This window comes from Hypomesus transpacificus, unplaced genomic scaffold (genome assembly GCF_021917145.1).
Source record: "Hypomesus transpacificus isolate Combined female unplaced genomic scaffold, fHypTra1 scaffold_42, whole genome shotgun sequence".
Lineage (NCBI taxonomy): Eukaryota > Metazoa > Chordata > Actinopteri > Osmeriformes > Osmeridae > Hypomesus > Hypomesus transpacificus.
In genome coordinates, this window is record NW_025813938.1 from 672899 (window position 1) to 788203 (window position 115305).

Below are 115305 nucleotides of genomic sequence, written 5' to 3' on the forward strand. Positions count from 1 at the left end.
TCAAACAACATTGATGGCATCCTTGAAAAGGACCAGTAAAAGTTGGAGAGTCTACACTGGCATTGTCTTACAGGTTTGTTATCTCGACGAGGGACCGTTTAATGAATGTGGAGAGGCTTGTTGTAACCGAACCTTGGCACATCCGTTGCCTCCAACAGTGAATATAAAACAATCTTCAAGACATGCCACATCCTCTTCCATGATTATCTTCTGTGGCTGAAATCTATAAAAATATGCTAATCTGTGTTGCCCTGGTACCTCAGTGGCTGAATGTGCGTACCATGGAGGCCTTAACACAGTGACCTGGGTTTGAATCCGGCCTGGGCCCTTTGCTGATGTCTCTACCCCTCTCTCTCCCTGCCTCTCCTGTCACACTTCACCTATAACCTAATAAAGCATGTAAAATGCTTCATTTTTATTTTTATTTTTTTAATCAAATTGACTGTGGATGTTTATCTAGAAAGACTCGACTTACCCTAAGAATGAGAATTAAATGCAAATATTCTGAGTATGAAAGAGGTACCTGGTTCTCATCTCTCACCAGACCATCTGGTCTCCTCTGATTGGGAGGGCTCTGCCTCAACAGAGGCTCTGCCTCAGCGAAGGCAGAGGCAGAGAAAGACACTGTCATCAACTTATCAGGTTAACTCCCTCCATACCCCCTCTTTCCAAAGCCCCATCCTGCCTCCCTGCATCACCAAGGGAAGACAGACATCATCCATTAGCTGAATCCTGGACTTGTTTGTTTTCTCTGTAAATGTTTAGGAATGGGGCCTACACCAGTTAGGAAAGAGCAACATGTCTGTTTGTTTGAGCTCTTTTGATTGAACCAGAGAAAGTCGTCTGAGTCAACTGTTTTTGTGTGAGTGTGTCTTGCTGACACAGTTTCATGACGGCAGACGCGCCGGGCCTGGATGTTTTTTACGTCGTCTCAGGTGTGTTTCTGAAGACTGCAAGTTTGCTCCTCTGTCGGTGTGGGAGTGTCCGAGGAAGGTCTGTAAGGAGGGTTTAAAGCACACATTATATTTGATCTACTGAATACAAATCTTACTTTCTTTTATGGCTCATATACGGCAGTAAGGAAGCTCACATTCTCAATGTTTTGAGGGTCTAATGAAAATCTCCAGTGTCCGTCTGTAAAACTGTGATCTGTGAAACTTCCTCGCCACAGGAGATACTCACTGCTGCTCACTGTCTGAAAATCAATGACTGCTTGGTGATTCAATTCTTAATCGTCTGTGGTTATGATTTTATATAGCTGATAAGCCGATGGTCGATCTTTTTCTCACTCATGAAGGGAGAGAGGACCGTTGGACATTAGGGGAAATTGCTGCCTTTAACATTTCTGCCACAACTTGAAAACATTGCTTGTCCCACTTTAAACAAAGCTGAGGGTAAAATAATTGTGCTCAAGAACAAATTACGCCAAAAATTTACACATTTTACATTCTAACGTCAACTAATATTTGTTGTTGCCAAATTCTAATTATTTTATTTTCAAGTAGCTGTGTAAACCTGGGGGGAGTGTTAGTCAAGCATACAGTGTAAATCGTACCCAGTTTGTGGTTAATCAGGTTTGGCAGAAATTTCACATGCATTTCAAGTAGAGCTTTGTAAAAGGGAGAGGTAAGGGAATTAAGGAAAATGTTTTCCTGGATTCATGTGCAGGTGCTGAAGTACCACAGAGAGGCACAGAATAATCTATGTTAGTAACCACTTTTAAGGTCAATGAGACGTTCAAATGATGGGATTCGTTTATATTACAATTTATACATTCTTAAAGTAATGTCATCCTTTGTGTCTAGTTTGGGAAGGAGTATTTCAATACTTTATGACTTCTCACAGTCTTTTAATCTCAGGATGTTGGACGTGTCCTAACTCAAACAACACTTCTGTCCAAGTGAAGTTTTTGTTTGAACACATTTCTCCTTCGCGATCCTAGCAACTCCACAACTCGAGCCTTGAAAAAACAGACAATACTCGTGAGGAAGCCTAGTATGACAGACCTCATACTAGGCCCCTCAATATCAGTAAGAATAATTTGATCCTGGGACACACAGATTAGAAATTACAGGGGGGGTGCATTTCAGGGCAGTGCTGTGTTATTTGATCTTAAGATATCGTCGTAAAATAGCATAAAGAATGGGTCTTTAGCAGAGTCCTGAATCACAGCCCCCCCCGCCTGCCCCCCGCCTGCCCCCCACTTGCCCCCCGCCTGCCCCCCCGCCTGCCCCCCACCTGCCCCCTGCCTGCCCCCCCGCCTGCATCCCGTCTGCACCCATGCCGGCATGTCCTGGAGTGACATGAAAAACACATGGCATCAAAAGACCAGGATGAAGCTATTTAAGTCTGTTTGAAAAGAGCTACAAAAGCAACAAATGGCTCTTGACATTTAAAAAAGATTTGATAAGTGAAGGTCCGCAAAGTGGATTTCTAATGTGTCTAAATTACCTGCTTGAGATCGGTAATGACTGCTGTAAGAAAATAGCTTTCACATCGACGCCTACCAACTTCTGGTAATACGAAGGGCTTTGTGTATTTTCTAGCCTCTTGTTCAGTTCCTTTAAAAGTCCTTTTATTCTAACAACACAAAGAGAACCGAACAAAATGAAACGAAAGAGCAGTGTGCTCGGGCGCGGGTCAAGATGTTGATGGAAAACGTAACCTTTGAAGACCGCATTTCACCATGTCTGGCCTGAAGAACTTTGTTAGATGTCGTCCCTTTGTTGGCAGCATGTGGGCTGCAGTGCACAGAGCAGACAGACCCTGGGAAGAGTCAACAAACAGCCGAACAGCCAAATGTAGACAGGAGAAGACAAGCATGAATAGGGGATGTCATTCAAACAGTTACTGTCACAGGTTCACCATCCTCCTCCTGGGTGTCCTGAACTTTACTCAGTGACATGCTGGGAAAGGTTTGTTAGGAAGCGGACTCCTGCAGCAACACTGGAACATTGAAATAAAATAAATAAAATGAACTGAAACTAAAATAATGGAAAAGTAAATTAGTCTACAAATACAACTCCGGAAATCAAAATATCACACGGACCAGTGGCGATTTTAGACCCTTTTTAGGGGTGCTCAAGCCAAACCTAAATTTCATCTCAGCACCCTAAAAATAATAATAATAAAATACAAAAAAGTAGTGGCCGTGGCTAACACAGCATTTTACCCGTGCTTCCTGCTTCTGGAACCAATCGTAACTCCTAATGCCTAAACCTCACAGCCAATCAGAGGCAGCGTGGGGAGAGGTTTACAGACCCATCTCACATCTAGTAGAAACTATTTTAATACAATATTGAAAAAAATGGTCTATTGGATGTGTGTTAGCTTTACAGTAAGTGATGCTTTGACTTTTTTTTTAAAGTAGTTCAACACAGGTGATCCTGTTTGTTTAACTGTTTTTTATGATGTACTATACAAAAAATGTCTTTATGGTTAATAGAACATTACATTGTTTACAAGAGCACAGATTCTACATATATCTAGCCTCTTAATTTTGCTGTCAAAGTGCACCACATTCATGTGTTTAACTTAAAAATGTAATACATTTAATGAAAATAAATGTATATAAATGTAAATAAAGAAATGCAGAGAGGGTCAGGGATTTGCCAAATCCTTATCACCTTTTTCCCCCTGACCTGTTTGCATGCCTGTTATTAGCAAGGGGGTTTAGCACTTTTGCAAAGAACTCTCTTCATGTCTCATTCTTATTGGGGGCTGAGGCACCCTGAAGGTCTGATCCTAGAGTCGCCACTGACACGGACAGGAACTTGGATTTAATATTGACTCAGAATGTGAAACACCTTCAGCTCAAACAGCTACAGTAGCGTGACAGGGTGTTGTTAAATGACACTGCGTGTAAGAGTGTTTCGCCTGCTTGGTTGAGCTCCATGAAAGCAGATGTTTCCCCAGAAGCTGGTACGATCATATGAACATGGGGGTCACACAAACAACAGGATATCTTACCAGGAGATCTGACCCAAACAAGTGAAGTTTAATTCAATGTCTCGAACATTCAGACAAAATGTGAATCAACCAAAGGTACTGGTTCTAAGCTGGCATGGTTCGAAGACTGTTGCCATATGTCTTATCTTAGGTCTGTATTTTGCATTTCTCAACGGGAGATCTTAATGTCTCCTGTCTGAACCTGGCTCTTCTTGGTTTTGTTGCATCATTTGAAGTCAGCTTGTTTTCTCAGTTTCACTGCAAAGTTATATTTTTGTTGGAATTTAGTCAGGAAGGCTAACTAGGCCTCACTCGTATTTGGAAGTTTGGTGCTTGGATGTGGTTTGATTCAGTTCCTGGACTTGTAAGAGAGTAAAGATATTTTTGTATAATTTCCACTGTAGTCAATTGAGTAACCTTTGTTGTATGGCTACTGTTGCACTTCTGATCCAAACAACAGGTTGAATTTAAGCAAGGAATAAACACCATAAATCAGAACACATGAACCAAGTCAAACAAATGATCTCTGAGTATTATGCAGCACAAAAGTGTTGCCTTTTGCTGATGTTGAACTAAGAACAAAGCTTTTACACCCTCACGTTTTGGAGTCCTTGTGGGAAGTTGTTTGATAGTCTCCTCACTACTACCGTTACACTTTGCTGACTGTTTCGTGAATATTTTTAAGTGGAAACTGATCTTTAACAGTTCACTACATTGCTCTAGTATTTGACTGCGTGCGGCTGCATGATTGAAAGCCAGTTGTGTCTAGTACAGTCTGTTTGTCATCAATGTCTCCATATTGGGACCCACAGTACAGTATTACATAAATCATACCAAAAAAAAAGAATTAAGATACTTTCCCATTGTTTATCAGTGTTGCAGGAAGTTCTTGAAAGTGACACTGTTCATTAACGTCATCAAGCAATGAAGCTTATTAACTCTGTGCAGGGGACATCTAATCAGCCCCCACAACCTCTGACCTGCTTGGATCATTGCAAAGCAAGTCTGCCTTCCTGGGTCAAACCCCTTGTCAGTAGTTGCGTAAGATCGTTTCCTCACCTCTCCCCTAGTCTGATTGGTGAATCCCTCGATGAATGCAGCGTTGTCATCGATGACAGGTTTTCATTGGCTACATGAATTACTGTGCAACATGAGGTGCACTTCTGTTCACTTTTGAGTCAATGAAAATAACCACGTTATCGTGGACTATCGTGTATTAAGTCTGGTTATAAAGTCAACAGACCTAATGTTGAACAAAGTCAAGTGGAAGCCCAACTGAAGACTTGCCTTTCCACAAACTTTATACTGAACAAAACGTCGTAGTTCATGTTTGTGACCCTGATCACCTTGTTTTCACGTGCAAAGCTCTCCTCTTCATGCCAGTCTCTCTGTCACCGCAAGCAGGCGGCTCCTGAGAGATAGGCGTCCACACAGGTTTCTATTGGCTCGTAAACATGTCGGCCTAGACCCAACCAGCGCCCTTGTCACTGGGACAAGCCTCCCATATACCAGCGCTAAGTTTTGTAGTCATGCCCCCGTTGTGAGAGGAATGCACCCAGGGACGGACACCAGGGCGCAAGGTCTACCACAGCTCCTGTTTCCTGTTTTGAAAATATTTAACACATAGAGACTGCATATTTGCAGCCTGGCTGGTTGGCTGGTTGGCCCGTTGGACTGTTGGTCTGTTGGCTGGTTGGCTGGTCGGCTAGTTGGCCTGCTGGCTGGTTGGCTGGTCGGCTGGTCGGCTGGTTGGCCTGCTGGCTGGTTGGCTGGTCGGCTGGTTGGCCTGCTGGCTGGTTGGCTGGTTGGCTGGTCGGCTGGTTGGCCTGCTGGCTGGTTGGCTGGTCGGCCGGTTGGCCTGTTGGCTGGTTGGCTGGTTGGCTGGTCGGCCGGTTGGACGGTTGGCCTGTTGGCTGGTTGGCTGGTTGGCTGGTCGGCCTGTTGGCCGGTTGGCTGGTCGGCTGGTTGGCCTGCTGGCTGGTTGGCTGGTTGGCTGGTTGGTCTGTTGGCTGGTTGGCTGGTCGGCTGGTTGGCTGGTTGGCTGGTCGGCCTGTTGGCTGGTTGGCTGGTCGGCTGGTTGGCCTGCTGGCTGGTTGGTTGATCGGCTGGTTGGCCTGTTGGCTGGTTGGCTGGTCGGCTGGTTGGTCTGTTGGCTGGTTGGCTGGTCGGCCTGCTGGCCTGTTCTGTTTCCCGGCAGACGCCCCCCTGCGGAGGTTTTCCTCTCCTCCTCAGTGAGCCACATCACATCACCACCAGCCTCATTTGGCCAGCATTCCTCCCTTTTAAAAGGAGGCCAGGGCAGCCCAGAGGCCTGGCAGCCTCACAGGGACAGGTTAATAAGACCCAGAGTTCTCCTGGAAACGGAGGACTGCTGTGGGGTTAGCGACACTAGGAAACCTGCCCTCTGTGTCCTCCAGTTAAGGTCACACACCGAAATACATGCAACCCTTAAGACAACACACCTTTAAATCTGGAATAGTTCTTGATTCAAAGTAGTTCAGCTTAAAAATGTCACTTGAAATGAAGATGATATTGATACAAATGAATGCTCTACAGTAAAACCCAATTACTTTGAAACATTTGGAAAATGCCACAAACTTTTTTTAGGAGGTATTTTTTATAGTGGAATATCAGACTGATTCAATCCACCATCAATGGTTTTAAAGTGACAGAGCTGGCTGTGGAACCCTCCACTGTCCTCCTTCCACAGAAGAATGGTCAGAGGTATTCTCAAAGTTTACCATAGACCAAATAAAAAAGGGGGAGAATTCAACCTCATAAAAATAATGATTTTCGGAACAAAATAATAACACGCTACTGAGTTGTTACTCCAAATTGTGCTTTAGACATTCCTCTAAACTTCCTTTCACCTCCTCAGTGCAGACACAGACACAGGCCTGAGGGAACACATTAAAAAAGCACTTTACGTCATTAGGGGTTAATTTCAGTCCAAAATATTCCATTTATTAACCATAAAAAAATGGAAACGTTAACTGTAGAACAACATTTTAAATTAGGTTTGTGACTTAATTAGCGAAGTGGTGCAAGCCCTCAGGATAGTATCTCCCAGGAGTGACTCCTGGCCCAATCTGGAGTCTAGGGAAGCAGGAAGGTGATGGCAGTAGCTGTTCTTGGGTTCACTTTTAACTAAAGTTGTACTTCAGCACCCAGGACAACTTCACCACGCTGTGCCTCATATCTTAAAGCCCGGCTGGAACTGATCGTACATCTTTCTCTCAGCACGTCAGTTAAACTGAGGTGGGGCAGCGTTTGTGCAGGCCAGAGCAGGGGGTCGTCTCTTTTCTGGAAGTGCGTCGGCAGAAACCCACTTCAGCCTGAGGAAGACTTGGTCCGTGTTTGCCTTCAGACCTGTTTGTTTAAAAATCCCACAGCTAACAGACGAGACTTCGACACACGTCACAGGCTGCTATGAAGGCGCCATCGGCTGCGGAATCCAAAAGGCCACATCTTGAACACTAGCAGATAGCGTCTTGCCCCACTGAGAGAGAAAGGGAGAGAGAGAGACAGAGAGAGAAAGAGAGAAAGGGGAGAGAAAGGGGGGAGGGAGGGAGGGAGGGGGAGAGAGAGGGGGAGAGAGAGAGGGCAAGAGAGAGAGAGGGGGATAGAGGAGGGAGAGAAAGGAGGGAGAGAGAGGGACAGAGAGAGAGGGGGGAGAGAGAGGGAGGCACAGGGACAGAGGGGAGAGAGAGAGAGGGGGAGAGAGGAGGGAGGCACAGGGACAGAGGGGACAGAGAGAGAGAGGAGGGAGGCACAGGGACAAAGGGGAGAGAGAGAGAGGGGGAGAGAGGAGGGAGGCACAAGGACAGAGGGGAGAAAGAGAGAGGGGGAGAGAGGAGGGAGGCACAGGGACAGAGGGGAGAGAGAGAGAGGGGGAGAGAGGAGGGAGGCACAGGGACAGAGGGGAGAGAGATGTGCTGATCGCTGTTCAAACATCCTCCACATGGTCCTGTGCCTCAGTTGTCTGTAGAGAAACACAGTGTTGACTCAGTGTGTGTGGCACGGCCATCCGTACGTCAGAGATGTCCTGCTTCTTTTTTTAGATCGCAAATTCTGGTTTGTTTGAACATTTTGTCACTGCCCACCATTGTGGAGGTTTCATTTCATGCTCGTAAGCCGAGGCTCTAACAGTGTTGTTGATCTGTACGAAAGAGAGGCTCAACGTATCAATATTGCTCCTGAGCCACTAAAAATACTTCATTCTTGTTTTATACCATTTTTTGGCACCAGCTGTTGTTCAGGACCCTAATAATACAATAGATGTGAAATTGGAATACAGGGTTGAAAGTTTTCCTATAGACTTGTGAACTGTAAGCCTTTTTTAAAGTGTTAGTAGGAAGGTAATACTATGAGTGCACTAATTGCATGTGTTTGTGATGATTCCAATCTATTTGTTTACTGTGGTCTTTGCATTTGAACTCGTCGTCATCATCTGCCGCTTGTCCGGGGATCGGGTCGCGGGGGCAGCGACCTAAGCAGGGAGGCCCAGACTTCCCTCCCCCCGGCCACTTCCGCCAGCTCTTCCTGGGGGACCCCAAGGCGTTCCCAGGCCAGCTGAGAGACATAGTCCCTCCAGCGTGTCCTGGGTCTTCCCCGGGGCCTCTTCCCAGTGGGACGTGCCCGGAACACCTCACCAGGGAGGCGTCCAGGAGGCATCCTAATCAGATGCCCGAGCCACCTCAGCTGGCTCCTCTCGACGCGGAGGAGCAGCGGTTCTACTCTGAGCCCCTCCCGGATGACCGAGCTTCTCACCCTATCTCTAAGGGAGAGCCCGGACACCCTACGGAGAAAGCTCATTTCGGCCGCTTGTATTCGCGATCTCGTTCTTTCGGTCACTACCCATAGTTCGTGACCATAGGTGAGGGTAGGAACGTAGATCGACTGGTAAATAGAGAGCTTCGCCTTTCGACTCAGCTCCTTCTTCACCACGACGGACCGATGCAGAGCCCGCATCACTGCGGACGCCGCACCGATCCGCCTGTCGACCTCGCGCTCCATTCTTCCCTCACTCGTGAACAAGACCCCGAGATACTTGAACTCCTCCGCTTGGTTCAGGATCTCCTCCCCGACCCGGAGATGGCACTCCACCCTTTTCCGGTCGATTACCATGGCCTCAGATTTGGAGATGCTGATTCGCATCCCAGCCGCTTCACATTCGGTTGCGAACCGCTCCAGTGAGAGCTGAAGGTCACGGCCCGATGAAGCCAACAGGACCACATCATCCGCAAAAAGCAGCGACCCGATCCTGAGGTCACCAAACCGGACCCCCTCGACACCCTGGCTGCGCCTAGAAATTCTGTCCATATAGGTAATGAACAGAATCGGTGACATAGGGCAGCCCTGGCGGAGTCCAACCCTCACCGGAAACAAGTTCGACTTACTACCGGCAATGCGGACCAAACTCTGGCACCGGTCGTACAGGGACCGGACAGCCCCGATCAGGAAATCCGGTACCCCGTACTCTCGGAGCACCCCCCACATGAGCCCCCGAGGGACACGGTCGAACGCCTTTTCCAAATCCACAAAACATGTGTAGACTGGTTGGGCGAACATTTGGTTGCATTTGAACTCTCCAATCAAAATGTGCTGATAAAATCTCATACATTTTACATCAGTAAAACAGAACAGGTGGCCAAGTGTGGATCTTGGGGGTCATTATTTATTCAGAATGCTGCAAAATGCAAAAGATGAGCACATTTGTATGTGCATTAGATAAACAGGGAAACACAAGTTACAATCGGGGGTAACTAATCACAGTCTAAGCAAACAATGCTGGGATCACTGCTAGGCAGCAAGTTGTCATGTTATTTTAAAGATAGTTTTTCACCGGGAGACGTCATTGGGAAAACCTCTCACCGCTGCGCAGTTCAACCCAGGGAAACATCACCATGAGTGTATAATGACTGCCCTATTCCAAAATGTATCTTTTTCCATTAATCAGTATTTTCCCTAGAAACTGCATGGAGTCCAGCAGAGAAGGACTGGAGTGAACAAAGAAGGTACTTTCCGAGTGCTTAGCCAATTTTCACCAACAATTAGGTGACTGATAGCAAACTTTATGTGCTGAAATGCAACCTGAGAGATGCGGTGTGTACAGGCATGTTTAAACACGATTTAACGGGACATTCGATGAAGACTAATATGACCAGCCTCCTCCCACTTGTAATTCATTTCTGCTATGATGATTGATGTTAGCCTATATACCGCGTTATCAGGACGCACTGGTTCTGTCACGCGCAGCAGGAGTTAGATCACTCTCCCGTCACCACAAGGCCTTCCCCTACCCTACGGACCACGGCACGATTGAAATGAGTCTTATTTACAGCTCCTTTGTCTACTTTAATTATGTCCTTAGGGCTTGGGATGCCTGTATCATGGCAGCCTTTGGCCTGTTAGGCGGGAAGGCATGCGAGGCTCGCTGCATAGCCTAATGACTTCACGAATACGCGATTCATTGCTAAGCGTTCACTGAAAAATGCAGGATGAAAAAAGTAGGATCCCTCAGCCGTTTCTGGCAGGCCAGCACCGTACTGTCCTACTGTGCAACCAGCAGAGCCAGTGAGTCAAAGGGAAATCTGGTTTATTAAGCCGATAAACCCCAGAGACCCGCGAACAGTTACACTTCTCCTGGACGCTTCGACACTTTTCCGGGGATTACAAAAACAACCCGTCTCCTCAGAGGGGGAAGTTGGGGACAATGGGGGTCTAAATGGAATTTAGAGGGTGATTCAAGTCCTCGGTTGAGAAACACATGGAGAATGGATGTGTGGATGTGAGTGTTCGTCAGTGCAAGGAAGCCCTCTCACTGTGAATGATAGCTATTCAGAAGATGGAAGGTGACCCAAGTGTGCATGCTAGTTTGGCAGGCGTATCGCCCTGGGTCTCTGTGGAGGGTTTGTGTGTGTTGGGGTTGAGGGGCTGGCGGGTGTCCCTCCCCGGGTGACCTGGTGAGGGGAGGCTTGGCCCGGGGCCTGGAAGGGGCATCGGGGCCAAAACCCCAGCCTGTGCCGGCTCGGTGTATCCCAGCTGTGTGTCAGTGTGTGTGTTTGGAATGGGGAGTCGACTTGTGGTATCAACAAGCCCACCGCATTCCAATCTACACAGGCTGTGGTCACGGAAACGTCCACAGCAGCGTGGCGCGGCCTTGGGGAGAAGTGGGGAGAGAAGAAGACAGGTTTCCAGGGAGACAGAGAGAGAAAGGTATGGAGAGTGAGGAGGAGCCTGAAGGATTGGTCCTACACCTTTTATAATATATACATAATAAAGCCCATATATATATATATATATATATATATATATATATATTATTTGTATATATATACATATGTATACATATATATTATTGGGCTTTATTCTTACAAAGACAGTTGGAGAGAGACAGGAAAGCAGTGAGAGAGGAAGACATGCAGGAAATGACCCATGGTGATTCTAACCCAAGCCCCAGCGCTACAGGCGTAGTGGTACATGCCCAGTGAGCCACTAGGGCACCACAGTCCAACACCTTTGATCTCAACTTTCTTTACCACGTTGACTCGGCACTCTCTCTCCCCTGGTTTGAGAGAACCAGCTGAGAACGTTGGGTTCCTGACGAGGAACAGTTCTGTCCGTCTCTTCAGGAATCTTGTGACGGACAGCTGGGTTCTGGGTTTATGAGCATATATATGATACATCATTAGGTAATTGTTTGTTTAAGTAATGTTTAAGTAAAGTGTTTTGTTAAAGAAACTATAATTAATTTGTAACAGTCACAGAATGTGCCATTACAGTAGGTAGGCTACAGAAGCAACACCAGAGTATGACATGAATTCACTCTAATCCTCTGGGTGTAAAACCTTCTGTAGTTGCAGTACAAGCTGTTTAATGCTGATGAAGTGGTAAAAAGATTGACACAGACTGCTTGGATTTAGGAGGAGAGTTGTAGTTCACCATGTTGACTGGCTGTGGGATGTGACTGACCTTTGAGGTATAGTGTGACGTAGGTAGCTGTGAACGTGTCAGGAACGGTGTTAGTTGATATGATCGGTGTGGTCAAGCTTAGCCAATCACACAAAAGGCCTCCGGTTTAGGTGACACTGGAATTTTACGGATCAGTGTGGCTCCCGGCGCATGTTAAGAACTTCTTGACACAGTAAAATTCCAAACTCATCATTGAAAACATATATTTATTTTTTGGGGCATAGACAGGCCAGTTTGAAGTCCGTGTAATATTGCTTTTGCAAGCGCCATCGCCTTAAGTTTGAGTCTATCTTGCCCGTGGTTATTTGAATCTGCGCATTTAGGTTTGAACTGGGCGTGATCAAACAGAATCTTCCATTGGTTCTTTCCACTAAACTCAACAGCCTCCAGTCAGGATAGTGATCATTACGCACATTCAAACAGAATCTCGTCACGGTTCTTCCACTGTCAAATCTGTGACAGCTTTTGGAGAATGATTCACATTAATCGTGAATGGGTCCTGGTTTTGATCTATCTCAGCTTTTATTGCTGTTACACTTATCTGACCTCAAGAATCTCGTTTTTTTCTGTTGCTAAAGTGGTTTTACATAGGCTACTATAGTGAGAAATACGTTGCAGTCTTGAATAATGAGCGTTAAGCTTAAAGAATTGAATTCCCTGACATGCTTTTTACACGTATAATAATGCTGTTATTCCAGGCTGTGTTTTAAAGAGAAGCTTTTCGTTTTTCTAACGACTTCGTTGACGAGCCAACTATAAATGATTCCATCGCTCGCTGCAAAGCAGGAGTGATTTCTGGGTTGTAAACTTTTAGATATCATTTGTCCGTCACTATGATAATAAAAGCTCCAGAGGCAGGAAATAACCAGAGTGGGGCCTGCCAATACAATGTCCGTCATAAACAAGAAACTTAAGGAGCTCCATAATCAATATGCACTTCACATCTCAATGGAGGACCGCATTCCTTCCAGGAAACAGGATCCTTTATATTAGCCACCGCCGCGTAAAACAACAGAGACCAGAGACATCAATCAAATCAGAGACCGTTTTTTAACACCTCTTCCCAACCCACTTTCTGTCTATCTGTCTGAGGGCCTTGAAACGTCAGAAACAATAAGAGATGACCTGCCCATTCCCGAGGCAGGTTCACATGTCTGGAAAACAAAATGTGAAACGAGGTTTGAGGTAGTAAACATCGACACAGGAATCCTGAGGGCTCAAGTGACAAGAGCTGCAGCGGTTCCAGCAACCACAACCCGCTGATATTCAGGGGCGTGACTGACGGCCTTGTTTTAGAGCTTTCTAATGGAAGCAGATGTTAATGGTGGGTGCCTTTTCAGCATCGCTGGCGTGGGTGACCTACCCTATTACAGTACATCCAGCCTCTCGCTCTCACTCTGGTTTTCCCTTATTTTTTTTTGTTCCAGGAATACACTTTGCATGTCTAGATCCATCATAAAACCATTAAAGTGTAACGTTTTTCTTTTTGGAGTGAGAAATGCCGCCGCGCTTCCTGAGAGCTCACCAGTTCACTCTGGGCTGGGTATGTTCCCTTTCCCAGGTGCAGGTTGCACGGGCACTCAAACCACTTCCAGAGACTAGGGAGTATCCCCTTTTAAGACGATGAATTTAAAGGGACACGCTTTGCGTGTGTAACAAAAAACATCTCCTTTTCATTACAGCACACTCCCATTTAACATTTTCTAATGTCCATCCTTTCATCGGCAGCAGCGATTCCACAGATGTTGAGGGTGGGAATTTTCCTCCCTTTTGTTATTAGCCGACTATAATGATTGAGGCTAAATGAAATGACAACCTATGGCATGATTTTCTCTGAGTAGCCAAAACTCTGGCTATAACTTTTGTTCTCTGCATGCTCATCACTAGCCTGTACACATTACGGGGTAGGAGAAAGTAACAACCGTCAATATAGGCAGTATGTATACACTGACCAAAATAAATCATGTGTGCATCGATAATCAACACTAATAATTTATAAATATGTTAATGTTTTATGGCTGGCATTATCTGTGTTCTTGATCGTGAGCTACACCAAGAAAGCATTGTGTTATTGACATAATTGTCCCTCCTTTCAATGCTCATAAAGAATACCAGTTTTGGGGGGGTAAACTAGCTTCTTATATCCAACATGTTTTCCACATTCAAGTGTTGGTTTAGCCCTGAATGGACTAATACTGATACCAGCAGAAGGCATTTGTAGTCAACTACTGCCATCTTGTGAGCAGTCTGTCTCGTTTAAAGCTGCATCACCCAGAAGTGAATTTCTCCAAAAATTGTCACTGTAGAACTAAGGATGTTTCAACGGTATTTGTTTGTTATATTTGAGCTTGCATGTATACTCTTCAAAACTGAAGTTTCATATACTATAATGCTGCAAAACACCCTCTGTATCAATATAACAATATGTTTTTGTAGGTTTGGGAAATATACCTATGTTTGACTTGCTTCATGGAATTGATGTTAGATATTACCGTGGCCTACTATGTAGGGATGGGACATATGGCACTGACGCATCGATGCTTGTGTCGCAAAACCAATACGCACAGTTTCGAAAAAGTGGTTTGGAGCTTGTGTGAAAAGACGATACCACGTGATTGATGACGTTCAATGCTTCAGACGTCACAAACTGGTTCAAAGTTTTGGCGCACTTCTAAACCTTAGAAGAGGGAAAGAAACCAGTGCTTGTCGTCTTAATAGGAGGTGAACACTACATTGGCAGAAGCGCAAACAGTTATTAATAGAGTACATAGTTATTATTAGAGGACGATTAGAGAATTATCATTAGCAGACGAGAAGAAGGTTATATTAGCATAAGAGTAGTTCAGCAGCAGAAGAGAAGTAGGTTATATTAGCAGAAGAGTATAGTTCATTAGCAGAAGAGTAGTACAGTTGAGAATTATTAGCAGAAGAGCAGAAAATAAAAGACGATAGAGTATGGATGCTACCGGAGTAAGAAAGCGATTCCCCTGAACCCTGTTATGGTACACTGCCTTTTTATATTGCACAAGCACACCCCCACAAGTATTCCCCCGATTCACAATACATATCACAAATGTAAGGAATGAGACAGCTATATAAGCAGAGTGGTTGTGTAAGCTACCGCTCTGTATCAGCAGCCATTTAATACTTCCATACACTTAAGCATTCTACCGCCCTTATACTGTTTGCAGAACATTACAAAGTGTGGTGTAGACCAGTACATCACAGTAAAACATATTTATTGTATGAAAATTACACAGTTCTCAATACACATGTATGGTTTTAATGAATGAATACGAAAATTAGACCATCACGTAGCCTTACAAAAATGAACGACATTGAATAATTAACGAGGCCAAGTACGACAGAAACTACTGGTATATCGCATTCAGTTGGTTTAAATGGCTGCTATAATTTTAGCTGACCACTAGATGTCCCTGTGCTCTCCAATTTCAATGCGCCAATAGTTCGGCTCTTTGGTTCGGAGCAATCCGGAAGAAACCACCAAAGCTTCTCAAGGCATCGTTCGCCCATCCCTACTACTATGACATATGCTGTATATCAAACCAGATTGAAAAAGCAAGAGAAATCCACAAAGACGCACACTTAAATTAAGAGGCTTAGTAGCCTTTATTGTGCTATTCAATACAAAGTACACTTCAGCACTCTCCATAACATAACTATACCCACCAGCAACAGACACACAGCACCCACTCATACACACTTTGATAGATCAAAAACAACACAAACGTCACAGCACATGCAGGAAAGACTATTTGGGACATAACTGCATCTGGCTAGTTAAAAAAGAAATCAGTTGTTTACAAAACCTTTTTCTGCCAAATGTAAAAGTTGGCGGCAAACAACTAAAATCACTAGGCAAGCTCATGTTTTGTGGCACCGCGAGGGTGTTATATTCTCTTTACCGCATCATCGATCTCAGAGATCTGGTCCTTCAGCTGGCTCCACTGTTCTGGGTTCAAGGAAATACCTTGAAAAGGCAATAGACAAGAGTTAACAAACATTGCATAATTTTCTGTGGCCTGAATTTTCGAAGTTAAGTGTTTTCAATTGTTATTTCGCATCTGAAATGTTCCATTCATTTACTCTATGATAATCTATTTTAAAGGAAACCAGGGGAAATGACAATGGGAGTGTTTTCCAGCAGAGAGATTACCTTTTTTGCCTGGCTTCATCTCACCATCTTGGTTCATCCAGTATTCTCGGATGTCGATCAGCACTTTGCCTTTGAAGTCTCTCACGCTGACATATCTCATTTTACCAATCTGAAACAACAAACACAGGATTTTTTAAAATGTATTTTGTATTTGTATTTTTCAAGGCTCAATATATAATATGTTGGCCTAAATATGTTATGTATATATCTAAATATGTAAATATGTAACATTTTATGTTCTCGTTTTTTTTGTTGTTGAATAACTTAAAATAACTTTAACTTAAGAATATCAACCATGTTATTAATGTAACAGTACATGTAGATGTGAGGATGCTGTGTAGGAACATGCACCCCTGACTTGACTCGCACCTGGAACATGTTGTCTTCCTGGTTGGAATCCCCCTTGGCGTTGGCAGAACCTCCAGGCCGGGAGCTCTCCCCACTCTTCTGCTTCTTGGCCGGCTTCTCAGGTATGCTGGGCTTCTTCCTTTTGGCCTGGGAGGGCAGGTGGTGGAGGGACAGATTTCTTCAATAACAGAGGATGTGGCTGGCGAATATATTTTTCTTAGTAAAAGTGTGTGTGTTTGTGTTGGGGCATATTAAAAAGAGAGGGTGACCTACACCCCTGTTGAATTGGAAGTGGTGTTTCCCAGCCATGTAAAGGTGCCATATGTGTAAACACAACTGTCAGACCAGGGTGATGAGCGTGGCGTTATTACAGTAAACAGAAGCGATGGGGAAACTAATGTTTATTTTTATTAAAGTGCAGTGTATTTCAGAAGAATGTAGGAATTGGAGTCATGTTAAGCTTGACTTCTGTGTTCCGTCTCGTGCTTGGAATGATCATCTCTGAAAGATTATAACTAAAAAGGTAACCAAGAGCCTCAGATACATTTTTATTCCTGGAACGTTTATGTTACAAGACAATGTTTTTGAAGGACATGAGGGTATATGGGATGTGGCCAAAGAGGAACATACCTTGGTCTCCACCTCGCTGTCAGAGTCACTACCAGAAGTAGAAGACAACACTTCCTTTGACTTGGGCATTCTGCAGATGTGAACAGATACGGTTTACGCAGGGAAACACTGCCACCAACAGGCCACTCAGTACAGTGCAGATTCAACTCAGATGCTCATGCATTGCAATATTTCTAATAGATCATTTCTAAGATGGACGGTAAAAATATATTAGTCAAAATACAGGACCAGAAATCTAAACAAACGTACACATATCCATTCATACTCAATCTTGATTGTTATACTGAACCAATAGAAATCTATTTTAGATTAGCTTTCAAGAGCCACTACCAATATTAATATATATTTTGCTTGAATAAAAAAATTGGCTTCATTCACTGACAAGTTTGCAGTGAGGCTTAAAGCATTGCTATGGTGATAGCTGATCTGCTACTAGTACTATGTTGGAAAGGTGTACATTCCATTTGACACATGCATCTAAAAATAATAATCACCGTTGTTGACCTATTAAATTCCCAAATGGATTACCACCTGCCTTCGTTCCCCATCCTTGGTCCACATGTTAAGATGCCTGTTGGCACAGCTACTGAATAACAGGCAGAGGGACTGCCCTGCCCCCGATAACTAACCGTAACATGCGAGTTTACCTCCCGCTGCCCAGACGAAGGCCACAAATCTTTGTGGGCGCCAAGGCCTAGTGTGTAAGGACCATTCTCTGTTGTGACTGAAGGTGCTCTTGCTACACGCATCCGTTATTGAAAACCCTTGTCCAGCTTGGTAAACACGGATGCTCGACAAAGATCGAAAACAATAACATGAAATCCAGTACCACTGCAGCGGTAGCGAGCTTGCAGGTACAACCTCATAACGTGATAACAAGCAAGCAGTGTCACTAGATAGTATTGTTTAGAGGTATATTTAATTTATACTCCATTAATTATATACTAGCAGCTAGGCAAACGATAGGTAATAGCAAGCTAAAATGACTGATTTCGTTGGAATACAACAGTCAAACGTACTCTGAACTCCAAAACGTAAAGTGTAAAGCTAACTAGTTAGCTAGCTGTGGCTAGTAAACAATAAATAATATAACCAGGAAGGTGGGATGCTATATGGCTATCGATACCGAGTAGAGCTATAATTTTTTGCCACTCTCTAGCTGCCACCTGGTTTGCAGACTAGATGGGATGTCTACAAACTACAGCAATATGCCAGGTTTTGCGTTTAATTTAATAAAGAATTGATTCTAGTCAAACAAATGCATACATAAATGTTTGTGATTAAAGTAGGCTTACATGGCTGATGACTGAAAAAAGATCCGGCGGTTGCAATGGGAAGAAAGCGTAGTTGAGATGCGTTTGGTGTTTGAAAAACTGCTGAAGGGCCGCACTATGGGCCGCACCAGCTTTTGTGTTCAGCGCAATATAGTTTGGGAAATGTAGTTTTTAGATTCTGGCGTTACGCTCGCCTACACACATGGAAACACATTCATTATGAATAAGTACAATAATCTACTTATTTCAGGGACCGAGGATCCGGTAATAGTGCCTGACCAATTTGAAACTTTTACTTAAAATTGTATGGTACACATATGTCAGGAATAAAGGAAGTTGAATGGCATAGGGATTTATTTTATTAATGTGCAATCGGTTGTCACCAGTAATTTTTTGGAAGACTTAAAAATTAGCCAGTAGCTTGAACGTTCCTTAAATATTTGACGATAGGCTTTAGATAAAGCCTTTGGAAGTACATAAAATAATTAAGACGGAATAAGGTCTACCAGCTTCTTGTGATAAACTTGTTGATAACTGATACAGGTGTTGAAGAGACTATCAGTTGACAAGTTAGTAGAAATTGTGGAAACTGATTTTGGCTAGCGTAAGTAAGTCATTTTGTTTAACCTGTTTATCTCAAATATATCGTTTTAGTTCGACCTTGAATTTTATCACTCATGCTTGAACTACAATACCCATGTGTCTATTAGAGACAGCCCTGAAAATGTAGTGTCACTTCCTGTTTCGACCTTCTCGTATAAATGCTCTGGTTTATGAGTCAGAGTTCGTCAGAAAAAAAGGAACCCAATGATTCCCATATGCCCAGTGGTCTCTTTCACTTATGGTAAGTAATTGTTTTAAAAGCATTTTAGTATACTACGATGGATATTACGTTTAGATTGTTATTCATAACATTTTTATGAGAGGATAGATTTGGTAAACATGTCCCCGGAGTTCTCGTTAGCCCGTTTTTGTGCATCTTGGCTTGGGGGTCTTCATCGTAGCTAGCACCAGCGCTAGCATACCGTTTACCCTCGATGTGTCTGTCCCCTGCAGTGCCCAGCCGGCTTGGTGAAGATGCCAAAATGGCTACCGGCAACTATTTTGGTTTTACCCACGGTGCTGCGGCGCAGTACAGGTAAGATGATTCCCCAGATATTTACACACATTTGGCATATTCTGTTCCATCATCCCTCGTTCCCGTTTTGTTGGGTAGTGTTACTAAACGTTATTAAATCTGTGGTTTGCCATTGTTCGAGGTTGGGGGAGGGGACAGTGAGAAGGTGATGTTAGTACACTATTCCGCAGGAGACAGTGGCTAGCTAATGATAAATAGAAGCTCCGAGTTACTAAGTCTACGATCAGATCCGAAAGGCATTTCTGTTTACTTATTTACTTGGCCTTCTCCCACGTGGATGACTTATTCTCAGCATCAACCTCGTTTGCCCCTCGCAGGACTAAAAATGTAAGATGTTTCGACGTTGACTGCATCACTGACAGATGTCAATTTACAGGCAAGCAATGGTCAGTTACATGCTAACAAGCTATTTAGGTGTGATTTGATAAGAGATTAGTTTTACACATACTCATGTCCCAGGTCTAGTCCTCACAGTTGACTTCAAACGGTCAACTAACCCGAGCAGTCTTCTACTTAATAACAAAGTGACAGCAAGTTGCTTTTCAAGAACTCCCAGAATGTCACCAGGCTCAAACAAATCATTCTTATAGAGATAACATCAACACAGAGAAACAGATTATCAGTCTTACATTTGCTGCAAGTTGACATGTTTGTGTAATTATTATTATTATTATTATTACACAGCGAGACCAAGGGGGTGTTCCATCAACGTCGATTAAGTAGTGCTTACTTTAGCGAGAGTTCTGTTCCATTAAGGTGGATTATTACAGTTCTAGCTTCGTAACCAAGGTTCGGAACTAGCCTGATCCGTGTCAGGCTAAAAGTCAAGCTTAACTGAAATGTGTTGCAAATAATTTCAAACAGGCGGAAACAGCATCTCCAAAGACAGTGCAGTGCAGACATGAATGATTCACGTGTTTAGGCCTACTTCATCTCCAAAAAAAAGGGTGCTGTTATGAAGTGCCCTTTATGCTGCCCCTACATGACAGTGTCCCAAATGTTGCCCTTTCCAAAGAAGACAATTAAATGCTACTAGATTAGATTATCAGTGGGCCTAAATGCATATATATATATATATATATATATATATAATAGATAGATAGATAGATTACACACACCCCCCAGGTTAGGGCCGCACGATTATGGCCAAATCAGTAGAAATATTTCATCACCTATATTGACTCAAATTTCGGCATAATCTTCAACAAATATTTTGCCGTTGCTTACAAGGACACTGGGCAAATACATTAGGCCCTTTTGTTGTAACTTTATTGTAAGGACAACATAATGTCCAGCCTAATATTTACTCAAAACAACCAGTATTTATGGTTAGTTTGTTAATAACATCCACCTGAACTAGTGGAATGACAAGGATTTTTAGTTGTTGTATGAAGACTGTTGGTTTTCAGTTGCCTGTTTGTCAGTTTATTTTTGATCATCTTTTTTTTTAAATAGTGATTCATGTGGAGCGCACTTCCCCAGCTCAACGCTCATTCATGGAAAGCCAAAGCTATTCTTCATGGCTTTAACAGCCCGGGTACAGCTCTGCACTGTCAGCTGGAAGGGCTCTGGACAAAACAGCTACAGTCACCCCACCACCCCTCCACTCACTAATCAACTCACATTCACCAGATACAGTGCCGTTGGAAAATATTCACTCCTTCACACTTCTACATGTTGTCGTTGTGTGGTATACTTTTTTTTACTATAGTGGATGAAATCCTGTAGATTTGTATTCAAAATATGGTGCAAGTTTATAGATTTTCAGTCATGTTTTGAAAGCCTGAAGTGCTGTCTCAGACATGGTGCAGTTGATGGTGAAATGTCTCTGAGATTTAACTAGTTCACTTTTTGCAGCAATTCTGTTTACAAAGACAGAGTAATCTATTGGTCAGAAATTTTTTATTTTAAGACATACCATTTTTATCCCACAATAAACAGTAAGAATCTAAAGAGTAAATTGTCAGAAAAGTTGATCAAGAGAAAAAGCTTGCTAAAAGAGAAGAGCTGTTAGGAAAAGGGTACAGCTATCCTAATACCATGGCTTGGTGTTTTGCGGTTCATATCTGTACATGCTGTTCATGTTCATGTTATTCCCTCAGGTGTTGTAGATATCACTGCATGCCTTATACATCTGACAAACCTGACGTACAACAGTATCCAAACAAGATGGAGGCACTAACTGCACCTTGACCAGTTGCTTTCTGAATATCCAGTAGAACACATTTAGATGGGGTATCCAGTAGAACACATTTAGATGGGGTAGTCTGTACCAGTCCAACTCCAGTTGACTGACTGTTCCACTCCACTGCTGGATGGCAGGAACCATGGCAACGGCTTGTGTGGATTTGAAACATACTGAGATACTTAGAAAGCGCTGAATGAATAACTGGGTTATTAAGACAATGCCCAAGATGAACAACCTCCCTGTGGCCTTGCCTATATTTAGCTGTACACCTTAAAATGAAGCTCATCACAGTAGAAGCAGGCCTATTAGACAGATGTCATTTAACTAAATCCCTTTCAGAGTTGGTCAGTTAGTGTAGCATTTACTGTTTGTTTGCACTTTTCCAGAACGCATGTAAACTGCACATTTCAGATATAGACATTAGAATACTATTCCATGGGATCCTTCTTGTATACATTATAGTTTTTCTGTCATCGTAGCTGGTATTGTCTTTATAATATTGTCCCAATGGAATCTTTCCGTTGTTTTCAGTTATAACTTGGCCTGTGCAGTCAGCACATGAACACATGGACCTGATGTTTTTGACTTAAGAATTTTTCTCAGTGATAAATCACGTCTTGGAATTCCTGATCTTTACTTTGACTCTGGTCTCTGGCCCCAGAGAGGCTAGGGGATGTAAATCCAGTTCCAATCCAATTTGGGTATTAAAATGTAATATAATTTATTGCCAATGATACAAATAATTGGTAGTACTAGTTCAATGCCAGTTTTGAACGAAATACTTTGATCTGTCAAACAGAGTGGGTCTTAACTGGAGGAGGAACATCAGAGCTGTCTCTTATTGCAGCTCAATGTGGCGGTAAACACATTTATACTCTCGCAAACAGCTTCTACAAACATCTCAACACTGCAGGTCCCTGAGGCAGCTGCATTACGGATCCCTGTTCTGGGGAGAATCCAGACACATCAGTGTTCTGTTGTCATGGTCGGACACAGTGTCTGAGGCAGCTTGTCCCCTGTTGGAGGGCACGACTGTCTTTCTCTGCTGCTGCTGGGACCCAACTGGGAGATGAGAACTGCCCTGCATCTCAAATAGACCTCTCCTGCAACAAGCATGGTTAGGGTTATTTAGTTGATCTTATTTATTCAAATCTTTATTGATTTCACTGGCCTGTACCAGGATTGTTTCTGCTCTTGTGTTGTGCTAGCAGTGATGTGATGACATTTCTTAAGCTTTCACATACTTTCATCAAATCACACTGTGGGAAGCGCTTTTGGGGAATCTGAAGAATTACAACATTCCGTTGTTGCTCAATAACAAGGAGGACGACTAACTATCTGCAGTTCTGTTGAGATATCTCCAGGAACCACCGTGTGCCCTTGTTGACTTGCAGGCGTGGTTTTTAAAACACGTCATTGTCGCCTGTATTCGTCCTCCTCATCCCCTGACACCCAAGTGTCCCCATGTGATAAGATGACCTCTGCCTGACCTTTGCCCCCTCCCTCTTCCCCTCTCAGCCAGCAGCCGGGGGCCGGGGTAGCCTACACCCACCCTACCACGGTGGCCAGCTACACGGTGCACCAGGCTCCGGTGGCTGCACACACCGTGGCTGCAGCCTACGCCCCCACCGTTCCCACGGTTGCTGTCGCCAGGCCGGCGCCTGTCGCCGTGGCAGCCGCCGCCACGGCAGCAGCGTATGGGGGCTACCAGCCGGCCCACACGGCTGCCGACTACGGCTACGCCCAGCGCCAGCAGGAGGTCCCTCCTCCACCACCCCCGGTCACCTCCCAGAACTACCAGGTAAGGAGCATCGTGGGAGGAGCAGGGGGAGGGGGGGGGGGTCATGTGGTGTTGTTTGCTTCTGGGTGTTAAAGGGGCAAGATGTCGTTCTGGAAGGAAAATAAATGGCACGTTTCAAGGCATGTGACCGTCCAGATTTTTATGATATTATTTTAATACTCAAGTGTCACAATTGATTTAAGAAGTTGTTTTTTTGACCAAATTGGAAAAGGATGCTGGATCTCTCGACTGTTTCCATTTCTTTTCCCTATGAAACCCAGATGTTAGTTCGTTTATCACAATTTCAGTTAGATTTTTTTGCATGAACTGTTTCTCTCTGTTCCAAGATCACTGATGTGTAAGAATGAAATGCAAAGATGACACCTAGAGTACATTCAAAACTTGTACATTATAGCCTTGCAGTAGAAATGTTTTCAATTCATGTTTTCACTGATCAACCTGCACACACACAAATACAAAAACTACAACTGAAAATATCTCCATCCCACCTGATGTATTACCTTTTGCAACAGGTTACTTGTAATGGTCCCGTATTCACTGGCAGAGACTTGCCAATATTCCAGGTACTGCCAGCCCATTCTCTATCCAATATGCTCTGGAAAGTATTTGGTGAATTCAGGTAATCTGGGACATTTTTTGCATGCATGTTCTCATCGGAGCTTCCTGTGTAACTAGTGCCCTGACCCTCTCTGTGACACCACACCAATCACGGTTTGTGATTTCAGTCACATGACATCCATGCTAAACCTAGTCAGTCATGTGGACTAGACATTGTCATAGTAGGGAAGAAAACGCTCTGGAGTTTAGGTGTCCCAGATTACCCAAATTCGCCCTACTTTCTGTAGGCGCTGTATACCATAAGGCATTGCCTCAACACCACCAGGCATGAGCTCCAGGCGCCGGCTGTGTGTGCCTCTCTCTGAGGTGCGCTTGTTTTGTCTTCCTGCGCTGCACCTCCAGGACTCGTATTCCTACGTGAGGTCGACGGCGCCGGCCGTGGCGTACGACAGTAAGCAGTACTACCAGCAGCCCTCGGCATCGGCCGCCGTGGCTGCAGCCCAGCCCCAGCCCTCCGTGGCCGAGTCCTACTACCAGACCGGGGCCCTGGCATCGCCCTGGGACTCCACCTGGAAGAAAAGTCTCCAAGGTCCCTACTTTGACATTGTTTTATTGACTTGTTCCTCGTTCTGTGTACGGCATGTTTTGCTCAGGTGTTTCTTAGTGGACAACTTCTGTTTGGTTTGTCTTAAAAAAAAACTAAATGTTTGTGTGCCAGATTCACTTGTGCGTCTGTCACTGTTTGCATGAGTGTGGATCACTGCTTTTGTCATCCACAACTCCTTTTGTGTCAAGTAACTAAAGTGAACTACATGTATGGGTCATTTCCCTCTATATTGTCCGACTCCTCTGTTTACTTCAGTGTTATACAAAGGAGGCCTCAGGACCCGTCTCTAACCTCCTGTTCCCTCCCCCTCCTGCAGCCCCCAAGCCTGGCTACACCCAGGGAGTAACCCCCTACACCCAGACCCAGCAGACCAGACAGGTCACAGCCATTAAGCCAGCCACCCCCAGCCCCGCCACCTCCACCTTCTCCATCTACCCCGTATCCTCCACGGTCCAGCCTGCCGCAGCCTCCGCCGTCCCCTCCTACTCCCAGAGCCCCACCTACAGCACCAATGCCGTCACATACTCTGGTACCATCACCTTCTTCCTTCCTGTTCGGTTCCGGTAATGTCGACAGATGAACTTTCCATGCAGAGCGTTGGTTGTTACCGCTGCAGTAGCTTCCTGTTTCGATTGCTGCTCCTATTATCCTTTCTTGCTACAAATTTTAACATTGAAACCAGTCCATACATGCTTTTTAGACAGTTTAGATAAGTGTACGTGTAAAAGAGGGGCATGTGGAGCAGGGATACCTTGTAGAAAAGTCGTTTCTAGAGTCAAAGAATGTCTAGGCCACTCCGAACAGGAAGTTCTTAGGCTTCCTTCCTTCGCCTGAGCCTAACTGCCCCTCCCTCCTTCCCCGACCCAGGCACCTCTTACTCTGGCTACGAAGCAGCCGTGTACTCTGCTGCCTCCACCTACTACCAGCAACAACAGCAGCAGCAACAGCAGCAGCAGAAGCAGGCCGTGGCGGCGGTGGCAGCCACAGCAGCGTGGACAGGAAACACCTTCACCAAGAAGCCGCCGTTCCAGAGCAAGCAGCTGAAGCCCAAGCAGCCACCCAAGCCTCCCCAGATCCACTACTGTGACGTCTGCAAGATCAGCTGTGCTGGCCCTCAGGTGAGCCAGCCTGCACTTACCCCATGTGTCTGTTATAAAGGAAGGTCTTGGAGAAATCTCTTAACATCTCCTCCTTTCCCATCTCCCAATCCTCCCTTTCCTCGTCCACACTCCCAGACATATAAAGAGCACCTGGAGGGCCAGAAGCACAAGAAGAAGGAGGCGGCCCTAAAGGTGTCCCAGAGCAGCAGCGGGGGGGCTGGCGGCGGGGCCGGGGGGGGCTCGGCCCGGGGGACCCAGAACCAGCTACGCTGCGAGCTGTGCGACGTGTCCTGCACCGGGGCTGACGCCTACGCCGCCCACATCCGGGGTGCCAAGCACCAGAAGGTAGGAGGCTGTCCTCTGCTCTTTTCTGTTCTGCTGTCCTCTCTGCTCTGCTGTCCTCTCTGCTCTGCTGTCCTCTGCTCTGCTATCCTCTCTGCTCTGCTGTCCTCTGCTCTGCTGTCCTCTACTGTCCTCTCTGCTCTGCTGTCCTCTGCTCTGCTGTCCTCTCTGCTCTGCTGTCCTCCGCTCTGCTCTGCTGTCCTCTGCTGTGCTCTGCTCTGCTGTCCTCTGCTGTGCTGTCCTCTGCTGTGCTCTGCTCTGCTGTCCTCTGCTCTGCTGTGCTCTGCTCTGCTCTGCTCTGCTCTGCTGTGCTCTGCTCTGCTCTGCTGTGCTCTGCTCTGCTGTCCTCTGCTGTCCTGTCCTCTGCTCTGCTCTGCTGTCCTCTGCTGTGCTGTCCTGTCCTCTGCTCTGCTGTCCTCTGCTCTGCTGTGCTCTGCTGTCCTCTGCTGTCCTCTGCTGTCCTGTCCTCTGCTCTGCTGTCCTCTTGTCAGATTGCAAATGCAGCAACGCCTCAGTGTTCTGTGAGGAAGGGGTTAAGTCAGTCAGATCTCTACAGGGATGGCGTGTTGTGTGATTGATTGGTGGCCTGTCATCTGGACAGTATATCAGCAGTGTCGTTCCATGATGACATGCAGCTGTCTCCTAATCCCCTGTGTGCCAACGCCACTAGTCGCTGGCAGCATCTATCAGCTAGGATTAAACATTGCTGGGTATTTATGGATTGACTCTTTGGAAGGGAATATTCATTCACATTTGTTTTACTAAAGCCATTTCTAAAATAGTAATTAGTAACCAAATGATTCTGAACATTTCTGTACGTCCAGACTGTGTGGAACTGACCTTCATTCAGATGATGTTCTGGATCTTTGGGTCATAATCAGCCTGATCAGAGTATTCCAGTAACTGACAGGAAGAGTTTTAGTGAGACTTGCACACTTTGATGTGTTGACATCCTTGTGTGTAAGCGAGCAGCACCTCACTGTCTGACCCCCTCCAGGTGGTGAAGCTGCACACCAAGCTGGGGAAGCCCATACCCTCCACTGAGCCCAGCGTCATAACCCAGACTGCATCCTCCACCTCAGCTGCCCCCAGCAAGACCTCCAACACCTCCTCCTCCTCCGCCCTCTCCTCCGCACCCTCCTCGGCAGTGTCTAACTCCCCCTACCTCAAGCCGGTAAACATCGTCACCAGCGGCGGTTCGGCTGGGTTGGGCAAGAGCCCGTCTGCAAACAGCGTCTTCTCCAGCAACACCGCCCCGGCCGTCAAGAAGATCAACACTCCTAAGATCAACTTTGTGGGTGAGTACTAGGAGTGGGAATCTTTTGGGAGCTCATGTTTAGAATCGATTCTTGGGGTCACGATTCACGATATTCCCCCCACCCCTAGTGAGTACCGACGCTGTTTTTCTTATGTATTTTTGCTTTTTTATGTTCAGACCGTTTGGTCATTTTATAGTCCTGCAATGTCTGATAGCTGCTCCAAAACAGCTTTGATGCTGAAGATCTTCTTCTGATGGAGGACAAATCTAAATGTTAAAGCTTAGCCCTGGCTAGTGCTGCACACCAGGAGCCTGGGGCAGCCTTCCTCCCAATGAGGAGCTGAGACGCTGCCTGCCTCAGATTAGAGGCAGACAGAGGAGGAAGGCTGGCAGGAACTAACAGGAAACACCCTAGCTTTAAGCCTCCAGCTAACAGGAGACACGCTAGCTTTAAACCTCCAGCTAACAAATGTTTGTCTGTTTGTGGCCACACTGGTGTGTCAGAGCCCTCTAAGCATCGTTTCAACAGCCTTCTCAAATGGCACTGATCTGCTCTGAACTTCTGTCAGCATTTATTTTTTGGCAACAAGATTGTGTTTACATTTTCTTGGCAGGCACTTAAGCTATCAGTTTCCCCAGTCCGTGAATACCTGAGATTCAGTCCTTGTTTTAGGGTTGTGTTGCGTCAGTTTGTTTAGTCTGCAGATCATCTTGCTGCAAGAATCCCCTCAAGTTCTCGCTCCACCCTCAAAATAGTTTGCGGAAGAATTTAGGAGATCAGAAAGAAACAACCTATATGCGATCTAGTATCTTTTGACAAAGCACATGGAACATCTGTTAGACGTAAGCTGTGATTCCAAGAAGACATCAGTTCCTCATCACTCCTGAATTCTTCCATTTTGAAGGGGGGAACAAGCTGCAGACCACTGGGAAACCAGAGGAAGCCAAAGTGGAAACGTCCAAGCCTGGTCCGCCCCCATTGGTCCCTCAGGTCCAGGAGTCCAAGACGGAGACTTCTGATTCGCTGTCGGCCCTGGCAGCGCTGCAAAGCGATGTCCAACCGGTTGGGCATGACTATGTGGAAGAGGTTTGTGAGAGATTTGTACTCCGAGGTTGGACCCGATCAACAATACCAGAACCAGCTAAATGTGTTTTAAATGTTCCCTGGTGTTGTAAATGTCTGCCGTTTGGTTCTCCAGGTGCGCAACGATGAGGGGAAGGTGATCCGGTTCCACTGCAAGCTGTGTGAATGTAGCTTCAACGATCCGAACGCCAAGGAGATGCACTTGAAAGGGAGGAGGCATCGTCTGCAGTATAAGGTTAGTGGATAACTAGTTAGCAGGCTGCACTTTTTGGGGATAGCTCCCAAGGTGTTTTTCAAAGGACACCGTCTCTAACCTCCTCCTACACAGAGGATTTTTTTTGACAATTTACTCTCAAATAATTTCTTGGTAGTTCTAGTCCTAGTGACTGCTAATGGATTTATAGTGGGTCTGGTATAATGCTTCATAAAATGAATCCTTTGTTTTGGGTGCTGCAGAAAAAGGTGAACCCTGAACTGCAGGTGGAGGTGAAGCCCAGCATCCGAGCCAGGAAGATCCAGGAGGAGAAGATGAGGAAACAGATGCAGAAGGAGGAGTTCTGGAGGAGGAGGGAGGAGGAGGAGCGCTGGAGGATGGAGATGAGGTACACACACACACACATGGTGCTAGAGGATGGAGATGAGGTAGTGATTCCCTGACTGCACACACGGAATGACTTGTTTGCTGTGTGAGTCTTGGGCCCATGTTGACTGTGTTGCTGTCTGAGTCTTGGGCCCATGTTGACTGTGTTGCTGTGTGAGTCTTGGGCCCATGTTGACTGTGTTGCTGTCTGAGTCTTGGGCCCATGTTGACTGTGTTGCTGTGTGAGTCTTGGGCCCATGTTGACTGTGTTGCTGTCTGAGTCTTGGGCCCATGTTGACTGTGTTGCTGTCTGAGTCTTGGGCCCATGTTGACTGTGTTGCTGTGTGAGTCTTGGGCCCATGTTGACTGTGTTGCTGTCTGAGTCTTGGGCCCATGTTGACTGTGTTGCTGTCTGAGTCTTGGGCCCATGTTGACTGTGTTGCTGTGTGAGTCTTGGGCCCATGTTGACTGTGTTGCTGTCTGAGTCTTGGGCCCATGTTGACTGTGTTGCTGTGTGAGTCTTGGGCCCATGTTGACTGTGTTGCTGTCTGAGTCTTGGGCCCATGTTGACTGTGTTGCTGTCTGAGTCTTGGGCCCATGTTGACTGTGTTGCTGTGTGAGTCTTGGGCCCATGTTGACTGTGTTGCTGTCTGAGTCTTGGGCCCATGTTGACTGTGTTGCTGTCTGAGTCTTGGGCCCATGTTGACTGTGTTGCTGTGTGAGTCTTGGGCCCATGTTGACTGTGTTGCTGTCTGAGTCTTGGGCCCATGTTGACTGTGTTGCTGTGTGAGTCTTGGGCCCATGTTGACTGTGTTGCTGTCTGAGTCTTGGGCCCATGTTGACTGTGTTGCTGTGTGTGTCCAGGCGCTACGAGGAGGACATGTACTGGAGGCGGATGGAGGAGGAGCAACACCACTGGGACGACCGACGCCGGCTCCCTGACGGAGGGTACCCCCAGGGCCCCCCGGGGCCCCCAGGCCTGCTGGGGGTCCGGCCAGGCATGCCCCTCTCCCAGCCCCAGGGACCTGTGGTAGGCTCCCCCTCTCATTCTCTCTCATGAGCTGAAGGCTAAGCGTACTTGGCAATTGGAACGTTAGAATTAGAAAGTTGTCTAGACTTTCATGTTCCAGGCAGGGGCCTAGGTTTCATTTAGGGCTGCAACAACGAATCGATTAAAATCAATTATTAAAAGCGTTGGCAACGAATTTCATTATCAGTTTGTTGTGTCGCGCGATTATTACGCCACTCAATAAGTCGCGGAGATGTTTAGAGTATTTTAAAAAAAAAAGGTTAGTTGAGCGCGGAGGTAGAGGAAAGGCCATCAGAGAGACGTTGTTGAGTAACGTTGTTCTGAAACACATGGCGGAGGCAGCGAAATCAGTACGACCCAAGTCATCCAAGGTGTGGGAGCATTTCACACTAAATACATCGAAAAGGTGTGTTCATTGACCGAGGTGAAGTTAGTTTCATATTCGACATTCTGAATACGCTACTTTGCAGCAATGCGTTAGGGACCGGGTGAAAACTACCCTTACCATTTGGAAAATGTTTGACTTTTATAATATTTGTATGAATATAAAACAGACACCAGAGTATCTTAACAATGTCTGGTGTACTTCCACAGCCTTTACTTTTTCAATGAAGTTTCAAATAAAATGATAGAAAATCACTAATCTTTGAAAATAGCATAGAAGTCTGGCTCGCTGAAAAAAGCATTTAAATCCACGCTAATATTATAACTTTTTCAAAATTGTGTGCCTGTTTGTGCACATTCTGAAGATTTTTTGCACTGTCAGTTTGGTTTTTGAATAAAGGGGTTGGAAATTAATGCTTTTTTGTTTTTTGATCAGATTCATTGATTAATCGAAAAAAAATCGACAGATTAATTGATTACTTAAATAATCGTTAGTTGCAGCCCTAGTTTCATTATATATGGGTTGGACGTGTCCCAATTGCAAATCTGTCCCCCTCCTTGAACTGTAATGAAGAAAATGTATATTTCACACCTGCATTGTCAGTCATTAACACAGTCTGTATTGCAGCCTCCCCGTCGCCCTGACTCCTCTGACGACCGTTACGTGATGACAAAGCACGCTGCCATCTACCCTTCGGAGGATGAACTGCAGGACATCCAGAAGATCGTGTCAATCACAGAGCGAGCCCTCAAACTGGTGTCTGACATCATCACGGACCAGGACAAAGACAAAGAGGAGGACAAGGAGAAGGACAAGGAGAAGGACAAGGAGAAGGAGAAGGACAAGGAGAAAGACAAAAAAGAGTTCCCCAAAGACAGGTGAGGCGTGGGAATGTTCTGATCAAACGATTGATTGGAGATCAATTGTTCAACAATTTCATGCTTGAAGTGAAATGGTTACCCTGCCAAAATATCCACCAGTGCTTAGAAAAAGAACATACTCCAACATGTTTGCACAGTAGATCAGAGGATTGTGCAAAGCAAGTCCTGTTCTTCCAGACTTGTATTTCACCCCCGTTCCTGGGTGTGTGTGAACTGTGGTGTGCAGGGCGCTGAAGGGCGTGATGAGGGTGGGGGTGCTGGCCAAGGGGCTGCTCCTCCGTGGAGACAAGAATGTCAACCTGGTGCTGCTGTGCTCAGAGAAACCCACCAAGACCCTGCTGTCCTGCATCGTGGAGCACCTGCCCAAGCAGCTCACGGTACACACACACACACACGTATGCACCCACCCAGAGTCTAGACAGCTACGTCATGACTTTGTTCCGAAGCGTTTTGAGTGATTTCTGTTTGTTCCCCTCAGCTGGTGACGCCAGAGAAGTACGAAGTGAAGGGGTCTGTAGAAGATGCCGCTATCATCCTGACATCCTGCGCTGAGTCCAAGATGCAAGTGACCATCACGCTGACCTCGCCCGTCATCCGCGAGGAGAACGGCCGGGACGGAGGTTGGGAACGCCATCGCAAACCTGGTCCCTGTCCCGCCCCCCTGTTTCCTTCCTCTTCTCTCTCTTCTATGATATCAATTTTAATTGTTGATTCATGTCCTAAAGAGCCCTACCCCGCTGGCACTTAGAGAGGAGGTTGAGGAGAGGAGAAAAGGAGCAGAGACAGAGAGATATTTGGTACTGTGTCTCCTGACTCCTGTGGGTAGTTCTCCTCAGCTACACGTATCGCAGGTCCAGTCTCCAACTAAGGAAGTGCTCGAGCTGTGTGCTGAGAACTCGGTTATCGTAAACCCATCGTCACTCTTAAGCCTTAACAAATTTGAAATTGAAATAATATTTAGGATATGAATTCCAGTTGAGGTCCAGCTCCTTACATTGTTGCATCGGTAGCATTTTGAGGCAACGTATGGGCCAAATGTGCATTTAATTGAAACGTACATCAAAGGACTTTCAGACTGAAATCTATCAAACTGGAAGTAGGGTGATTCTCCTTGTCTTGATGCAGGACTGTTTAACGCACCCCTCTCCTTAATACGTTTTGGGGGGCGTGCCTTAACAATTGGTGAGCTCAGCACTTCCTGTTGAAGAGTGGAAGGGGGCGGGGTTTAGAAGTGCCAGCAGTGTTGCTCTTTGGTCCTCTGGAACTCTCCTTCAGTGCTGCTCAATACTGGCCTTCCTGGAAAACCAAATGCATGATCAGTGTTTGCATTGTGTTTACTAGTTAGATCCCCAGGAAGATTTGTGTTTCCTGTGTTCTAGGAGATTCTGTTTACAAAGCAGAATATTTTACCATGGGTGATTTATTATTTTTAGAAAGGGGAAAACAAATATTTTTTAATTGACTTGCCAACAGTAAAGAACAGAAATGACAAGGCAAGATTGGAAAGGGTGTGTGGGGAGGTAGAATCTTCACTTGAGAAGCGTGTGCACAACTCGAAGTTTGGCATGAATCATGCAATCATGTCAATGGAAGATTTGTGCAGAGGTTCGAATTGCGCATGTGTGTTTCAAGTAAGGATTTTGCCTGGGATGAATTACGGGGGGGAAAAATAAAAATGTGGTAGGTCACAGATAGGAACAGGATGTTGGGTCACATCCTCACAGGAAACAAACTGTACTTTAGTCTGGTGATGGAAGCTCACCATTCTGAGGTCCGTTGTTCACAAGTCCTCCCCTGACCAAGTTGGTATCCTCCTCCATACCAAAAACATCATCTCAAAACGTTGTCCGCAGTAACGTTCTGTGCAGAAAGGACGGTGCTTGTTGACACGCCAGCCATAGTGCTACGCATTCATCTGCATTGGAGAGTTGAGGGGAAAAAAAGTCAATTAGCCCATTGAGGAAGTGCACAACTTCAAAAACCCACTGCTCGCCCTTAGGGGAGAGTGTGCGAGCTTCAGGGAACAAGGCTATGACAGAGGAATCTTGTGGTTCGACCTGGGTACAGCCATCGACATACAATGACTGTTGGGCGTTCAAATCTGGTGATGCCAGGTGTGCATGCAGTTATGTCCTAACCCCCCCCTTGGTCTGCTGGGAGTGGTCATGTGGTCACCAGCACGCAGGGCTGCCTTCATGTGTCCGTAGTGTCAGACAAACCCAAAGTGCTCTTCTTTGTCTTTTTTGTTTCCTTTTTCTTTTGGGGAAAAGGGAATACACCTACCACCTGTCTCCATTAGAGACTTGGTACGACCCACACAGCTCCGGAAGGATTTTTGACCAGGGTGTCCCCCAACCACCCCCCACAAACACTTTGCCACACCTACCATCGCCGTGCCACGATGCAACCCTCTTCAAATCCCACCAAGCAGTCATTAGCACCAGAGCCCCTTAGCGGTTCTGAAGGGATTTTATTTTAATCCTCCTACTGATGTACTAGTTCCATGTTTACACACTACTAACCATTCAATTACTGGAATACTCTTCTGTCCCACCCCTTATATTTGATCACTTATACTCAGAAATGCCCAGTGAAATTGAATGGCCAGACCGTGTTCTATGCATATAAGACATCTTGTTTATGCATTCAAGAGGTTTCATTTGAGTTTCTTTAGTTTTTGCACACATTGAATATTCTGGATGTAAAAGCTGAAACTGTCACATGAAGTCTCCAGATTGCTGTGACCCTTCAGAGGTGTGGCCAGTCATATGCATTCAACTCACATTTAGCTCATTTGACTGAATTCCACATAATCTATAGCATCGACATTGCATACAACTGTCCATCCATGGAACCACATTCAAAGCGCTTAGATAGTTCTCAGCTCCTTGAATCAATACAATCATCACTAGTTTTCTCATACAGTCACATATCAACAAAAATCAATCTTTGGACAACAAGTTTCTTCAACCAAACACCTCCTGGTATGTGTGGCAATGTGTTTGAGTCTTCACCAGTCTTGCTGACCTGGTCAAACACCCGCTCCTCACCTCCATTTTTGACAATTCGAATCCATTTTTAGATGTAACCTCGGGTATGGTGAAAGACCAAGCGGACGTCTTGGAAAGGCTAAAATGCCTTGACGCTCTGGCTGCGCTGCGCCACGCTAAGTGGTTCCAGGTTCGGAACATCATTTTACTTTTCTTATTGTAGCCTTATGAGATGTATTTGTTTTAATTTTTCAGTTAGAAATTTCATTTAGATTTCATTTGTATAAAAAAAAAAAAAAAAAAAAAAATCTGGATACAATTTGATCATTTAGAATTCTTTTTTTCAAAGAATTGAAAAATATTCAAGGATGCCACCCGTAATGTTAATGTTGACCAGGAAGACACTTCTACTGTTTTGATGTAGCTCTTGTTTAGAAGAAATGGTAGTATTCCTGTCTTAAATTTGTTTTAACTAACAGGCATCCTTGTATTACCTTCTTTAACTCAGAAAACAGTCTTATAGTTATAACAAAATACACACAAAAAAACTCTTCCATAAGGCTGCAGAGTATCTTTGCATACAAGTGTGTCATCAATAAGAGCTTTCATGTTGAGCGTTTGTACTTGGTGATTTATTTTGATTGTAGAATAGGGATTGAAAGAAAAGGAACATCTGATTAGTTTACTGTGTCACTGCTGGTTGTTCACAGACAAAGTCAAGCAGATTTCCTAAGCTCTTTCAGTCCCCATGCTATCCTTTCAAATGGAGCTCTTGTACTATTAAGTACCTTGTTTGTGGAATACTTGATCAACCTGAGGTCAGGGTTTATAAGATGACAAGTAAGTCCCCCCTTTCTTGTGCATCTTGCAAACTTTGAACTCATTTTACTAACGATGAGGTAAAATACTGCTGGGAATGGCAGCTGATTTCAACCAATTGTGGCCAAGAGACACATTTTATTTTTCCAAAGCTTCCATTGTGTACAGTAGTGTTTGGACCTCTTTACAGAAACCATCCTGTTCTCTGGCCGCTGTTGCTTTCTGTGGCTCATGTCGCCCTGCTAACGTTGACTTTATTGCATCAAAGGCTAGAGCCAATGGGCTGCAGTCCTGCGTGATTATAATTCGTATCCTGCGGGACCTCTGCCAGAGGGTTCCCACCTGGTCCACGTTCCCCAGCTGGGTGAGTAACTGAGACGGACATGCTTGGCTGCACTGTTAGAATTACAGACTAACAGCACCCTCCTTAGGTACAGGGACATTTATGTACACAAAAAACAAGGAATGCAATTCTATTTCCCAGTTTGTTTGATCCAAGGAGTCAAAAACTGTAGCCTTTGTTTTAGTTTTGAACCTGTGACTTTCGTGTTATAGACACTATATATATACAGAATGTCTGGATGGTCTGTAGTCCTCCAGCTTCCCCCTCCTCCACTGGCTCTGGATAAGAGCGTCTGCTAAATGACTAAATGTGTTGTGACCCCTGCCTGCCCCCAGGCTATGGAGCTGCTGGTTGAGAAGGCCATCAGCAGTGCCTCCGGAGCCCTCAGCCCTGGGGATGCACTCAGAAGAGTCTTTGAATGTATTTCCTCCGGCATCCTGCTTCCTGGTACGGCTTTTGTCTTTTTTGTTCACTGAAACATCTGTTCCTGTAAGATTGTGTGTGGCTCGTTGTCATCTGATGAATAAGGAAGCATATTTTGTAGGGTTATGATAACATTCAACTGTAAGGTGTGTGTGTGGGGGGGGTCGTCCAGGTGGCCCAGGGTTGGTGGATCCTTGTGAGAAGAATCCCACAGACACCCTGACAGCCATGGAGGAGCAACAGAGAGAAGACATCACCTCGAGTGCCCAGGTACCCCCTCACCCTGACAGCCCCAGGTACCCCCTGACAGGCCCAGGTACCCCCTCACCCTGACAGGCCCAGGTACCCCCTGACAGGCCCAGGTACCCCCTCACCCTGACAGGCCCAGGTACCCCCTCACCCTGACAGCCCCAGGTACCCCCTGACAGGCCCAGGTACCCCCTCACCCTGACAGGCCCAGGTACCCCCTGACAGGCCCAGGTACCCCCTCACCCTGACAGGCCCAGGTACCCCCTCACCCTGACAGCCCCAGGTACCCCCTGACAGGCCCAGGTACCCCCTCACCCTGACAGGCCCAGGTACCCCCTGACAGGCCCAGGTACCCCCTGACAGGCCCAGGAACCCCCTCACCCTGACTGGGCCATGGTCAGAACCAAAGATGCCAAGTCGAGCAGATGATCTATCTGTTGTTCATGGAGGTGTGAAACCATGTAACTCAGAAACTTCAGACTTAATGGAGTCTGACGTGATGCCCTTTGACTACATGGTTGAAGCGGTACTTGAAATTCATCTGGCAGTTTAAAACCATTACATCCTCAGGAATGAAAGAGTAATGTCTGAGATGACCAGCACTGCCCGGGGGCCTGACAGACTGTCGGGATACATCTCGTCATGTCTGCCAACAAACAAGCCCTGTGACAGACTCTCGAAGCACTTGCTTGCCAGCTCAGAACTTCACAAATCCTAGTCTCACATTCAACTACTGCATGCACACATATTTTGCCTGCCAATGTTGCATTCGAACAGTAGAAGTATTCATCATGTTGCTACATTGTTTATGCAATTTGATGCTTTGTTCATCTAGCTAACTTAGACAGTCCAGTAGATGGCCACTTCCATGAACCCCTCCTTTCCAACAGTTTTAAGGCTGACCTCTCCTGATCCAGTTTGAGACTGACCTGTCCTCTCTCCTGATCCAGTTTGCTCTTAGGCTGTTGGCGTTCCGTCAGATCCACAAGGTCCTAGGCATGGACCCGCTGCCCCAGATGAACCCGCGCTTCAACGTCCGCAACAACCGCAAGCGGCGCCGCGACAACAGCGACGGCAATGACAGCTTCGAGGGCGAAGGGAAAAAGGACAAGAAGGACTACGACAGCTTTTAGGGTTAGGCCCAGGGTTAGGGTTAGGCCCAGGGTTAGGCCCAGGGTTAGGGTTACCCCCAGAGCCTCCTCTCCCCCTCCCATCCCCCCTCCATAACTAGTCTCTATATATATATATATATATACACATACCTCTCTGTTGTCACTGCTATTAACAGCTGGGTGCCTCTTGTTGTAACGGGAGTCCAGTGTTACATCCAGCTTGGTCTTGTTGAGCGATAAGCTCACCTGTCGACCTGCAGCTGCACAGAAGGCTGCAGAGTTCAGATGTGTCTGTGGTGTGTGGCTTTAGCTGTAGACCGGGCCGGCCTGGGGATAGCACCTACACCTCTGCTAGCTGAAGTTCTTTAATCCTTTATGCTTCTCTAATCAAATGACCTTGACAACTGCTACCCAAGTTCTGCAACCACTCCTTTTTGGAGTTTTTTTTATTTTATTTTTTTTATTAATATTTTTTGGGGTTACAATTTTCATTGGATCAGGTAATAGATTGAATATGACTCCCGATGTTAAGGTCTTTTTCTAGTTTCATTCAGAGGGTTGGCCGTTAGTTTATACCCGTAGTGAAGCACATAATTTGGTCTGTCATATTTTATGTTCCCAAGATGTCATGTACGAATATGGTTTATTTTTAAGTGTTTAATGCAAGTGGTATAATGCTATGGTCTTGTCAAAAAGCTGGACTGCAATGTTAACAAGCTGCTGTGGATATGTAGTACATTTCTGAAGAAAATACTGATTCCTGAGATATTTGTGTTGGTAGTGTAGTTATCACTAAACGTATCTCTAATATATATGAAAATATTCCTATAGTCTTGCAATAGATCAGTCTTTCGGTTTGTTGAACGCATGGCAGTGTTGAGATTTGTTCTTGTATTATGGCTTTTTAACTTTTTTTTGTTTTAAAGGATTAATGAGGAAATTAATGGATTGGTCTTTGAATTGGTTTGACGTTGGATGGATTAATCAAATAATCTATACAATAAGAAAAGATTGGGTTGGGAAAAAAAGTAATGTTGATGTTGTAATTGCGGTTCAATGTAGATCCATTATTTGATTGTCTGCCTCTATCTCTGCTTTACGACAGGCAGAATAAAGACATTTCCTGAATGAAAGTTTGGTTTTCTCACTTGAATCGAGTTTTACACCATACACACAAAGGTGGTGGAGGGCGGGGAGCTGACATGCCGTGTAAACGTTGGATTAACCCAAATCTTTTTTGCAGATTGTCATCCCAAGAACATAGCTAAACCCTTATGGTTTAAGAAAGCAGCTAATCCACTTGTAAGGGGGCACCACCAAAATGTATTTATATTCATAACGGCGTTTTTGTTTTTTAGTCAGCCGGTCGTATTTTTTTAGATAAAGGCTTTAGGACTTGAGAGTGGTTGGAGGCAAGAATTCTTTGCATGTCAGTTAGATGTGACTTGATTCAGTTATTTAGGCCTAATGCCGTTTCGTGTAGTAAAATATATAAACAAGCTATGTCTCTCCCCCTCCTTCCTCCCTCCCTCCCTCCCTCCCATTGGCTGTAGATACTGTTAACTGGTAGAAAATAGATTGACAGCATCCGCATCCAATAGAACAGTGAGGTCTTATAGCTTCATCCAAAACCGACCAATAGGAGCCGTTTATGGGCGCGGTCAGTTAAATAGCAGGTTCAGTCTAGTAGTGTTTCGAACGACCAACTGTTTGGAGCAGCACCTTTTATTATCGGGAAAGTTGACAATATGTTGAGTTTGGGGAGCGGGGTTGGGAAGTCTGCCAAACCGTCATTTGTTTCGTATGTCACTCCCGAGGTAAGCCGTTTCGCTCATAAATACTCGTAGATGAAAATGCAATGAATTAGCAAGTTTAGTGAAACTACGACAAAGCCTCAATTGCCTAGTTGACGTTTACTGCTTAACGGGACAGGTCCTAGCAATGCTAGCTAGCTAACTGAACTAGCCAGCGGCTGCGTTATCTTGAGTGTATTAACAGCTAGCCAGTTCGTAAACATGAATTTGTAAGGGTGGGGTTTCGGCTAGTCCAAATCTGGCAGTACCGGTTACTCTAGCTGGGGAAAAAAACATCAGTTTCCTCTGTGGACCGGCCGTTTTGAATGCAGTTTTTTTTCCGGGTCCTTGTCTCATTCGAACTGGAAGTGGGGTCCTGTGACAGTGCTGTACTCTCGAGTCAGTGACGCTTGATAGCGCAAATTATGAGACGGACAAGAGACGCGGGGTCAGATTAATTTACAGTGATTTGCTTGAAGTTGAATTACTTCCAATTATTTTAGTGACACCTTAACTACATATGACATAAATTAATTTGACGGGATTCCACATCACGTCCTGTTCCACAAGCTTTTGTGACTCTACTGTGTCTGAACGATTTGATCTTTGACTGCTCGGTTAGATAAAATCTTATCTTAAATGTGCTGAAATGAAAAGCTTGTGCAATATTATAGAAAAGCCACCGTCCTTTTGCCTGTTACAGGTAGGGTAGCCAACATGACCATTTGAAAGGTGGACCTCCTTCCCTCTCCTCGTGACAGGCCGAATAGGTGTGGATTAACAAGCTCTGAGTCAAAGATTCACCTTGCGTACTGATGTGTACCGAACCAGCTACAACTTTCAAGTTTACTAAAAGGCTATTTGAGGACTTCCTTCAAATAGTGTAGCTGTTGTGCCAAGGAAAAGTTTCAGTGTTGTGGAAGAGACACTCTTTAAGAACCTTATTTGTGTCCAAAGTCTTCCAGAGCATAGGTGAGGGGTGCTTTAAAACCAAACTGCCTATTTCTCATGGCCATAATATGCTAAACAAGACACTCAAGTTGAGTAATGTTGTTCAGGGAAGTTTCCTCATATTGAGTCGTAACTTCTACAAAGCGATGGTGTTGCAGTTGGTTCTGCTGATGTCAGACAATCTAACCCTTATCTTGAACTCCCACTGTCATCAGACCCCATGCTGTGTCATCAGACCCCATACTGTGTAACATTAGGGGAGACTTTGTAGCATAGGCTGATGTATCTCAAAGTCTTGTGAAGAGAAGTTAGTGTTCCTGTCAGAAGTGTGGTTGTGAGCTGAGGTGAGGCTCCTGCTCTGCTGTCTGAGGGTGTGGACCAGTAGCCCAGGCTCCTGCTCTGCTGTCTGAGGGTGTGGACCAGTAGCCCAGGCTCCTGCTCTGCTGTCTGAGGGTGTGGACCAGTAGCCCAGGCTCCTGCTCTGCTGTCTGAGGGTGTGGACCAGTAGCCCAGGCTCCTGCTCTGCTGTCTGAGGGTGTGGACCAGTAGCCCAGGCTCCTGCTCTGCTGTCTGAGGGTGTGGACCAGTAGCCCAGGCTCCTGCTCTGCTGTCTGAGGGTGTGGACCAGTAGCCCAGGCTCAACTCACACTGTCTTCTGTCTTGCTTTCATGTAGGAGATCAAGTCAGAGAAGGAACCGTCCAGAAAAGAGAATCTTCCTGTCTTGTTACCAGGTGAGGCTTGACAAACACGCTACATCAGGGGCGGCCATCCCTGGTCCTTGAGAGCCAAAGTCCAACGACCATTCATTAGATTCAGGTGTGCTGGAGCAGGGAACCATCTAAAACATGCAGGACAGCGGCCCTCGAGGACCAGGGTTGGCCACCCCTGCACTACAATTATAACAGAAAGCTGTCCCAGCCACATGTGAAAACAACCTGGCTGTGACAGGTATGTGTGTGCGGTGTGGCTTGTCCCACAGGTGAGGTGGTGTTCTGCAGTGCCAGCACTGTGCTCAGGTTCACGCAGGATGACCTCTCTCAGCGGGGCGTGTTCGGCACGCTCCTGTGCACCAACTTCCGAGTGTCGTTCGTCAGTGACGAGCCATCGGCGGAGAAGGTGAGTTAGCCACGTTCACAAGCACGCACATATGCAACGCACACACAGAAAGCCAACTAAGATGCAACATTTAAAGATGCAAAATGTTAAGCCTTGCTGTACCTCAGAAGCCTCGTATCTTAACCAGACGTAGCCTGAGCCTAGATTGGGGAGGGGACAGAGAGACAGCCCTCCCTCACTGGCCTCCCCCCTCACAGATGTCAGGAACTGAGTCCCCACTCCTGACTGGAGGGTTTGAACCTGGGCCACTTATGTATTTGGCAGTAGTGCAGAAAGTAGCCACTGACTGTACTTCCTTAAATTAAACATTCTCTTGTGAGCTTTCGTTTTCTTATTTTTGGGACACTGCGGTTGAGTCAGTCTACTCCTATCTACTTGAGGGGGAAGTTCGCAACTTCCCCTTGTATAGTTACGTTGTTTCTTGTCAAGTCTTAATGAAGCGTGACTCACCCATCATTTTCGATTTCTTCCGATGTTCAGCCCCAGCACTTCAACAACAAGCTGTATGGAGAAAATGATATTCCTCTATCATGTGTGGACAGCATCTACGGAGGTAGGACTTCAAACCAGTTCTTCCTCCAGCACCAGAGGGTTTATACACGGTACACATGCCATCATGAAGAGGGCGCTGGGCCTGGTCTGTCATCTTCACATGGTCTCTCTGTGTGTGTGTGTGTGTGTGTGTGTGTGGATCCATTCTACTGTATCTAGATGACTTGTGTGCTGAGATGTATGTGCTTACCAAGGAGTCTTTGAGAGTCAATTTAGGACAAAGCTCCTCATGTCTTTTGACCCCATATGTAACCATTAGAAGTCACAGACAAGCTGGCATATTTTTATTCACCTCTGAATTCAACTGTTATTTTTTTGTGTTCATTTGAAAATGACAAACAGAAAAGAAAAAAAAGAGCAGGGTTGTCACGGCGCCCGTATCGTCCCCGGCAGGTTACGAGGACAAGAAGAAGCTGATGACGGGCAGCCTGGTGAAGAACAAGTACCCCTCCAAGATGATCATCCACTGCAAAGACCTGCGAGTCTTTCACTTCACACTCACCTTCTGTAAAGAGGAGGACTCCAAACGGGTACTGCTCTCTCTGCCCCACACTGCACAAGATCACCTCCATATCTTAACTCTCTGCCTTTTTGCTTGGCAGAAGCAGAGGAATGTTCTTTTTTTTTTTTTTTATCTGTTTGGTGTGGTGAGTGATGAGTCTTGTCTCCTGGCAGATCTTCCAAGGCATCATCCACCACTGTCTGGAGCCCAAGTCACTCAAGTGTGTCTTTGCCTTTTCCTACTGTGAGAAGACCTCGTGTCCTGGTGAGTCATTACACTGAACGAAGATCACAAGGTTATGCAAAATTTGCCCTTCATTTCGAGAAAATTATATGTCAACCTTTTTTGACAGCCTGTAAGGCTCTCCTTGCATTGAGAAAGCCCCTTGGTAGCATCACACAGGACCTCAAAACACGGCCACGCTCCAGTGCAAATGAAACATCAGCCCTGAGCTGTCACTTTCCCACCCTGCCGACGAGGCTAATTGTTCTCGTCCATAAAATCTAAAGTAAAAAGCAGCACCACCACAGAGGGAAATTCAATAAGTCTGGGAGACCTCAGTAAAACATGGCCTCCATTCAAAACATAATTAGCACAAAGCTCGTTAAAACATTCCAGCGCTGCAGAAGCAGGCCCACATCCCCGAAAGAGCAACTACAGACCCCCAGCTGGAGAGAGAGAGACCTTTTGGATACACTTTTCCTTTTTTGAAATATATTTTCTGTGGGGGGGGGGGGTTGCATTTTTCATGCTTTATTGGACAGTTTTTTCATGCTTTATTGGACAGTTGTAAGTGAAGCGTGACAGGAAAGGCATGGAGCCTTTAAGACATGCAGCAAAGGGCCCAGACTGATGTCAGACCCAGGCTGCTGTGGTAAGCCCTCAGCCTACACGGTACACACACTCCTCCAGTGAGCTACCGGGGCGCCCCCTCTCCTCCAGTGAGCTACCGGGGCGCCCCCTCTCCTCCAGTGAGCTACCGGGGCGCCCCCTCTCCTCCAGTGAGCTACCGGGGCGCCCCCTCTCCTCCAGTGAGCTACCGGGGCGCCCCCTCTCCTCCAGTGAGCTACCGGGGCGCCCCCTCTCCTCCAGTGTTGTGGTGAGTTCACCCCAGCCTGGTCGTCTCTTGGCATCATGGAGGGCTGGAGGAGCTGCTGCTGCATTCCTTAGAGGCTCTTCTCAGCCTGGTGGTCACGTTGACTTCAGCAAAAGAGGCAGCCATGAACCCCTGGCATGTTAGGAATGGACAGTAGAGAGGGTGTGACAGGGTGGTGTGGGATAACAAAATACTACACAAATCAGTGAACACCATAGCAGTGTAAAGCCTGTGCTTGAGATGCCTGTACATGGATGTGGATAATTGTGGATGGTTGTGGAGATGTCCACAGGGCACAGCTGAAGAGCAGCTCGCTTGTTTCTCCAGAGAAGCAGAGGAAGGAGAGGACGCTGCTGTTCGACAGCATGGAGGACTGGGCGCAGGACATGAGGAGAGTGAAGGGAACCTGCCGGCTTGTCACGGAGAACACCAGCTTTCAGCTCAGTCCAGAGTAGGTACATGTCAGAACATCTGTCAGGAACACGCCAGCATTTCAAACCCACGAATGTGATTGGAAGACTCAACAATACCACTGTCAGCCAGGGTTCATATTTTCTTGTTCTTTTCTTAAGATCAGGGCAATGACAAAAATAACTGAAAAAAACTATCTAGAACAAAATCAATTTTTTGTAAATATCTACTTAGTTTTTTTTTATAAAATCACTACTTCAAATTGCAATCCTGTCATTGGCTGAAATAACTAAGAAAATGTCTGTTGCTTTGGCTGTCAGACCTGGACATGACATGATCAGAGTTGCTAGAGTAAACCATATTTCACCATCACAGCGTTGACATGGAGTTCAACTACTGGGCTAAACTGGCCCAGTGTTTACCAGGGTTACCAGTGTGTTGTGTTGTCCTTCAGGTTACCTCAGGTGTTCATCGTCCCATCAGATGTTGCTGACGAGGACCTGACTGCCTTCCAGGGAAAAGGACTACCAGTAAGTGTCCCCTCACTGTCCTGTCTGAGGACGTGTCCCCTCACTGTCTGAGGTCGTCTCCCCTCACTGTCCTGTCTCAGGACGTCTCCCCTCACTGTCCTGTCTCAGGACGTCTCCCCTCACTGTCCTGTCTCAGGACGTCTCCCCTCACTGTCCTGTCTGAGGACGTGTCCCCTCACTGTCCTGTCTGAGGACGTGTCCCCTCACTGTCCTGTCTGAGGTCGTCTCCCCTCACTGTCCTGTCTGAGGACGTGTCCCCTCACTGTCCTGTCTCAGGACGTGTCCCCTCACTGTCCTGTCTGAGGACGTGTCCCCTCACTGTCCTGTCTCAGGACGTGTCCCCTCACTGTCCTGTCTCAGGACATGTCCCCTCACTGTCCTGTCTGAGGACGTGTCCCCTCACTGTCCTGTCTCAGGACGTGTCCCCTCACTGTCCTGTCTGAGGACGTGTCCCCTCACTGTCCTGTCTCAGGACATGTCCCCTCACTGTCCTGTCTCAGGACGTGTCCCCTCGCTGTCTGAGGTCGTCTCCCCTCACTGTCCTGTCTGAGGACGTCTCCCCTCACTGTCCTGTCTGAGGACGTGTCCCCTCGCTGTCCTGTCTCAGGACGTGTCCCCTCACTGTCCTGTCTCAGGACGTGTCCCCTCACTGTCCTGTCTCAGGACGTGTCCCCTCACTGTCCTGTCTGAGGACGTGTCCCCTCACTGTCCTGTCTGAGGACGTGTCCCCTCACTGTCCTGTCTCAAGACGTGTCCCCTCGCTGTCTGAGGACGTCTCCCCTCACTGTCCTGTCTGAGGATGTGTCCCCTCGCTGTCCTGTCTCAGGACGTGTCCCCTCACTGTCCTGTCTCAAGACGTGTCCCCTCACTGTCCTGTCTGAGGACGTGTCCCCTCACTGTCCTGTCTGAGGACGTGTCCCCTCACTGTCCTGTCTCAAGACGTGTCCCCTCGCTGTCTGAGGACGTCTCCCCTCACTGTCCTGTCTGAGGATGTGTCCCCTCGCTGTCCTGTCTCAGGACGTGTCCCCTCACTGTCCTGTCTCAAGACGTGTCCCCTCGCTGTCTGAGGTCGTCTCCCCTCACTGTCCTGTCTGAGGACGTCTCCCCTCACTGTCCTGTCTGAGGACGTGTCCCCTCGCTGTCCTGTCTCAGGACGTGTCCCCTCACTGTCCTGTCTCAGGACGTGTCCCCTCACTGTCCTGTCTCAAGACGTGTCCCCTCGCTGTCTGAGGTCGTCTCCCCTCACTGTCCTGTCTGAGGACGTGTCCCCTCACTGTCCTGTCTCAGGACGTGTCCCCTCACTGTCCTGTCTGAGGACGTGTCCCCTCACTGTCCTGTCTCAGGACGTGTCCCCTCACTGTCCTGTCTCAGGACATGTCCCCTCACTGTCCTGTCTGAGGACGTGTCCCCTCACTGTCCTGTCTCAGGACGTGTCCCCTCACTGTCCTGTCTCAGGACGTGTCCCCTCACTGTCCTGTCTGAGGACGTGTCCCCTCACTGTCCTGTCTCAGGACATGTCCCCTCACTGTCCTGTCTCAGGACGTGTCCCCTCACTGTCTGAGGTCGTCTCCCCTCACTGTCCTGTCTGAGGACGTCTCCCCTCACTGTCCTGTCTGAGGACGTGTCCCCTCGCTGTCCTGTCTCAGGACGTGTCCCCTCACTGTCCTGTCTGAGGACGTGTCCCCTCACTGTCCTGTCTGAGGACGTGTCCCCTCACTGTCCTGTCTGAGGACGTGTCCCCTCGCTGTCCTGTCTCAGGACGTGTCCCCTCGCTGTCCTGTCTCAGGACGTGTCCCCTCACTGTCCTGTCTCAAGACGTGTCCCCTCGCTGTCTGAGGTCGTCTCCCCTCACTGTCCTGTCTCAGGACGTGTCCCCTCACTGTCCTGTCTCAAGACGTGTCCCCTCGCTGTCTGAGGTCGTCTCCCCTCACTGTCCTGTCTGAGGACGTCTCCCCTCACTGTCCTGTCTGAGGTCGTCTCCCCTCACTGTCCTGTCTCAGGACGTGTCCCCTCACTGTCCTGTCTCAAGACGTGTCCCCTCGCTGTCTGAGGTCGTCTCCCCTCACTGTCCTGTCTCAGGACGTGTCCCCTCACTGTCCTGTCTCAAGACGTGTCCCCTCGCTGTCTGAGGTCGTCTCCCCTCACTGTCCTGTCTGAGGACGTCTCCCCTCACTGTCCTGTCTGAGGACGTGTCCCCTCGCTGTCCTGTCTCAGGACGTGTCCCCTCACTGTCCTGTCTCAAGACGTGTCCCCTCGCTGTCTGAGGTCGTCTCCCCTCACTGTCCTGTCTGAGGACGTCTCCCCTCACTGTCCTGTCTGAGGACGTGTCCCCTCGCTGTCCTGTCTCAGGACGTGTCCCCTCACTGTCCTGTCTCAGGACGTGTCCCCTCACTGTCCTGTCTCAAGACGTGTCCCCTCGCTGTCTGAGGACATGTCCCCTCACTGTCCTGTCTGAAGACGTGTCCCCTCACTGTCCTGTCTCAGGACGTGTCCCCTCCCTGCCCTGTCTTAGGACGTGTCCCCTCACTGTCCTGTCTCAGGACGTGTCCCCTCACTGTCCTGTCTGAGGACGTGTCCCCTCACTGTCCTGTCTGAGGACGTGTCTGGCTGCTATTCTCCTTCTTGAAGCTGATTGGATGAGTTTTTACTGGGCTTGTAAATAGCGGGGTCTGTAACCTTTCTCCATGTTGAACCCTGACGTGTGTTCTGTGTGGTGTGGTGTGTCTCAGATGTGGTGCTGGTCTCACCACAGTGGATGTGCTCTGTTTAAAACGTCCTCCCTGCCTGTGCTGCCCGAGGACACCCTCTCCCAGGCCTACATGGACAGGTTAGGGACACATCTCAAAATCCTTTTCATTTCAATGGGAAATATCTGACATCTATAATGTGGCGTAGCAGCAGTAGAAAACGGGTTTATAAATGTAGCGAAACCAAATCATAATAAGTGTTTCCAGAAGCCCTTCCTGTTGTCTGACTGTGTGTGTGTGTGTGTGTCAGGATGTTGACAGCCGTGGCGGCGAACTACCTGTACTCTGTGAAGACTGAAGACCTGTCTGACACGCTGCCCTCCCTGCAGGACGTCCAGCAGTCATACAACAAGTTCAAGCACTTCTTCCTCATCGGTCAGTGGACCATGTTTTAGGACTGGTGCTCTTTGATGCATTTTTTATGCTATTCTACGGTTTGTAAATGAATTGTGACCTAAAAAAAACCTTGAAAAAAGTGAAGCTGAGCTCACATTACGTCCCTATCGACACTCATATCTAACCTAGACTAGGACAAAGGTTTGGACTGAGCCCCAAAAACTACCACCACAAATGTAATCAGATTCTGTGGGAAACACTGGGGGGGAGAGTGAGAGATAAAGAGAGGGGTGAAGCCAAGGCTGGAATCCAGGCACGTGAAACATTTTCACTTCCTGAAAGATGCTTTACATGTTTGCAGGCAAATGAACCCTTCCATAGATAGTGTTACTTTATTGTTTGGTCGTCCTCTCTTTAGACAATACAACAGAGTTTTGGGTGTCGGATGTGAAATGGTTCTCCTCTCTGGAGAGCTGTGGCTGGTTGGACATCATCAGGTTAGTTTTCTTTACAAATGTTTTGTTTAAGAAATACATTTTATATATTATTTTTTTCTCCTGTGGTTATTTCTAATACCATTCAATAACTTGCAGGCAATGTCTGCAGAAGTCTGTTGAAGTGGTTGAGTGCCTGGAAAAGGAAAATTCTAATGTTCTTATAATGGGTAAGTTATCAAATAATAAATAATTGTAGTACATCTGAGGTGTACGTTTGTTTTCCAACGTGGGTGAGACAGCTTTATTTAATAAATGTAAATATATTTTTATGTTTACATTACATTTAGGCTTGATGCTTTTGTCTAAATCGACTTCCAATTTGAAAAGACATATAATTTCCTCCTTATAAAGTTGATGTGAGGGGGGATAGATGTGCTGTTGTGTCCCACCCATGTATAATGAAAGCTGCGCTCTTGTATTAACGGGGTGTGTGTGTGTGCTGTCTCCAGAGGAGGGGGGGACGGACCTGTGCTGCATCGTGTCCAGCCTGGTGCAGCTGATGCTGGATCCTTTCTACAGGACCCTCACAGGGTTCCAGAGCCTGGTGCAGAAGGAGTGGGTGGCAGGTGGACACAAGTTCCTGGATCGCTGCAACCTGCTCCAGCTCAAAGACAAGGAGGTGAGGGGGCAATCATCCTGCTCACTAACCACTGGTCATCTGTTCTCTCACATAAGGAATGAGAAATAAAATATATGGGTTTTTTTTCTCTCTCCCCTCCTCCTCATCTGTCCTCCTCCCCTCCTCTCTCCTCCTCTCCTCCCCTTCTCTCCTCCTCCCCTCCTGTCCCCCCTCCAGAACCAGGCTCCAGTGTTCCTGCTCTTCCTGGAGTGTGTGTGGCAGCTGCTGCACCAGTACAGCCAGGCCTTCCAGTTCTCTGAGACCTACCTGACCGTGCTGTCAGACAGCACACACGTGCCGCTGTTCAGCACCTTCCTCTTCAACTCCCATCATCACAGGGCCACCTTCCTCAGGGTAACTTTCTCACACTCTTTCACACACTCACATACAGACGCTGTCACTAATATAATGATACCGCTGCACTACTGAACTACCATATGAAGACAGGGGGAAATGTCCCGCTCGACATCTAAAGCACAGCTGTAGTAGACATAAACACTGGTAATGGCATCTCACTCAACTAAGACAAGTTTCATGTGAACTATGTCTGTGTGAGGAGATCTTCCTTAAAGCCCGCATGCCTGGCTAGCTCTGAGCCCTGACGCTTGGCTTGAACAATCCTCCTCTGTCCTGCCTCCCTCTCTGCCTCCCTCCCTGCCTGCCTGCCTCCGTCCTTCCCTCTGTAGCACACTGTCCTTTACGTAACACAGACTGCAGTGTACCCACGCTGGGCACAGCTGGGAGGTGGACTGTGGTCTGCATGCGCTAGTGCTACAGTGTTCCCCCACCCCAGCCCTCCTCTCTGCTAGTGCTACAGTGTTCCCTCACCCCAGTCTCACCCAGCCCTCCTCTCTGCTAGTGCTACAGTGTTCCCTCACCCCAGCCCTCCTCTCTGCTAGTGCTACAGTGTTCCCCCACCCCAGCCCTCCTCTCTGCTAGTGTTACAGTGTTCCCCCACCCCAGCCCTCCTCTCTGCTAGTGCTACAGTGTTCCCTCACCCCAGCCCTCCTCTCTGCTAGTGTTGGCAGGCAGAGTTGCCTCAAGCACAAAGAGGCCCTTTGAACTGTCCTCCAGTGTGGGACTGGTCGGTGCAGTTTGACTGCAAGGCCCAAGATCTCTTCATTAACCCTCTGTACACCGACAAGTCCAAACAGGACCGGGCCACCAGAAAGACACACAGGCCTAAGGTAAATGTGTATTCATTTATCGGACATTTGTCACTTTTTCTTCAAATTGTAGTAGGATGTGCTTGTGTTATATTGGATGTTGTGGTCAAATACTAAATTAGTACAAATGCACACTCGAAAGACCCGACTACATACTTACTTGTCTCAAGGTGTGATTTGAAAAAAACACCCAAATGAAATAAATCCCCCCTGCTGCCGTCTGTGCCCCGCAGCACCAGAGGCAGCTGTCCCTGCCCGGCTGTGCCTTCAAAACCCCTCCCAAGAAGGGCTTCTTCAAGGACGAGACGGACAGCCTGAAGAAGATCCTGCGCGTGCGGCGGGTCAGCCGCTGGATGCTGTCCCCCGACTCCCCCCAGCCTCCCTCCTCCCTCAGGGAGTTCTACGCCTGCTGGCTACGGAGGCCCCTGGACCCCCACGGCCTGCTGCTGCCCTGCCTGACAGGGCCCTCCGTGGGGGTCTGGATGCAGCGCTACCTCCGCTGGATCCACGAGGTCCAGATCTTCGGGGGCGGCCCGGTCACCGTGCTGAGTAAGGTCGCTGATCTGCTTAGCGAGGTGCAGGACCTGCAGAGGGAACTCCAACATCGCTCCTGCAGTACCGCCTCCGACCACCGCAACAACAGCACCGCCTCCGACCACCGCAACAACAGCATCACCTCCGACCACCGCAACAACGGCACCGCCTCCGACCACGGCGCGGCGAGGGGCAGGGTGCTGGGCGAGGCTGGCTCGATGGCTGCCAAGAATGTTGTGCAGCTGTCGTCGTCCTACCCCTTTGTGACGCACAGGAACTGGTCCTTCAAGCCAGCCATCCCCAGCAGCCTGCTGCAGGGGCTGCTGGTGTCTGGGCCCCTGGCCGAGCAGGACGACGAGCCCGAAACTCTGGTCTGAGGGCCAGAGCCACACCCTCCTGGGGGGCAAAGCCACGCCCTCCTGGGGGGCAGGGCTATGCAGTGGGGGTAGGGTTGATTTTGTAACTTGATAAATTGTGTTGTTGGTTTTTTTTCACCTTTTGGATATTGTGGCAGTCCAACACCACTTTGATCAGGTGGGGGTTCTGCCTCAGGAATACAAAGGTCAGAAAGGTGTTTTTCCCCTACTGTATGAAGATGTCACACACATGACATGTGAAGGCCCTCTGAGGCATTTGGGTATGAGCCAGAGTGCTCAAAATGCAGCGATGCAATCCAAAGTTGGCAGGGTTATCCAGAACAAGAAGTTTCATGTAGCACTTGAAAGTTACTTAAAATTACAATTTTGCCTAAGTAGGGTACACACACACACAAAGATCTTTCCCATGTTTTTGGATGGAGTACTGTGGACAGATGTGAAAACTTCGATAATGCCCACTTTTAATAAGAAAGCCTAGAAACAACATGCAAGGTGTTACAACCATTACTGCTGAGATGTGCTGCTTTATTCTTTGAGCCAGGGAACCAGAAGCAACAAGCCAAAAAGTATGTTGGAGCAAATGAGACCAATGTGGTTCTGGACTGCACTAGAAAGGGACTTTTTTCACCTAAAAAAAATGACTTCTTTGACATTCTGTAATATGTATTTTGCCTACAACGATGTTTATGTGGCCTTGATTGTTTCAGGACATTGTCAGTCTTCTTTCCAGAGACTTCCAAAGAAGTCAAATGTTGTTGAGGTCAGAGTACTGTTCTGATATGTTACTTGGATGGTATCCGATTGAAAACTGTGTTTTTATGGTATAAAAAAAACGTTCTTCTAAGATTTTTTTTCTTTTAAGTTGTTGAAATTGATTTACTGAAGAGCAATACAGCTTAGTGCCTAAAGTCATTGATTTCATTAAATGTGGTGGTAAGGGTAAAAAGATCAATATTGAACAGCCTCTTGATAATGGATTGAGAATGATTGTGTACAAGTGTACTCAGATTTAAAATGTTTATTTGATGTTGGCAGTTGGTAAGAGCCATCTGCTGGCTGCAAAAATAACTGCCTTTTACAAGAAGAATGATTCCACAGAGTTTTATAAATAGAGTCGTTTTAGGACCTGGGGCCTGTTCCATGAAGCGAGTTATTGAATAAGCTAGGCGTTGGTCAGAGTACATCTATACTTGTTAATCGTCACTAAGGTGCATTATCCCTGTCAAGATGTTTTGAAGCTGTGGAACTAGTTTATGTGAGGGTGTCAGTGTGTGTCCATCATGGGGGGGGGGGATTAGATCCTATTAACAAACAGGAAACATTGTTAAGAATGTTTAAAGGTGAAGCCATTAGGTGTAGTACCTGTTACAGATTTCTAATTCATGATTACCTTGCAGACTGAGTACCTTTACAGAATCATCCTCGTCTCATGTATACGATAAATGTCACCATATTATCAAGTTTTTCACATATATAGGTATTTACCTTTTTTGTTGTAAATGTATATTTATCAAATTTATTGAAACAAACATTGAAGTATAAGTCAGTTTGTCTTTTTTTCTTTTTTCAAGCAGGTGAGACTAATGGAAATACTGTCTTCACTGATCAATGTTGACACATTTACCATGTTCTTGTATATACTACAGATATTGACATTTCAATATGTAGACTTTCTCGGACCAAAACTGTTGTATTCTTTAACCTGTCCTTGATGCATTTGCCTTTAGCTTCAGCTAGCACTGAAATCCAGAAAAGGAAGGACAACATTGTTTCTGTTATTTCACAGAAAGTGTATCTTTTATATGTCTCTATATAACTTCCTGCACTACTGATGTCATATACTGAAATTCACATTTAAATTGCACTTTTTTGCACTAATACTGCAAATGGATCCAAATTACCAGATAGGCATGACTACAATGCTAATGATTGCTCCCTTGGATTGCAGACGCTAATTCTATGATTAAAGAGTTTTGCGTTTCACATCAGAACGTCAGTATTTAAATTATTTTTATTAGTTATACAGCAACTACGGTCACTCTTAGTTTCCATGGCTAGATTTGACCTTTTACTTGCCTCTTATCTCTTATCAATCACTTAACCACTAATTTTTGCTGAACTGCGGAATGTAAAAATGTAAACGTGTTTTGTGGTGCAATTTGAGATGAAGATTTTTGACGTTAACGTTCATGAACAAAGTTTGTCTATCGCACGATGACAACTGCTGTTGAATTGCAATGAATGGGATGTCAAAGAAGATAATCTGATCTGGATTAGACCAAGATTTATGTGAGTCTTAGATTAGCAGAATACAATCCTGAACGATGCAAGATGCCACAATAACCTCACACCGACAATTTTTTCAAATGTTGGTAATGTACAAGGAGGAATGCAGTTGTCGTGTCAGGCCAGTTTGGTTGCTTTTCAGATAACGACTCTACTTTTTTGACAAATTTCACCTACTATAGGCCTAAATATAATCCAGCAGATAATCAATTATTTGATCGAATATTGAAATTCCAGAGCTGTTTCCGACGATCAGTTTTAAGACTACCACAAACTTTCACCATCTATTGTCACCTGTTCTCAGTAGTTAAACTGCTCACACCCATCCTCTCTTGATTACCTGAGCCTCCAACAGTGCCACATCCACCGCTATCGTCATCACTGGCCGCCATATTGGACAAACTGGACTCGCTAGCTAGAGTGAACGAGACAAGTAGGAGGCAGGTAGCTGGAGAACACAAGTGCTTCGCCGTGGCTTTTAATGTAACGGCATTGGTGGCTGTGTTGTTGTCAGCATAGACGAAACACTCGACCGCACTTCTATGTGTCGACATAACTGAAGAAGTGTAGGATCTCGGCCATAGAGAGTCCGAGGGGTATCGTCTTTCGTTGTTGTTTGGACTTGGTATTGGTAGACATGACTTCCTTGACACAGCGGAGCTCCGGCCTAGTGCAGAGGCGGACCGAGGCCTCTCGTAGCGCTGCCACCGACAAGGACAGAGGATCTGGGGATGAGGATTTCGAGCCACGGCGCGGTGACGAACAGGACGAAGAAGAGAAGGGAGACTCAAAAGAAACTCGACTCACTCTCATGGAAGAAGTACTGCTCCTGGGACTGAAAGACCGCGAGGTATAAACGCTAAATGTCATTTCTTACATCTTGATAATATTAACGCTGGCTCGATTGCAAGCTAGCACGAGAGCAACCGATAGCTAGCTAACACTATATTTTTGTCAACATTTACGTTCTCGTCGTCTACTACCATGGCTATTGCTTGTAGCTATTCTACTGAGCTAGTCTAGTTTGTCTTTTAGATGGCCATCAAATCAGATGTTGTGGGACGTAGCTAGCCCATCATGCTAGCTAGAAAGTTAACTACAACTGGATGTCTAGTTCAATAGGAAGTTTGACCTGTCTAGTTTAGCCTACACGTTCCTAGTTTTGAAATTGTGCATGCTAGCCTAGCTTGGTAAGCTACGTAACTATTGTGATGTGTACAAAACGATCTCCCAGGCTAGTTAGCTGGGTTGGGACCTAACTTAATCAAGTTAGTTAGGTAGCTAACACATGTCACTCGGGAATAACATTTATTTGGATAGGCTAGCATAGCTAGCTGACGTGAAGATCGACATTCTTTCATAGCTATGTTGAAAATGTATGTTCACCACAGCAGCCTCGACTTTACATATCGGTAAAAATTAACGATTTGTTGTTCTAGGTACATTTGGTAAGTCATATAGCGAGATCTCAGAATACAAGCAAGTCAAATCTGAAATTGTATAATTCTTAAACCGTTGTTGGATAAAGGTGTGGCATTTATATTTATGAAGGAGATAAGATTCCTTTCCCCATAAACGCTTTAAAAGTACCACACTACTGTTACCTCCCCTCCCCTTGTTATTCTGTATTGACAATCAGCACAATGTTCTCAAATTCACCAACTTGAAAGGTTAGACTCACATAGATGGTACAAAGGTTGTTTTAAACCCTGCTTTAATCTCGTATAGGGTTTCTGTAGGCAATGAACAGGCCCGAGTTTTCAAAAAAGATAGTCATAACAACAGCTCATGTTGTAGTTATCTAATTTGTGAACCTCTTCCTCAGATAAGGGACAAAAATTGGATTTGAGGAATGTGCTGTCAATTACTGATAACAATAGCTTAAACGTGTTGTTGTGGTTTGGAAGTACGTCCAGAGGAATGCAAGCTGAAGATGCTAAATGCTTAGGTGTTCATGGTAGGGTGATCCGTGTAGATCAGGGGTGCCTGATAACGACCATTCATTTGAATCAGGTGTGTTGGAGCAGGGAAACATCTAAAACATACAGGACAGCGGCCCCTGAAGACCAGGATTCGACACACCTGGTGTAGATGGTTCTGTCGTTAGCAATCCTGCTTCTGTGAACTCACGCCCCCGTACACGTATCACATGGTATTCCAATAGACACAATACCTATAGCTTGGTGAAACCAGTTGTTCTTGAAGCTGCGTTTCATCTTTCGACTCTACGTCATGCTCTTTATTTGACTGCTAAAGAGAGCGTGCAAATGTGGAGCTGTGTGCGATCTGGTGACAGTTCAGACCGGTAAGGATGTTGATTCAGTCAGCGTGGGGCTGGTCTTGGGATCTGTCTGAACTGAGGACGAGGTCCAGAGGTGGCCCTGAGTGAGAAATGTCATGAATATTTGAGTCCTCATTCCCCAGGCTCCAAGACTTACAGTATTCAGCAAGTAGAATTATGCTTCAGCAGCATATTTCATATCGTACATAAAGACACGGTGTGCAGATTTTCATGGTATTTCATCTCTACTGCTGACTCCATACTGTCTGTCGCACTCAGAAACTTAGAGCAGGTCTCATATCACAACCAGGACTAGAGAGTAAAGTGACTTAATGTCCAGAAAGTAACACTGCTGTAAAGATGTGCCAACTAGAATGATGCTAAGTCTATTCCATCACTCTGTAGGTCACACTTTGCAATGTCAAGTAGTGATGGGAAGTTCGGTTCTTTTTACTGATTCGGTTCTTTGAATCTCGTTCAGTAAAATGAACGAATCTTTTTTCGAGTCATTTGTTCATTTCAGGGGGGGGGGGGGGGGGGGGGGGGCTGGGGGGGGGGGGGGGGGGGGGGGGGGGGGGGGGGGTTGGGGGCTATACGTCCACTGCAAAGGACATATAGCACCTATACGTCCACTGTAGGTTAGTGCATGACATGTGCACCAGCAAATACTATTTCAAAATAAATTCCTGCATTAAAATAATGTATCATGAGTTTGTATGATTTGGTCATGTATTATCACACTAGCATTTAATTATCACGTCAAACAATTACACTGCACTAAACTGTAAGTGTAAATGTAAAGTGAAAATAACAAAACCAGTCAGTATGATGACTTGAGCGAATATCATTCATTCACGTCTTACTAAAACAGCGGCCACGCGAAAGGGAATAAGGAAACTGTTTCCTCTACTAAAAAATACAATGCGGGTCACGTGAAAAAAGGATCCAAAGACTCGTAGAAAGACCGAGTCGGGGAAGGAACTAATCATTCGTTTCCTCTAGCTACAGAGCCTATGCAGGTCACGTGAAAAATGATCCAAAGACTCGTAGAAAGACAGAGTCGGGAAAGGAACGAATCACTCGTTGAGAGGACTCGTTACTCCCGAGTCCTTATAAGGATTCGTTCAAAATGAACGAATCGTTCACGAACGACACATCACTAATGTCAAGTCTGGGGTCTATTAAAGCCACTGTTGTTGGTTTAGAAAGCATCAGAACCCTTCACTTCTACACGCATCGTTTCATTTGGAATCAGAGGTGCATGCGTGGTATATCGACCCTGCAAGCTCACCAAGTTATCCCTCCACAGCTCAATCCCCCAGTTAGCTTCAGTGCGGCTCTTCCTGCTCGCTAACTAGCCTCGACGGACACCCCACCTCGTTCATGGGAGGGAGGGAATTCAGCCCAGGACCCAGGCGGGATTCGAACCCAGGTCGCTGCAGTGAACTACGGGGGAGGCCCTCAGCTTTAGACGTGTTGAACGGATGTATGTCTGGTTCTCAGGAAAATGGAGGCTACCTTTACGGTAACCCCTCCCATCATCAGATCTCTTCACAGTGGTTAGTCTCCACACACGCTCGTGGCCTCACTGCACACAGTCATGTATGCTCACACAGCCTGGCGTGGGAATGGCTTCCATGGAAGTGTTAGCTCTCTGGTGGTCAGAGGGAGGGCGGGGCCGCTCTGACTGAGCTGTTAACACACCTGAGAGTGTGTAGATGCTGTTATTGCTGCCTGTTCCGTCTCCCGGAAAAAACAAACAAGTTTAGGCCTAGCCCTGCCTGCTGGATAAAGATATTGGAACTAGAAATGATAGAAGCTCAACTTCTCCTAATGGGAGGCATGTGTATCTTTCTGAGATCTTATTCTACTGGCTACCCTGATTTGGCCCTGCCTACTTCGAAGTACATTTACCATGGTTACAGGCATGTCTGTGTGTCCATGGGGTTTGTAGATAGACCTGTACCTAGATAGACCTTGTTGGTAGCCAGTATTCCTCAGAGGGGATATCTACATGACATGACTCTACTCAGAGCAGGGCTTGTTGGGAGAATCGTTGACAGTGACAGGCGTCTCCCTAGCAGTCAAACCTAAAGGGCCTGATCTTTAGCTCTGCTCCTGTCGAGCTGGGAATCATGGCTGCATCGATACCTCAACCCTACAGGCTACTGCAAAACATATCTGTAACTAAATTCCAGTTGGTGTAATCACCAACACAATGTCTGCTGTAGGATCCACCAGTTGTTTGTTGGGAAAGAGTAGCTGGACATGTCCCTAGTCTTGTCAACACTGCCTCTGGTAGAGAAGCTCTCCAGCTATCTCTCACCACACTAAATGGTGATTTTCTTTTCAGAAATCCTCCTAGTTTGTTTTGTAGGTCATTTATTAAAATGATTGTGCCTGGGAACTCCCCCTGCTTTGTCATAGGGGGTCAGATGGCTGAGCGGTTAGGGAGTCGGGATATTAATCAGAAAGTTGCCGGTTCGATTTGCGGCCGTGCCAAAATACATTGTGTCTCGGGGGGTATGTCCCTGTGCTTATTGTAAGTCGCTCTGGATAAAAGTGTCTGCTAAATGATTGAATATCTATCAAATCAGAGGTATGTTCATGTCTCCCTTTCACAAGCAGTGTCACAGAGGGCTTCACACACGCCCACAGAACTGCACCCAAACCAACCAAACTCCTCAACGAAGGGAAAAACACAAATATCAAAACAGATCCCCAGAATGACGCTGCATGGTGTGTGTTCCGCGGGGGGTTTCTAACGTGCCTCCTCTCTCCCCCAGGGCTACACCTCCTTCTGGAACGACTGCATCTCATCGGGGCTGCGTGGCTGCATGCTCATAGAGCTGGCCCTGCGGGGACGGCTGCAGCTGGAAGCATGCGGCATGCGACGGAAGAGCCTGCTGGCCAGGAAGGTGAGCGGGAACGTGGCTGTGTACCACTGTGTGTACCACTGTGTGTGTTTTTACGGCTGTTAGTGTCTGTGTTGAACTGGACAGTTTGATTGTCAGTGTGTACTTTGGGCTCATCACAGTGTGTAAATGTGTGCATCTGTGTTAAGATCGAACTGCGTCATAACCCTGTCAAGAGCTCTGCTTCCCACAGGAACATGTATCCTTTAGGTGTATGCTGCTGCCAGGGTTAGCTTTGACAATGAGGCTGAGCAAAGTCACAGCAGGAGTGTGTTTTAACACTCCCACACATGACTAACATGGCCAGGCCAGACTGAGCTGGGCAGGGCAGGGTTAGGTCACCATGCAGTCACACTTTCTCATGACTTGGTTATGAAGCCTTTGCCATTAGAGGGAGCTGTTGCACATAGTAAATCCATTGCTTAAATCAAACTTTTCAAGAGCATTGTTTGTTCTGTTTAAAAGGTACACACCAGATTACACTGAGAAAGTCATCAGAATAAACCATAGTGTTTTTTTCCAGTATTAGTTATTTCATCAGAAACCTGTTGTAGCGGTATGACCTCAGTGTACATGGTACTGGCTCTGTCCTGGTGATCTCGGGGCCGCCCAGCGTGGTGTGTTCTGATTGGTGGTTTTGTCTCCAGGTGATCTGCAAGTCAGACGCCCCGACGGGGGATGTGCTGCTGGACGAAGCCCTGAAACATATCAAGGAGACCCAACCTCCTGAGACTGTGCAGAGCTGGATAGAGCTGCTCAGCGGTGAGACACCCACCTCACCCACCTGGACACCTCACACACCTGTGTAGTGAGGTGTGTGGTAAATAAATAAAACATTTATTTCCACGATATTCACTCTCCTCTGTGTGCTGTGGTTCCTGCAGGTGAGACATGGAACCCTCTGAAGCTGCACTACCAGCTGAGGAACGTCCGCGAGCGTCTGGCCAAGAACCTGGTGGAGAAGGGTGTCCTCACCACGGAGAAGCAGAACTTCCTTCTGTTCGACATGACCACCCACCCGCTCACCAACAACAACATCAAGCAGCGGCTCATCAAGAAGGTCCAGGAGTCCGTGCTGGAGAGATGGGTGAACGACCCCCAGCGCATGGACAAGCGCCTCCTCTCCCTCATCTTCCTGGCTCACTCGTCGGACGTGCTGGAGAACGCCTTCGCCCCCCTGCTGGACGAGCAGTACGACCTGGCTATGAAGAGGGTGAGGCAGCTGCTGGACCTGGAGCCGGAGGGGGAGGGTGCCAAGGCCAACGCCAACGAGCTGCTCTGGGCTGTGGTGGCTGCCTTCACCAAATGAGGCCGGCGGTTTCCTGGCAACAACGTCTTGGGTTTGTGATGGGGACGAGGGGGTGGGTGACAGGAAATTGAGATTTTTGGGGTGGGGGCAGAGAGAGTGCTGGCCTGCTAGGTAGGAACCAGACTGACTCGCCTCCTGCCTGGGCTTCAGGACCAGACCGCCCCACCCTTCTCACCCTCCCCTCCTTTTTGGTTCCTCTTCTTTCTTGACCTGTAGATAACTATCCTCCCACCCTTCTCCTTCATGCTCCTCCCCCTTTCTGCCAGATGTGTCATTTAATCGCTCACTTTTTCAAAAGAAAATGAACCGAAGAAAAACGAAAATAAAACTCTGAACTCTGAGTTTGAGTACTGGGTAATGTTACGGACAGCAGACTGGCTGAATCGGAGGCCTCCATTCATGTTCTCTGTTCCCTGAACACACATTTATATATATATATATATAAATCCTAAAGTATATTAATCCAACAATTCTGTTCTTCTGTGTACATGCACATTTCATGTACAAACATAGCTGCAGTATATGAATGGAAAATATTCCTGACAAGTCTTGAAGTTGATTTACTCTGTCAGACATGACACGATCGGAAGTCTTTGTCGTTTTCACCTTTGTTTCTAAAAGCTGCTCGTCGGACCGGGGTCACAGGTGTGTTCCTCCCTGTCCAGACAGAGGAACCTTCTGACAGGTGTGTTCCTCCCTGTCCAGACAGAGGAACCTTCTGACAGGTGTGTTCCTCCCTGTCCAGACAGAGGAACCTTCTGACAGGTGTGTTCCTCCCTGTCCAGACAGAGGAACCTTCTGACAGGTGTGTTCCTCCCTGTCCAGACAGAGGAACCTTCCACGGTCAGGCCCTCTACGCTGAGGGTGCAGCCCTGGCTTGGTCTAAAGAAAAACAATATACATGTGGGTTTAGAGAGGGTATTTCTAGCAGGGATTCAACTGTTTAAAGGAAAAATCTATATTAGAGTGATCTTTAACCCCTCTGCAGTTTGGACATCTCCATGTGCCCCTTGGTAATATAATTTGGTAATATAAAGGCACCATCTGCCCAGTTTTCCATTTATAAATGTGATTTTTCACTGTGTGCAAGGATTGTGTCTTGCGCTTTGCTTTCTCATAATGCTTTCAAAAATCTATAATCGGTTTATTTTTTTAACTTTAAAATAATCAAGACATTTTAAAATAATTCAATAAAATCCAGCGAATGTGGTAGTTTGTGTGCATACCAAGGTCTGAATAAAACAATCAAAGGATGGGGCTTCACATTCCAGTTCTTTCTATATGAAGACTCGCACAACCCTTCTCTGACTGCTTTGGTTAGCTTGGACTCTTGAGCGAAACATGTCTGCATTTATATATTTTCTCTGGAGCGGGTGTTGATCTGGACATTTGGGGGTTAGTCTACTGGTGTAAACTGGGGTTTTCCAAGTCTCCGTTATCCCCCCCCCCCCCCCCCCCCCCCCCCCCCCCCCCCCACGTCTCCTGGAATTTGTGTGTGTAAATGACAAGAAAGCCTTTTGACCAATCACCATATCTTGCTCTTATTTTTACGTTGCATGATTTTGAAATGTTATTTTTTGGGTTTCTTTTCTCAGATGCTTATTTGTATTCATTTAAAATGCAATAACTTTTTGTTACTACATTCTTTTTGCTTTTTGTTTTCAAATCCATGTATCTTGGTAATGGCATTGCTTAGAAGCTAGCTACCTTCATGTAACGTATGTAGCGAAGACTGCGTCGGATCATCGGTGTTTCTGGGCAGTGATGCAAGTTAGCGCGTCAGACTGCAGCTCTATAACGAGGTGCGGACTTAGAACATGGGCTGAATCTGTAGATTTCATAATAAAGGGACCTCTAATCTGTATACTTTTATTTGACCATAAAATAAACTAAGATCTTGGAAGTGCCTGAATAACATTTCACAGTTCATTATTTTTTGTTTTATTTGACGTGTGCGCATTCTTGCATGGGTGATATTTTTGTAGTCTCACATAAATTGTTGGTTTTATGCTTTTGATTCAAAAGTAGATATAACATTGTGGTGACTGCTATGGGAAGTAATTTCTTTGCCAAACATTTAATACCAGACACCCCTCTAAATGTGGTGTGTATTTCCACCAGGAACATTAGAGAAAGTGGATTCACCGCTAGGTGGCGGAACAACACCATGATTCCTGACTCACCTACCGTTCCCGCAACTGAGTTTTGATTAGGATCTAGCTACACCTGCAAATGAGTTCCATTCTGAGCTGAATTCTACGGTCCAATTATCCCGAAATCATGCAATGTACACCCTTCATTATATTGATTATCTCCTACCCAACATTGTTGGAGCAAATGCTGTTTCTGTATTCAATTTAACCGCCAGCACAAGTTTTCAAAGTAGAGAGGATTTTTGATTTGTGAGGGTAAAATCACTCGTCTACCTAGCCCCGCAATGCGCCCACACATGGTAGCCATCACCGCGTGTCAGGTCCTTATGAAGTTCTGCAGTCCTGCCGGGGTTTGGCCACAATCGCCCGGTTTATTGTTATTGAATTTGAGACGTTAGACGAAATGCTGCGGTAAAAAAGGCTAACAATTATGATAGTAAACAGTCACAAACGCGTGTTTAGTTCCTTTTCCCTGACCTTGAAATTGAGCCCATCTTTGACACAACCGTTTTCCTGTAACCAATGTTGGACTGTTGGCTTGAAAAACGGTGACCTGTGTAAGTTGAGTTCGGTCTCTGAATAGAAGTGTTCAGTTTCTGTGACACATTATTTCGAATTCACGGTGATTAAGAATTTTGTCCATCTCTTCAGAAACAGTGTGACTAACTGGGTTCAGCAATCCGCAGATTGGAAATAGTTTAACAAACAGCTCAACATAAAAAAGCCCAGTTCAGACCAGGGGCGTCGTTAGACCCTTTTTACTGGGGCACGTGCCCCAGTATAAATCTGCTGTGTCCCAGTCAAATCTAAAGTTTGAGTTTTAACAATTTACTTTATTAGTCAGTGCATTAATTTAGGTTGATAATCCCTGAAAAAAACAGTAAGAAAACATTACAAAACAAAAGAAAGTTTCTATACGAGAGGCCTACCGATCATCTTACTTTTACAAAAACAGAAAAACAATATTACATGAAACAAAAAGAAAATTGTACGCTTGAATTAACTATATATCTCCCTGCCAAAGCTGATATCAAACTTGTCTCCCTAAACTGTTGTATAGTGGGTTAAGCAAGAGGAGTCTCTATAGCCTAGTAGTGTATTGTGCGCAGCACGCTTGGAAGAAGAAAAAAAAACGGATATGAATACGGGCCTGTGCACCAATACAGTTTTATGTCGAACAACGCCACTGGTTCAGGCAGAAGTACTTGCAAAGTCTCTGAGGCATGATGGTCAGAGGACTGTTGATAGTGAATAGAGAACAAGAATAGCATAGGCCTACAGCCTTATTATTGGCAGAATAGCACATCATAGACGTGACTGTTATCCGAACACAGGTTAAAGTGGGAACACATTAATCAATAATAAAACAGATGAACAGATTAGGTAGCAGATCTACTGATTGTGATTAACATAAGCACACAAAAAATCAAATGTCTTCCGCAACGGGAAATTTATTATGGTCCAAAAAGCATCCACAAATCAAGAGTTAAACCACAGCGTTTTAAATCCATTTCATGTAAGTGACATACAAAACATTGGCACTTCCAAATACAGACATACTTTAAAATACGATGATACAAGAAAGTTTCAGAAATTCCCCTAAATCACTTGACATTTACTCAATTATCTAATGGCATCCGTCGATATATCGAACTGGCAGTTGCGTTATCATGCGACACATACAGGCTAGCTATAGTCCATTATCAGACAGGCAACAGCAGTGAGACACAGAGCAGACGACAGACCTAGCAGTCTCTCTGCAGCGCTGGAGAGTCTGCAGGACCCGGGGCCGTAACCTCGACGATCAAGGTGACGTCACTGCCCATGGGCGTGTTGGTGGATGCTGTGAACAGGGCAGTTCCTTTAGCGCTCGTCCCGGCCTCCAGAAGTAGGCTGGTCGGAAAGGAGGAAGTGAACCCCCTGTCATTGGTGGCTTGGATGGTGATGTGTCCTCCCATCCCATTGGTTGACACGGTGAAAAAGACAGAGAGGGGCTCTTCTGGGCTCAGGTCACTATTGCAGGTCACTACAGCCTGACCAATCAAAAGGCAAAATAGACAGTCTTGGTAACTGACACCACACAATGGCAAATCACACACAATAGTGACAAGTAAGATGATTCACAAATACCCTAACCATTAGATGTGTCTCTCTGGATTGAGAGCTAGTGGAGGAGCTGTGGATAAGTAATATCTGGCTGACCCGAAGGCTTACCATGACCGTGAAATCGGAGATTCGGACCCGAGTGGAGGACTGTCTCCGGTAGATGATCGGTGCAGCCCGGACTCTGCTGCTGTTCACTCCACTCAGACGCACCCAGTAGTCGCCCACAGGAACTCTGCCCATCCTCACCAGGAAGCTCCTGCCGCCCAGGGGCTCCACGCTACCGTTGACCTCCTGCGCCCCCGAAGACTCCACCAACACCACCTCAGTCACCTCCAGAGAGTCGCTGCCCGTTACCGTGATCATCATGGTGGTATTGCTGGCTGGGAGGACGTGAACATGGAGGGTAAGGAACTGGGAGACCTCAATATGTGGTCAAAGCTTCTGTCAGTTGAGGAAAGTTCAAGCAGGAAATATAGCTACAAGATACACAGCTTTTCGATAATATTTGAATGCAAAGTATTAACTTGACGTCAGCTAGCAGCAGTTAATGGTTGAATTAACACTTTGTGTTGCTAGATCATTTATATCTCACCAGATGTCGGGCGGGTGTTTAAAATGGATAATCCCAGATCAGGACCTTGAGTCTCCTCCACAAAATCAAATAGGAAGTTTATGACACTTTTACCTGGAACAGGAAATACATAGTAAAGTCATATCCATGGATATATTTATGTTAAATATTGTTATGCTCAATGTGCCTTTTAAGTAAAGTTTTAGTCAGATCTTTCTCACCCACAACTTTCAGATGGTAGGGCTCGCTAGAGTCCATTCTGATTGCCCACAGCCCCACTTGTTTAATCATCTTCACTGTGTTTAAGTTTCCCACAGTTTTGACTGTTGCCAGTGAACCACTGACAACACGATGACTCTGAGACACACCTGTAGACACAACAGCAAGGTGAGATGTTGGTTTCCAAAGATACTGAGTAGCAGAAACACACACTGAACCGGATCATTCAATTATCTGCTAAAATGGTTACTACATGGGGGGTAATTCAACTGCTTCAAGACTGTTGTCACCTGAGGGGCTGATGAGGGTGAAGGAGGGGAATGACCCTGTGACATACATGGTCACATTTGTCACAGATTCATCCACCAAAAAAGAGAAATGATCTGCTTTTCCATGGTTCCTGACTGCCTGCAGAAGAGTCACCTGAGAAAAAGGAGAGATGTCAGTGTGATATGAGATGCCAAGTGTGACTGGCAGGTGGTTCTGTGGATCATTATCTCTGTGGTACCAGGTTGGAGCTGGTGGAGTCTGAGATGATGCTGGTGGCCTCGGGTAGCTGGGCCTTGGTGACCTGGATGGCCAGTCCCCCGGAGGCCTGGGCCAGGTTCCTGTACAGCTGGGGGTCCAACACGCCCATCTGAGAGGCCTGGTCTGGCTCACCACTGCGCCTTCTCCTCTCCCCGAACGACCCAGTGAGGAGGAAGTGCACCTGAATGTAGCAGTAAAAGAGAGAGGAGATTGGCAGGTATTTAGATCATCAGGAATTACTCCACTGTGAGTCATTGTTTGTGCCAGGCACGCAATGGGCCGTTTACTAAACTGAGGCCGCGAACAAGGAAATCCCCAGGCTCCAGGTAGGTTCCAACCCTACTACTACTGTCACCTGGTGTTGGATACATTTTTACATCGTAAAACCTGGTGGCTGAGCGGTTAGGGAATCGGGCTAGTAATCAGAAAGTTGCCGGCTCGATTCCCAGCCGTGTCAAATTACGTTGTGTCCTTGGGCAAGGCACTTCACCCTACTTGCTTTGGGGGAATGTCCCTGTACTTACTGTAAATCGCTCTGGATAAGAGATTCTGCTAAATGTATATGTAATGTAAAAAGCATGACCTACTCACCACTGACTTGTGTTGCTCTATCAGTGCAAGCACCGTGCCGGCCAGGTATGTGTCTTTGGCCACGGCGTCAGTGAAGAGGAAGATCTCAGAGGAGGGAGGAGCACTGGTTAGCGCCAGCTACACAACACACCAGGGAAATACCACAGAGTGCTGTTAGTTTGGACCTGGTGACAACCTTTTTAGAAATGTGACTGTTTTAACTGTTGGTGTCACCTGGAGTCCTGACAGACTCATCTCAGGGAAGTCTCCACCACCTCCAGCTGTTAGGCTGTTTATCTGGGCTTTGAAGATGTCTGGATCTGTTGTTTTTGTTAATGGCCCGAAGTCTGGTTACGCAGAAAATTGCAATTACATTTTGGATTTTTTGTTGATAAACTCTATACTTACTGCACTGGTTGCAGGTTTGAAAGGCCACAGTAAAAACCTGCATGCACCAAGTAATAATTGACCAGTGAGAATGTCCCACCTGGATCGTTGAAGGGGATCAGGATGTAGTATGAGGGCTCATTTGCTGTCCCCCTCCTGCTGTCAATGATGACTGACGCCACCCTCTTGACCTCAGCAATGTCTTCAGACATGCTGACTGAGGTGTCGATCACGAAACACATAGCCTTGGATCGACGGGAGATCCCCATCATCCTGAGGAGAGGGAGGGAGGGAGGGAGGGAGGGAGGGAGGGAGGGAGGGAGGGAGGGAGGGAGGGAGGGAGGGAGGGAGGGAGGGAGGGAGGGAGGGAGGGAGGGAGGGAGGGAGGGAGGGAGGGAGGGAGTGAGTGAGGGAGTGAGGGAGTGAGGGAGGGAGGAAGTGAGTGAGGGAGTACTAGACAGAGTTATACAGCGTTGTGCACTCTTGATACCGTAGGAAGGTTCTGTCCCCGGCGAAGCTTCGGACGTCCTCCAGCAGCTGTCTGGTTGCAGCTTTCGCCACATCCGTTGCGGTCGCATGTAGAAAGCCGTGGCTGGACTTCAGGTCATCCTTGTTGATTCCCCCTGTAGGCTCTATTCGGCTGGTCAGGTCGGCTAAGCCTCCATGGCTGCACTTCCCTGTGAACAAGTGCAGTTGAGGGCCGGTCAAGTGCTCATACAACATAGGCTGAGGGTTTGAATCCTGCCGAGACCATTTCCTGCATGTCCTCCCCTCTGTCTCACTACATTTCCTGTCAATCTTAACTGTCTGTCCAATTAAAGCAGCAATGCCCTAAAATATATCTTTAAAGGTGCAGCTGATGATTGTAAAGGAAACTTTGATGCTCCTGTCTTACATGTTGGCAGAGACTGTAGAAGCCATGTCTGGAATACAGTAGAGGTTTACCCATTGGTTTGGACTTTTGACCAAAGTAACCAGTGATTAGTATGTTATCTCGGAGGATGTTTTGGAGAATGTTGTTGTGACAATCATCATCGACACAGCTTTGACAGGTGGGTGTGGACTTATCTGATGAAAAGAAAAATGGATGCATAAACAATGCATTATTAAGTTTCATTTTCAGTATTGCTCACCTTACATTTCTCAAAACATTCAGTCAGAGAACATACCTGCAACATTGCCAAACGAAAGGTCTGATCTGATAAGACTTAGATGGGGAAGTTTGTTTCCTAATTCAATCCAGTTACTGTGACTGTAGAAATCCTTTTGGGTATGAAATTAAAGACAGATGCAATAAACATGCAATTCAATCACACAGAAACTCAAATATTGAAGCATTTCAAACAAGAATTTTAAAATATTTCAACATTTACAGACTGTTGTGTAATTGTTTGTATTTGTCAGTGCGCAGAACAGACCTGCACAGTGTGCATGATACTTCCTAGTTTCTCTCTTGCATCTTCAAGGTTTCCTTGTTTGAGCTTGTATTTGACAACTGCCAGGCCATCAGTAATCACCTTTTTTCCCCTCACAAACTCCTCATTGTCAAAGTGATACTCGGGATTGAAAAAATGGATTATGTCCACATTTACATTTTTCCATTTCATGTCACCTTTGGCACGATGAAAACTCTCAGACCCTGATGAGGAGCAGGCTTGTGCAACGCTCTCAGTAGTCAGAGGTTTGGGCTTCATACACACACACACACAAACACACACATATTGTCTTTACAAAAACATATTGAAACTTTTTTTGTTTATTGCTTACATGCATTTGTCAATACTGAAGCCACTGTTTTAAAACTATTCACACAGTTTGCATTAAAAACATACATTACATACAACATACATACAACAAAACAGTTATTCTCACCTCCAAAACTCACTAAAACTGCCAAAACACTTTACATGTCTCAAAATGAGCTCGTTTGACCATAACACTGGCCACAATTCTCACTCAGAAAGCATACATTGCCACTGACCTAAAATTATTAACTTTTATCTTCGAAGTTGGAAAGATTTTTCAACATTGATTCACATGAATCAATGTTTCATGATAAAAAAAGAATAACACCTTTTCACTGACCGCTAAAGTCTACACAGGAATTAATCAAAAATCCAGGAATTTGCTCCAGTATAATATTTTTTCCACATTTTTGTATTGTAATTTACTTTTGTATATTGTATTTACATTTGAATATAGTAATTGACTATAAACAAAAAAGCACATGATCACATGTATAGAGTAATCACTCAAACTGTACAGTACTTTGAGAGTTCTAGTTCTCCCTCTCTCATGCATTTTGAATGTATACCCTTCTGTCTGTTTGGAAACAAGTCAAAAAACTGCTGAAATTGTAATTAGCTGTGTCTAAAATTATTCCATAAATATGTGGCTTTTTAGATTTCGTTGTTTCTGGTTATTCCAGAAATGCACAACATCCTTAATTCTAGTATTTTAATCTTACCGGTGGAATGACATTTTGCCCCTCAGTGTTGGCGACGTCGATGCACACCTGCAGAGTTGTCTCTAACACTGCCTCCTCTGTGATGTCAAAGTGACCCTTGGAGCCGTCTTTAGAAAATCTCAGGAACCCAAGTACCCCGTTGTCCAAGATGAGGATAATTAGAGAGACTAGTGCTACCAGGGACAGCATGATCAATATATCTGAGAGGGAGAATAATAAACAATCCTGTGATTAATGAATAGACAGAAGTTTATCGATTTATTTTGTGAATAAGAGAGTCGCTGTTGCAGTAGTAGAAGAAAAGCATACTGCACTTGAGGAGGTCTCGATTATGAAAGTATGTTTCCCTGCATTATCTGCATTTTATATGGAACCGCCTAACAAAGGAATGTCACTCTCAATTTTTTTACATGTTTGACTGGTTCTGTCCAGAATCTAAGCAGAAAAAAAAATTCAAACACATAAAACATCTCATGGTTACTTATCTGCTGTTTGGCGACTCATGTTGCTTTGTGATCCACAGACCCAAGACATGCCATAAAATAACCTGTAGTTTTTAAACATTAGACAGAGACAAACTTGTAATTTAAAAGAAACCTTTGAATGTGTGTCCAGAAAACCATGATTCTTCATCCAAAGACATTTTTATGTTTTATATATATGTTTTATTCAAAATACAACATAGACAGTCTTGGTTAACTGACACCAATTGGCGATCGCACACAGTTGTGACAAGTCAGTTGATACATAAATATCATAACTCTAGTAGTTCAAAAAAATTAGGAGAGAACGAGAATGAGACAGCAAGTGAAAGAAGCATTGATGGAGGACCAAAATGCCCTCTTTGGAAAAGTATGATTTGTCCATGGCTGCAGTTCTTTATTAAAAAATGCAGATGAGGGCATCCCAATAGCTCACCGATCAAGTGCTCATAAAACTGGCTTTTTTTCTGGCCAGGACCATTTCCAGCATGTCCTCCCCTCTGTCTCACTACATTTCCTGTCAATCTTCTCTCACTGTCTATCCAACTAAAGCAGCAATGCCCTAAAACATATATATTTACAAGTGCAGTTGATGATTGGAAAGGACACTTTAGGACACCTATCTTACATGCTTGCAAAGACTGTAGAAATAATGTCTATAATACAGTAGAGGTTTACCTTTCGGTTTTGATGGTAAGCTGCTAGTGTATCTGATGGTTAGTATCTTATCTCTGAGGATGATTGAAGAATGTTGTTCAGACAATCATCATCAACAAAGGTTTGACAGTTCTGATGAAATGTGCATCCATAAACAATGCGCCTAGTGTGCCTAATGCACACACACTTTCGTTTTCAGTTTTGCTTACCTCACATTCCTCGAAACACTCAGAGACAATACCTGCAACATTGCCTAATGGGGTGTGTGATCTGATAACAAAACAGCCCTACAAGGTATGTTAAAGGAGATTGTATTAATCCCAAAAGAAACAATCCTTTGATGAATGTACAGAAGATATTGCATCCAGTGATGTTAATTACACATCGGTTTATTGGTTTCTCTTGTGAATAAGAGCGCTCAACTTTTACAATAGTAGAAGAAAAAGCATACTGCACCTGAGGAGGTCTCGACTGCACCATTGGTGTCTTGAGGTCAACAGTCATTATCTTCTCCTGCAGTGGCGTGCCACCACAACACAGACAGGCTTTTAGAGATTAGATCAGTAAGCAGTATCGAAGCCCAAGTGCTTTAACCTGGCTTCCCCTGATGAGGCCTTCCAGGGCCAAAGCCGTTTTGACAAATCAATGACAAATGACAAACGCCAATGACAAATCCCGAGCGCCAAAGGCAAAAAAAACCTGTGTTTATCACGCGTGCAATGCATGTCAGCGAATATGTTCTCAATAGTATGTTTCAAGTAGGCTACAGCCGAACCCTCGTTCTGTTTTGATCAATAATAATCAAGTTGATAAGCGTGTGTTCTTGTCTGATCAAAACGCAACTGTGAGGTGCGCGAATGGACAGAGCGGCCACTAAACTGTCGTTCCGCTGCGAGGGCCAGCCCGACGTGCATGAATAGTACACCTGTAGCCTACAAATGCTAACGTATATGTTGTCAGTTCTTAAGATCGTTATTGTATAAGTCTATAGTTCTTGCAAATTTAAATCAAGTTAACTGGTGATTTTCGTTGTTTGTATTCTTCACCTGCTAGCTAAATTGCACATGTCTGTTGATTTGATAGCGATTGCTGCCCTTTCTCAGGTTTGTATTTTAGGTGCATTATTATGCTGAAGTAGTTTTAATTAATAAAAAGTGGGTATATTGTTAATATTTGCTACAGAATGCTTAGCCTATCAAGATCAAATGAAGCAGGCAGTGTACATGCTTCAGAGTGGCCTACCTTAATCGATAGGCTAGGCTACTCACCATTTACAATAAGTTGTTACGTCAATTATTAATTGGCAGCATTTATGCCATTTAAAACATACTTTATAACTTAATTGCTGTAGGGGAAATAGGACGAAAATATATGTGTGTGTGTGTGTGGGGGGGGGGGGGGGGGGGGGGGGGGGGGAGACCCATTCTGACCCAGGAAAAACCCTGCCTTCACCTAGTAATGGTTTATTTATTGAGAAATTTTGTATCACTACAGTTGCAGCCAGAAGGCTGAATTGGTGTTGTGATATAACAATATAAAATAAACGTACAAGATCAATATTCCAAACAGACAAAATGTTAAAAATACTTATCAGCGTGGCAGGTACATATATATACATATACACATAGTATCGACCAGCGAGTTCCTAAAATAGTAATATTAAGGACATACTTATACTTGTATAATTATGACATAGATAGAGATACTTCTGAGCAGTTGATTAGACGGACCATGCGCGGGATGGCACTGGTTTTATAGCGTTGAGTTTGGCACTTAAGAACGGGATTCCTCACAGGGCAGTAGAAAAGGACTGTGGAGGCAGCAGTGTGACAGACAAGGCAGGAGAGACACATTCGACTGTGTGACTGAGGACCAGGATTGGTCAGTCCGGTGATCGAGGACCAGGATTGGTCAGTCCTGTGTGATCGAGGACCAGGATTGGTCAGTCCGCCAAGAGGGCCAAGTTCAACGTACTGACCCTACAGGTCGAGGCGGTCCAGAAGAACCAAGACATGCTCTCGAAAACAAACGCCTTTTGTGTCCTTTGTTGACCAGTGTTGATAACCACCCTTGAGGGCTTATTATAAACACATTTTGGTGGCAGTTGTAAACCGTTGCCCCACCGTTGCATGTTCATGTTTGTTGTGGTTGTAGTTGTAGAATGTTAGAGGCAACAAATCCTGGTTGGTTTAGTTAATGTGTTTGCACGCCCTTTGGATTTCAGCCTCAATGTTTTGTTTGTGTAGATACCCATCACCTTGACATACAGAGTGAGAGGTTTAACATACAGATCACTGAGACTGGCCCTCGAGGGGGCTTAGCAACCTGACAACCTTAAACAAAATGTCTGGATTACAGGAGGGGTTTACTTTTCTGATTGGATGGCAAACTGGCCACTGTTACCATGGAAATGCAGGTCAGCATCTTGTTTTTGACAGTGTTGTTCCAACATCTCAGGCAAAGGTGAAATACCTTCATGAATGAATCAATAATATGATAAGTAGGATTATCTGACAGCTTTGTTAGCACGCGTTCATTTTCAGATATACTCACAAGAGAATGTACATGCAAATGTAAAAAAAGTTTATGTCTGATCTGATAAGACTGGTATGGGGTTTGGTTCCCGGGTTTGGTTCCTGTTAAAATGCAGAAAAACTGGCTGTAAAAATCATTTTTGTTTGCGAAAGAAAAATTGATCTACAAAGGCTACAATATGTTCAAGGTGCCATGGTTAAAACTTGTGATCGAGTTTGATTGACAGGGTTAACACAACAATTCTCTGGAACAGGATTGATGGAACGTAATTGACTGGAAGGATTTACAAGCAACAGGTGGATTGAAAGTAAATGCTTTATTGGTACATAGCAATACAGGGTTGTGTGTAGCGGTCAACTCGTTGACTAAACCCTCGTTTTCCCAATCAGGCAAAAGGGGCTGTGGTCGCTTCAAATGACCAATAGCAAACTTGGACAAGTCTACCAGATCCTCAAAGGATCTCTAACATAACCTGCTTCGGACCAGGTTAGGTGTGTAGCATGAGTTACCATGGTGACCTACCCTCTTAAGAAGTGAACTACAGTCGTGACATTGAAAATTCTCACTTGGTCTGAAAAGGTTGATAAAACTGCCCCCTAGTGATGAAGAAAATGCTTGTCAAATTTTCGGAGAGGAGAGAAGGAGAGAAGATAACATGAGATACACATAATGAGCAGATTTAAGACATATATGGAGGAATTTATGTAACGTGTTACAACCTAGCCTCCCCTCTCCAGGCCGCTGCATATAATCAGTTTGGATCCTAACTCAGGTGATTTCAGATTGCGAGTATCATGTCAGGTCATGCACAGTTGTCGTGTGACTTGAACGGGGTAGTAATTCCATGCATATATTTGAGTGCCCTCAGGCTATAGTTCAGTTCAGAGACAGGATACAGATTGTGGCTCCCAGAACAGCGAGCTAAGAAAGTTAATATGCTTTTTTTCCTGCATAAATTAGGTGAACTGCTTCAAACGACAGACACCATTTCACTTCTCTCTCTATTCCTTGAAGTTGTGAGTGCTTGTGTTCATGCGTGCACGTGAGAAAAGGGGAGCGAGCATTTTTTTTTTTTTCTTTTTTTTTTACTGTAGCCAACAGGGAATAATATACATAACTGAATAAAATACAAAGTACTTCTGATAAACATCTGACATTCACATAAGAAGGTTCTGATGCAGACATACAGAGAGGCAATAGTATGGACAAACCCTGTGATCGTTCAAGTTTACAGCGCGAATACCAGAGGTTGTTTTAATAGGTCTGTTCCAGATTTACCTGGCAACGAGTGGACTTGTCCTCCGCAGGTTGATGTGAGTGTTAGGACGAGCCTGATGTGATGTCACACCTGCTGGCCAGATGAGAGGGGCAGACGTGTTTCTGTCTCCGTACAGGATACACAGAGTCAGTGGTAGGACAGAAGCACATTGGCCCACACAGCTGATTCCTGTTAGCATACCTGTCCTGCATTCACGAAGAGACAAGCCTTCTTGGCCCCTGTAGAAATATCGAGTAGACTGCGTCATGCTTAGAATACATTTTGGAAGGAGATTGTGTATTGTCACTAGCTGGTCATTTCGGACAAAGTTCTCATTTGAGTCCTTAAAGTTTGTGGATATAAATTACAACTTCATTTGAGGTGTTTACCAGATTTCAAATACATCTTCAACCCATTCTTAATTCCTTCCATATTGTAAGACAATAGATAATGTTTCTTGGGATTGTCTTTAAATTCAGGAAACAAAATAACCTCATCTAATCTTGTTTTTGAAAGAGAGATACTGCTCCACGTCATGTTACGCTCTGTATATCTTGGCTAATATGGAGAGTTTAGGGTTACCCTTGTAACTTGTGACAATTTTTTGAAGAATGTGAAGCTTTGTTTGGCCATACAGACAAGTCACACACACACACATACACACACACACACACACACACACACACACGGTACAAAATCTTAGGGCCCCACAAAGCCTTGTTATTTTACTATGCATTACACACAGAGGAAGTTGGACATCTGTTTAAATATAGCAGCAAAGCCACTGTAGTTCAAAGGTATTTATTTGTTAGACGTTTGGGGTCAGACGCATGTTAGGGGACTGAGTTTGCAGACTGAAGACAAAAGATGATGTATAGAAATCTTTTTGCAAAGGTTGAAAAAAAGATTTGAATAAAGTTTTGAAAGGTAGAAAAAATAATAAAGATAAAACAAAAAAAAGTTGAACAATATTTTCGGAAAAACAGTTTTGAACTAAAAGTTTTGAAAGGTGAAAAAGATTATTTCAAAGAAAGTTTTTGTTTTGTTTTTAAGGTACTAGGAAAGTGCCACATGCATGAAACGTACTCTGGTTACTCATACTAGTCCCATCAATGTACAATAAGAATAATTTGATGCTGGGATATAAAGAACATATGCACTCAATCAAATTCACTTATGGTCAAAAGTACGTCTCATTGTATATTTCTCTCTCTCATTCCACCTCTTCTACCTCTTTCGCTCTCAAACACACATGGTGGTGGACCATGGAAGGGGAGTCATGTTGACAGAGCAACACTAACAAACTACTAACGTCTTGTGTGTCCATGTAGACAAGAGAGAATTCAAATGTCTTGCCTAATCAAAAACACAATTTGAAATCTGACCGACGACAAAATTGCTTTTTAAATGGAAACCCATTTTTCTGTGGTCTTCCCACCAAATGTATAGTCTCAAACGATTTGATCTGCAATTCACTTTGCTGTGCATTTGTTTGAAAACGGTTGCTTGTTTGGTAGCTGCACCCTATCATCTATGGATAGACTAGAATTGGAAGTGAAAGAAGGAACATTCGGTATGCATTATCTAATGATGAAGGCGGCCTATGTTGTCATTGTGGCCTTACGGCTACCCCATAAAAGGTGGAATTTAGGAAGTCTGAAACATTCCCAATTGAGTTCACTTCGATTTTTGTTAGTGACTAAGGGAACACAAGTAGCCTAGTATTTTCTTTGAATGCTGGCAGAAGTGTATTAGAGTCATGTGTTGAAGTGCATTTTACGAGTCTCAAAGTTTGAAGCTGGATACACGAGAGAGGCTGATTCACCGAATCTATTGCAATTATTGAAGACACGGATGGAAATTGTGTGACTTTTTTTTCTACATGGAAAAACTATTTTTTGGTAGTGATCCAGATAAGCCTCAACATCTCCCCAAGATACGTAGTGGAGTTTATAAACCTAATCACTTCCACAAAATTTTAACTCTCGTCCGGAGGTGATTGGATCCAGGGCAGTGCAGTCTCTCGCAGGCAGCGGTCAACTCCTATCTGATTGGCCAAATAAGTGATAAATCTGTGCGGATGACTCCGCCCCTGGTCCTGTTTATACATGAAGCAGCGCATGGAAATTATGCCTCAAGCAACGCTTTAAGTGATGAACACAACCGCACAACGCTAGACTATTTTACCCTTACTAAACGGAATAGGCTACGTATAGACTTCTGTATATTTATTCCATGGTCTTGCACGATTAAAGGACTTTTTCTGTTTTATTTTGATTGCATTTCCCGGGTAATTCTACCCCGTAACTTTTGTTTCGGATGTAATTTTCTTCGTATGCAAGAACATTAAACAGACGTTTGGAAACAAAGACATGGATTATGTAGCCTACAACGTGGAGAAAACATTGGTAAATTTTTGCATATACATACTTTTTTCTAGATTACTATTCTTTAGAGTGTTTGGTTTAGTTCCATCGTGTTTGGTTTAGTTCCATCGTGTTTAGCGTATCGTAGCGAAAAGGCAATGAATGGAAGTTCACTCTTAACGTCGATGCAAACTGGCCTATATAATATTGTAAGTTTGCACGAAACTGACTGATCGGTTAGCCTGCAAATTGGGTTAGAATTTCAAAATAGATGGGTCAGATTTTCAATACTGATGGTTTGCGTTTGGTGTTGAAGCCTCAACCCTTCAAGGGTGATGCCGCATTTTCATGACTAAAAAGCATACCATGGAGGCAATGATTAACAGCTGATTTAAGTAAGTCCAACACCATCTATTCCTCCTGCATTTACTTCACTTTAAAGTTATCAATTATGGTTGTGCTCGGAGAATCTGATTTAATGAGAACTGATTCTGAATGTTTGCCATTCACTGAATGTGCATTAGGTACACGCTTCATGTTGACTACAAAATGTGTTCTCTCTACGTGTCAGTGAATCCTTGAGGGCATGTCTGTTTGTGTTTACCAGGTTCGTGTTGCTGTTCACACAACTCCCCGGATACTTTACTCGTTTGATCATAGCTGCTGTTGATCTGGGTATGAGTGGTTGGCTACTGTATCAATAGACTTCCCTGTTTTATTATAATTTGTTAATAGTTGCAAGCTTTTACATTTGTTGGTGAATTATTCCCAAGAAAAAAATTATGGTAATGTGTTCCCCATAAATGTCTGGCTCTGCTAAGAAGCATTGCTTTACTAAATCATAATTAAATCATAGATTGTTGTCCTCAATGTTGTTCTATGAGAAAATGTTCTCTCAGAAGAATATCTAACCTGATTACCTTCATGGTATTTCTAAAGGTAGCTTTCTGAGAATGGTTTGTCATTTGTGATGTAATTGTTTGTGTGGCTTCAATTAAGTGATACAGCACCATATTTGGAGACTCACGAGTTACCAGAATCTCAGAGAGAAGACCGTATCTTTTTAGATTTAACTTCAGAAAATACTTTTCACTGAACTCCACAGTCCCAAGTCCACACAACCTTGCTTTTCGAGGACATCATTGTTTTACCATTACCTTGCTGTCATACACAAACAGCTCAGGTCAAAATACTCAGTGGCTAGCAAGCATCAAGGGAAAACCTGATTCCTCTTAGTTTGCTCCGGAAAAAAGGAAGGAGACGAGTATGCCACAACAAGCCCTAGGAAAACAGATGTCAGAATGTGTGTAGGTGGAAGGATAGAAGGCTAGTTTCTCATTCCCCTGTTGCTGTCGAGCGTGTGCTGGGCCAGAGGAGAGCAGACTAGAAGCTTTTTTGGGCTGGTTGCTTGACTCGAGGCCCTGTATCCGTTTAGAAAATCACCACCTCTTCGCAGACCGCTAACCAGAGCGCTCCTCCCTGCTCGCTGGCAGCGGTCTGACTGAGGAGGGGACGGGGCTGAGAGCACAGCTGGAGGGAGGCACTGGTAGCAACTTTGACTGGAACTCAAATTTGTTTGGATGCCTGACCTTTCTGCTGGGGAAACATACAGCAGGTCTGTTTATTCCCTGTAAATGTGAGGTCTCTGTGGGTGAGTTCTCTCTGACCCAGGGTGCATCCACTACGAGGGGACAGCTTTGGGGCATTGGAGTGTTTCAAGTTCAGGTTGTCGAGGGGTTTATTGAGGCTGTAGATAGTACTGTACATCATTTCAATATGGCCTGACTGAGCAGCACTGAGACAGTGTGAACTCTCTGACTGCCCTCACTTCATCCCTGTCAGTGTGATAAAAGCCTTATTTAGGAATGTTTTTATTAGCTTAGTGTGCCATTTGAAACATGCAAGTTAGTCTGATGACAGTAATATGCTGCAATGTTGCTTCTCTGACCGTCAGAAGCTTTCCCCAGTTAAACGACTCTAAACCAATAAAACGTTCCTTATTTAAGATTTAATTTAGTTGAAATAATTTAATCATTATGGTTTAAAAAGGTCAAACTTGAGACATGTTTCATGTTTCTTTCTTTCCTTTCGTTATTCCCCAAGTCTAATAAAGCTTGTCGTACTGTAAATGGCACATTGTCTAGGCAACTTCCTATACCTGACCTAGATATACAACACAATAGATATTGCATCTGGGTATATTCTGGTCTCAAGCATATTTGTGATATTTTGGCGGTTGAGGTTTGCGATTGGTGAGACTGAGGTTGTTGGTTCACATATTGGTAGATGGCGTCATCACTGATTGGAATAATCAAGGATACGGTCCATTTTTTTGCATAAAATGCAGAACAGTTTCTTCTCTTGTCAGCGTATTGAGGGAGCCTCTGTGCTGCCAAGTATTTTCAGCTATTTTACGGTGATCTCACAGACTGCAAAGCTGAAGAATGTAGAACGGGTCTTATTGTAACGGTTTTCATAAGTATTATTTCCACATCCGCAAGTCCCATTGGGATCCTCTGTGTCCTAATGCAAAAAATAGAGTGTGGAAATTGAGCGTCTTTGAATTACCAATATGGCTACATTCCCCTTTCCTTTTAAAGAGCAGAGTGTTGGATGACCACTCAGCAGCAGTCTTGGGTAATAGGATAAGGGTGCACTTTAAGTCTTCATTAGTGGATGGTGGGGGTCTTAAATGTGGATCGTCTGTTAGCTACAGAAGGCTAGTCATTGCATAATCACTATTAAAACGGTTTCCTCCAGTCAATAATCTGAGTGAGTTCATTAAGATAGTTGTGTATCTATCCAGGTCCTCACAGATGGCTGCAGGTATCTGTGAAGTCACGGCGATTTAATTAGAAGAATCTTTATCATCAAGTCTGTGATTCCTTTGTTTTGAATTGTTTGGGTTGGAGTTAAGTTTCTTTACAAAAGCTGCCAACTGAAAATGTCTGTTGTGCAGCTCAGAGGCAATTGCTGATTGACAATCTTTTGTGGTTTATTTTTGTTAACCTTCTGGATTCAAATAAAGGTAAAGCAAAATGTGTGCCACGCGGCGCCACAAGACAGTCGTTCAGAAAAGGATGTTGAGCTCTCTTGGCGTGAGCATCAGTCAGGGTAGAAGGTGCCGGCCTGAAGGTGTTTCCCAGAGCTGGTCCAGAGTCACACCAGGGTCAAACCGTTCACCACTGGATACACAGGATTAGGTCGTCATACCAAACGTCCTAGATCACACTATGGACACACACACACACACATGCACCTACTGGTACCTAATGAAACAAATGATTCAGCCTGTTGGAATGTTCTGGGCTGGACCGGGCCTCTCCACGTGAGATGAGGTCTGCAGGGATTCCATGCATGCTGGCCTTGGCTTCTGTTACCCGGGGTCCACACCTCCTCTCTAGCCAGGCTCAGGAGATAGGCCAAATCCTCCAATGATGTCCGGTTAGATCTCTGCGGACACTTTTCTATCTGTCATGTTGCTGGAAATTAAGACACAATAATGACCTTCAATACAGGATCTTTCACCTAGTCAGCCTAACAAAAGCACAGATAGAGATCTACAGTAAATATCAGTAATAAGGAACAACTAGCATGTGAAAGATGACAGTTTATATGTGAACTGAATCATCATTGGGGACCTTAACCCACATCTCCTCCATAGATGCTCTGTTGGAGTATTCGACACTCAGTATTTGTACGTTGCTTTGGATTAAAGGGGCTTCTTGATGTATAAATGAAAGGAATGTAAATGTGGTGGAAAAGGGAATGAATGAACAGCTGGATACGCTGCTTCCTGTAGGGCTCCATAGAACCCTGATGTCACAAAGGTGTCGGAGGAAGCCAGGTATTGTGTTGGCGGGCTGGCTGAGATCTGCGTTAGCATGTGAAGGCCCCCGCTCTCTCTCTCTCCTCTCTCTCGCTCTGTGTGTGTGTGTGTGTGTGTGTGGAGAATTGTCTTTTCACTATGATGGGATAACTGTCACAGTCCTGTCACCCCAGAGTGTGTCTCCAACACTGTTGTCCCCCTCCCAGCAGAGCATAAAACACTTCCCACAGTTAGCACATTAGCTGTTTCATCATGTGTTTATACTTAGGAAAGCCTTTAAACCAAGCCTTGGACTTTGGTTTTCTTTATTGAATGTCAGAATGGGTTGCAAGGCGGCATTTCTTTTAATGACAGGCAGTTTTTTCTTTTCTTTCAACCCCAACCCTACCAGTGGCCAGTTTAAGACTGGGCTGGTGTCCAATGCTTCTCTAGGTTGCACAAACATCCTTGTCTCCTTCAGCCTAACTTCCTACAGGAAGACTTCCTCTGTGATGAGCAGGCATGGAGTGCTGTGTGGAGTGGTCACCCTTAAGCTATTGGAAGAAGTTCTCCTCCTAATATACAGTGCCCTCCAAAAGTATTGGAACAGTGAGGCGAATTCCTTTATTTTTGCTGTAGACTGAAAACATTTGGGCTTGACATCAAATAATGAACGTGAGACCAGAGATCAACGTTTCAGCTTTTATTTCCAGGTATTTACATCAGGATCTGATGCACAACTAAGAAAATATCACATTTTGTTTGAATCCACCCATTTGTCATGTGAGCAAAAGTATTGGAACAGATATACTTAAAACATATTTAAGTGAATAAGACTTAATATTTAGTTGCAAATCCTTTGCTTTCAATAACTGCAGCAAGTCTGTGACCCATTGACATCACCAAACTTTTGCATTCTTCCTTTTTGATGCTTTCCCAGGCTTTCACTGCAGCCTCTTTCAGTTGTTGTTTGTTTTGTGGGGTTCCTCCCTTCAGTCTCCTCTTAAGCAGGTAAAATGCATGCTCTATAGGGTTTAAGTCTGGAGATTGACTTGGCCAGTCTAATACCTTCCATTTCTTGCCCCTGATGAACTCCTTTGTTGTTTTGGCAGTGTGTTTTGGGTCGTTATCTTGCTGCATGATGAAGGCTCTGCCAATCAGTTTGGTTGCATCTTTCCTTAAATTGGCAGACAAAATGTTTCTGTAGACTTCCGAGTTCATTTTGCTGCTGCCATCATGTGTTACATCCTCAATGAAGATTAATGAGCCCGTCCTAGAAGAAGCCATGCAAGCCCAAGCCATGACATTACCTCCACCGTGTTTCACAGATGAGCTTGTGTGTTTGGGATCATGAGCAGTTCCTTTCTTTCTCCAAACTTTAGCCTTTCCATCACTTTGGTAAAAGTTAATCTTTGTCTCATCAGTCCATAAAACTTTGTCCAAGAATTTTTGAGGTTCATCTCTGTACTTTTTGGCAAATTCCAGCCTGGCCTTCCTATTCTTCTTGCTAATGAGTGGTTTGCATCTTCTGGTGTAGCCCTTGTACTTTTGTTCATGAAGTCTTCTGCGAACAGTAGATAGTGATACCTTCACTCCTGCCATCTGGAGGTTGTTGCTGATCTCACTAACAGTTGTTTTAGGGTCTTTCTTTACAGCTCTCACAATGTTTCTGTCATCAACTGCTGATGTTTTCCTTGGTCTACCTGTTCGACGTCTGTTACTTAGTACACCAGTAGTTTTCTTCTTCTTCAGGACATTCCAAATGGTTGTACTGGCTATGGCCAATGTTTCTGCAATGGCTCTGATTGATTTTCCATCTTCTCTAAGACTCACAATTGCTTGTTTTTCACCCAAAGACAGCGCTCCGGTTTTCATGTTGTTTTCACCTCTGAATACAGTCTGCATAGACAAAACCTATCTTACCCAATCTGAACCTGAGTGTAGACATTCAGTGGTATTTATTGATTGAATAATGTATGTAATAGGACACACCTGGGCAACAAAACACACCTGTCAGTCATATGTTCCAATACTTTTGCTCACGTGACAAATGGGTGGGTTCGAACAAAAAGGTGATATTTTCTAATTTGTGCATCAGATCCTGATGTAAATACCTGGAAATAAAAGCTGAAACGTTGATCTCTGGTTTCACATTCATCGTTTGATGTCAAGCCCAAATGTTTTCAGTCTACAGCAAAAATAAAGGAATTGGCCTCACTGTTCCAATACTTTTGGAGGGCACTGTAGCTTCTGTTCTGGAGAGAGTCTGGGGACAGCCAACAGCTTCCTCGGACAAAGAGCGCCATTGGCCATCAGCGATCCACGCTATGTTATGTGTTTTTAAAGGGTTTTGTTCAAAAACATCTACTAATCTTTTGATGTAAAGATTAGGATTAAATGGCAGGAAGTGCATGTTGTGTTTGCCAGTCAAAGTGCAGCAGGGACCCTGATGAGGAGGATATCTCCTGCTGATGGCAGCGCTTGGCTCTTCTTCTCCAGATGAGTGGCATTTGGGACTCTGAAACAGGACAAGGCTTTGACCATATGGCCCCTGAACGGGAGCAGGGGGAGGGGGGAGGGGGGAGGGTTAGGGGGGCCTGAGTGGGGCGTGGACACTGGAGACACTCCCCAAAATAGAAAACAAAAGGCTGCCGAACAAATCTCTACAGCTTCAACATCAAGGTTGAAGCCCCCCCTCCCCCCACCGCAACACGTCTTAAGACCACCTGGGCCTGATTTCATCCAACATCACCACGGTTAACTATGACTACAAGCAGAGTTTTAATTTCCTGGTCAGACACCTCTCTCTCAGTATCCTGGCCTAGCCCTGTTCCTACATCTGGCTTGCATCAACCAAATTGAAAGCCAATTGTGCTTTGTTTGGACTTTTTCCCTACCGTTGGGATTGCTAGGACTGAAGTATGCTTTAGGTTTAAAGGCTCCTGGTCTTATGCATTGAACAGAACCAGAAGCTGCCTGGGTGATGTCAGGATGTTTCCCTTGTTGAGGTGATCGATGTGCAGGGCTGGTGGAGGGCTGGTGGAGGGCTGGTGGAGGGCTGGTACAGGCCTGGTGGAGGCCTGGTGGAGGGCTGGTGGAGGGCTGGTGGAGGGCTGGTACAGGCCTGGTGGAGGGCTGGTGGAGGGCTGGTGGAGGGCTGGTGGAGGGCTGGTGAAGGGCTGGTGAAGGGCTGGTGGAGGGCTGGTGGAGGGCTGGTGGAGGGCTGGTGGAGGGCTGGTGGAGGGCTGGTGCAGGGCTGGTGGAGGGCTGGTGGAGGGCTGGTGGAGGGCTGGTGGAGGGCTGGTGAAGGGCTGGTGAAGGGCTGGTGAAGGGCTGGTGGAGGGCTGGTGGAGGGCTGGTGGAGGGCTGGTGGAGGGCTGGTGCAGGGCTGGTACAGGCCTGGTGGAGGGCTGGTGGAGGGCTGGTGGAGGGCTGGTGGACCAGAGGGAGGGGTCAGGATGTCAGTACTTGCTAGTGTTTTGAACAGAAGAATGAAGGCTTATATCATTATTTTAACCTTTATTTCGGTTGATTTTAAGAGCATGTTTTACTACATTGTAAAACATAGTTTTACTACCAGCCACAAAGACAAACTGCAGCATCTAGCAAACTGCAAACACCAAAAACAAACATGGAAGCGTCCCATCTAGGGTGTGACTTGGAGTGAGGAATGCCTTAAAGCTCTCAAGACTCTGCTGGCCATCATAGTAACCATAGTAACCAGTGTCTGGTGTCTTTTTGGAAGTTTGACATCATTGTTTTGTCCCCACTAACCTACATTCTCTAATCCATCCAGATTAGACCGGACGGATTGCACTCGAAAAGTTAGTTGGACCCTGGAGCTTTTAATTCAGAGGGAATCGTTGACTGGGGTTCTGTAAAGTGGGAGATAATCTGCTGACAACCCGAATCCCCTTCCTCCTCAGGCAGCAGGGCCTCATGGGATGTCGGTTGTGGCACTGTCACACTTTTCCAGCCTTTGTCTTCTTTCTACTGTGGACTGTCGTTATCCAGATTTCACCCAGCTGACCCTTCCTAATACGATCTGACCCAGTTCTGCCTCTCCACTAGTTAAGTACTCTTATTTCAAAGGACTCTCAGTTGAAGGTTAAGAAGAGCTTTTGATCTGTTTTGATGAAACCGATATTGTGGGTAAACATTAGATCTTCACTGTATATTATACGGTGGCCTCTTATTCACGAATTCATTTAGTGTTCTGGCGTCAAAACCAACAGAAAGAGCTTGTTCCAATACACATGACCACATGCTTGTCAAGGTGATCTGGAACACAATGCCTTCATGACCCAGATTTTAGAAGGGAACTGATTACAAGGTGGGAAATGTGTTCTTTCAAGCTGTTGATGTGAGCTGTGGGGATTGTTAAGTGGACGTGATGGTGTCAGTAGGTGAATGTTGAAAGTTAACAGGGGAAGTCTGTCAACGAAATGATTGGCTGTGCTTACAGAAAGGTAAAGTGAATGGTGTCTGTAAAACTTTGAAGATTTGTGCTTCAAAATGTACAGCAGTGTCAGTTATCACAAAGAGCTTGTAAGTACTGTAGCATGAATTTGAATCATCTTTAAATTCACAATTTTGATACACAGATAAGAAAAAAGCAGCAGTTACATGAAGCAGTGTGAGCAGTTGGAGCTGCTGAATGTTTCTGTCCATGAAGCTTCTGGATGGCTGAGACAAGTAGAGGGCCTGTCTTGGTTATGGCTAGTGCACACACACCCACACACTGTACACACACTGTACACACACTGTACACACACACACTACACACACACTGTAGCACACACTCAGGTACACACACACTCCAAGCACACAGTCAGGTCCCCTCTCTCTGCAGTCCTCTGCTCTGAGGCCTGGAGGACCCCGTTTACTGACACACAAAATAAGATTAACGGCCCCTGTCCCCTGAACAGCTTGTCTTCCTCTCCCTGGCCATCTGTAGCAGGAGGCTTTTGTGTGCACACACACACACACACACACACTCAGAAGAAGAGGGTCTTTCCCTGCTGGGAAGCTCTGCCCTCTGATATTGACACAAATATCACACAGGAGATTTGTAGCTGGAATTATGATCACATGACCTGTCTGTATTTCATCAGCTATGGCTGTGTTCCAGATACTGTAGTTGATGTACCCTAAGCCCTGTCTGCAGCAGACCTGATGTACTGGATGGATTCAGAGGATGGGATCAAATATGGAGCAAATATATTCAGCATGTGAACTTTTTTTTCCCCCATCTGTAGAAACGTTTTGCATCTGTAAAGTTTTGGTAAAAATATTTTCATGTACAAAACGTTTTAACTTTTCTACAGATGCTAGATATATTTGTCCCTAATTTGATCCTGTATCATAGAGCCAGTGGTTGTGGGTGGAGTCACCAACCTTATTTGGGGAAATGTGCCCAAACTCTCATTTGTCATTCGGTCAACCAGGGTTTGTTCCTGCCCATTCATTGTCACTTTTAGCATCCTCGTGGGAACCAGGTCAAATGAACTTCCTAACTGCGTGAAAACACAGTGCTGATTCAACATACTTGTGAAATTCAGATTTAGAAAAAGCAATGCTACTATGCAATTTAGCATGACAGAGTAGGCTCCAGACTGGGAACAGATGGATGAATCTAAACATTTGACACAGGGGTGACCTGTAGCCTAAAGATCAACTGTATTGATTCATATCAAAACAAATCTAATGTATAACTTGTGTAAGGGCAGAGATAAGATGCTCAGCAAATCAGCTCTTTAACAGATGGAGCTTGACAGTTCAAACTGAAACCCTAGTTTTGGATCCACCCATGTAATAAGCATGTCTGTTAGTGGTGAACAGGCGGTCCGTAGGAGAGGCTGTTTGGGCGGGGAGACGGGCCTCTTGGTTCTCCTCTCGGTGGTTCTTCGTGGATCTCCTCTAGATGGTTCTACATGGATCTCCTCTAGATGGTTCTCCTGTAGATGGTTCTACATGGTTCTCCTCTAGATGGTTCTACATGGTTCTCCTCTAGATGGTTTTACATGGATCTCCTCTAGATGGTTCTACATGGTTCTCCTCTAGATGGTTCTACATGGATCTCCTCTAGATGGTTCTACATGGTTCTCCTCTAGATGGATCTCGACTCGATGGTTCTACATGGTTCTCCTCTAGATGGTTCTACATGGTTCTCCTCTAGATGGTTTTACATGGTTCTCCTCCTGGTCAAAATATGTACAAAATATTTGGTGGAAAGTAACATAAATAACAAAAAATCAGTACATCCATAAAGAGTATGTGTGGGGGACAGGCGTCCTAAGCGCTTCAGTGGACCGTCTAAGAATGATGACAGGCTGTTTGGAAGTACTTCACTGCTGATCGATATTCTCTTTATGAAAGTCTGTAGCTCATGTTTTCCAGCAGGCGTTTTTCCCAGTGCTTAGTGTGCATGCCTTGTGAACACAAGACTTCAGGGGCAGACTGATGGAAGAGTATTTTTAGTAAGGAAATTCAATAAAGATGTGGCACAATGTTGCCTTTTGTTCTAATCAGAGATGTGGGGAGCAAGGTATTAAGACTTGACAGGCTGAACTCTTAGTCATGTGAAAGATTTGGTTGTTCACTTTTTAAATAGGTTAGAATCCAGTAAGACCTATACCGTTTAATTTAATTTACCAGAGAGGAAGTGGTTGGTAGAAAGAAGCACGATTGTCAAAGCTTGATTTCTCTCTCGATGAAACACTTGACAAGCATACCAAGCTTTCATGTAATCTACTTTCATACAGTCTTTCAAATCCTTCATGGATGCATTTGACATACTTGACATCATAGTTTTCTGTGAAATGGTCTTGCTGATACAGTTGGAGTCATCGCTTCAGTTATCTGAGTGAAATCTGCTGATGTCTTGAAGCTGCAGTGAGTACGTTCAGGGTGGTGCGAGGCGTCATGCAGGGTTGTAACCTGAGGCGCTGCCGCATTCCTCCATGTTTTCACCCCCCCAGGCATTCCTGCTACACCCTCACCGTGTGGGTACCGAGGACAGATGGATTCACAGCCAAACAATGGAAACGACTCTGTTGTTTTAGAACCAAAGGATAGATGGATTCACAGCTCAACAATGGACCCTGTTGTTTCTACAAACATTTTCCCACCCTAACCCTCTGAACATCATGCATGCCTTATCCAAACCTCTCTCTAGAGAACTGGCTGTAATTGGGCCGGCAGTTGAGGTAAACTAAATACTCTACACCTCTGAAATACAGTTGTGCTTCTTTGCTGAGTGTCTCTCTTGTGGGACGTTTCCCTCGAAGGATCCGAAGCATCTGCTGAATGACAGTGATACGCCTGAAGCCTCACCACAGAGTGAACGTTGGCCGGTGTTTCAGGATGAGTTGTTGGCATCAGTACACAGACACAGTCTAACTCTCTAAGAACAGGAGTGTCAAAATCCCTGAAACACAGACGCCATTAACCCAGTGATTTAGTTCTGCATTTATTTCATCTGTTGCCTCTGTCACTGTTCCTATCCCATCATGAGGGTAGGGCTGCTGTATGCTCTGGTCTGAGTCAGACACCATCCCACAGGAGACGGGGTTACTCGTTAACACAGCTCCCTGGGGGGCAGACTGGGGGGCAGACTGGGGGGCAGGAGGAGGGGCAGACTGGGGGGCAGGAGGAGGGGCAGACTGGGGGGCAGGAGGAGGGGCAGACTGGGCGGCAGGAGGAGGGGCAGACTGGGGCACTAATCCCTGTTCTGGGGCTTCCTCCCTCTGGGGTCAGTGACAACTGCAGCCAGCACTATCAGTACTGAGGGGGATGTTATCGTTGGCACCGCTTTCTGCATTGACACACACACAGACACACACACAAACACACACAGTGCAAGTCCCAGTCTGCTGTGTTTCTGCACTTTTGATACGTTGCTTTGGTTAAAAGCTTCTGCTAAACAAATACATGCAAGTTTGACCCTTAACCCTGATCCTTCCATCCTGCCATCGTTTTTAGGACTGGAATGTGTTTTGAGATTGAATTGGAGGAGACACACAGAGAGAGTGAGTGTGTATGAGATCGAGAGATGCCCTGTCATTCAGGCTCATCTTCTACCCAGACAGTGTCTCCTCAAATCAGAGAACACAAAGAGGAGCAAGCCAAAGAAGGACAGTGCGTGCGTGCGTGCGTGAAGGAAGGCCTACACAGTGTAGAGTTCATCAAGGACAGTAAGAAGGAATGAGAAATAGTTTGGCTCTGGACCTGCCAGCCTTGATTTCTCTTTGATGGATAAATTAAGGTTTCATGCTCAGATGAGCAGTTTTGAACCAACCCCCATGCCTTCACGCTGATCACGATGTAGGTCAGTGTAGTGTCTGGATGTGGAGCTCTCCCTGCTGATGCTGGTCCGTCGTAGCCTAGCCACCTGCTAGCAATGACAAACCAACATGTTGGAAATCTAATGTGTGTTTTTGGATGTGTTCTTTGTCACGGACTTTGTGGCTTGTTTGCATTGAGCATGAGAAACACCGAGTCTGAAGGCTTTCAGGTTCCAGTCAAGCACATGTGGGATGTGGTGGAGGCTTTAGAAATGGGGTTATTATAGAAGTAGTGTATCTCAGCTCTCAACAGCACTGAAGAAAGATGGGACCACAAAGCCTCAAATGTATTTCGGAGCTCCAGCTCTGAGTTGTAATTTGATTGTTGGTCTGCTGCTGCCCTGCGTGTATCAGTGTCTGCCAGGGGATCCGAGCGCTCTGTCCAGGGTTCAGCAGGTCAACCCTGACAGTCTGACCACCTCAGATTAGATTTAAACACTTGTAAGATAGACATCATCTTCATTGAAGCAAAGGTGTCTGCTGCTGTTCCCCCAGGTCCTCAGGACAGGAAGCTGTCACCAGCTAACAGGAAGCTGTCACCAGCTAACAGGACTAACAGGTCTTCTGAAGTGAGGTATTAAGGATGTATTCTGTGAGGAATGCTGTAATGTATTCTGAAATACACCAATGACTCATCAGGGATCCTGAGTGAGCAGATGATTTCACTCGGGAGGCTTTTGTTTGGGCAAAAGCAGGCAGATGTTTTGGTTGTGCTGCAGCCCAGCATAGCTGCCTGAGCTGGACAGGATATTGTGCGGTAAACAAGTTCTCAACCTTGTTAAGATCGTGTGAATGATCTTGAAGCTATAATCTGGTACAGTGCATCCAAATGTGACTTTTAAAACGGTATCGTTTGTAGTCTTTGTGGCTTACCTTCTTAATATCCACAGTTAATCCTTTCGTAGAGGATATTTGTGTTGCGTTACATGTAGGTGCGTATCTAAAGTGGTTTTCAACATTTAGGCTAATAAGTACTAATCGCCAGCGTACGACTACATTGATGTGATCCTGACCGCCTTCACGTCATCTGCGGTCCATTTCTCCATAACCACCTGGCTGGTGGTTGGTAAAATAATTGGTTGAAATGGTTATTGGGGTGTAACCCCTCCGCACTAGACATGGGAAAGTTAGAAGTCAGGCTGAACTCTTCTACCCTACAGTACGACCCAGTCCTGAAGGCAGCCCTCCAACATCTCCTCTTGTGGCTAGCTTTACGGTTAATGATGCATGAGCTTGACTGTGGAACCATGTGTGAGATGGGAGATGGTCGGCGCCCAGACCACACTCACCAGACCTGAAGGCAGGCAGGCCTGGTTTAATGAAGCTTTCACTTCTGCACTCTCTGATGTGGATTCTTTTTGTCTTCTTTCTTTTTTCCCCCCCATCTTTTTAGGTGAATGTCTGACGTTTTATAGGAACTACGAACTACATCCACACCCACACACACACACACACACACACACACACACACACACAGTCTCCTCTCCAAGTTATCAGATATATTTTCCAGCCCAACTGGCTTGGAATTCTCTCACTGAAGCAGCAAACTGCACTCTAGTTACCCCTGCCGTGAGTGCAGTCCAGTCCATTCTCTTTAACACACACACACACATTACACTCACACTCTATCTCTCACACACACACACACTCCTCCGACAGCTCTCGCTGTTGTAGCCGGGCGACGTCATGGCCGGGTGTGTGCGAAGCGTGACAGCGGTCTCGGAGGCTGCAGCTCAGCGTCTGACGTCCGGAGGGCTCAGTGCTCGCTGGAACCTTCCATAGATGGAGCCACGCACGCCAGCCCACCACAACGCTCCCTGTGTCTGTGCGAGGATCAACCAGCCCTAGCCCCTGCCCCAGCCCCTGCCCTAGCCCCTGCCCTAGCCCCTGCCCTAGCCCCAGCCCTAGCCCCTGCCCCAGCCCCAGCCCCAGCCCCTGCCCCAGCCCCAGCCCCTGCCCTAGCCCCTGCCCCAGTGTTGGTAGAGGGGTCTCCCAGCCCAGGATGCAGGGGTGCTGCAGCCAGGTTCACCCAGGATGCCCATCACTCAGGAGAACGCCCAGGACCACCTGGGTCTGCTGGAGGAATGGCTCCAGACTCAGACCAGAGACCAGCTCCATGACGACAACCCCGTAGGAAAACACACTTTTTTGTCATCAAAAATCTTCTTTTTCATGCTAAAGCCCTTTAGCTAATTCTTTGCTCTCTATGTTCCCTCCCCCTCCCCCTGTCCTCCCCCTCCCCTCCCCCCAGGAGGGAGACCAGGACTCGTATCAGGAGGGGGAGAGTGACGACGCCAGCAGCACCTCCAGCAGAGACATGTCCCTCTGCCAGCCTGCCGTCACCAAGCTGGTGGAGTACATCCAGATGAACTTTGTGGAGGGCGACAGCCCCCTGCCCCTAACCCCCACCCTGCCCCCCCTCCAGGAGAGGCTGGACTCGGTGGTGAGGGCCGTGTGCCTCACCAAGGGGCCGGGCGATGGGGCGGAGTTTGGCCTTACCTTCGGGAACATCCCCATCTTCGGGGATCCGGAGGGGAAGAGGAGGAGGATGAGGCGGGGGAGGAGGGGGGACCGGGGCCCCCTGCTGGACGTGGGCTGTATCTGGGTGACGGAGGTGAGGAAGGGGAGCCCGGCGGCACGCTGCGGGAAGCTGAAGCTCCGGGACGAGCTGCTCTCACTCAACGGTCAGCTGATGGTGGGCGTGGACGTGACGGGGGCCAGGTAGGACTCTCCTCATTGGTTGGTTGGTACAGAAGAACCTCTCATTGGTTGGCTCAGGGAAAAAACACTCGTCATTAGTTGTGAAATCACTTGCTGCCCTCCAACTCACTTAGCGTAGCTGGGGACATACAGAGGTCAGCTCCAGCCTAAAGCTGTCCTGACCATAAATCACTTCAAATTTGTCTGCTAATAAATGAACAGGCACACACTCACACACACACACTCACACACACACACTCACACATACACTCACACACACACACTCACACATACACTCACACAAACACACTCACACATACACTCACACACTCACACACACTCACACACACTCGCTCCCCTGAGGGTCTTCTATAGACTCCAGTGGAGTGCAGGCTCCTGCTGTTGGTCTTCTATAGACTCCAGTGGAGTGCAGGCTCCTGCTGTTGGTCTTCTATAGACTCCAGTGGAGTGCAGGCTCCTGCTGTTGGTCTTCTATAGACTCCAGTGGAGTGCAGGCTCCTGCTGTTGGTCTTCTATAGACTCCAGTGGAGTGCAGGCTCCTGCTGTTGGTCTTCTATAGACTCCAGTGGAGTGCAGGCTCCTGCTGTTGGTCTTCTATAGACTCCAGTGGAGTGCAGGCTCCTGCTGTTGGTCTTCTATAGACTCCAGTGGAGTGCAGGCTCCTGCTGTAGGTCTTCTATAGACTCCAGTGGAGTGCAGGCTCCTGCTGTTGGTCTTCTATAGACTCCAGTGGAGTGCAGGCTCCTGCTGTTGGTCTTCTATAGACTCCAGTGGAGTGCAGGCTCCTGCTGTTGGTCTTCTATAGACTCCAGTGGAGTGCAGGCTCCTGCTGTTGGTCTTCTATAGACTCCAGTGGAGTGCAGGCTCCTGCTGTTGGTCTTCTATAGACTCCAGTGGAGTGCAGGCTCCTGCTGTTGCTTGTCCATGTTGCAGCACCTGTTCTGAGAGTGACACATCCAGGCACAGCTGGCCTGGGAACAGCACAGCCTTGTGTCTTCTGAGCGCTGCGTGCGTGCGTGTGTGTGCGTGCGTGTGTGTGCGTGCGTGCGTGTGTCTCTTCCCCAAGATCTGAATACGACTTAACAGATGTGTTATTATCTCAGAGCTCTTCTTGCAGCATTCCCTTTTCAACTCATGCATATCTGTAAACATGATACGGCACAGAAGTTATATGGTCACACACACACACACGAGTGACCATATAACTTCTGTGCCCGATCATATATATATATCTGTTGGGAGGAACGGTACTCAAAATAACCAGAACAGCAGTAGCTTATACAGTGATTAAAGACATGGTTACTGGGTAGAAGACAGGAAGGAACCTTGATGAGAAGGCTTTTGGGTTCCTGGAGAGTTAAAGCAGCTTAACCCCCTTTTTTGGAGGATGAAAAGGTTGGGTTTGTGAAGTACTTGTGTCCTACTAAACCACGGCCATATGAGGTGGTTTGAGACCTGGCTATTGGGTCTTGTATACTTTTCCTGAGATTGAAAGGCTAATCGCACCAAACGCGAATTGAGTTATTTGCACTAATTATGCAAATGTTAGCTCTGCGTTCATTTGTGTTGTATCGCGCGAATCGCAAGGAGCAATTTTAACTCCAGCAAAAGACGTGATAGACGCAAATAGCTCAAATTCGAGGCGTGATTTGAATTGACTTTACATGTAATCTCACCACGAAACACTTCTGGTCCAAGTCTCTGACCGCAGGAGATCCCTATCGCGTCTTGCCTTTCTCCTCTGAACCCTCCTCTGTGTTGGATCTTGGCTCCCCTGGCTCTCAGAGCAGGATACGTCTGGAGGCTGCTTCTCTGAGGAGTGTGACGTGTGGTGACCAGGAGGATGGCTGCCAGCTCTTACAAGGTCAAACACTGACATTCAACTAGCGTTTGGAGTGGCCTAGCTTAACTATTGCCAACATTTTCCACAGTAAGACAATGACGAAATGTTTCAAGATACATTTGAAGGGGAGAAAAGAAATGAAAGTAAAGTGTAAAATAATTTTTGGTTCTGTGTGAACATAATTCCCACCAAATTCTTTTTGGATGTGGAGCCAAATGGTTTGACTTCAGTCCCACATGATCTCTTAAAAGGCTGTGAATCGTATAGCAGGGCTCCAACTCTCTGCCTCTAACCACCAACATCCCAAGCAGTCCCTCTGTGCTGCCCTGTCGGGGTGAGGCATCAAAGCTGCTCTGTGTCTGGGCTCTGGTACCTGGTGTTGTCTTAGAACCTGATACCTCCCCCATCAGAAGCTGCCCCTCCCCGGCCAGTTAGCTGTGGTTGGAGAGATGGAGGGAGGGTGAGGGAGGGAGGGGGCTGGCTATGGAGAGAATACCTCGACTGAGGAAGGAAGCAAGACAGAGGGAGAGTAGAGAGTTAGAGAGGAGAGAGGAGAGGGAGAGGGAGAAAGGAGGAGAGGGACAGAGGAGAGAGGAGAGGGACAGAGGAGAGGGACAGAGGAGAGAGGAGAGGAAAGGGAGAGAGAAGTGGGATAGAGAAGAGGAAGAGAAAGAGGATGCTGATGGTGACCATAACTCAAGAGAGGGATTCATAGTTTGTTCCTGTTCATGGCTCATTGCATCGCCACTGACACCCTTTCCACCTCCACCCCCCCTCACTGTCAACCGTACAGCCCCCATCATACGCAGACTTCTTAAGGCCCCCATCACCCCGGCCTCCTCGCTCCCCCTCTCTAAGCCCCAGATAACAGCTTGCGTGGGGGTCTCATCACCATGCAGGCCCCCCCCCCTCCAGGACCTCCCAAAGCCCTACAGATGGACATGGATTATACTGGTGCAATCCGGATTGCCAGGTATTATTGTCTGGATGCTGAAGCACCCAGTTTTATTTTGTTATTTTTGCCCAAATTAAATTCCTTTGTACGTGGGTCTCTGGGCTGGGTTCAGAGGGAGGTTCTTTAGTCTCTGCCCAGGAAAGTGGGAAGTCTGTGGGTGGGACTGGGGTCGAGGTTTAGATGATTTGTGTGGAATACTGAATGTTAATCTGTGAGGGGGTGGTTGTGAATGTAGCCGGTGAAAAGTGCAGTTATGGTGAGATGTTTGGCCTAGACTGGTACTTAGAGGGTCAGACTGGGTCATCAAGCTGGGTTGGTTTCTCTCTCTCTCCTTGTGCTAAATCTGTATGGAATTTGTGGAACTTGGTGTTCAAATTGAATTTATGAATTTACATTTGTTTTACAGTCCCTTATTTCTTACTGAAGTATTCAGCACAAGCCAGGCACTGTATTCACCAAACACTGCAACTTTGGATGATTCAAAGACAGACTCTTACTGACTAATCTACCACCAGTACAGATATGTGACATATCTCACCTTGTTTTTCTTTCTCCTTTTGGAAACTCTCCATCACACATATCATGAACTTCACCAAGAACCAAACTGACCTGTAGAAGCAGATAGGGTTAGGGTTAGGGTTAGATAGGGTTAGCCACCAAAATGCACAAGCACCACCTGACCAAACTAAATGTTACATATCAACGCATTGAAATCCCTGTTCTCCAACATACCATCTTTGTACAAATAAATAGAAAACAGACATCACGTATCGTCACTCCATACCAATAAACATCCTCAAAGTTGCAGGGATGTATAATATTCAAGGATGTTGCCAGACAGAACTGTTGTGATTCAGCTGTGGCCACTAGATGGTAGCAGAGGATAGCATCACCCATTCTGACCCCTGGACCTCACTTACACTATCAGACATGTACACAAACAAACCAACAAAGAAGACAACCTCTTCATCTCCACTCACCAAATCATCGTATACTAAAACACTCAACCCTCCTGTGTCAATACAAGCAGATACTGCATCTTCTCAATACTGTCAAATATTTTGGTCGCTGTATATTTTATACATGGCTCTGACATGAATGCATATTTGTTTGCTGACTGTGTCGGGAGTTATGAAGGATGCGTGTGTGGAATGCCACACTCGCTGGTCACTGTGGGCACTGTTCTGAACAAGGAAGATAATCAGACTGTTGGTAGAATACAACATCTCTATGAATGTAGGTGTAATTTATATGTGAATTGTATAACGTAATGTTATATTTTTTCCTTTTTCAGAACGGTATGCCCAAGCAGAAAGAGTAAACTTCTGATTTAAAAAGTCTTATTGACTTATTTGTGTAAGTCAGCATGGTAATGTTTTATTATTAAGTAACAGGTTCAAATACAATGTGGAGTGAAGCGCTGCTGGGAGGCGAGTGTCAGGATAATGACTGAACGGGATTTTGAATGGATTACATAAAACATGTTTGTTATGTAGACAGACATGTGCACATGAGGGGTGGAGAGATGTCAGGTTCATAGAATAGACCAGATGTCCAGAATAGATGATCGTTGACCGTCCTTCAATAAGTGTGATAAATAAACCAAAACCCATTTGTGATACATTATGAATTATTATAACCATCAGGGATTGCTTGAGACACAAGTTATCCTGGGTTTGGAATGTAACTTTCTTTGTTTACGATGTTCATATGAGCTGTACTTCTTTAGGTCCCTCATTTGACAGGGCTGTGAGAGTGAAAGTTGACAAAACACACCTCACTGAAGTGCTTTGAGCACCCAGACCACGAGACAGGTCAAGCTGTTGTGAATCTCCAGGATCATGTTGTCAAGAGATCTGTCTGCAGTTATTTACTAAGAACAAGATCCAGCGTGATGACAAAACAGTTAGTTTCAGCTCAGGGCACTTTGTATCGTTTAGTGTGACAGAGTGCTGTGCCTTGTTATGCTGGGATGAGGGCAGTATGACTGCAAGCAGTGATTCCCATGGAGATGGTTTTACCCATCAGTGGGTTATTCCTGTAGATGTTCTGGGTTAAGTAGCATGGTATGACAGTGTGGTCAAATGTTGTGGTTTGACGTCGACTATGCTTGTGTAACATCTAAATAGTCTCTGGGTGATTGAACAGCCTGCTATTAGTGTAGCCTTTCCTTTGTCATTCTAAGAACTATCTGAACCCTTTAATTTAGAATTGCATGTAAAGACATCTTATAAACAGTAGTAGTAGCCTACCTATGTGTACAAAATACCTTCAGACCAATACCAACATAAAACAATGGTTATGTTACAAGTTTGTCTGTAGATTATTATAATCCCACAACCTCACTGTTTTAAAGCACCATCGATCTCTAACATATTTTGGGATATTTAGTTTAAGTGTCCTGGAAGAAGAGAGGGAGAGCGAGTTTTACAGTAGGCTGTTAGTGATTGAGGACGCGAGAGGAGGCGGAACGTTAAAAACCGCGCAGCGCTACTCATCTCAGTCTAGCCAGGATACACGGGAAAACGGTTTGCAGCGACTGAAAATGAAAAACCGCAATGCCCATACGCCTAAATATTGTTTTGGATGACTTCATGCAAACGTTTAACGACTTTCGGCTCTCAACATGCTCCGACTTGACTCACCTTCCAAAGAATAGTTACTTCGGTCGAGCAAGATAAGAGAATATTACTGCGCCCTGGATAAACGCCTATACATTGCAAGACCGCACATACTTTTGACTTGCTAAATGAAGTAATCTTAAGGACGTTATGGCTTGGATACGGTGTTTGGGTGTTCATGGTTCCACTATTTTGATTGTCTTCTGGTGATTATAGCTATTATCGAACTCATGTGATTCCGAACTCTCATCTCGGATTAGCCTCTTGCCAACTGGCTGTCACAGCGGGACTGCAGCGGGGAACCTGGGACTACAGGATGTGGTCCAAATAAGATTTTTTCAGGTAGGGTCGACTTTTACTTTTAGTATGCTTTTTTGCGACAGTTTGTTTTACCTGCATGTCAGCTGACCACTTAGTTACTGTCAAGTTTCCGACACATGGTTAATTGTAACATTTTAAAAATTGCGCAGGTATATTTTCATATAGTGAAATACATTTTTGGTACACAGTCCACATTAATCTTATGATGTACTGCTTTTGATACAATTACGTGTTGATCATGACATAAATGTAGATGTGTAAGTGCCCAGTCATTTCACACGTGAGTCGCTGACGGATACAGACCTTATCCATTTACGTTCTCTTAAGAAGTTAGAGGTTCTATTCAAGTCATGTCATATTTTACCGGGAACCTTGGCTTCCTGATGTGTTCCTGATAAATGTTCAGAAGTGGCTGGAAAAGACGTCTATATATATTTGTTTTTCTTCACTGTTATCCAGAAGGTTATGAGGCATCAGATGTTTGAGAACCCCAGGGAAGTTGATCGAGAATGTTTGTAGTTCTGGCATGGGAAGACTGCTTCCTGTTATTGCCCCTTCGATTTATAAAGGCAGGTGCTAATGAGAGACAGCCATCCATGTTCTCCTACATGGAGGGACTCTATTCAGATCCTCTGCGCTGTATGACACACTTATGGTTGCCCAAGGTGAGGTAATTGAGGCTAATCCGTCTTAACCTGCCCTCACACACACTACCTGGTTCTAGATATACCTGCTTGTGGTCTATTTGAGGCCCTTTGGCCAGAGAATCAAGGTTCCCATGACCACTCAGTGACTTGTGATTATTTGTAAATAGATTATAAATGCTCATGGCAACTTGTTGAGAGGCTAACTTCAAATAAGATGTCAAGAGTCGTTTCATAGGTTGAGGACCTGCGAGTCAAATGCAAACCTGAGACCCAGAGATGTATGGATCTGGCAGGATGCTGGATGCAGGATGCAGACAGCTGTTCCCTGGGGAGATGGCTCTCCCTGTCACCCATTAAGAAGCCCCCTATAGATAACCAAATGTTAATGCGATCCCACCCACCAAGCGTAGGTCACTCTAACAGGCGGTGCCTTCTAGAAGTACAGGCTGTCTGGAGCTGGTCCCTGTCTGCCCACACTTCCTCAGACTGAGCGCGCTCGCGTCAGGGATAAGGAAGGACTCTGACTGTCCTGAAACACAAACAAGTTTGTTCTCTTAAAAGTATTTTGCGTCAGTCATTTTTGGGGGCTGTAATTGCATTTCTGAAGGGTTCTGCAGTGGGCAACATTTCCCCTCCTTGCCTCCAAGCTTGTTTGAAAGTGCTGAGCATACTAGTTCCTGTACTTGGTTCCTAACCACACTGTGGAATGTCTTTACTGGTGGAACCAATCAGGGCAGGGTGCCCATATGTTTAGCAAATGGAGTCTGGAGGAAGGAGTGATGTTGATATTCTCAGAATTTCCTGCAGGTGTACTGAAGGGTTTCTCTGGTGAAATGTAGCTTCATGCAGGCTGCTTAAAAGCTTCTGTATTGGAATTCAGAGTCGTGCCATATCTATTCAGGTCACTGGAATGTCTCACTGGAATATCCTGAAATGACATTATTGAGATACTAAACACATTTTAACATTCAAACGTTTCCCCAGCATTGCTCTGAATGGTTTTAAGGGGAAGATTATTACTAAAAGCTGTTCAGTATTTTAAGCTATAATCTCCTGCATTCATTTTTGCAGTTTCCCCTCATCGCTGAACAACGTTTCTTATGGGAGTCTGTGTACTCAGTACTTCGTCTGAACTCGTGATCTTGTCATTTTGCCTTTCCTTCAGACAGTTAACTCAGTGCTATTGAAAGTTGGCTTTATACTTCCCAAGAATGTCTTTAAGATGGAAACTCCAGCTTGCCAGTACAGCCTTTCACTGAATGTCGTGTTGACGGAAGTCTTCCGAAGCTTTAGGTAAGCCTGCTGGCATCTCGGTGCTCAGGTGATCTGAATGAATCCTTCCCAACAGTTGTTGAGGTCGTGTCACACTTGGTGGGTTTGTTTTGTGTTGGTTTTGTGATGGTGCATCCTCTTTGCTTATAGAAACAATAAATAATTGATCTGCCCCCCCCCCAAAAAAAAGATGGATAAAGATTTGGCAGCACTAAGTTTACAATACTTTGAGTACAATTATTGTAGGTTTATAAGAACTAGTATGAATTGAAATATGTTAGAGGTTTAGGTTACGTGTATGAAGTTACACCGGGTCAACTGCACAGCATTTCACCCTGCCAACTTGAACCAGATTTATGCGTTTGTGCAATATGGGAAATGTCAAAATGAAGTATTTGTTTTGTTAATTCGTCAAATTTAAGAAGATTACCTTGTTTCCCTCGTGTATACCATGCGGTGTATACTATAATGCACTTAAGCAAATCCAAAGCCTCTATTTTTCTAGGACTTCTTGTGAAACGTAGGAGCAAGTATGAGAACCGACCTTGGAATATATCATCTGATATTTTTCTGTCACAAAAAGGAGGAGAGGATGTTGTGGGAGCTTGTGCGAATGTGTTCAACCTCAGAGCTTTAGTGAACCCACCTGCTACGTGTCCTAAGGTCAACAGACCGGTGGTGCAGAGTCAGACTTCACCCCCCCCCCCCGTTACCAGCAACCCAAAACATCTTCCAGGAGTCCATTTACTCAGTGTTAAAAGCTCTCCATACGGTGTTGGCATCCTGGCTTTGTAAATCAGCAGTCCGTCCAGTTGTGGTTCTCATGTGCTGAGATGAGAGAAGGTTCCTTTTATTCCTGAGCAAACTAACTCCTGTTCCACTCCTCCTTCTCTGGCAGGAACACTAACATCTGCTTTCAAACTGAACCATCTTCTGGGCCGGCTGCCACTGTTTTCTCTCCTCTATTCAGGACTGTCGATCGGCGCTCTGGAAAGTGGAGAGGTCGATGTATTTTATCGTCCAGCTGTTTACCCCCTGTGGTCTGAAACTGAGGCCAAGTACACTACTCACATGTTTATTGTGGCTCATTCAGGACTAAAACCTGCAGTATGTGGGTAGGATGATTGATAGCTATGAGTTTCCTGCTAAAGAGCAGTTTGTGTCTCAAATTAAGTCTCAACACAGATTTCTCATTGTGTTTATTTACCCTCTTTGAAACCAAACAGTTTTCTTGTCCATGTCTACATTACCAATCAGTAAACTCCAAAAGAATGTTTTAAAAACTAAACTAGTTGAGAAAGCTAATTTGGTATATTCATATTCTTACCCTCCACTCTCTGGAATCAGACTTCGAGCATCAGGCCTCCTCAGTCTGCAGTTTGCCTTTTTACTGTGGCCCATTAGCTTTTACAGCAGATTAATTCCTTGTCTGCTTGCCAGCGCTGAGATGAGGGCTTGTTTTTCTTCTTGGTTGGTCTTTATCAGATGTAGATTTGTGTAGCGAACACATGGGCAGAGACAGGCTGAGGCGTCATGCTGCTAAACGTAGCCCTCCCCTGATCTCTGGGAGTGTATTGTGTAGGACTGAAGATCAACACTGCTTTCCTCTGAATGTGCTGGGAGATGTTGTGGATTACCCCCCACCCTCCATGCTGCAGTTAGGCAGCAGCAGACCTGCTTTGGGTGGTCTCGTGCTGCATCCTCTTGGTTTCTGTTTGGACAGCATCATTTGGTGTTGCTACTTTTTTTAATGATTTGCTTTGTTGTATTAATAATGATGTTGGTTTATAATGATCAGTTAATTCATAGACAACTACCTCACTGTGTCTGGCATGGTTTTGCTTACAGTACATCTTATTCTTCTCACGGATTCACACTTGCTGTTGAGAATAAAGGGAATTAATATCCCAACTGTCACTATCCTCAGTGTGTTATGTTATACTTTTGAGATTTGTTGGATGAAAGTCTCATTCGGTCTCTGAGACCAAAACTGGGGTCCCTCGTTGGCAGAACTGAAGCAGGGAAACATTCATGCAGGAAGGGAGGGAAGGATGGAGCGAGATGGTTGAAAGCATTCTTGCTTAATTTCTGAATACCACAGGGGAAATACTAACCTTTTAAGAATGCAAAGCTCAAGAGTCAGCATATAGGCATTCTGTCTCAGGGAAAGTCCACCCTGAGGCTTTCAGGATCCCCGTTCAGTTGCAGGAAATGGGGACCATATTGTTGACTGTCATTCTCTGATCAGATTACGAGTTTGCCTTGAAGTTTCCGGTATTCTTTAACACCCTGGAGTCTACATAGTAGGTTCCTCATATTGGAATAGTGGTGATACAAAATGACTTCAACTGAAGCTGCTACACGTCTCTCTGGATGTGTCATACAGACGATGTTAGTTTCCCCCGACAACACGCCCTGCCAGGAGGGTGTAACAGCCTGGGCCTGTGCTCTCAAAACTGGAAGCAGAAAGAGGAGGGATGGCAGAAGTGGGTCAGTACATTTTGTCACAAAGATATGAAACCACGAGCAATGAAATGAGTCCCCTTCTGTTCTTAAATAAAACCCAGAAACCATGCAGTGACAGTCAAACCATGCAGTGACAGGTAAACCATGCAGTGACAGGCAAACCATGCAGTGACAGTCAAACCATGCAGTGACAGGCAAACCATGCAGTGACAGTCAAACCATGCAGTGACAGGCAAACCATGCAGTGACGGGCAAACCATGCAGTGACAGGTAAACCATGCAGTGACAGGCAAACCATGCAGTGACAGGCAAACATCATGCCATCATTAAAGACAGAAGATGGGATGATGAGTAGAACAGTGATATTCTTGGTCTGAAGTAGAGACAAGATATTATTGCAGGACTGACAACTTGTAACGTTTTTGAGGCATTTTTGTTTCGAACTTTCTTCCATCTCTCCACAAAGGCAGACTTTGAGCACAGTTGCCTATAGGTACAATCTCTACATTCTTGCACAGAACAACATCGATTTTAGTTAGATGATCTGGCCTTCATTACATAATTTGTTATCTGCATCATCCATTGTATCCTCACTGGAAATAAGACTTATGTTTAAGTAACTGTCTGGGAAGAAATCTCTAGCCTTTAATATTATGACTTAATTGCCCTACCTGCTTTGCTATTTTCATGCCGTAACAATTTTTGAAGAATTTGAGTTTGACACTGCCTTTGAGGGCAGATGTTGCTCTGAAACTACCCCTTATCAACCTCCTACCCCTGTCATTAACAACTAAAGTATTCTTTAAGTTGAGCTGTCTGTCCAGTCATTTAGCAATCATCACACACAGTCTTGCTCCTCACTCAGAGACCTGCGGTGAATCATCACTAAGCTTCTCTTCTTCGTGTCTGGGATGGATATTGTGACGGCTTACTGTTGGTATGCAGTGTTTGTGTTTGTGCAATATTTACAATCCAAATCTTAGTTTCTGTCTACCTTTAATCCTTTTTAAGTTTTTGATGAAAGATTTAAAAATGAAAGGATGAACTGGTGAAATACCCCTTTCTTTCAATCTTTTTAATTTTTTTGTCATGAACTTTAGGTTCTTCATGATGAATAAGTACCTCCACTGTTATAATGGAAGATCTCATTTACAAACTGTCTGGAAGTAAATCTTGAGGTTTTATTGATCCTCAGCGAAAGGAGACTGATCAAATGACGATGAATAATAATGTCGCTCAATCTGCTTTAGTATGACCCCTTTAAGGTGTTTTTTCCAAAAGGATGTTTATCAACAGACTTTCACAAACATGTCTCCAGCAGCTACAGAACTGCTTATTCTAGTTTCCTATTTCCTACAAAAAAAAGTTATTTAGAAAAGAGACCTTTTGCCTCTGTCAACCATAGTCTGCTAGTCTGCCAACCCTTTCAGGGGATGTAAGCAAATGCTTTGTCGGAACTGGTTGCATCAGCGGCTGTCAAAGTCGCGAGTCAGGATATTGGCGTGCGTTGGAGAATAGCCTTCAAGGGCTTTTGTTCTGGCGGGATGCCTCCCTAACTGTGGGAAACATGCTCTCACCATCACTGTGGAGTAGTCCAAGCTACCAGGGTCGGGTGGTGAGCGAGGAGGGAACTGTGTTCTGCTGTCAAGTGTCACTCTCAGAAGGATGTTTGGGGAGGGTACACAAGTGTTTGGGGAAATCACTTTGACTGAACTGGATCCCTGAGTTGTTCTGTGCCGTTTCAAGGTGTGCAGATCTCCTGTTAGACTTTCTGTATTTGTACGTCTTCATTGTCGGAATCGTGTGATTTTTATCTTTCCTTGTTTAAGTGTGATTGTGTGTGAACACGTCTGTAGTTCAATAGCATTGTCCCCATTTAGCATGTTATGAATTTGTGTGGGTTTAAGAGGGAACTAGCGTCCTCCTGATGAAGGTGCACTGCGTGTTGTGAAAGGGAATGTACCTTCGTCATTTTAATGATGTCCTCTTGCAGTACTTTACTGAACGCATCTTTCTTAAAGTAAGGCGTGTGAATGAGGCATGCATTCTCCTACTGTCACAATCTAGGTTACATTTCATGCAACCACTTTCCATAGTAGCCAGTCAAGCTGGTTTGCAAGTCAGTAAGATGACCACTAGAATGTATTAGCTTGATGAAAACAATCAAATATACCTCCTAATATGGTATCAGCAGATGTGCTGCTAGATCTATTCTGAAACCACAACCAAATTGTACCCATTTAAACAGGTTGTTTTGCTGACCTGACACAAATCAGCCTGTAAATGAGCTTGCACTTTGCAGAACTGATTTACAGCGAGGGAACTCATGAGGTTAATTTGTAGCTTAAAATAAAGACGTGTATTCAGATTCCCCTTCGAATTCCATTTGGAAGCATTTGCAGCCATGCCTGATGCAGCAGGGTGTGTTTCTGATGAACCTGCTGCAGCTGACAGCCAGGGCTGATCTTGCAGTTGTTTCTCCAGTTGTTTATCTTACCTGCTAAGTATAAAGAATTGGATTTATATTTAGTTTATTTCTTCTTCTGTTTTCCTTCATGTGCTTGTGTCCAGCCCTTCAGCATGTGTTGTGTCTCCTCTGTGCTTCACAGTTACCTGGCAGACCAGTGCTGGAATGGAGGCGTGGTCTTCCTGATCATGCTGCGCAGGATCAAACGCAAGGCCCCGCCCCCTCCGTGCAACGGGAACGGTGTTTCCGGGGGCAACGGCGTGACAGGCCGAGCGAGCGAGCGCCGTGGAAGCACCTCCTCCGACGCCCCCGGAAGCCCCGCCCTCAACGGCAAGCGGACGCGCAAGTTCGGGGTCACGTCCCGCGCCTCTGTCTCCCGCGACGACGGGATCCGTGACGACAGGATCCGTGACGACGGGATCCATGACGACGGGGTCCATGACGACGGGGTCCGGGACCCGGAGCTGGAGAACGGGTTTCCCCCCTCGCCCTCTGGTGACTCCTCGCCATCGCAGGACGGGCCGGGTGGGCGGGGCTTGGCGGTGGACATGCCCACGGGGAAGGGGCGGCTGGCAGGGGCGGGGCTGACCCCAGGGGGAGGGGTACCCCAAGGGGGAAGGGTTCCCCAGCACCTGCAGAACGGAGGAACAGCGACCCTTCCTACTCGCTCCCACACCCGCCTGTCAGAGAGCTGCCAAGCTGAATCGCCCAGCTGTGAGACAGCTAGCCAGGTAACTCAGAATAATAATAACGATATATAATCTGACAGCAACAACACTGACCCTTCAAGAGCTGTATGGATGCTGTATTGTGTTGCCACGACGACGACCGGTGATGGATTTGGTTCTAATGTAGACCTGTGGGTTCAGTTTGATTGGTCTAGTTAGATGTGTGTTTGTGTGCCCCTGTTGGCTGGGTGATACAGGCATCTGCCAAACAGACACGCTAGCTTTAAAGTGCTGGGGTTAGTGTCCCATCTTTGCCATAAAGAAGCCAACCACAGATTATAGCAGAAGTAGAATGACCCACTTACTCATCCTGTTATACTGTGGCCATAATCTTCTAGTGACATTCAGAGTTTATGGGACGTATGAGTTAATATTTTACATACATTTCATTGGTCTTTCAATGGAGTTCATCTATGATGCAAGTTGTCCACTGTTTCTCCTCTTACAAACCTACTACAACATCTGAATGTTTTTGTAGTTTTCCCACACCTTTCAGTAAAGTCCAACCATGGAATGCAAAACCACAGCCGTGTTTGCCAAGAATAAATATCACAATTGGTTGGTGAACTACACAAACTACACATAATGATATCTGCCAGGGACCCGAAAGAACAGATCTTATAAAAACATGTTAATCCTTCACACATTGTCCTCCATTCACACTCATGAGTCATTGGTGGTGACTAACCGCTTGCCAAAACAAAGATGGAGGCCAGATCCAAGGCATGCCTTTCGCCTTAACTTCGCCTTTCTTCACGTGTGAATACACCTGAATATCCAGAACACCCGATCAGTGTTTGAGAAGCTTCCAGTCGCCTGTCGGCCTTCAGGGTCCAGTGATAGCCAAGCATGCACAAAACCCAGCCAGCTAATTAGTACCTTGATTTTTAGCAGCACAACCAAGATTATTTCTATTTGGAGCTTGTCAAAAACGGTAGCATAACGTACCGTGAGAACGAGAACACAGGAATTAAAAGTCTTTCAAGTCTCAGCCTGTCGCCACAGACAGAGGATTCATCTACAGACACCACCAGGATCTCATTCCCTCAGGGGTCAAAGCGGAAACAACTCGTAAAATAATCGTGTTGGTCACCAAGCCAGCCCAGCCATCTTGCAGGACTCATAACGTGAGGGTTCTGAGTTGGAGGAGCTCCCCCTCTTGGGATGTTTGCGTGTGTCCTTCCTCGCCCCAGCCTCTGACAGGAAAGAGACCAGCCTAGACAGGAGAGAGACCAGCCTGGACAGGCAGCCAGGGCCTCCGCCCTGCAGCAGCACACCAAACACCTGCTTACCTTTTGTCTGGGAGCTGTTTTACTGGTTAACCCAAAGATGCCCTAGAAAGAAGACAAAGTTCGTAAACACATGTAGTGAAAATATTTTCTAGTGTAAAGACGTTAATGTTTGATTGACATCTTGGTCTTTTTCATGAGAAGAGTCCATGTTAGGATGATATCTAGAGGAGACGTCAAACGTTTTTATTCATAATAAAATAAAAGAAGTGTATAACTCTTATTTATTATGTGCCACATACTCCAGAAACCAACCTGTGATTGTTGCCAGGGCTGGGAACCTGGTATTCACTGTTCAAAAAATCTCCCACACTTTCTAATTTTAGACCTTCTCCTCCTCCCTCTCTTCTTGAGAGGGTGGAGGCACTGTTTTCAAAACCTGCTTACCCCCCCCCCCCCCCCCTCCTCCCCCTTCCCTCTTACCTAGATAGTCGTCTAATTGAACACTTTTGATCTGGGCTCATCAGCATCAGAATGGAGAGGCCCTGCATGTTGTATTCATGAGCTCAGAGCTCTATTGTGGCCGGACGAGGGGGTTTTGTAATCAACACAGCGGCGGAGAGAGGCCCTCCTGCTTATCATATGGTGGTGATGAGAGCCGGACATGTCACCTCATCAGCATACAGTAAACCTTGTGAGGCTCTACGACTTTAGTATCTCTCCGTTAAATCCCGTTTTGGTCGTGTGCCTTCACGTTGTGAAGCACTGAAGGCACAACACATCCGTACTAAGCAGTGTCATGGTTGTGCTGGATGGTCGTTTGAGCTTGTACTGGGTGTAGAGAGAAGTGGAAATTAAACTTAAACTTACCGTGTGAATAACAGCTTGATAACTATATTGTCTGACGGCACTATTAAAAACAATACTGTGTTCTATATGGGAAGTTATGGTTTGGAAGGTTGTCGCTCAATATCTGTGACATTGTTTTAGCCTGAACACGTACCACCTAGGTTTCCCAGATGTTGACGTCCCTGGCCTTAGACTTTCCTTACACAGACGTCTCAGGACTTAGCAGTAGCAGTATTATCTGTGTTTTGTCAGGCTGAACATCAGGTAGTGTTTTAATATCTAATGGGTCCCATCCCTTATCACAGGCCTACAGGCCTGCCAGGCTTGTTTTCTTTAGGGAGGTAGCGGTTGTGGTATTCTGTGTTGTGACTTGCAGCTGGAAGTGATGTTGACCCCATGCTAGCTGCTGCAGGTTGTTTAGGCTCGGGGCTGTGTGAGACGGCTCCAGTGATGTCCTCCTGTGAGGACCGGATCAGAAAATGTCTCGGCTTGTTCTGGGTTTCTGCAGGATGTCTTTGTGTCCCTGAGCCATTGTCTCAGTCAACTTGATGGTTTTGGATCGTAAAGTTGCAGTTTTGTCTCGATACGAAAAAATTGCTGGAAGTGTTTTTTAAATGTAGCAGTAAATGTTTTAGTTTTTATTGTATGTCCTTCTTTAAATAGTCAAAGATATATTTGTCTATAGATTATTGGCAAGTTGTTAATTGTGCACAAATCCGTATACCGTGGTTCTGTCTGCAATGTGTGTTTGTGTGTGAAGTGTTCTGTCAAGCTAAAGCTGTCACACACAGGTGGGCATCACTCGTTATTTATAGAGTCCCCCTGAGGAGAGAGGCTGGATCTAAACCCTTCTCATCCCAGTAGGAGTCACAGCTCCAAGGCACTTTGAATTATGAAACTTTATTTAGAACAATCTTTGTGTATTCTCTTACACACACACACACACACTCAGTCTAGGTGTGGTGAGACAGGACACTTTTGTCTGCAGTGTGTATTTCTACATTGTTTTTTCCCCACATGGCTTAACTGCGTCCCTACTAGTCCCCTCTGTGTCTCTGCTAGTCCCCTCTGTGTCTCTGCTAGTCTCCTCTGTGTCTCTGCTAGTCTCCTCTGTGTCTCTGCTAGTCTCCTCTGTCTCTGCTAGTCCCCTCTGTCTCTGCTAGTCTCCTCTGTGTCTCTACTAGTCTCCTCTGTGTCTCTGCTAGTCTCCTCTGTGTCTCTGCTAGTTTCCTCTGTGTCTCTGCTAGTCCCCTCTCACACGTGTCCCCTCCGTCTCCTCTGACGTCTCCTCTGATGTCTCCTCTGTGTGTCCGCCCGCAGCCCAGGGAGAGCAGCCACATCTGGAAGATGCACATGGTGAAGGGTCATGAGGGGCTGGGCATCCAGATCACGGGGGGGCGGGGCTCCAAGCGCTCGCCGCACGGCATCGTGGTCGCCCACGTGGAGGATGGTGGCGCCACCCAGAGGTGAGCGGTACATTAATACTGTTCTGTGCAGGGTACTGTGTGTGTGTGTGTGGTCAGTGTCTCCTCATGCACATGCGCCGTCTGAGGTAACTGAGCACACTCAGACAGCCGCAATCAGCTTCAAAGCTTCTCTCGTGTCCTGGCCTCGTCCAATAGCACGCTGAGCCGTGACCACTTGGTCTGTAGGACTCTCCAGTAGCTTTGCCTCGTAGCGGCTCGACATCTGAAGATGAAACCTTGCCAGACATCTCATTTCAAAATCACAAGCATTAATGTGGAGCTTACACTAATCTTACAAATGCACTGTCAGAAAATGTCCCCAAAACACCAGACTCGTCCCAACACATTCGCTCACGAACACAGACACCTCCCTGCTCACTAACACAGACACCTCCCTGCTCACTAACACAGACACCTCCCTGCTCACTAACACAGACACCTCCCCTGACTAGAATCCGTCTGACTTCACACTCCTGCGGGAGAAAAAAAACCAAAAGGGTGTGACTCACTTCCCTCTATTAAAAGCCGGCGGAAAAGTCTGGAAAGCAAAACAAAAACACTTGTTCAAAGCCTGCATGCAAACAAGCTCCCCCGACCACGCTACTCATCTGGTCCCAGGTCAACACCCGGGCTGGAACAACATCTCTCTAACCCACCCCCAAGGTGAAGGTTTGAGGCTAAACTAGAAATGTTTCTAGAGACCGTCAAGTCCAGAGGCCGACCTTTGATGGCCTCATTTAATAAACCAGAAAGGAACCGTCTGCCACCAGAACTGAAGCAGGGACGCCTGTTAAAAAGTATATTAAAGAGGTGTGTGTGTGTGTGTGTTGCAGGGACGCCCGTTAAAAAGTATATTAAAGAGGTGTGTGTGTGTGTTGCAGGGACGCCCGTTAAAAAGTATATTAAAGAGGTGTGTGTGTGTGTTGCAGGGACGCCCGTTAAGTATATTAAAGAGGTGTGTGTGTGTGTTGCAGGGACGGCCGTCTGAGGTCAGGTGATGAGCTGCTGATGATAAACGGTCAGTCTCTGGTCGGCCTGTCCCACCAGGAGGCCGTGGTCATCCTGAGAGCCACAGAGGGACTGGTGCAGCTGGTGGTGGCCAGCAGGGTGAGGATCCACACACACACACACACACACACTCTCTCCTCTCCTCACATGCTTCCTCCACACCTTTCCCCTCCTGTACGTTTGTCGTTTAAACACCTCGTATCAGAACAGTGAAGGAGAAACACAAGAACCATCCTGTCCTGGGCTGACTACTGTCCTGTCTGCATGAACATTCAGAGAGACAGGGTTTCTCTCAGCCCAAACCCCGCCCCCTTTACCCTCTCCTAACCCCGCCCCCTATACCCTCTCCAAACCGCGCCCCCTCAGACCCCTGGACCTCCCTCTGCGTTCAGCACAGCCCACCTGTTTAAATGTAACAAAAGAGGAATTGTAATAATCCTTTTGTACTCAGTCTCCCTGGTCCTGGACTGCTCCCTGCTCTAATGCCCTGGCTAGACTACAGCCGCTTAGCTTGTTTGAGGAAGTGTTGCTCTGACAACCCTGACTCAGTGCTGTATTTCCTCCGATGTTGCTGCGGTGCTTCTGGAGGATTCTGTGGACTGAGACTACAGTCTGGTCAAGAAGGGTCTAAAAAATTCAACAGAAGAGTTTTTAGAGGGCTTGTAGAGAGAAGCTCCTCTTCCAGAAGAGTTTTTAGAGGGCTTGTAGAGAGAAGCGTCCTCTTCCAGAAGAGTTTTTAGAGGGCTTGTAGAGAGAAGCTCCTCTTCCAGAAAGAAACACTTTTACTCTCTGTCACACTCACACAGTAATGCTCCATGCCCCATCCTCTTTCCTTCCCCTCCCTCACACACACTCCACTGTACCATCCTCAAGGCTGTCGGTACAGTGTAACCAACTCTCTCTGCAGCTCTCAAACACTCACTCCCACCTCCTCCCCCCTCTCCCTTTAGGAGGAGTCCGAGGTGGACTTCCACAGGTACCCGTCCACCAGCCTGCCAGACCTGGTCAGCACCTGCGCCGCTGCCTGCCCAGGTGGGCGAGCCGCCTCCAGGGACATCGCTAAGGAGCCCTTCCCTAAGGAGGGCCAGGGGAGTGAGGGCCTGGAGGCCACCAGGGAGGACTTGACCTCCAGCAGCCTCTCTCTTCCCAGCCATGACTCTGTACGTACCAGACTACCTGTCTCTCTCTCCCTCCCTCCCTCTCTCTCTGTCTGTCTGTCTCTCTGTCTGTCTCTCTCTCTGACTCTTTCTCTCTGTGTCTCTCTCCCTCTCTGTCCGTCTGTGTCCCTCTGTCTGTCTGTGTCTCTCTCTCTCTCTGTCTGTCTGTCTCACTCTCTGACTCTTTCTCTCTGTGTCTTTCTCCCTCTCTGTCTGTCTGTGTCCCTCTTTCTGTCTCTCTCTCTCTCTCCTGTTAATTCAAGTTCATTCTCTCAAGCGAGGCCAGTTGTTTGGCACACTTGCACACACAGACTCAAGCGAGGCCAGTTGTTTGGCACACTTGCACACACAGACTCCCTCACGTTCACGTGGCTGATGCAGCCTTGCTTTAAGAGCGGATGTGAAATTATTCATCCGCTAGCTACCCTCCAAAATGTCGTTCTTCATTAGCGTTTGAACAGTCGATCAGGGAGGGTCTTTTGATTGTTCTCTTAGCTGTGGTGGCCATGTGCCATGTGCATGTCATAGATTGGACATACAGTCCAGGAAGTCCCACTGGCTATTGGGTTTCAATAGTGTGTGTATTAAGAGTCAGAAGGAACTGGGAAGGATGTGATGTGATGGGTTGGGAAGGGGAGGGGGTTCTGTTAGCGCTGTGGAAGTGGGTCACTCGTCGCACAACAAGCTCTCCCACTCTCTCTTGTTCTCTCTCGCTCTCTTGATTTCTTCTCCCTCTCTCTTTTTCTCTTGCTTGCTCAGTTTCTGTTTCTCTCTTTCCCTCTATCCCCCTTTCTGTCCCCTCTCTCCCCCCCCTTCTCTCTCTTCCTGTATCCATCTCTCCCTCCTGAGTCACAACAAAGTGCTGCCAAGTTAGCAGAAATGGCATGAGCAGTTCCCCTGGCCTCCCCTAGCCTCCCCAAGCCCCTCTGGCCTCCTCTGGCCTCCTCTGGCCTCCCCCCAGCCCCTTTAGCCTCTGTCTCCTCAGTAGAGCATGCAGCCTCGCCCCTGACCTGCTGTCCTCTCACCTTGCATGGTTACATCGATCATGACCATGTGACCATGTGACCATGTCTTGAGATGTTTCCTGGTGTGTCACAGCCTCTCCAGACTTGGTCCCCATGACAGCCAGGGGACAGACCACCAGCGCATGATGCGTCCCTCATTAACCATCAGCTCGACAAGATTGTTCCATATTAAAATGCAGAGTTTAGACTTCCCCCACGATTATGTAAACTCATTAGAGGGTACGCTCTGCTGGCTGCTGTTGCAAGGAGACAGAGGGTGTTTGTTATTTAACTGCTCGCTTCCTGCTGTTTGGAGAAGCTCCCTTCAGTCTACGTGAGGGCTAGGTGATGTGGGTTTCACTGGTCACTTAATCCCTGTAATCTGACATTTCAATCTCACTTGGAAGTATTTCCTCAGTTGTGTGTGGCGTTGGGAGAACATGTATCCATGAGAAGCACAGTAGGACGTATAAGAACATGTATCCATGAGAAGCACAGAAGGACGTATAAGAACATGTATCCATGAGAAGCACAGTAGGACGTATAAGCATGAGTGCTGAGCTCCTGGAAGGAGGGATGCTAACCACTTCTTTAAGATAAAGTGTCTACATATTTATACGGAAATAAATCGAGTCAGACAGTACGATATGGTAATATGTCCTGATTTACATCCCTAGTTTAGGATCTGAAAGCTGTCATCTAGGCTGATGCAGTAACAGATGCTGGTGTTGTGGAGCAGAGACCATGTCTAAGAGTCTAGGACCGTGTCAACACAAGATGCTTTGAAAGGGACTAAAAGGTTTAGGAGGAATGTTCAGAATCGATTTATGGCGAGCCTGTGAACTGAAAGATCTGATGGACACAAACTCAGAAGATAAGCTTCCTGCTGTGTTTGTGTTTTCAGCGCTCAGGAATTGCCATGGTGCCCTGAACAAAGTTTGGACGGGAGTCAGGAGGGTCCATTTACCTTAATGGTTTTTCCCCCCCAACATTCTTTCTGTCTCTCTCTTTCCCTAGCATCTAACCCTCTCTTTCTCTCTCTGTCTGTGTCTGTCTGTCTCTCTCTCTGTCTGTGTCTCCCTCTGTCTTACTCCCTGCCCCCCCCTCCCCCATGTGGGGTCAGGACATGGTTCAGTGGTGGAGGAATGTTACATTCAACAAGCCAACACCAAGTGTCTGACCTGTGAGAGGTAAACACAGCACATGGTACCCACACAGACCAGACATGCTGTGTTCCAGTGAAACCGCCCCTCAGTCCTCACGGTCCACCAGGGACAGGTCCATCAGGGACAGGTCCATCAGGGACAGGTCCATCAGGGACAGGTCCATCAGGGACAGGTCCATCAGGGACAGGTCCACCAGGGACAGGTCCATCAGGGACAGGTCCATCAGGGACAGGTCCATCAGGGACAGGTCCATCAGGGACAGGTCCACCAGGGACAGGTCTAGGGGATGTCCATATTTGAATACGATGTCAGCACACACTAATCAGTGTTCCTCTTCTGCAGTTGACGGAGCAGGAGAAGCTGGAGGATAAAGGCCGGGGGGAAGAGGGAGGCCTGGGAGAGGGTAAAGGCCAGGGGGAGGGGGCTAAAGGCTGCTGCAGAAGTCCAACACCCATGAAATTTCGCAGCCGGTCACAAGGTGAGGAACCTCGGCCATACACACATATGCAAGCACGCCTGTGCACACACACACACACACTTGTGTATATATAGACACACACACACACACACACACACACACTCTCCTCAGACAGAGTTAGACAGCAGGAGACAGCTCCCTGATGTTGTTGTGAAGCGTTCCCTTCTTCATTCACGCTTCGCTGTTTAATCGCTCCTCCTGAAAGAAAACACCTCAAATCCCTCCTCTGTGTGTCCTTTGGCTGAATTAAAACAAAATCATTTATTATTTAAGTAAATTAAAGTAGATTCATTTTTTTATTTAATTTTTTTGAAAAAAAGTTAAAAAAAAAAGTTTCAAAAGGTTGTGTACCATAACTGTGTACCATGGAGGCCACAGCAACCTGGGTTAGAATGCCTTTAAACCTTTGCTGCATATCTATCTCTTTCTCTCTTTCTCTCTCTCTCTCTCAAACTCTCTCTCTTTCTCAAACCCTCACTTTCTCTTTCTCTCTCTCTCTCTCTCTCTCTCTCTCTCTCTCTCTCTCTCTCTCTCTCTCTCTCTCTCTCTCTCAAACTCTCTCTCTCTCTCTCAAACCCTCTCTTTCTCTCTATCTCTCTTTCTCAAACTCTCTCTCTGCCTTTCCTGTCACACTTCACTTACAAACTGTCTATTAAGGCATGAATGAACAAACAAAAAAGACAAAAAAACACATCTGCTGAATGAAAACATTCTTTAATTATTGAACCAAACTTATGTTCTTATTTATTTTGAATGAAAGGATCTTTTCCACTTTGAATTCCCTCAGTACAGTGTCCAGGTGTTCTCTGGGATTGGAACTGTGCCCTATGTTCTAGATGCGAGTGTTCTGTATTCTCGATGCGAGTCTTCCGTGTTCTAGACGCGAGCGTTCTCTCTCTGTGGACCTCAGCTGGCTGATGCTGCGTGCCGTCTCTCCCCAGGCGGAAGCAGTCGGCTGGAGTCCGTGGGCGAGGACGATGAGCTGATGGTGGAGAACGGCGAGGCGGGCGGAGAGATGGCCGACAAGCCGACGCGCAGCGGCCGCAAACACTCCCTCCCCCAGCAGCTGGACACGGCCGGAGTCCGCCAGGTCGGTATCGAACCCTGCTGGTGTTACGTGACAGGGGTGGTTGGGGGAGAAGGCTGGTTTGGTAGCTGGTTTGGTAGCTGTGAGGGGTTTGTCAACGTGTCTTTTGGCGTGTGGGTCAGAAAGAGGGGTGGTGACGAGGAGAGAAGGTTTTGGGAGTGGTTGGGGTAACCGCTGCAGGACTGCAGCTTAGTGGGTAAGGGTGTTTCCTGGCAGCAGAAACACTCGTGGTTCTGAGTCTGTCTGTCCCTCAGTCAGCACAGGGAGCTAAATTTATCTACTGAGATGAATAATGCAAGAAACATCCCAGCTGGCTGAAAACTGAATTTCCCTTGAAAGCAAGACGGAACTATACCTACAATCACCTGTGTCAGATACAAGTACAGTATGTTTTCAATGTTGCTGGGCTACATTGTTAGCAACATTGATGCTAACGCTGATACAAAACAGTAACAACTCTTGCATTGTGTTGCCTCTTGGCATGAAATGCTCTATATCAGCTATTCACAATCTGTGGGCCGCGGCCCACTAGTGGTCAGGCATGGTACTACAGGTTGGCCGCTGTTTGCCTCCTGGTGTTGTTAGACATGTGTGATAAGCGCAAATTTAGTGAACAGATGTGTTGGTCGGCCGCCAAAATATTTGAGCTATGCAAGTGGGCCGCAAAGTGGAAAAGGTCGGGAATGGCTGCTATTTATGAATAAAGTTTTATTTGGTTTTGATTTGATAGACTTCAGATTACTGAGTGTTTCTCTGTTGTTGAAGAGATCTCGTTTCTTGATGACCGCAGGTTGTTGAAGTCAGCGTTGTCTATTTTCAGGAGTATCAGATTGTGAAGAAGTCGGCTCGTTCGCTCAGCACAGTTCAAGTGGAATCACCATGGCGACTGGCCCAACCTTCCATTATCTCTAACATCGTCCTGATGAAAGGACAAGGCAAGGTGAGCAGGAGAAACACACAGACACACAGACAGACTGTAAATGCTGCTGTTGTGATGATGTGATCCTGACGTGAGAGCTGTGTTGCCGTGGCGCTAGGGCCTAGGCTTCAGCATCGTGGGAGGGCAGGACTCGGCTCGAGGGCGGATGGGGATCTTTGTCAAGACCATCTTTCCAAACGGAGCTGCGGTGGCCGACGGCCGACTGAAAGAAGGTGAGAGGGACGGTGCTAACGGTTTAGCCTCCGGGAGAGTGGGTGGAGGGAGGGAGAGGGGGTGGAGGGATCTAAGTAACTTGGTGTCATAATCTGCTTTCTTTAACTGTTCTCCTCCCTCACCTTTCTCATCTCTCTCTGCTCTCTTCCCCTCTCCTGTTCCTCCACCAGGAGATGAGATCCTGGAGGTGAATGGAGATTCTCTGCTGGGCCTTACCCACCAGCAGGCCATCCAGACCTTCAAGGTAAACACGCCTCCTCATAGACCTTCACCTCTCCGCGCTGCTCCTGGTCTTGTTGATCATAAATGACAAATAAGAATCTGAGTCAAACACTCATGCTTTTGTCCAACTCTATAGTTAAGCATCAATAAGTTAAGGTGATTTCTACGTTGAATTGTGACGGTTCAGCCTGTCCCCCCCCCCCCCCTTTCCCCCCTGCAGCAGCTGAAGAAAGGCGTGGTCACCCTGACGGTGAGAACTCGTCTCCGCAGCCCCAGCCTGACCCCCTGCCCCACCCCCATCCTGCTGAGCCGCGCCGGCTCCCCCAACTCCAGTGGGGGCACGCCCGTCCCCCCCGCCCCCGAAGAGGCCGACCGCAGGGCCCCCACCGGACCCCCCGGCCCGGGCCCCAAGGACCGCATCATCATGGAGGTCACGCTCAACAAAGGTGCTCGCTCTCTTTGGGTTGTTGTTTGGTTCGTTTGACTTGCAGGGGGGCACTCTGGCAGCTCCCCACAGCTGCCCGGGTTCGAATCCAACCTGGGTTCCTTTGGTGTCTCTCTGTTGATTTCATTTTCAAGTGTAGCCTCCTATCTGAATGTCTAATATGTCTCTCCTTTTTTGTGTGGGTGTGTTTGTGTGTGTGCAGAGCTGGGCGTGGGGCTGGGTATCGGTGCGTGCTGTCTCACCCTGGAGAACTCTGCTCCTGGCATCTACATCCACAGCTTGGCCCCTGG

At 46.0% G+C, this 115305-nt stretch overlaps 6 protein-coding genes across 12 annotated transcripts in view; 4 read left to right on the forward strand and 2 right to left on the reverse strand.

Annotated features, from left to right (window-relative positions):
• Positions 1 to 15528: 15528 nt before the first annotated feature.
• Positions 15529 to 18480, reverse strand: sub1b (SUB1 regulator of transcription b). Its single transcript, XM_047016628.1, has 5 exons — positions 18373 to 18480; positions 17078 to 17147; positions 16469 to 16594; positions 16100 to 16208; positions 15529 to 15913 (listed from the first exon to the last, which is right to left on the reverse strand). Exons 2-5 carry the CDS (start codon positions 17144 to 17146, stop codon positions 15834 to 15836), a joined length of 384 nt encoding a protein of 127 aa, XP_046872584.1. The 5' UTR covers position 17147; positions 18373 to 18480; the 3' UTR covers positions 15529 to 15833.
• A 609-nt stretch (positions 18481 to 19089) lies between these two features.
• On the forward strand, positions 19090 to 38372 carry zfr (zinc finger RNA binding protein). Of its 4 annotated transcripts, none has more exons than XM_047016615.1 (21): positions 19090 to 19195; positions 19408 to 19489; positions 23196 to 23478; positions 23991 to 24041; positions 24439 to 24625; positions 24960 to 25172; positions 25511 to 25761; positions 25879 to 26088; positions 27083 to 27383; positions 28249 to 28430; positions 28543 to 28662; positions 28884 to 29029; positions 29872 to 30037; positions 31050 to 31300; positions 31530 to 31680; positions 31782 to 31923; positions 34386 to 34483; positions 35381 to 35476; positions 35791 to 35902; positions 36051 to 36148; positions 37078 to 38372. In XM_047016615.1, exons 1-21 carry the CDS (start codon positions 19159 to 19161, stop codon positions 37258 to 37260), a joined length of 3360 nt encoding a protein of 1119 aa, XP_046872571.1. In that variant the 5' UTR covers positions 19090 to 19158; the 3' UTR covers positions 37261 to 38372. The 4 variants fall into 4 exon arrangements, with proteins under 4 accessions (XP_046872571.1, XP_046872572.1, XP_046872574.1 ...); XM_047016617.1 differs by lacking the exon at positions 19090 to 19195 and adding an exon at positions 19807 to 19865 and having other exon boundaries at positions 19468 to 19489; XM_047016616.1 differs by lacking the exon at positions 23991 to 24041.
• Positions 38373 to 38926: 554 nt separating this feature from the next.
• mtmr12 (myotubularin related protein 12) lies at positions 38927 to 52452 on the forward strand. 2 transcript variants are annotated; one of them, XM_047016620.1, is made up of 16 exons: positions 38927 to 39056; positions 40658 to 40715; positions 40964 to 41100; positions 41581 to 41653; positions 41995 to 42182; positions 42328 to 42418; positions 43578 to 43701; positions 44116 to 44191; positions 46921 to 47018; positions 47189 to 47313; positions 47693 to 47771; positions 47868 to 47938; positions 48221 to 48390; positions 48568 to 48744; positions 49410 to 49577; positions 49790 to 52452. In XM_047016620.1, the coding sequence occupies exons 1-16, from the start codon at positions 38988 to 38990 to the stop codon at positions 50465 to 50467; spliced, it is 2382 nt and encodes a 793-aa protein (XP_046872576.1). In that variant the 5' UTR covers positions 38927 to 38987; the 3' UTR covers positions 50468 to 52452. The 2 variants fall into 2 exon arrangements, with proteins under 2 accessions (XP_046872576.1, XP_046872577.1); XM_047016621.1 differs by having other exon boundaries at positions 42046 to 42182.
• Positions 52453 to 53134: 682 nt separating this feature from the next.
• On the forward strand, positions 53135 to 61175 carry golph3a (golgi phosphoprotein 3a). 2 transcript variants are annotated; one of them, XR_006955765.1, is made up of 5 exons: positions 53135 to 53603; positions 57821 to 57952; positions 58597 to 58711; positions 58834 to 59903; positions 59944 to 61175. XR_006955765.1 is itself a non-coding variant. In XM_047016719.1 (4 exons), the coding sequence occupies exons 1-4, from the start codon at positions 53391 to 53393 to the stop codon at positions 59256 to 59258; spliced, it is 885 nt and encodes a 294-aa protein (XP_046872675.1). In that variant the 5' UTR covers positions 53135 to 53390; the 3' UTR covers positions 59259 to 61175. The 2 variants fall into 2 exon arrangements, 1 of the variants encoding a protein (XP_046872675.1); XM_047016719.1 differs by having other exon boundaries at positions 58834 to 61175.
• Positions 61176 to 62844: 1669 nt separating this feature from the next.
• Positions 62845 to 68666, reverse strand: LOC124464842 (von Willebrand factor A domain-containing protein 7-like). Of its 2 annotated transcripts, XM_047016718.1 has the most exons (15): positions 68569 to 68666; positions 68260 to 68459; positions 67211 to 67480; positions 66962 to 67055; positions 66738 to 66860; positions 66283 to 66469; positions 65893 to 66065; positions 65640 to 65752; positions 65427 to 65543; positions 64816 to 65016; positions 64598 to 64730; positions 64310 to 64456; positions 64110 to 64202; positions 63626 to 63897; positions 62845 to 63444 (listed from the first exon to the last, which is right to left on the reverse strand). In XM_047016718.1, the coding sequence occupies exons 2-15, from the start codon at positions 68446 to 68448 to the stop codon at positions 63157 to 63159; spliced, it is 2400 nt and encodes a 799-aa protein (XP_046872674.1). In that variant the 5' UTR covers positions 68449 to 68459; positions 68569 to 68666; the 3' UTR covers positions 62845 to 63156. The 2 variants fall into 2 exon arrangements, with proteins under 2 accessions (XP_046872674.1, XP_046872673.1); XM_047016717.1 differs by having other exon boundaries at positions 68260 to 68650.
• A 21002-nt stretch (positions 68667 to 89668) lies between these two features.
• Positions 89669 to 115305, forward strand: part of pdzd2 (PDZ domain containing 2) — a 37438-nt gene continuing 11801 nt past the window's right edge. The window contains exons 1-13 of the mRNA XM_047016597.1: positions 89669 to 89840; positions 89962 to 90431; positions 103166 to 103754; positions 107150 to 107295; positions 108270 to 108402; positions 109254 to 109463; positions 111973 to 112108; positions 113050 to 113198; positions 114016 to 114135; positions 114233 to 114347; positions 114519 to 114592; positions 114791 to 115016; positions 115218 to 115297. Coding sequence (XP_046872553.1) covers positions 89745 to 89840; positions 89962 to 90431; positions 103166 to 103754; positions 107150 to 107295; positions 108270 to 108402; positions 109254 to 109463; positions 111973 to 112108; positions 113050 to 113198; positions 114016 to 114135; positions 114233 to 114347; positions 114519 to 114592; positions 114791 to 115016; positions 115218 to 115297 — 2544 coding nt within the window. The 5' untranslated portion in view covers positions 89669 to 89744. The remainder of the gene's footprint in view (positions 89841 to 89961; positions 90432 to 103165; positions 103755 to 107149; positions 107296 to 108269; positions 108403 to 109253; positions 109464 to 111972; positions 112109 to 113049; positions 113199 to 114015; positions 114136 to 114232; positions 114348 to 114518; positions 114593 to 114790; positions 115017 to 115217; positions 115298 to 115305) is intronic.

Excerpts from the sequence above, each read along its gene's own strand:
- sub1b (XM_047016628.1), bottom strand. The coding sequence starts at position 17,146 with ATGCCCAAGTCAAAGGAAGTGTTGTCTTCTACTTCTGGTAGTGACTCT. Across the intron at positions 16,595-17,077 it reads ACAGCGAGGTGGAGACCAAG|GCCAAAAGGAAGAAGCCCAG; the intron begins GTATGTTCCTCT and ends CTGCCCTCCCAG. Across the intron at positions 16,209-16,468 it reads AGGAAGACAACATGTTCCAG|ATTGGTAAAATGAGATATGT; the intron begins GTGCGAGTCAAG and ends TTGTTGTTTCAG.
- zfr (XM_047016615.1), top strand. The coding sequence starts at position 19,159 with ATGATTCCCATATGCCCAGTGGTCTCTTTCACTTATG. Across the intron at positions 35,903-36,050 it reads CTCCGGCATCCTGCTTCCTG|GTGGCCCAGGGTTGGTGGAT; the intron begins GTACGGCTTTTG and ends GGGGTCGTCCAG. Across the intron at positions 36,149-37,077 it reads ACATCACCTCGAGTGCCCAG|TTTGCTCTTAGGCTGTTGGC; the intron begins GTACCCCCTCAC and ends CTCCTGATCCAG.
- mtmr12 (XM_047016620.1), top strand. The coding sequence starts at position 38,988 with ATGTTGAGTTTGGGGAGCGGGGTTGGGAAGTCTGCCAAACCGTCATTT. Across the intron at positions 43,702-44,115 it reads AGCTTTCAGCTCAGTCCAGA|GTTACCTCAGGTGTTCATCG; the intron begins GTAGGTACATGT and ends GTTGTCCTTCAG. Across the intron at positions 49,578-49,789 it reads GAAAGACACACAGGCCTAAG|CACCAGAGGCAGCTGTCCCT; the intron begins GTAAATGTGTAT and ends TGTGCCCCGCAG.
- golph3a (XM_047016719.1), top strand. The coding sequence starts at position 53,391 with ATGACTTCCTTGACACAGCGGAGCTCCGGCCTAGTGCAGAGGCGGACC. Across the intron at positions 53,604-57,820 it reads TGGGACTGAAAGACCGCGAG|GGCTACACCTCCTTCTGGAA; the intron begins GTATAAACGCTA and ends TCTCTCCCCCAG. Across the intron at positions 57,953-58,596 it reads AGAGCCTGCTGGCCAGGAAG|GTGATCTGCAAGTCAGACGC; the intron begins GTGAGCGGGAAC and ends TTTTGTCTCCAG.
- LOC124464842 (XM_047016718.1), bottom strand. The coding sequence starts at position 68,448 with ATGCTGTCCCTGGTAGCACTAGTCTCTCTAATTATCCTCATCTTGGAC. Across the intron at positions 66,861-66,961 it reads TTCGTTTGGCAATGTTGCAG|ATAAGTCCACACCCACCTGT; the intron begins GTATGTTCTCTG and ends TCTTTTCATCAG. Across the intron at positions 64,731-64,815 it reads ACTCCACCAGCTCCAACCTG|GTGACTCTTCTGCAGGCAGT; the intron begins GTACCACAGAGA and ends CCTTTTTCTCAG.